The sequence below is a fragment of the Stegostoma tigrinum genome, chromosome 23 (assembly GCF_030684315.1).
Source record: "Stegostoma tigrinum isolate sSteTig4 chromosome 23, sSteTig4.hap1, whole genome shotgun sequence".
In the NCBI taxonomy this organism is placed as follows: Eukaryota; Metazoa; Chordata; class Chondrichthyes; order Orectolobiformes; family Stegostomatidae; genus Stegostoma; species Stegostoma tigrinum.
The window spans coordinates 34152419-34267107 of NC_081376.1; the positions used below are offsets into that span (position 1 = coordinate 34152419).

Here is a 114689-nt window from a genome sequence, read left to right on the forward strand (position 1 = left end):
TGGAGTTTATCATTGCATCTGAAAGGAAGTGGCTGAGATGTGTGAGTGGTAATGGGAACTGCAGATGCTGGAGAATCCATGATAACAAAGTGTGGAGCTGGATGAACACAGCAGGCCAAGCAGCAACTCAGGAGCACAAAAGCTGATGTTTTGGGCCTAGACCCTTCATCAGAGAGGGGCATGGGGAGAGGGAACTGGAATAAATAGGGAGAGAGGAGGAAGCGGACCGAAGATGGAGAGAAAACAAGATAGGTGGAGGGGAGAGTATAGGTGAGGAGGTAGGGAGGGGATAGGTCAGTCCAGGGAAGGTGGACAGGTCAAGGAGGTGGGATGAGGTGGTAAGTAGGAAATGGAGGTGCGGCTTGAGGTGGGAGGAACGGATGAGTGAGAGGAAGGACAGGTTAGGGAAGCAGAGAAAGGCTGGGCTGGTTTTGGGATGCAGTTGGGGGAGGGGAAGAACTGGGCTGGTTTTGGGATGCGGTGGGGGAAGGGGAGATTTTGAAGCTTCTGAAGTCCACATTGACACCATTGGGCTGCAGGGTTCCCAAGCGGAATATGAGTTGCTGTTCCTGCAACCTTCGGGTGGCATCATTGTGGCACTGCAGGAGGCCCACAATGGACATGTCGTCTGAGGAATGGGAGGGGGAGTTAAAATGGTTCGCAACTGGGAGGTGCAGTTGTTTGTTGCAAACCGAGCGGAGGTGTTCTGCAAAGCAGTCCCCAAGCCTCCGCAATGTAGAGGGAGCCACACCGGGTACAATGGATACAATATACCACATTGGCAGATGTGCAGGTGAACATCTGCTTGATATGGAAGGTCATCTTGGGGTCTGGGATGGGGGTGACGGAGGAGGTGTGGGGGCAAGTGTAGCACTTCCTGCGGTTAGGTGTGGTGGGGGTGGAGGGGAATGTGGAGCGGACAAGGGAGTCACGGAGAGAGTGGTCTCTCTGGAAGGCAGACAAGGGTGGGGATGGAAAAATAGCTTGGGTGGTGGGGTTGGATTGTAGATGGCGGAAGTGTCAGAGAATGATACATTGTATCCAGAGGTTGGTGGGGTGGTATGTGAGAACGAGGGGGATCCGGTGGGGACGGGGTGTGAGGGATGTGTTGCGGGAAATGCAGGAGACGCGGTCAAGGGCGTTCTCGACCACTGCAGTGGGAAAGTTGCAGTCCTTGAAGAACGTGGACATCTGGGATGTGTGGGAGTGGAATGCCTCATACTGGGAGCAGATGCAGCAGAGGCGGAGGAATTGGGAATAGGGGATGGAATTTTTGCAGGAGGGTGGGTAGGAGGAGGTGTATTTGAGGTAGCTGTGGGAGTCAGTGGGCTTGAAATGGACATCAGTTTCTACCTGGTTACCTGAGATGGAGACTGGGAGGTCCAAGAAGGTGAGGGATGTGTTCGAGATGGTCTAGGTGAACTAGAGGTTGGGGTGGAAGGTGTTGGTGAAGTGGATGAACTGTTCGAGCTCCTCTGGGGAGCAAGAGGCGGCGCCAATACAGTCATCAATGTACAGGAGGAAGAGGTGGGGTTTGGGGCCTGTGTAGGTGCGGAAGAGGGACTGTTCCACGTAACCTACAAAGAGGCAGGCATAGCTTGGGCCCATGCGTGTACCCATGGCCACCCCCTTTGTAGGAAGTGGGAGGAATCGAAAGAGAAGTTGTTGAGGGTGAGGATGAGTTCGGCTAGGCGGATGAGGGTGTCGGTGGAGGGGGATTGGTCAGGCCTGCGGGACAGGAAGAAGTGGAGGGCCTTGAGGCCATCTGCATGAGGAATACAGGTGTATAGGGACTGGACGTCCATGGTGAAAATGAGGTGTCGGGGGCCAGGGAATTGGAAGTCCTGGAGGAGGTGGATGGCTTGGGTGGTGTCACAGACGTAGGTGGTTAGTTCCTGCACAAAAGGGGAGAAAATGGAGTCCAGATAGGTGGAGATGAGTTTGATGGGGCCGGAACAGGCTGAGACAATGGGTCGAACAGGGCAGGCGGGTTTGTGGATTTTGGGAAGGAGATAGAAATGGGCCGTGCGGGGTTGGGGAACAATAAGGTTGGAGGCTGTGGGTGGGAGGTCCCCTGAGGTGATGAGGTCATGGATGGTGTTGGAGATGATGGTTTGGTGCTCGGGGGTGGGGTCATGATCAAGGGGGAGGTATGAGGAGGTGTCGGAGAGTTGGCGTTTGGCCTCGGCGATGTAGAGGACAGTGCGCCATACTACCACTGCGCCACCCTTGTCTGCAGGTTTGATGGTGAGGTTGGGGTAGGAGTGGAGGGCTGCCTGTTCTGCGGGGGAGAGGTTGGAGTGGGTGAGAGGGATGGAGAGGTTGAGGCAGTTGATGTCTCGACTGCAGTTGGAGATGAAGAGGTCGAGGGAGGGTAGGAGGCCTGGGGGTGGTGTCCAGGAGGACGACCTGTGTTGGAGGCGGGTGAAGGGGTCAGTGGAGGGAGGATAAGGCTCCCGGTTAAAGAAGTAAGCATGGAGGCGAAGGCGGCGGAAAAACTGCTCGATGTCCAAACGTGACTGCTATTCGTTGATGTGTGGGTGGAGGGGGACAAAGATGAGCCCCTTGCTTCGGGCTGACCGTTCGTCCTCAGTCAGTGGGAGGTCTGGGGGGATGGTGAAGATGCGGCAGGCCTCAGTGTGGCTCTGGGGTTGCTGGCTGTGGAGGTTGTGGGCGGGGTCCCGTCGGCGTCGGCTGTGGGCGGGGTCCCGTCGGCTGTGGGCGGAGCGGGGTGGGCGGCAGCAGTGGCGGTGAGGGTGGTGTGTGTGGTGTTGGTTCTGGAAGTGGAGGCGGTGACTGCAGCAGCGGTCGAGATGTGTGATGCTTTAATCTGAATTATTAAGAATTTCTTAGATTTGGGTAAAATTCCATTCCAATGGAAAATATTGAATGTCTCCTTTATTCAAAAAGAGAGGCACAAAGCAAGAAACTACAGGCCTATTAGCTTAACATCTGTTATTGAAATGACATGAGAAGCTTAATATTTCAATGAAATCTGTAGCTTGTTTTGTGGTTGAAGTTAAATTAAAACCAAAAGAACTGTGGATGTTCTGAGGCAGGGTTACCGGACCTGAAACGTTAACGTTTAATTTTTTTTTCTCCAGCAACTTCTGTTTTTGTTGTGGCTGGAGTTGATGGTTGGTTCGCCAACCTGACCGGTTTTCATGCAAATGTTTCCATCTCCCTGCTAGCTGACATCTTCAGTACGGTCTAGCCGCCGTTGAAGTGCTTTTGTTCTGTCCTGCTGTGAATTTATATGATCCAGTCTGCCATGGTGGGCCGTCTTGTTTCCAGTTTTGTACTGTCGTAGTATGTAGATGGGATCTATTTCAACATGTTTGTTTATTGCACCAGTGGTTGAAAATCGAGCCTCTAGGAATTCTTGTGCTTGACTTTTTTGTCTTGCTTGTCCTAGTACTGTAACTTTGTCCCAGTTAACACACTGCAACATCCCGGAGCTCTGCAAAAATGAAGAGGAACATCTGTACAAAGTCTTTACGAACAGTGGGTATCTCAACAGTTTTGTCTGCCGATGCCTAGCAAACAAACAACACCAAAAAGACACTATGCCCTAATATACTGGCCATTCTGCCCTATTATTAGAAACATATCAGAACTGACTACAAGACTCCTATGACCTCTTGGAATAGTGATAGCACACAAACCAACAGCCGCACTTTGTCAGCTACACTCAAAGAGGAATGACCCCATACCCACAATGAGCAGGACAAATGTGATACACAAAATACCATGCAGCAACTGCATGAAACACAACATGGGACAGACAGGCAGGAAACATGAACACCAACTCGCAGCAAAACAGTACAACTAACTCTCCCTCGTTTCAATACACACTGAATAGAAGGACATCAATTTGATTGGGACCATGGCAACAGCGCTTTAGTGGACACCAGACAGCACTGAAGATGTCACCTGGAAAGGAGATGAAACGTTTGCACAAAAACCAGTCAGCTTAGCAAACCAACCAACAACTGTGATGTTAGAAGCTGTTATTATAGATATAATATAGCACTTGTAAATAATTCATAGTAATTAGCAGAGTCAGTGTGATTTAAGAAAGGGAAAACATGTTTAACCAATTTATTAAAGTTCTTGCTAGATAATATGCTATGAATAAAGGGGAACCAGTGAACGTACTGTATTTGGTTTTCCAGAAGACATTTGGTAAAATGCCACATCAAAGATTATTGCAGAAAATAAAAGTTAAATATGTAAGGGTAACATATTGACATAAGGGAATAAATAGGTCAATTTCTGTTGGTTAGATGCAAAAGGTGTTTGCCACATGGATCTGTGCTGGGGCCTTAACTTATTATATAATATGCATAAATTACTTGGATGAAAGGAACGGAGATATGGTTGTTAAATTTGCTGATGACAAGGATAGGGTAGGAAAGTAAGTTGTGAAGAGCATATCATGGAGGCTACAAAGGACTATAGGTAGATTCAGTGAGTAGGCAAAGGGCTGGCAAATAGATTACCAAATGGTAAAGTGTGAAATTATGCATTCAGCGGGAGGAATAAAAAGCATATTACCTAAACAATGACAGACTGCAGTGCTTCGATGCAGATGAATCTGGGTGTCCGAGTTGTTATGAACCCAGCTGATCGCTGCTACTGGATGAGTCAGACCCCAGATTTAAATCTGGTTTGATAGATTATATTTTGTTTTCATTTTAAGAAAGTGGTGACTCATTGAAATATTCACACACATTGTTATAAACTTTGTTTCAACAACACAGCAGGTGTTTATTATAACATAAATTCAAAGATTTTTAAACACAGTAAAAATATAATCAAATTAATCCCAAAACATTTGTTTACAAATTCCAAAGCTGAAGACTCTTGCACAGTATTCAAAAACGCCATTGTACAGAACTCTCACCAGAGGGAATAAAATCTTTTCTTAACACCTTGATGGGTTTAAAGCAACTGTGACATTAACTCCTACACTGGAAAACCTCAAAGCTTCTTTATACACCTCAAACCGAATCTTAAATAATCTCTTCAGAATTTTATCCTAACATTTCTGGTTTGGGGCTCTTACTAACTACTCACTCTAAGGTAAACGAGTTTTGCTGTACTCACCCCTTCTCAGGAGCACAGCTCTGGAAAACCATATCCATGCAAGGACTGCACAGGACTTCCCAAAACAAAGTTAAACTATAAATTATGGGTGTTTCCCTCAATTTTATTTTGAAAAGGCTCGAAATTTCTAACAGACCTTTTGCTTGCTAATTTGGAAATCATCCTGATCTAAATTAAAATCAATTATTCCTGCCAAAGTAGCTTTCACAAACTGTCTTTTTAAAAAAAATTACAAAAAATACCTGCAAGTTAATTACTTTAGATACACAGAAGACATAGATGTTAATAACCTAAACTGATAATAAATGATATTTAAAAAATCTCTAAACTTCACAATTTATGTCATGCCTCCTCCCTCAAAAAATAACAGTAACGCATCTGAGATCATAAGATGTAAAAGCAGAAATGGGCCATTTGGGCAATTAAGTCTGTTCCGTCCAATGGGATAATGGCTGATCTAACAAACCTCAACTCCAGTTTCCTCATTTATCTACATAATCCTTGATTCTCAGCCTTGAGTAATCTTGATGACTCAGACTCTACAATTCTGTGGTAAAGCATTCCATAGATTCACTACCCTCTGGAAGAGGCATTTTCATCTGTTATTTTGCCATTATTACTATTGTATGATATTGAATTAACATGTTAAGATTAGGTCAGAAGTCACACGACACTAGATAATAGACAACAGCTTTATTTGAAATCACAGGTTTTCAAAGCACTGCCCCTTCATCAGGTGACTTAATCTGACGAAGGGGCAGTGTTTAGAAAGCTAGTGATTTCAAATAAACCTGTTGGATTATAACTTGGTGTCACATGACTTCTGACTGACCGCCCCCATCCACCATCGGCACCTCTGCATCATGTTAATATTAAATATATTTAGTTACACAGCAACTGTATTTCGAGTTTGATATGTGGCTTTGGGTTCCAATGAAGTCTTTTTCTTACTTCAGCCATAATCTTAGAGAAGTGTTAAACCACTCTATCACTTATGTCTCCTCAGTGTAACTGGGTCAAAATCCTGGCACTCTCTTCCTATCAACACTGCTAGTCTACCTACAGTAAATGCAATCGAAGATGGGCAGTAAATGCTGAGCTCATTAGCTGTAGCCACTTGCTGTGAAATAAGATAAACAAAAGTTCTTCAATCATATTCCCAGATGCCTCTCCCGCACCCCACTGCAACTGTTTATCCAGATTTAGAATTTCTTCATGATTTGTGTTGTTCTGACAAGGAGTGAGTGGAATCAAAATGTTAATTCTGTTTCTCTGTCACAGGTGCTGCCAGCCCCCCTAAATTTCTCCAGCGATTTCTGTTTTTATCTCAGACCTTCAGTATACACACATTGATGTTTTATTACAGCAATGTTGTCTGTATTGACATACGCAAAACAGCTGGGGGGGGGAGGGGGAATTGTGTCTTCTCCTTGTAGATATAGTGCTGTATCTCCAGGATAGATTGGGGGTGCACGCACTCCGCCCACGGCTGACGACCTCATCGCTCCGCCCACAGCCTCCACCGCCAGCAACCCCAGAGCAGACAGCCACACTGAGCCCTGCCGAATCTTCACCATCCCTCCAGACCTCCCACTGACTGAGGACAAATGGTCAGTCCTAAGCAAGGGGCTCACCTTCGTCCCCCTCCACCCACACATCAACAAATATCAGTCACGTTTGGACATCGAGCAGTTTTTCTGCCGCCGTCACCTCCATGCTTACTTCTTTAACCGGGAGCCTTATCCTCCCTCCACTGACCCCTTGACTCGCCTCCAACACAAGTCCTCTTCCTGGACACCACCCCCAGGCCTCCTACCCTCCCTTGACCTCTTCATCTCCAACAGCCGTCGAGACATTAACCACCTCAGCCTCTCCACCCCTCTCACCCACTCCAACCTCTCCCCCGCAGAACGGACAGCCTCCACTCCAACCCCAACCTCAACATCAAACCCACAGACAAGGGTGGCGTAGTGGTAGTATGGCGCACTGACCTCTACATCGCTGAGGCCAAACGCCAAATCTCCGACACCTCTTCATATTGCCCCCTTGACCATGACCCCACCCCCGAGCATCAAACCATCATCTCCAACACCATCCATGACCTCATCACCTCAGGGGACCTCCCATCCACAGCCTCCAACCTTATTGTTCCCCAACCCCGCACGGCCCATTTCTATCTCCTTCCCAAAATCCACAAACCTGCCTGCCCTGATCGACCCATTGTCTCAGCCTGTTCCTGCCGCAACGAACTCATCTCCACCTATCTGGACTCCATTTTCTACCCTTTGATCCAGGATCTCCCGAATTACGTCTGTAACACCACCCACGCCCTCCACCTCCTCCAGAATTACCAATTCCCTGGCCCCCAACACTTCATTTTCACCATGGACGTCCAGTCCCTATACACCTGTATTCCTAATGCAGATGGCCTCAAGGCCCTCCGCTTCTTCCTGTCCCACAGGCCCGACCAGTCCCCCTCCACCGACACCCTCATCCGCCTAGCTGAACACGTCCTCACCCTCAAGAACTTCCCTTTCGATTCCTCCCACTTCCTACAGACAAGGGGGGTGGCCATGGGTACCCGCGTGGCCAAGCTATGCCTGCCTCTTTGTAGGTTACGTGGAACAGTCCCTCTTCCGCACCTACACAGGCCCCAAATCTCACCTCTTCCTCCGTTACATTGATGACTGTATCGGCGCCGTCTCTTGGTCCCCAGAGGAACTCGAACAGTTCATCCACTTCACCAACACCTTCCACCCCAACCTCAAGTTCACCTGGGCCATCTCCAACACATCCCTCACCTTCCCAGACCTCCCGGTCTCCATCTCAGGTAACCAGCTAGAAACTGATGTCCATTTCAAGCCCACTGACTAGCTAGAATACACCTCCTCCCGCCCACCCTCCCGCAAAAATTCCATTCCCTATTCCCAATTCCTCTGCATCTGCTCCCAGGATGAGGCATTCCACTCCTGCACATCCCAGATGTCCAAGTTCTTGAAGGACCGCAACTTTCCCCTTGCAGTGGTCGAGAACACATTTGACCGCGTCTCCCGCAACACATCCCTCACACCCCGCCCCCGCCACAACCACCCCAAGAGGATCCCCCTCATTCTCACACACCACCCCACCAACCTCCAAATACAACGCATCATCCTCCGACACTTCCGCCATCTACTATCCGACCCCACCACCCAAGCCATTTTTCCATCCCCACCCCTGTCTGCTTTCTGGAGAGAGTACTCGCTCCGTGACTCCCTTGTCCGCTCCACACTCCCCTCCAACCCCACCACACCCGGCACCTTACCCTGCAACCACAGGAAATGCTACACTTGCCCCCACATCTCCTCCCTCACCCCCATCCCAGGCCCCAAGATGACTTTCCACCTCAAGCGGATGTTCACCTGCACATCTGCCAATGTGGTATACTGTATCCACGGTACCCCGTGCAGCTTCCTCTATATTGGGGAAACCAAGCAGAGGCAGAACGCCTCCGCTCGGTTCGCAATAAACAACTGCACCTCCCAGTCGCAAACCATTTCCACTCCCCCTCCCATTCTCTAGATGACATGTCCATCATGGGCCTCCTGCACTGCCACAATGATGCCACCCGAAGGTTGCAGGAACAGCAACTCATATTCCGCCTGGGAACCCTGCAGCCTAATGGTATCAATGTGGACTTCACAAGCTTCAAAATCTCCCCTTCCCCCACTGCATCCCTAAACCAGCCCAGTTCGTCCCCTCCCCCCACCGCATCCCAAAACCAGCCCAGCTCTTCCCCTTCCCCCACTGCATCCCAAAACCAGTCCAACCTGTCTCTGCCTCCCTAACCGGTTCTTCCTCTCACCCATCCCTTCCTCCCACCCCAAGCTGCACCCCCATCTTCTACCTACTAACCTCCTCCCACCTCCTTGACCAGTCCGTCTTCCCTGGACTGACCTATCCCCTCCCTACCTCCCCACCTATACTCTCTCCACCTATCTTCTTTACTCTCCATCTTCGGTCCGCCTCCCCCTCTCTCCCTATTTATTCCAGTTCCCTCCCCCCATCCCCCTCTCTGATGAAGGGTCTAGGCCCGAAACGTCAGCTTTTGTGCTCCTGAGATGCTGCTGGGCCTGCTGTGTTCGTCCAGCCTCACATTTCTTTACAATGGTGCACTGGGTCCTCCTGGCGCCCAGATGACTGCTTTACGTCTGCTCCGCGATCCCCTTTGGCCGCCCGGAGACAGTATTAGGTAGGCACTGGAGCCCCTTACGGCCGGAGGACCATATTACACGTACACATGAACTCAACACACCCCCAACCAAGATCACAAAGTGTGTAGCTGTATGAACACAGCAGGCCAAGCAGCATCTCAGGAGCACAAAAGCTGACATTTCGGGCCTAGACCCTTCATCAGAGAGGGGGATGGGGAGAGGGAACTGGAATAAATAGGGAGAGAGGGGGAGGTGGACCGAAGATGGAGAGAAAAGAAGATAGGTGGAGAGAGTGTAGGTGGGGAGGTAGGGAGGGGATAAGTCAGTCCAGGGAAGACGGACAGGTCAAGGAGGTGGGATGAGGTTAGTAGGTAGATGGGGGTGCGGCTTGGGGTGGGAGGAAGGGATGGATGAGAGGAAGAACAGGTTAGGGAGGCAGAGACTGATACCATTGTAACGAGGTCCTCCGGCTGTCGTATGGGTTGGTGCTCCTGAGTGAACTGACCTCCGGCCGCCAGGGGACCTAGCATACTCATGAAACGCGGCCTCAAGGCCCTCCGCTTCTTCCTGTCCCGCAGGCCCGACCAGGCCCCCTCCACCGGCACTCTCATCCGCCTAACTGAACTCGTCCTCACACTCAACAACTTCTCTTTTGACTCCTCCCACTTCCTACAGACTAAGGGGGTGGCCATGGGCACCCGCATGGGCCCCAGCTATGCCTGCCTCTTTGTAGGTTACGTGGAACAGTCCCTCTTCCGCACCTACACAGGCCCCAAACCCCACCTCTTCCTCCGGTACATTGATGACTGTATCGGCGCTGCCTCTTGCTCCCCAGAGGAGCTCGAACAGTTCATCCACTTCACCAACACCTTCCACCCCAACCTTCAGTTCACCTGGGCCATCTCCAGCACATCCCTCACCTTCCTGGACCTCTCAGTCTCCATCTCAGGCAACCAGCTTGTAACTGATGTCCATTTCAAGCCCACCGACTCCCACAGCTACCTAGAATACACCTCCTCCCACCCACCCTCCTGCAAAAATTCCATCCCCTATTCCCAATTCCTCCGCCTCCGCCGCATCTGCTCCCACGATAAGACATTCCACTCCCGCACATCCCAGATGTCCAAGTTCTTTAAGGACCGCAACTTTCCCCCCACGGTGATTGAGAACGCCCTTGACCGCGTCTCCCGCATTTCCCGCGACACATCCCTCACACCCCGCCCCCGCCACAACCGCCCCAAGAGGATCCCCCTCGTTCTCACACACCACCCTACCAACCTCCGGATACAACGCATTATCCTCCGACACTTCCGCCATTTACAATCCGACCCCACCACCCAAGACATTTTTCCATCCCCTCCCCTGTCTGCTTTCCGGAGAGACCACTCTCTCCGTGACTCCCTTGTTCGCTCCACACTGCCCTCCAACCCCACCACACCCGGCACCTTCCCCTGCAACCGCAGGAAATGCTACACTTGTCCCCACACCTCCTCCCTCACCCCCATCCCAGGCCCCAAGATGACATTCCACATTAAGCAGAGGTTCACCTGCACATCTGCCAATGTGGTATACTGCATCCACTGTACCCGGTGCGGCTTCCTCTACATTGGGGAAACCAAGCGGAGGCTTGGGGACCGCTTTGCAGAACACCTCCGCTCAGTTCGCAACAAACAACTGCACCTCCCAGTCGCCAACCATTTCCACTCCCCCTCCCATTCTCTTGATGACATGTCCATCATGGGCCTCCTGCTCTGCCACAATAATGCCACCCGAAGGTTGCAGGAACAGCAACTCATATTCCGCCTGGGAACCCTGCAGCCATATGGTATCAATGTGGACTTCACCAGCTTCAAAATCTCCCCTTCCCCTACTGCATCCCTAAACCAGCCCAGTGCATCCCCTCCCCCCACTGCACCACACAACCAGCCCAGCTCTTCCCCCCCACCCACTGCATCCCAAAACCAGTCCAACCTGTCTCTGCCTCCCTAACCGGTTCTTCCTCTCACCCATCCCTTCCTCCCACCCCAAGCCGCACCTCCAGCTACCTACTAACCTCATCCCACCTCCTTGACCTGTCCGTCTTCCCTGGACTGACCTATCCCCTCCCTACCTCCCCACCTGTACTCTCCTCTCCACCTATCTTCTTTACTCTCCATCTTCGGTCCGCCTCCCCCTCTCTCCCTATTTATTCCAGTTCCCTCTCCCCACTCCCCTCTCTGATGAAGGGTCTAGGCCCGAAACGTCAGCTTTTGTGCTCCTGAGATGCTGCTTGGCCTGCTGTGTTCATCCAGCCTCACATTTTATTATCATGAAACGCGGATCAGGTGGACCCAGTGTACCCATGTAATGCAGTCCTCCGGCCGTCAGGGAGACACAGTGTACCGATGTTACGCGGTCCTCCGGCCGTCAGGGGGACCCAGCGTACCAATGGAACGCGGTCCTCCGGCCGTCAGGGGGACCCAGCGTACCCATGGAACGCGATCCTCCGGCCGTCAGGGGGACCCAGCGTACCAATGGAACGCGGTCCTCCGGCCGTCAGGGGGACCCAGCGAACCCATGGAACGCGGTCCTCCGGCCGTCAGGGGGACCCAGCGTACCCATGGAACGCGGTCCTCCGGCCGTCAGGGGGACCCAGCGTACCCATGGAACGCGGTCCTCCGGCCGTCAGGGGGACCCAGCGTACCCATGGAACGCGGTCCTCCGGCCGTCAGGGGGACCCAGCGTACCCATGGAACGCGGTCTGAGGATATGAGTGACCCACGTGTCGGCTCCATGGTTGCTGGTAGTTTCATCCATTTCGCCGGCACCGCCTGAGGGAACGGGCGGCTGGGGACAGTGGTGAGTACTCGGGTTAGGATTGTGGGTTTGGCCGGGCCCCAGTTGGCATTAAGTCAGCGGCCTCGGCCTGAAGTTTAGGCGGTTCCCCTGTGATGAATCGGCTTCTGACCTGCCTCTGTTTCTCCCTGTCTCCTGTACAGGCCGGCTCCTGGGACCTCCATCCCCCAATGAGGCCGCTCCATCCCCGTGGTGTTAGTGGTCGGCGAGGTCAGGAGTGCCGCCCGGGTACCTGCATCAGGTGAGGTAACTGCTGGCCTGTCAGGATGGGAGGGAGCGGCTTCCGGCACCTCTGGCTTTAGCTGCAGTAGCTTCTTCCCCTTTCATTGCATCAGGTAGGGCTGGGTGTAGAGTGGGACTGTGCAGCCTGTGAGGAAAGTCGCAACCTCAGCGAGATGAGGATAGAAACCTCACAGTGCTCCAAAGCCGATGAGTTAAATAAGTGTGGTCACCATGGTAATGTAGGAAACTCACTAGTTAGCAAGCGCACAGCAAGATCCCATAGCCAACCGTAATACGGTAATTGCCCGATGTTCTGTTCTATTGATTTTGATTGAAAGGTAAATGTTGTCCAAGATACCAGGGACGACGCCTTCCATTCTTTTCCTCAAATAGATCTTTTGAAAGGTAGTCCCTCAGTCTCCTCCAACAGTGCAGTACCACCTCAATATTGAACCTCCTGTAATGCAGTGTTCCTCCAGTACTGTTCTTTGGCATTTGCAGCACTCGGGTTGTCATTTACCTTTTTTTTACTCAGGCCTCTGGAGTGAGTTCCTGACTCAGGCAAGACTGCAGCCCCAAACTCTAAAGTAATGTACAGTGTGCCAGTAGCTCCCTGATCGGTTGTTAACTAAATGAGGATGAGAAAACTTTCCTTTTCTGCGATCTTCAATTACATTGTCATTTGCTGTCCTGTTTTCACATGGGTCATTCATTGCAATTTACAATCATTGTACTTTTTGCATAATGTTTATCAATTGTAAACATACCATAACTCTTTGAGCAGTTTATGTAAGTGCATCTATTACAATACTCTTGGTCTTGTTGAGCTACTAAATAATATTTACAGAGCCTCAGGTAAGGAAAACATCAACATTATTTAATAATCATCTTGCTATGGCTTCATCTTGGTCCTGAGGCTGCAGTGGAGACTAAGACCATGTGACATTGCATCACTTTTATTAGCATATCACATTCAGACATAATTTATCATTCTATACTCCACCCAGTTTCTGATTTGACTGATCATGTTCCTATTCGCTCCCCAAGTGTCTGACTTCGCTGCTTTGGTTGGTAAATGAAATCTGCCATTTGTACCTCATAGTGTCATAGAAATGTTTAGCAAGGAAACTCATCCGTGCTGACAAGATATCTTAAATTAATCTAACCCTGTTTGTCAGCTTTTGGCCCATATCCCCCTCAAACCCTTCCTATTCATATACCCATCCAGATGCCTTTTAAATGTTGTAATTGTACCAGCCTTTTCCACTTTCTCTGGCGGTTCATTCCATCCACACACCACCCTCAGCATGAAAATGCTGCTCCTTGGGTCCCTTTTTAATTCTCTCCGCTCTCACCTTAAACCTGTGCCCTCTAGTTTTGGACTCCACCACCCCAGGGAAAAGACCTTGTTTATTTACCTCATGCGTGCCCCTCATGATTTTATAAACCTCTGAGATCACCTCCCAGCCTCTCATCATCTAGTGAAAATAGTCCCAATCCATTCAGCCTCTCTTTATAGCTCAATTCATCCAAACTGACAGCATCCTTGTAAATCTTATCTGAATTCTTTCAAGCTTCACAATATCCTTCTCATAGCAGGGAGACCAGAATCACATGGAGTATTCCAAAAGTGGCCGAACCTATGTCCTGTACAGCCACAACATGACCTCCAACTCCTATACACAATGCACTGTCCAATAAGGGCAAGCTTACCAAACACTCCTTTCACTATCCTATCTACATTCAAATCTATTTCCAAGGACTATGAACCTGCACTGTGAAGAAAAGCAGTGGAACCAGCAGCGATACTTCTTGCACACCACTGGTCACAGGCCTCCAGTCTGAAAAGCAACCCTCCACCTTCATCGTCTGTCTTCTACTTTCTAGCCAATTCTGTATCCAAATGACTAGTTCTCCCTGTATTCCATGTGATCTAACCTTGCTATCACATGAGGAACCTTGTCAAATGCCTTTCCTAAATCCATATGGATCACATCCACCACTGCCGTCATCAGTCCTCTTCGTTACTACTTCAAAAAACTCAATTAAGTCATTGAGACACAATTTCTCTCTCACAAAGCCATGTTGACAATCGCTAATCAGTCCTTATTTTTCGAAATACATGTAAATCCTGTCCCTCGGAATTCCCTCCAACATCCAATGTCAGGCTCACCAGTCTGCAGTTCCCTGCTTTTTCCTTTACCACCTTTCTTAAATAGTGGCACCACATTAACCAACCGCCAGTCTTCCGGCACCTCCCCTGTGGCTATCGATGGTACACATATCTGAGCAAGGGGCCCAGCAATCACTTCCCTCGCCCTTCACAGAGTTCTAGTGTACACCTGATCAGGTCCCGGGGATTTAATCTACCTTTTACCTGGTCTGGTCTGAGGGTGGCACGGTGGCTCGGTGGTTAGCACTGCAGCCTTACTGTGCCAGTGACCCAGGTTCAGCTCCAGCCTTTGGCAACTGTCTGGCCTTTGCACATTCTTCCTGTGGCTGCAGCTGTCACCTTCCTGTGGGATGTGCCACTTTCTTCCTGCAGTCCAAAGATGTGCAGATTAGGTGGATGGGCATGCTAAATTCCCCTTAGTGTGCATAGATGTGTAGATTAGGTGGATTAACCATGAGAGATGTCGGGTTACGGGACTAGGGTAGAGGGGTGGGATGCTGTTCGGAGGCTTGGTGTGGGTTTTTTGGGCTGAATGGCCTGCTACTGCATTATAGGGATTCTGCTATGCTATGACTGTGACTCCATCCCTCAGCACCGTGGTTGACTCTTAATTGACTGCTGAAATGGCCTAGCAAACCATTCGGCTCAAGGGCAATTTAGGATAGACCTGCTAAGTTTTGATATCCCCTCGTTGCCTGATTGGAATGTAAACTGTTTGCTTTCATAATTAAAACTGCCTTTTTGTTGCCAGTAGGTTGAAGCTTTAATGGGGAATGACAAAATTTCGCTTTCTTTTCTGCAATGTCTGGACAGAACTGTTTTGGACCTCTTGTACTTTTGCAAGGAAGAAAATTTAGGATAAACAACACATACTGAATTTGCCACCTAGGTTGCCAGAAGAGGTAAACAGAATTTGTATTTTCAGGCACTATTGCTGTGAGGATATATTAGTTTACCTGAATGTGTCTGCAGCCTCTTTTGAAGAGATTGGGAATTGAGATTTCTTGAAGCCATTGTGCTGGGCAGAAGGAGAATTGCTGATTCTGGTTTGGTAATCAGGCTGCATCTGGACTTTACAATGAACACCAAATCTCTGGTCTGTTTGGTTGTGTTAATGACTACTACAACTTTGCTGAAAATTGCTTCTTTGTGGAAACTAGTGCATGACTGTTTGGTTGGACTGTGCCGTTCTTGTTTTGAATAAGATAGGACCGTGGCTGAGATAACAAGGTGTAGAGCTGGGTGAACACAGCAGGCCAAGCAGCATCAGACGAGCAGGAAGGCTGATGTTTCAAGCCTAGATCCTTCTTCAGAAAACCATAGCTGAGATGTCTGTTTCAATTGTACATAACAAGCTTGGTCCAAAGCCAAATTATCTCTGCTGGTTGAAGGCCTATAAAGTTGTGTGCTTTGTGACACTTACCAGAGTCCCACATCTGACTGGAACAATACTTGTCCTATTACTCCTTCACTTTCAAGTCATCATCTTTGTGCATGCAGCACGAATATATGCGGCAGTGGAGGGGGCTGATTTCCTGGCTGTCTTCATGTGAGAAGTTCATGCGGAGTTAAACTGTTTCGGAGTGAAGATAAGCAAGGGCTCGGCAATGTATGTTTAAGGTCACTTCTTGATTTCACTGTTTCACTACATACTGCTCATTCAGTTTCAGTGTTAGCTTAAGGATATCTTGGTGAGCTTGGAGTTTGACATCCATATGATGTTATGAACTCTTTAAAATACTCTTTCCATACCGTCTGAGAATACAAGGTCTGCAATTCCATGTGTTGCAAAGATCTTGTTCAATGACGTAATCACTGGATCAAACATGTGACCCTCCAGTTGCTTGACTTCTATCCATCTACTGCCAAGAATATTTTATCTTGTGTTTGAGGTTCATCCCGAAACATTCCAATGATCTGATTCGAACTGAAAATGACACCAACAGTTCTCTTGTCCCCCGATGATGAATATCACAAGCAATATAGCCCAATATGGAAACCCAGCTATCAAACAGAATATTTTACTCTGGGATGGCATTATGATAAGCAGATGCTTTTGATGCAGTTGTTGTAGTGTATTGAGACTTAAGAGTATAGGAATAACCAATCTCTTAGAGTAGATGGGTAAATCATCCACTACACCGAAGTGTACTTTCTGTTCATGGTGCTGTCTGAGAATGGGATTGTGCCACAGTATGTGTTGCCATCCTTTGACACTGAGTTCATTGTTTGTCAGATTTCGGTGCGACTCTGATTTCAGTTGATTGCTGTTAAAATTGAGGTTGTTATTGATGTCAAGTTTCCATCTCTGACTAAATCTGAATCTCCTTTTGACCTTGCTGCAGGATTAAAACACATGTTCCACAGGGCAAAGCACATGTTGTAGTCTGTAGGTTTATAGTTTTCTGAAGAAGGGTCTTGACCTGAAATGTCAAACTTTCCTGCTCTTCTGATGCTGCCTGGCGTGCTGTGTTCATCCAGCTTCACACCGTGTTATCTCAGATTCTCCAGCATCGGCAGTTCCTACTATCTCTGTAACATGTTGTAGTCTGCTGTTTTCGGGGAACACATTCTCTCTGTCTCCTCAACCTCAGTCTAAATCGTTGTACTATGGAGAAACTTTTGGCAAATCCTTAGAATTTAACTGTCACCAAGAATTGGTCGTCTGTTTCTATCTTGGAATGAAGACTGAGCAAAAGCTGCAAATATTTTCACAATGCTTCTTTTTCTATCACTGTGTATCTCCTGTTCAGTTTCTTGCCAGTGAGCAGGGTGTATAGTAAACTGGCTTACACTTTCCATCTGTCAGTGTCTGAAAAATACAGCTCCCAGTCCTCTAGAAGATGCATCTGCAGCAATGATAGCAGTTTTGGGTCATAGTTGAAATACCTGGTGATATCAACAATGCTTCAGTTTTTCTCAAAAGACTTCTGTTGTGCTCCTGCCTAGCTCCATGTCTTAGCAGCTGCCCTAGTGGTCGTTGACAGCTAATTTAGGAATTTTCCAATTTGTTTTACCACATCCATGCATCTCTGGAGCTCAGTTACCTTGTGAAGAGCTGGAAACTTCTTGATTGCTTTTGCCTTTGTGAATCAGCTCTCATACTGGATATATCTGCCCAAGGAACCTGACAGTTGGCTGCATGGGTTCATCATTGTTGTGTGCAAATTCCCATGGGCGTTGCAGATATCATTCAAAGTGCACTTCAGGAGAGGGATGAATTTGTACTAGAAAGATCCCAAAATGCCTAGGAAATATTAATTATGGAGGTGATCAATGAGACAAACCTGCTGTCTACCACACCCCATACAGATCTAAGAAGATCACAAATTTCCTCCAACCACTGGTTTCGTCTTTCCGTCTTGATGCTCCTCAAGACGGACCGTATGATTAGAGGAGTGATAGGCTACCTCTACATCAGCCATATGATTGGGGGAGCTGATTTGGAACCAGTTGTACAGCGTGACGGAGCACATGTTGGGGTCACTGTCAGAAAGATCAGGGAAAGGCCTAGATGGCCATCAGTTAAAGGTCAGTGTCAAATCAGGGTAAGGCCCAGGTGATGTCATTCAAGAAAGATCAGTGTCCATGGCAAAAGGCCCAGACCTTGCTGACAATCACTCAAAAAGTTCAGTGTCCATCAGGGAAAGGCCTAGACCTCAATTTTTAAGGTGGTGCTTGGCCATGGTCTTGACTGTGGAGAGTGGAATATGAGACTGCAATTAACCTAATATCACTGGGACAAAAGGATAAATGCAGTTTGGAAACCAAAGGCTATTGCATGTATAATGGATACGTCTGTAGACAGTGAAAAACTTTTAGAGATCAACAGCTGATTATGCAGAACTTTACATTCAGGAGAATAAACGCTTGGTGGTGTACATTATTATTCAGATTAATTTTGAGTAATTAGAAGTAGAAGGCACTGTTCCCTTTTAGCTGCACAGCCATCTGAGTGTCTGTGCACACTAATCACATGTTGATACTGATCCAGCATGGACATCTGTTTTCAGAAGTCATTGCTGTCCGTAGACTTTGGAAATTCCATCCTGAAGAAAAGGACAAGAGGGAATGTAGCTTGAATGGGGTGACAGTGGCTCCCATGGTTTGGAAGAGGTGCGTGTGTGTATGGTGTGGTGGGAAGAAAAGAAAATCTCATAAAGAATCCTAAAATTTACATTTTGCACTCTGTCATGTTCTTTCTGAACTGAGCCATGGATCAGGACATCTTCCATGTGACACACTCCATCCAGTCCTTTTAGGACATGGTTTGGCAAATGTTTTTCCACTGCAACCAACAGCAAGCCTTCAAAATTGTCCAAAGTCCTTAGTGAGAATTGTGAGAGAAGGTTAGGGAAACTGACAGGGTCTTCATTCGTGGGCTGTGGGCTTTGTTGATTTGGTGATCATGACAACATCTAGGATAAAACAGTCTGCTTGATTGGCACCATGTCCACACATTGAGTCCCCCCAACACTGATGCTCAGTAGCCACAATCTGTACCATCTATAGTATGCCCTTTAAACAGCAACTTCCAAAGCCATAACTTCTACCATCCAGAGATAATGAGAACTGCAGATGCTGGAGAATCAAAGATAACTAAGTGTGAGGCTGGATGAACACAGGCCAAGCAGCATCTCAGGAGCACAAAAGCTGACGTTTTGGGCCTAGACCCTTCATTAGAGAGGGGGATGGGAAGAGGGTTCTGGAATAAATAGGGAGAGGGGGGAGGCGGACCGAAGATGGAGAGAAAAGAAGATAGGAGAGTATAGGTAGTGAGATAGGGAGGGGATAGGTCAGTCCAGGGAAGACGGACAGGGCAAGGAGGTGGGATGAGGTTAGTAGGTAGGAAATGGAGGTGCGGCTTGGGGTGGGAGGAAGGGATGGGTGAGAGGAAGAACAGGTTAGGGTGTGCCAGCCCAGTTTGTCCCCTCCCCCCACTGCACCAGCCCAGTTTGTCCCCTCCCCCCACTGCACCCCAAAACCAACCCAGTCTGTCTTCACCTCCCTAAATTGTTCTTCCTCTCACCCATCCCTTCCTCCCCCCTCAAGCCGCACCTCCATTTCCTGACCTACCCCCTCCCTACCTCCCCACACATACTCTCCTCTCCACCTATCTTCTTTTCTCTCCATCTTCGGTCCGCCTCCCCCTCTCTCCCTATTTATTCCAGTTCCCTCTCCCCATCCCCCTCTCTGATGAAGGGTCTAGGCCCGAAACGTCAGCTTTTGTGCCCCTGAGATGCTGCTGGGCCTGCTGTGTTCATCCAGTGCCACACTTCTACCACCCAGAAGGGTGAGGACAGCAGATACTTGGAAAACCACCACCTGCAAGTTCCCCTCCAAGTCGCTCACCGTCCTGCCTAGGAAGCCTGTGTCAGAAACAACATTGCCAAACTTAAATCAAGGTAATCACAAAGGGGTGAAGGCAGAGTTGGCTTGAGTGGACTGGGAAAGGAATATAACAGAAAAGATGAATAGTGTGACATACTTAAGAAAATAGTTTATTACTCAGCAAAGATATATCCCGGTGAAGAAGATGGGTTCCCTGAAGAGGATTCACCAACCATTACAATCCACTGGGATATAAACATATAGAAAATTATCCTTGGTTCCAGAATCTCTTCAAGAAAATGCGTTTCCATGTTATTAATGTTTTCTGTGTTGTGGATGTTGCCATTTTTTTGGACGCTCTGTTTTATCTTAATCTGTGCAGACCTTTAGCTGTGACACAACTTGAAAGTCACCCTTTTGGCAAAAATGGGATTTGGTTTTTTTTTTGGCAGGACCATTTCAGGTTTACCCCCGATTTCCACAATCACCTTTCTGCTTTTACACTTACTCCACTGAGTTGATTATTTTTGGGATATAGTTCTTTGTCTCTCAGCGTGACCAACCAATTTTGTTTCCTGACCTTGGCTGGTCTGCTCGTTTGAATTGCCTTTTTTAATGGTAAGTCATCGCTTGACTGCAAACGGTATGGCTGCTTCATCTGAGACTCCAACAATAATTCTATCCCTGATTAGTGCAGCTTTTAAGCTGCTATGCACCAGTCTGGACTGGTGTCCTGAACAGTTACAAAAGTATCACTACTACTTGTTGCTGAGTATGCTTCTTAAATTTAACCTAGTTAGCAGGTTTTTTCTCCGATTTAAATTAGTCATTGAGTGCTATTGTTACACCTTCATGTGTAGCTTGTACTTTAATCTCTTGCTTAACTAGATGTCATTTGCTAAGCCGCCATTGCACACGCTAGAATACTGAGCTGTTCACTGCAGTGAGGCTGAGTGCCATTTGATCACTTGTAAATCTTCAGCATCAATTCAGCAACCCTCTGGTTTACTACCTATGACCTGCTTGCAATTTTTCAGTAATGGCAGAAACTTCTGACATTCTTGGTCTTGTACTGTTGAAGATCATCTGTCGTGCGCTTGGGTAGGGAAACCGTGAACTGTATCTATTTAAGAAATCTCTCACTGTGACTTTGCCTTGCTATGAGGTTGCAAGGGACAACAAGATCCTTTGATTCTGTAATGGAGTATACTGCTGCCCAGGAGTTCAGGAGGTGGGAACTTTTGGAACTGCCTTCAAGACTGGAATTGGATAGAGCGGTTGCCTTTCAGAATCCACAAATAGGTGAGATTTGAAAGACGTGTTGGGCAGATATTAAAAGAATTGGCCTGTGAGGCTGATGTTACCTGAAAGTCAATCTCATTGTAAAACTGCTTTGAGATCCCCATCGGAGCCAATGTTTGTTGGCAGTTGAGGGAGTTGTTCAGTGAGGCCTGGGCAGTTGAGTAAAAGTTGGGATCCTTGCAAATAGAGGCATTAAACATGGCTCCGTAGCTTATCTTCCCAGCACATAAGAACGAGGAGCAGGAGAAGGCAATTCAAACTTTCACTGCTCCACATTTGTTACATTCATGCCTGATCTCATCTTGACCTCGCCTCCACTCTCCTGCCTACTCTCCATAACCCTCCAACTCAGATTTGTTTTAAGCAGTAATATCGCCTCCTCAAATTTATTCAATATGCCAGCATCCATTGTATCTGGGGTAGCAAATTCCAGAGATTTACAACCCTTTGACAGAAGGTTAGTCAGTTTGCAAATGACACCAAAATTGGTTTTCTAAGATTACAAAGGGATCTTGTTCAAATGGGTGGAAAAATGGCAAGCAGACTTCAATCTGAATAAATTCGAGGTATTTCATTTTGGTACAGTAAACCAGAGGGTTAATGGTAAGACCTTGGGTATTGTTGTAGAACAGAGAGACCTGGGGGTTCAGGCACATAATTCTTTGAAGTTTATGTCACATTTAGACAGGGTGATTAAAAGGCATTTAACACATTTGCCTTCATTGCTTGGTCCTTTGAGTATAGGGGTTGGGAAGTCATGTTGAGGTTGTATAGGACATTGGTGAGGCCTCTTCTGGAGCACTGTCTCCAATTTTGGTCACCCTGTTATAGGAAGGAGATTAAGCTGGACAGGATTCAGAAGAGATTTACCAGGATGTTAAGGTTTGAGTTATGAAGTCTAGGATACTTTTCACTGGAGTATAGGAGGTTGAGGGGTAACTTTGTAGAAGTTTTATAAGATCATGAGCATAGATAGAGTTAATGGTAGGGTGCCCTTTCCCTACGATGGGGGATTTCAAGATTAGACATATTTTTGAGGTAAGAAGAGAGAGATTTTTAAAAAAAACTTGAGGTGCCAATTATTTATGCAGTGGGAGGTTTGCGTGTGGAATGAACTTGCTGAGGAAGTGGTGGATGTGGGCTCAATTACAATGTTTAAAAGATAAGTACACAAATAGGAGAGGTTTGGAGGGTTATGGGCCAGCAGCAGGCAGGTGGGGCCAGTTGAGGTTGGAATTATGTTTGGCATGGACTGGTTGAACCAAAGGGTCTGTTTCAATGCTGTATGACTCAATGGCACCGTATATGATACCTATGATGTTTTACGCTGCCCTACTAAATATCACACAGTCAGACTGAATCCCTTGATTCATGCACATATTATAGCTTGTGACTCCCTCTTTCTGGAGACATTGTTAATGCCGAAAAATACAAGGCAGTACAGCAAATTTATTAATCAATGAAATAAAAGTGAAAAATGCTGAAAACAATAAGGAGGCCAGACAGCATTTGTAGAACAAAACAGTTAATATTTCAAGTTGATGAACTTTCTGATGCTGCTTGACCTGAGTATTTCTAGCATTTTTGTTTTTTTCTGAGGTTTCCAGCACCCCCTGTATGCATTTCTGAAAATCACTCATTGCACTTATGCTTTTTGTCAGAAATACAAAGTGACGGTGTTGGGAATACATATATTTACAGACTTTGTGATTTGGAAGGTGGATGTGAGAGAGCTGTGGCTCACTGGGTAGCACTGCCATCTGAGCAGGTTGTGGGTTCCCGTCCCATGTTAAACACTTGAATGTGAAGTCCACGTTGTTGCCTGCAAATCCAGCATTGAAAGAATGTTGCACTGTTAGAGGTGCTGCCTTTTAGATCAGATGTTAAATGTAGGCATTATCTGTGCTCTCATCACTATCTTGAAGAGCAGGGGATTTCTCTGTAGTGTCCTGGATGGTATTTATCCCGCAAATAAAATTGCTAAAGCTGGTGATTTTTCTTTATCACATTGTTGTTTGTAGGATCTTTCTGTGTATGAATTAGTTGGCATATGGCGTGCATTGCAACAATGATACTTCAACAATATTTAATTGGCTGCAAAGAGTTCTGGGCTGTGAAGTTCATTCTTTGAATGCACATTTATCTTAACTAATGCTGTATGGTCTTAACTCTGAAACCCAAGCTTTTGTGATGTTTGTGTTGTTTAGTAACAAGAATAGATTCAAGAAGCTGTTCCTCCTCCCCTGTTGGGTGTGTAGCTGTTGACTGAAGGATCTCCATGGGAAGAATATTGTGACAAGTCACTAGGTTGCTGCGTGATGTAAGCAAATTTGGTCATTTTAGAACATCGGTCTCTATTATAAGAAATTAAAGTTGCAAATATTCAAGTAAGTGAGACAAAAGAATGACCAGATAAGGGCTGAGTGAAGCTGTCTAATTCCAGGGTTTAAGAACATAGGGTCATCAACGTAAAGAGGTTTTATGCAGAGGGGAGGAGAAATCTCTTCAGACAGGGATTTTGTGGTTCACTTGCAGAATTAACAATTGAGGTGGCAGCTATAAACTTTCCAGGTTAGAATTGATAAAGAGACTAGAATGAAGGGATTTGTCGATTGTAGGTGGAGAATAGATGATATAGACAGGAGGGGCCAAATGACCAGTTTCTGTTTTATGACTCCTTTCTTGGTAAAGGCACGCTGTGTTAATTTAGAGACTGACTCGCTAGTTGATAGACTTAGAAGTTATAATATGAATCACAAGCTACAGCTCTTAAATTAGAAGATTTGCGCACAAGAATATTCCCCCAGAATATTAAATAAAATGATTGGCCAAGGACTGTTGGTCACTTCAGCTCTCTGATATACAGTGGGATTCACTCCAGCTATTGAGCAGATGAACATGTGTGGTTTAATATCTGTTTGGAATAACAACCCTCCCTTCATACCATGATGATGTTTTTGTGACCCAACCATAAAATGAATCTTCATTCATGACACAACCCAAATGAGAGCGCAACTGATCGGACCAACGCATGCGTTTGGAGAGAAATGGAGACACAAACATCCTTTCCGTTTTATCCCTATTGTTTATTGATTATTCATCCATTCTGTTGAAGGCTTATTCAGGCCCTATTTTCATAGAATCCCTACAAGTTGGAAGGAGGCCATTTGGCCTATTAAGTCTACACCAATCCTCCGAAGGGCATCTCACCCAGACACACCCCCTGCCATAGCTCCTTAACTCTACATTTGCCATGGCTAATCCACCGAGCCTGCGCATCCCTGGACACTCTGAACAATTTTAGCGTAGTCACTTCACTGAACTGCCACATCTTTGGACTGGGGGAAGAAACCAGAGCATCCAGAGAAAATCCACACAAGACTCGGGAAGAATGTCTGTATGGATTTTGCGCAACCAGCCTGGGTCCGTGGCACTGAGAGACCTGTGCTAACCACTAAGTCACTGCAGGACCCTTTTATATCTTTTTAGATTCTAAATTACGTGAAATGGGAGGTGGTAAGAGCCATTATCAAAGCTTTGTGGTGACACTGGTTTTGTGACCCTTTCTGATCGCTTTGTAATGGATCTAGGCTTGAGTGTAAGTGATTTTTGGGTAGCTGGCCTAGATAATGGAGGTGGGGAAGAGGAGTTAGGCGACCCATTAATGCACTTTTAATATTTTAGGTTGTGAAGCCTAAGAGTGGAAGCACCCCAACTCTCCTCATCATTTCAGCATGGCAAGCGATGAGGATGATCCAATTATACATGAGGTGAGTAACTGCTCAGAGGGAGAGTGTGACTGTTAGCTGCACATAGAAATTTAGACATTCATCACCAAGTCAGTCAGTAGTTTTGTCTCCTGTTTGGCATCTTGTTTTGGGTAAACTACAAGTTTACACTCTGTGCATTATCCTTCCTTCTGTTTATTTTTGAGTTCTTCACTTCATTGAACAAAGTTGTGCCATGTTCCACTACTGAGCTACACTGTCTTCCAATTTGAGAGTTCCATTCACTAGTCTCAGATGGCGTTGCTGTACCTTGTTAAAGTGGGACTGGGGCTGTGATAAACTGATACCTTTCTGATTCATCTCAGTTCAGACCTTAATGCTCTTTACTTCAAAGACCCACCAACAGCTTGCCACAGACAGTCAGGAATGACCATAAATGCTGGCCCAGCCAATCAGGCTCACATCCCCTGAATAAATAAAGAAGTTAGTTATACCAATAAATCTATTGCTGATTTCAATTCCTCAAAGTACTCTCAACAGACTGAACCATGACACAGATGATTTGGAGTTGGGGGACAAAGTGTGGTGTGTCAAAATTTGCAGATGACACTAAGCTGAGTGGTGTGAGAGCAAAGTGTGCAGAAGGCACTGAAAGTCTGCAGAAGGATATAGATAGTCTAAGTGAGTGGGCGAAGGTCTGGCAGATGGCGTCCAATGTTGATAAGTGTGAGGTCATCTGTTTTGGTAGGAATAACAGCAAAATGGACAATGTTTTCAATGGCAAAAAATTACAGCACACTGCTGTGCCGAGGGACTTGGGTGTCCTTATGCCTTAACCGTTAAAAGTAGGATTGCAGGTGCAGCAGGTAATTAAAAAGGCAAATAGAATTTTGTCTGCCGTTGCTCGAGGGATGGAGTTTAAAGACAGGGAGGCTATGCTGCAGCTGTATAGGGTCCTGGTGAGGCCACGCCTGGAGTAGTGTGTGCAGTTTTGGTCTCCTTACTTGAGAAGAGATATACTAGCACTGGAGGGGGTGCAGAGGAGATTCCCTTGGTTGATTCCAGAGTTAAGAGCGTTGGATTATGAGGCGAGACTGAGGAGAGGCTAAGTAGGCTTGGATTATACTCATTGGAATTCAGAAGAATGAGGGGAGATCGTTTAGAAACATATAAGCTTATGAAGGGAATAGAGAAGGTGGAGGCAGGGAGGTTGTTTCCGCTAGCAGGTAAAACTAGGACTAGAGGGCATTGCCTCAAGATAAAGGGAAGCAGATGTAGGACTGAGGTCAAGAGGAACTACTTCACCCAAAGGGTTGTGAATCTGTGGAATTCCCTGCCCATTGAAGTGGTTGAAGCTACCTTGCTGAATGTGTTTAAGGCAAGGCTGGATAAATTTTTGCACAGTAAAGGAATTAAGGGTTATGGTGTGCGGGCAGTTAAGTGGAGCTGAGTCTCATCAAGATCAGCCATGTTATGTTCTGGTTTGAATTGAGTTCTCATCTCTTGTCTGAACGTGGAGATGGAAAGTGGTAGCTTAGTGCTACATATAAAGGATCATGTCATCATAGGGCTTTGTGACCTGGATAATTATGATCCCTGTTGATGGTAATGCTGGCCAGATCAAATCCCAGAAATCTATCTTCAGAGACAACAAGTTTTATTTTGACAATTTGTTTATTGTGCTTGTCTGTGTGGCCCTATGCAAGATCTAGAGACAGTCTAATTACAAATATCAGAAATATGGATTTAACCCCCTTTATCCTTGATAACCACCTTAAAGATACTCGAACCAACACAGTGAAATGTCACCCTGTTTCCACTGTAAAGTTCCTCATTTGGTTGGTACGGTTTTCACTGTTTTGTCTTTGAGCCAATGCTGAAATTTGCCAGTGCTGTTGCCTGAACCCCTAACACAGTTCACTTCTTCCTTAAGTTCCTTAAAGTCCACTGAGGAGACTAACAACAGCTGTGCAGCTAAGCATAGTCCTTTCCTGTCTGAATGATCTGTTTTCTTCTCTGATAGAAACCTGCACATGCCCTGATATTCTAAATGGTGTTCCCATTCAAAAAGAACTTGTTTCTGCCTCCCTGTACCGTAGGAGACCTTGTTTTTGGACAGTGGCCCTTTTTATTCTGTCATCTACCCATGCTTCAAAGTCACTCAACTGTTAACTTCATGTTTTTAAAAGGCCTCATATAAATGCATGCAACAAAATTTTCAGACAATCCGATATGACGTTCAGGACTCAAATGAAAGTAAAATTTTAACTCCTGCTCTTGACATAGCATGAAAATACGAATCAGAAATTCTATACATTATATATCTGGTCACTTTAAAACCCAAATTTCCAAATAATGACATATCATGAACCTTCATTATACAATGGATGAGAATGATGTTGAGGAACTGAATTAACATTAGGTGGAGGTAGATCTGTGATGTGAAGGCCTGTATATATTTCTGGGACTTAACTGCTAACAATCTTTGCAATAAAGGGGATGTGGAGTGCCTGGCATCTCAGAGCTGCTGCGAATTTGTTTACAGATGACCCCATTGAGCAGCTTCACCCTGACATTTAGCAAAAATATGTGGACAGTCAGAGGTACATGTAGGTCATGGAAGCTAATGGAATGCATTAGAGTTAGGGTTAGGCACTAGTCATTACTCTTGTCTCTGAATCAGAAACTTTTAATTCATTCCCACACCAAAGATTTCTGTTTTGTGGATGTGATGTAAACCGAAGCCTTGTCTGCTCACTCAAGTGGACTAAATGATTCCAGGACACTGTTTTGAAGTAGGACAAGGAAGCTTTGCCTTTGACCACTATTTATGCCTCAATTAACATTGCAGAAACAGATTATCTGGTCATTTTCATGTTGTTATTTGTAATGGCTGTGTGCACTCTTTGTTTTCTGCTGTATATAATTGATTATTCAGGTTAACACGGATGCTTTTGGGTTTGTGTGGGACAAGTACAAGGAGAGCTGAGGGTCAAGTGTGTTTGAGAGAGATACTTGGACAACTGATTGACTCCCCTGATAACAAATCTGCCTCTATGCCTCAGGTCGATGTACACCTGGCCAAGAGTCTCGCGGAGAAACTGTACCTGTTCCAGGTGTGTCACACTGAGCCTCTTCGTGTTTCACCTCTTGTTGTTTTAATTTCAACTCTCTCGTTCTGTAATTGAGCAGCTGATTTTTTTTTTTCTGTCTCTCACCCCCAGTATCCTGTGCGTCCAGCCACAATGAAATATGATGATGTCACTCATTTATCAGCAAGAATAAAACCTAAGCAACAGAAAGTAAGTTCGCTCCTGTGACTCTGTCACTGCTCCGTCCTATCATTCAATGGAACAAACTCAATGGGGAAAGATCTAGTTTTTATTTTATTTCTGTGCTTAACCTTCTGCCACCAGAATCGGCCATCGAGAGTGGTTTAGCACAGGAGGAGGCTAATCAGCCCTTACGGCCTCTGTCATTCCCTGATTTCAGAACCACACAACAGGAACTTGACCACAGCCACGATTTACTGATTTGAGGGCAGTGGATAAATTTTAAATACATCAGGGAGCTGCCTGAGAGGTAGTGGTGCAAGAGGGAAATGAGGTAGATAAGAAGATTGGCAAGTGTGCTGTGAGTGACCATCGTTCTTCTCTCTTTGCTGAGATGTGTCAGAGACATGAGCCGATCAGTGCCCCCATGGCGGGTTGGTGTTGGTGGTGGCTAGGGGTGAGGGAACAGAGCAGTTGACTCATGAGGGGTGATGGTGGGGATTGACCAGCTCCCTCCCTGTGGAGGTGAGGGATGAGGGTTAGGGTTAGGGTTAGGGTTATCCTTGCTGTGGGAGTGAAAGTGGGGAGCAGTCACCACCTCCCCTGCAGGGGTGAGGGGTGGAAAGCTCCCTCCCCTGCAGGGGTGAGGGGTGGGAAGCTCCCTCCCTGCAGGGGTGAGGGGTGGGAAGCTCCCTCCCCTGCAGGGGTGAGGGGTGGGAAGCTCCCTCCCCTGCAGGGGTGAGGGGTGGGAAGCTCCCTCCCTGCAGGGGTGAGGGGTGGGAAGCTCCCTCCCCTGCAGGGGTGAGGGGTGGGAAGCTCCCTCCCCTGCAGGGGTGAGGGGTGGGAAGCTCCCTCCCCTGCAGGGGTGAGGGGTGGGAAGCTCCCTCCCCTGCAGGGGTGAGGGGTGGGAAGCTCCCTCCCCTGCAGGGGTGAGGGGTGGGAAGCTCCCTCCCCTGCAGGGGTGAGGGGTGGGAAGCTCCCTCCCCTGCAGGGGTGAGGGGTGGGAAGCTCCCTCCCCTGCAGGGGTGAGGGGTGGGAAGCTCCCTCCCCTGCTCGGGTGAGGGGTGGGAAGCTCCCTCCCCTGCTCGGGTGAGGGGTGGGAAGCTCCCTCCCCTGCAGGGGTGAGGGGTGGGAAGCTCCCTCCCCTGCAGGGGTGAGGGGTGGGAAGCTCCCTCCCCTGCAGGGGTGAAAGTGGAGAGCAGTCACCTCCCCTGCAGGGGTGAATGTGTTCTGAACCTGCCAGATTTTAATAACAATCTGACTGGCTTTATCATTGTTTTTACTCCCACCCCGTTATTACTATATTCCCAGATGTTTAAAAACTGAATTCAAGACCATAAACTGTCACAGCAGCATTTATTAATATAAGTCTATATACAAGCCCAACTTAATAACCAAATGTAAAACTATATAAACTGCATACCCCGTGTATCGGTTGAAAAGCGGAGATTTTACATTAATCTGTGTAGAACCTTGCTTCGAGCATGTTTGCAGTACTGTCAAAACAGTACCCTCCTCCAATTTGCAAAGACGAAACCAGACTCAAAGTTAACAATCTGACTAAAGTGAATATGGTACAGGAGAGAGATAATGGGAACTGCAGATGCTGGAGAATTCCAAGATAATAAAATGTGAGGCTGGATGAACACAGCAGGCCAAGCAGCATCTCAGGAGCACAAAAGCTAAAATGGTACAGGAGGTCGGGTGGCCTGATAACGGTTATGAAAATTATGAAGGGATTTGATTTACAGATATGGAGAACTATTTGCATTTGTGGGTAACTCAGATCTCGGAGTCATAAATATGAGAGTCACCAGTAGAGAATTTAGGGGAAACCCTCTCTTCCCAATGAATGATTAGAATGTAGAACTTAGAGTGAGGAGTTGTGGGGGTAAATATTGATACATTTTAAGGAGAAGCCAAATAAGCAACAGTGGGTTCATTTAGATAGTGCTATTAACCTTGCAAAATGTCCTGTGATAACAAAGTGGGGAGGTGGATGAACACAGCAGGCTAAGCAGCATCTTAGGAGCACAAAAGCTGACGTTTCGGGCCTAGAGCCTTCTACTGGAGGGTCTAGGCCCGAACTGTCAGCTTTTGTGCTCATAAGATGCTGCTTGGCCTGCTGTGTTCATCCAGGTCCCACACTTTGTTATCTCAGCATCTGCAGTTCCCATGATCTCTGATACAAAATGTCCTGTGATACTGCACTGAAGCATTATCAAACAAAACATGACACCAAGTCACTTTGGAGGCAATGGCCTAGTGGTATTATCGCTGGACTGTTAATCCAGAGACCCAGATAACGTTCGAATCCCACCATGGCAAATGGTGGAATTTGAATTCAATAAAATATCTGGAATTAAAAGTCTAACAATGACTGTGAATGCATTGCTGCTTGCCAGGAAAAGCCCATCTGGTTCACTAGTGTCCTTTAGGGAAGGAAACTGCCATCCTTACCTGGTCTGGCCATCATGTGATTCCAGACTCTCAGCAATGTGGTTGATTCTTAACTGAATGGATCAGCAGTAAATGTTGCCTAGCCAGCAATGCCCTCATCCTGTGAATGAATAAAGAAAAAAAACACATAAAGTTAAGGTGAATAACCAAAATCTCGGTTATTTTTGTAGTTGGGTTTTAAGGAGGTTCGAAACATATAATAATTTAGGGAGGGAATTCTGCAGCCTAGGGCCTGGGTAGGTGACAGCTTTCACTGGCATGTTTGAGGGAGAAAGGAGGAGGAGGAGGACATGCTGATAGGGTGATTTGAAGGGGAGTGGGTGGAAGCTCATGTAAGATGTAAATGCTGATTTCGACCAATTGGGCTGAATGGCCTGTTTCTGGCTACACATTCTGTATTGTTTCTAAGGATGTATGTAGCCTTATTAGATATCACTTCCAGATTAGGCTGTGATCTTACTGATTCTCACTTGCGTCTGTGCACAGGTTGAGCTGGAAATGGCGATTGATACAGTGAGTCCCAACTACTGTCGGAGCAAAGGGGAACAGATTGCGCTCAATGTTGATGGGACCTGTACTGATGACTCTGGAAGTACCTATGCAACGTAAGTAACAATAGGATAGGGACATTTTGCCTGTAAGAGAAGTAAACTCTATCACAGCAGTGTTAATATCTTGGTTCTGGCAGCAAACCTCCGTTTTCTTTCCTTAAGTTTACAATCTGACAGCTGCTGCTGTTAGTTTGGCTTCAACAGTGTATTGATCTCTGAAACTTTCTAATCTTCCCATCTCCAGCAAACTCATGGACAAACAGATCTTCTCATCCATTCAATCTGCTGTCAACACCTCCCGATACGCTGCTGCAATCTACAGGAAAGGTGAGGGAAATGGATCCATCTTTTGCTGAACATTAGGTGCAAGTGGATTAAGGAAAGGGATATGTTTATTACAAAGGTCTTAGGAGAAAGTTGTGTTGATTCGTGGCTGCATTTACTCTTGTTCAAGGTCCAATGCGCAAGACAAACCTATGTCTGTGTGCCAGTTCTTTCTCTGGTTATTCAGGTCCAGAAGCAAGTAAGTCAGGGTGCATTCAGTTTGATCATAACCTGTGGCAACAGGAAATTTAAAATATTCAATTGTGGGATTGCAGACTAGGCTAATGTATCACCTTCCCCTCGGGCCAGATCTTCTGTTTTTTGGACATAACTTGAAATACACTGCCCATCACCTCTTGGCAGTCCCAACACAATGAGCATTAATTACCCAGGAAGTTTAAAATTCCACTAAGTATTATATCCATTCTCATTGATCACTGACCTCCACATTGCTTTCGCTGACCCCCACCCTCGATCACTCTTGCTGATCCTGCTCCCCTTATCCCCACCCACATCCTCTCAATGTCTCCAGATAATCTGTGATGTTGGCTGTGGAATAATTATCTTCATTAACATGGGTAGAAAGCCACCTTAGAAGGCATACATGGTTCAATGTGCAACGTTTTTGCATGACAAGAATGACTGTACTTCAAAAAGTACTTCATTGTTAATAAGGCACTTTGGAATGTCCCACGGTCACAAAAGGTACCATATAACTGCAATTCCTTTCTTTAACATCTGCAGTGAGTAATGTGAGGACAGAATTTCAAGGGAAATGGTGTAAGTATGTGATTAAAGCAAAAAGCCTTTTCAACAGTGCATGTAGTACAAAGGAGTGCTGGCATATACACAATGTCCATCAATTCCTCACTGTCACATCAGACTGAAACATCATTCTGCAATCAGTTACTGACGGCACACAGTGTTATTTTAAGGAGTTTATTTTCCTGGCAATCACCCAATCTGTGGATGCTTTTTATTAGCTTTTTCTCTCCCAACATTGTGTGACAGGAGAGCTACACATCACTCCGTTACATGGAATACTACAGCTGAGACCAAGTTTCTCCTACCTGGATAAAGCAGATGCAAAACACAGGGAGAGAGAAGCTGCAAATGAAGGTAAGAAATTGGGTCAGACTTGATCAACAGTTTGTGCTTCATTGAATCGACCTGTCGAGGGGCTAAGAAGGGACCTCAACAACAGACTGGACAACAGAATATTCTAAACATCAGCCAGTGTAAATTGTCAAATGCAGAGCTTCTGTGTGAGGTTTCCTGAGCTCTCTAAATGTGAGCCTTTGGTTTCCTATCAAGAAAGATTAACTCAAAGTGTTTTCAAACTTCAAGAATAGTACCAACACTGAGGTTCTTAGTTACCAGAAAAGACTCACTAGGCTGGGATCCTTTTTCCCCTCAAAGAGAGAAGACTGAGGGGTGACCTGTTTGAGGTCATGAAAGGGTTAGACTTGGAGAAAATGTTTACCTTCTTGGGGAGAGGCCAAAAGTGCAAAATATAAGATTATCGGTAGTAAATCTAATCGGGAAATCAAGAAAAACATCTTTACTAAGAAGTATTTAAGACAAGTAGTATCAATACATTTAAGAGAATATTAGATAAACAGAACAAAAATGGAACAGTATAATAAGAACATAATAATAAGCTAATAGTGAGGTGTAGAGCGTTGCATTGAAGGTCTGTTTCTTCGCTGCAAATCTATTTGAAACCCCTCAAATAGACTCTCTTCACTGGGAGAATAGTGTGTTAGGCTATGGAGGAATCGAGATCAGCAACTGATGGCAGTGATCTGCTAATATCAAATTCTTAAGTAATGTGCAATGTTCTTATTCTCCTGCAGCTGGTGACTCTTCTCAGGATGAGGCTGAAGATGACGTTAAGCAGATCACTGTAAGTGGAGCCTAATTCATTACCACTGTACAAGGCATCCCTGATTCATGAGCGTCTGACTTACTAAATGCTTGTTCATACAAATGCAGTCCCGTACGAGGGTTTAATTTTAAAGATCCAGCATATCAATGTTTCCTCGTACTTGGGAACAGCAATTTTATATTATCCTGCAATTTGTTCCGACTTACTTATATGTCAGCTTGTGAATGGACTTGAATGGAATCTGTTCACCAGCCGTGGACTGTCTGTACCAAAGAAAACAAGAGTGACTTTTCAAAGAAACACTTTTGCTTGGAATTCTGCCTGATTTTTATCATTGCTTGCTGAATGCAAAGATTCTTTTCATCCATACATTATCTAAGCTGCTTATCCTTTGGTTGTTGAGACTTTTTAAAGCAGTGTCATTTTGAGTGCTAGAAAATAAGCCAAATGTACTGTAAATAGTTTCAATAATAGTTATAGTAAATCATCTATATCTGTGAAATAGCGCATCGTGAATTTGCCTACCTGTACCAAAACATAAGTTACAACCAAATTCAACATCTGCAGGCAAAACACGATGCTCTTCAATTTTAACTTACTTTTAAACAAGCTCCGCAACCAAGAATTCCATCATTCGTGGCGTTCTCAGGGAAGGAATCCTGCCGATCTGGAGGAATGACTGTCCTTGGCTCTGGAGCACTTTGGATAGTTCTGAGAATATGGAAGATGCTAAGTAAATGCAAGTTTGTTTGCAGAACAGTAGGTCTCATGTTGGACTGATCGTGAATAGACTAGTTAATGGACTTTCAATGCAAGGGATTCCACTCATGATGATAAGTATCCTTGGTGACTATTTCATGGAAGATCATAGAATCCCTCCAGTGTGGAAACAGGCCCTTTGACCCAACAAGGCCACACTGACCCTCAGCACCCCAGCCAGACCCATTCCCCATAACCCACCTAATCTGTACATCCCTGAACACTATGGGCAATTTAGCATGGCCAATCCACCTCGCCTGCACATCTTTAGACTGTGGGAGGAAACCGGAGCACCCAGAGGAAACACACGCAGACATGGGGAGAGCACGCAAGCTCCACACAGACAGTCGCTCAAGGCTGGAATTGAACTCCGATGCTGTGAGGCAGCAGTACGAACCACTGAGCCACCATGCCGCCCCTAATATTTGTGCTTGTGTTGTGTGTACTTGGCGAAAATTGATTTCAGCTGAATTCCTCTGTAGTCAAATAGTCTTCTGGCATGCACTGTTTATGCATACACACTGCCAGTAACCCAATGAAGGATGCCTGTGGGTGTCAGTACGTATGATGTAGAGTCATAGCAAAGTACAGTACTGAAACAGGCCCTTCAGTCCAACTCGTCCATACCGACCAGATATCCTAAATTAATCTAGTCTCATTTGCCAGCATTTGGCCCCTCTAAACCCTTCCTATTCATGTACCCATCTAGGTGTCTTTTAAATCTTGTAATAGAACCAGCCTCCACCACTTCCTCTGGCAGCTCATTCCACACATGTACCAGCCTCTGCATGAACAATTTGCCCTAGGGTCCTTTTTTTAATCTTTCCCCTCGCACTTTAAACCTATGGTGTCCAGTTTTGGCCTCCCATACCCTGCAAGAAAGAACTTGGCAATTCACTTTATCCATGCTCCTTATGATTTTATAAACCTGTATAAGGTCACCCTTCAGCCTCTGATGCTCTAGGAAAAGTAGCTGCAGCCTAGTCAGCCCCTCCCTATAGGTCAAACCCTGCCAGGATAACCTCCCAGTCCTGGCAACATTCCTTGTAAATCTTTTCTGAACCCCTTCATGTTTCACAACATGTTTCCTATAGCAGGGAGACCAGAATAGAATGCAGTATTCCAGTAGTGGACTCACCAATGTACTGTACAACTGCTCAAAGTAAGAAAGCACAAAGCAATATACGATCCTCCTTAAATTTCATTCAGTGGATGTGGGCTTCATTGGTTGGACCAACATTTATTGCCCCCACAATCCCTAATTGCCCTTGAACACAATACAACATATATCGGTTGGACATTTGTTTCCCTCAGCCCTGCCCTGCTATTCTTAAAAAATCATAGCCAATCTGCCTCACTCCTCAACTGTTATGTACCAGCCCCTAATAGTCTTCAACTCCTTGATATTTCAAAAATCTATTTGTCTCTTCTTTAAGCTCATTCAATGATCTAGCCTCCAAACACTCTGAATTCCAGGCATTCATTACCCTCTGAGCGAAGAAATTCCTTCATATCTAGTTTTAAATAAATGTGCCTAATTCTGTAACTCTGTCCCCCTGGATTTAGATTTCCCTACTAATAGGAATATGTTTACATCTACCCTGACAAGATTCCTCCAGATCTTTTATGTTTCAGTAAGGTCACCCATAATTTTTCTAAAATACAGCGCACCAAAATCTAATCTCTTTAACTATTGTTGATAAGTCAGTCTTTTCATCCCAGGAACCAGCCTAGTAAATCTTTTTTGAATGGTCTCTGACGTTAGTGTATCCTTTCTTTAATCCAGAAACTGCATGCAGCACTTCAGGCACGGCCTTATCAACATTCTGTACTGGTATAACACAGACTTCCTTATTTTTAAATACAATCCCCTAGCAATTAAGCATTAATTCCATTTGCCTTCATAATTACTTGATACAGCTGCACACTAACTCTTTGTGTTTCATGCAAAAGAACACCCAGAGCCCTCTAGCACATTTTTAGCATCTCTATGCATGTAAATAATAGTCTGTCATGTGATTCTTCCTACCAAAATGTACGACTTCGTACCTTCCTACATTAAACTCCATCTGCCAAGCTTTTGCCCGTTTCCTCAACCATTCTCTTTCCCAATTCCTTATGTCCTCATCACAACATGCCTTCCCACCTATGTTTGTATCAGTCATTAAATAGGTGGTAAATAATTGAGGCCCTTGTGGCACTTCACTAGTTGTCTTTCCAATGTGAAAAGTTAATTTCAACTCTATGCTTGAGGGGTTAATCACTCCTAAAAGGGAAGGCGGCATTGACCAGCCTGCTGACCATTTAGTGTAGGTTACATGCACAATTCATTTTGGTAAAAAGTTCCAGGATTTTGACCCAGCAGCTGTGAAAGAACTGCAACATATTGCCGAGTCAGGATGCTGAGCAGCTTGGAACAGAATATACAGGTGGTAGTGCTCCCCTGTATCTGCCTCCCATTTCCTTCCAGACAGTTGTGGTTGAGAGTTTGGAAGGTGCTATCAAGTAACTTTGGTGAATTTCTGCAGTGCATCTTTTGATAGTACACATCACTGCTGCTGAACTTCAGTGGTAAAGGGAGTGAATGTGGATGCATGCCAATCAAGCAGGTTACTTTGTTCTGGATGGTGTTAAGCTTCTTGTATTGTTGGAGCTGCATTCATTCACACAAGTGAGGAGTATTCCATCACATTTCTGACTTGATCCTTGCAGATGCTGGACAAGTTTTCAGGAATCAGGAGGTGAGTCACTCGCTGTTGATCCATAACCTTGTCTCAAGGGCAATTAGAGATGATCAGTGAAGGCTGGCTTTGCCAGAGACACTCCCATCGCAGTAATGAAAAAAAGAACTGTTAAAGGTGCTGGACGTATGCAAGTTGTTATATTCACGGTATGAAATCAATAACTTGTTTCATCAAGTATTACAACCAAAATCCAAGTGAAATATTCTACATTGTGGTTTCCCAAAGCTAGTGCAATGTCCTATGGTTGTTTAGTGTGTAATCTATTCAATTCTGAGCTTAGTTACACGTGTAATCAGGAACCATCTTTCTCATGATCTCCTTAGGTTCGTTTCTCACGTCCGGAGAGTGAGCAAGCTCGACAGCGTCGTATCCAGTCTTACGAGTTCCTGCAGAAGAAACAGGCAGAAGAGCCCTGGTATCACCTCCATTACTGTGGTGTGAAGGTGCGCTGAATGATGTGTCCCTGGAAGGTTTACAGTCTCTCTGTCCTCTTATTGTCAAAACAAGACTTTTATTTTAAAAAAACTTGCTTTTTAAAATTTATTTCCTACATCCCACAATTTTATTTAAAGTAGATTTGTGTTAAGGTGTTGTCATCACTTTAAAACAATTTAATTTTGTTTTATAAATATTATTGTCACTTTCCTAAATACTAATCACAAAGAATTGGAGTTCTGTCCTAGATTCTCCATGACTCCTATTCCCTGTTTATTTTAGGCTTCTGAATGTGTTCATTTTGCTTGCCTTGTTTGCTAAACTATTAGCTCTTGATCTTTTGAAATTGTACAAGCTTGACACTGTTAGATATGTTTGTACTCACTTCAAGCCATGAACCTGCACCCTTTAGCGTGAGAATGTCAGACTCCTCCAGCCAACAGGAGTCTATTTCCAGTCAAGGTGCCGTTTTCATGAGGCGTGTGTAAACTTGAAGGTAAAACAAGCCCAGGGTTGCTGTTGGTCTGCTGTCTCCTTCCACCATGTGGGTTTAGTTGCTCTCCTGTTGAAAATATAACAGTTTGATAACCTCTGCCCCCATTAGGCCAATAATTCATATTTGCTTTTGAATATATTCTACCACATACATTTTCAGATCAGCCATGATCTTATGGCGGAGCAGGCTTTAAGAGCCGAATGGCCTACTCTCTTTCCTAGCTTACACTTGAAACAGACGAGAGCCAGAAAAGGGAATTAACTCATACTGTGAATATGACTAAAGTTATTTAACTTTAGCGTGGAGCATAAAAACCAGGTAGACTGGTCGAACCAAATGATTGGTATCTGCATCGTCACCAGTAAACGGGGCATATCTTGTTGGGGTTTGATTGTCGAAAGCTGTTACCCACCTGCCTGTTTCAATTCATCTCCCCTGCATTAGGAAATGAATTGCCCCAATCTACTTAAGTAGTCATGTGCCATTCTTAGTAAATTCCAGAAATTACTTCAGAATCTTTTAAGCGTGCAGTAAAGATTTACTGACGGTGATGCATGCAAATGTTTTACATACATGCCAGCACCTGCTCCCAGTAAAGTTCTATAATTCTGGGTTTGCTCTGAAACTAGCAAATCTTGCCATTGTTAAATATAGTAAAACGGTTCAGTAAGTACCTTCCAGTGTTTTTGACATAGCATTGTGTCGTCTCTATGTTGTACTGTACAGTTAGAACTGGACACAAGAGGGCAGTGCTTCCTGTGTCTGTGATAGGCACAAGGTGGCAGCGCTTTCTGTGTGTGTATCGGGGTTACTGATGATGTGTGTGTTGTGTATACAGGACAGCCGGTCTGAGCACGAGCGGCAATATCTTTTCAGTCAGCTGGCTGGCATGTTGGAGACAACCGAGTTAACTAAATCCCCAAGGTATGAGCTGGGCATCTGCAAGGGTCAATTACTTTAGATATAGATGATATCACTTCATCTCAACCCCTGTAAAACACATCCTTTTTTAATGTGTCTAAACGCACAATACTGTGGACACTGGAAATTAGAAATAAAATCTCAAAATCCTGGAAACATACAACTGGTTAAGCATATCAATGGAGAGAAACAAGGGGTTGATGTTTGTAATCAATTACTTTTGATTAAAACTTGGAAAAGTGAAAAATGTAACTGTTTTAAACAAGTGAAGGTGCAGTGAAAGGTGGGAGGGGGCAAAAGAGCAGAAGAGAAGATCTGAGATATGGTGGATGAGGAATAAGATCCAAAGGTGGTGGTGGGCAAGGGAGAAAAGGTGGATGTAGACCTAGATCCGCTTGTAGTTTCTGTGTTTGGAGCAGATGAAAATGGCAACAGCAATCATTACAAGCACCTATGTCAAGATAAATTGAAACAATGGGTACTATTTGAAACTTGACCTGAGTATTGAGTTTGAATAGTTGTCAAAGCCTAATCAGAAAGTGAGGTGCCTGTTTCTCAAGCTTGCGTTGAGTTTCGATGGGACAGCGTAGAAGATAGAACTCAGAATGGGAATGGAGAGTTACAATGATTGTGCTGTGTTTTCAATAAACTTACAACCTATTTCTATTAGGAGGCAGTTCCTACTCTTTTAACAAAAAATCTAAATTTTAATCACTCGTTTTGACTGACACTAAGATATCCGTTTTTGCATGATCCAGGGGTTCTGATCCCAAATCAGCAGTGATTTGTCAAATCACCCAATCCCCAAGCTGCTGAAGCAGCTGTTAATGCACTTGTGGGTGTCTGTTGTTCCTCTTGCCAGTTCCCACCTCCGAACTCGAAAGTGCTGAAACCAGCAGAAAATCCCACCAATCATGATTTGCCAGCTTGAAACACAATGTGGTGGGAATCAGAAAACTGACAAGAATCCATTTTCAGGGGCTTAGGGATTTAGAGAGAGCAGCTGTTTCTTCACTTGCTCACAGATAAGCTGTCAGCAGGTAGAGTGGAAGTAGTGCAAGGCCTAGGAAGAGCAGGAACAAAAAAATTACTTATCTCCCAAATAGATCCAACAAATTAAATTATTTTCTTGGTACCCAGCATTTATTGATGCTACACTGTGAGCCAGGCTTCTAAGCTGTGGCTTTAGTTGAGCTTCCTTCCTCCTGTGTATTTTATACTTGCTGCGGTTGCATACTTTTGCAGCTTGAGAGTGCTGAGCGCTGAACGCCTCGTCTAACTTGTGTTATTAAAATGACGCCCTCCCTTTGCTGTCAGACTGGACATCAGATGTCCCAGGGCACTCTTCTTCCTCCTCTTCTGGTGAGCATTTATTCCTGAACCAACAGCAGAAAATAGATTCAAAAACAAAGTTGCTGGAAAAGCTTAGCAAGTCTGGCAGCATGTGTGAAGGAGAAAATAGAGTTAGCGTTTTGGGTCCGGTGACCCTCAGAAATCAGATTACTTTGGCCATTATCCCATTGCTGTTTGTGCGAGTTTGACTGCTGCATTTCTTAACAGCAGTTGCGACTCTTTTTTAAATTATTTTATTGACTGTGAAATGCTTTAGTATGTTCTTCATTGTAACATTTATATAGCATATTTAAATGCATAATTAGTCTGGATAATTAGTATTGGCAAGCAGCCCAACTGTAGGATCACCCATTGTTGAGCCCCATCCCCTTTCACTGGATAATTATCAGGAAATGAACCCCTGGCTAATTTTTCCTGCATCTCTTGAATGGCATGAGAGTTCACTAAAACTACATGTAGTCCAGTTATCATGGAATGAGTTTTATAGTTTCTAGCTGGACTCTCATCCTTTTTGACAATAACTGTTTGTAAGGCTCTTTTCTTTCCTATTCACCCACGCTTTTTCTGCAATCATACACCATTACGAAGAAATAATATCTTTAATCACTTTGCCATTTGCAGTATATTGCATGATTTAATCTCCCCCGAGAGTTTTTTAAAGCGGTAGATTAACCTGCCTGATTCACCATCTTAGTAATTTGTTAACCTGCATCAGGTTTGCAAGCATGGTTTCTACTTCTTCAAATCTTGATTCAAGCTTTAAAAATCCCGATCAAGTTGTGAAGACTGCTGTGTGAATGTGAGTCTTTCCTTCTGTTCAAACAGCATTTCCTCTCTCTCTCTCTGCAGTGAATATTTGTCCATGTTGATGCCTCTGGTTGAAGAAGAGGAATCGTAAGTCAACTCTTTTCCTTCATAACCTGCTGGGCTCAAACCCATATTGAATTATAATGCTACTTTCCTGCAAGAGTTCTAGTTTCTAAAATCATTCTCTGATTTGACAATCTTTGCAGGTAAAGCTGTGTTATTCAGAGATTCAGCAATATTGATTTTCTTTGCAGGAAGGTCCCTCTGGCCCCCAGTAATGTGCTGTCAATGGCTCAGCTACGAACTCTTCCCCTCGCAGATCAAGTCAGGACGCTGATGAAGAATGGTGAGTGGTTTGCTACTTTCTGGCGATTGATTTGTTTCTTGCACTGCCCAAATGCACATCTACACTCCTGTCTGGCATCCCAATTTGTCCCTGAAAAATTGAGCTAATGCTCTGCTGTACATTTTCAAACTTGCACCAAGCCCTGTTCACGAATCACTCCTCTGCTGCATGACCACATTGACTTATAAGCCAACACCACCTCAAATCTACAATGTGCATTTACTTACCTTCCTCCGTGGCCTTGTCCGTCCCTATCTCTGTAGTCTCCTCTGTCTGTACAGCACGTACAAATCTCTGTACTGCTCTAATTTCTCACTTCTTGTACATTCCTCGTTTTAATCAATCCACTGTTAGCAGCTGTGCCTTTTACTTTGCTCAGGCCGAAGGTCTGGAATTGCCTCCCTACAGCTTTCCTCTTTTAAGATGCGTCTTAAAATCTATCTCTGACAAAGCTGTCTGATATCTCCTAATGTGGCTCAGTGTCACGTTATCTAATAGCATTCCTGTGAAGGGCCTAGGGATGTTTTACTACATCAAAGGCACTGTGTAAGTGCAAGTTGTTGTAGTATTGAGCTGATAAAGAATGATTTTTACAGAGCTTTCTAATTCCTACCCTTCATGCATGGAGTCCTGGGAGCACATGTCTGGTATTCACAGAAACTCTCGCAGTGAACAAGATTGTGTGTCCGTTGCACATTTTATAAGTTCACTCTATTATTTGATTTGAATTTTATCAAGCAAAATGAGATCTTTTTGTGTATACTTACATTGTGGTCTGCCGATGACATTGGCCACAGTAAGTTGAACACAAGGGTTATTTTATGTGCACAGTTTTATATCTAATGGACATTATTTCTGTCTCTTCCCTCCCGACATAGTGAAAGTTGTACAGTTTGCAAATCTGATGGGCCTTCTAGGATCAGGAGTTGATTCCACAGCAGTCCTACGCTGTATTCAGCAAGTGGCCATGTTGGTTCAGGGTTGCTGGGTCGTTAAAAGGTACGTACTGGTGATAACTCAGTAACCATTCAATTAGTGCAAGATGCTCTTTGACAAAATGCGTATTTGTGGCTGACCAAATATGATCATCTTTGAACCAGAATACATCAGTGGAAGAGCCCTTGTTCTCCAGCGAACTTTATTTCCTCCCAGACCCTATATTAATTTATTTAATTTGTTATGAGATATTTACTTGGAGCTGAATATGATGGCTTGAGGTCTTGATCTTGTCCATAAGAATTTTCAGCTTAACAATTACATTGATACTGTTAATGAGCCCCATTAAATTAGATACTAGAACAAATTTTACAGTCTGTTTTTAGGTTGGATGAGCATGGGGTACCCTATCTATCACTTGAGCAGGTCCCTTAACGATCAATGATACCTTTCGTATGTCATGATTTGCGGTTTAAATTTACTGATCGCATATAACTAGGCATGGGTAACTTGAGACAGTAAGTTGTGCAACATACTGAAGGGTGAGTTCCTTGAAATTCTGAGCAAGAGTCTCCTAGTTTGGAGTGCCTGGTTTGGAAATGCATTGCATGGAGGGATGTTACTAATTTGCAGTCTCTTCAGAGTCAACTGGGCTTACTGTACAATCTGTACTTCTTTCCACCACCCACTCCAACTTGCTGTTGCTGCTCATCTTTAAAGTCCCTAACATGAAAAATATCTTTTGCACAACATTCCTGCCTCACTGTCTACGCAGTGCCTGTTTCTTCCGTTTGAAACTCTTTGGGACAATTGCGATCCAAAAGACACCAGAAATGCACGTTAATGGATACCATTATTGAAGCCTTTTAGAGAGCATGCAAGAAGTTGATTACTGTTCGGAGTAAGATCTGCTCAGTGCCTGTAATATCCACAATTCTAACTATCAACGTCAAGGCTGCAGCACCAGAGAACATTGGTCTGCTGTCGGAACAGGAGGAGGCTGTCCTGTCTATTTCACTATTCAATTAGACTGTGGCTGTTGTTCCATATTCCTTAACAAGCTCACCCAAGAAAAAGCATCAATTTTAATTTTTATATGTTCGTACCTGCTCCCTTGCTGGCATTTTTTGGTGAGAAGGTTCTGATCTTCCACCTTCTTTTGCATAAACAAATGCTTCCTGATCCCTGAATGACCTGGCTCTGATTTTTATGCCGTCCTCCAAGGAGCAGCCCTGAATATAAGTAAATTTCTCTCTGCTGTGCTTATCATATTATCATTTACTCATCTTAAGTAACTCAATTAGATCATTGCACCCCCATCCCCCTCCTTTTAGTCTTGTATACTGAGGGGAATACATGCCCAGTCTAATCTCTCCACCTAAATTTGCCTCTAGTTTCTGATGCCCTTCAGGGTAATGAGACCTGTGACGTAGTTACTCACCCTAAAGATCTAAGGGAGCTTGAGCTTGAAATCGGTTGACAGGATGTTCAGACTGAGGTCAAGAGCCATGACCTATCTAATTCACTGTTTTGTTTTAGTTCTTCAAGTATTTCTAAATATATTTTTATTACTCCACACTTGAGTAACATGTTCTGTTTTTGTTTGAGCAGTGATGTGTTGTATCCGAAAGATAGTTGCAGCCCGCACAGTGGAGTTGCAGCTGAAGTGCTGTGTAGAGGAAGGGACTTTGTTGTGAGTACCCCAATGTTACATGAGCACTTGTTTCTTTATTTAAGCTAAATAAAATTGTAAGAAAGACGTGCATTTCTACAGCGCTTTTCATGACCATGTGATGACCAAAGCATTTTACAGCCAATCTAGTACTTTTGAAGTGTAGTCATTGTTGTAAAGCTGCATGCAGCAAACTCCAGCAAACAGCAAGTTGGTTAGCAGATATCTTTTTTAGTGATGTTTGTTAACATAAATATTTTCTGTGACGTGGTGAAGAACTCGCTGAAATTTCTCAAATTGGTACCATGGGATCTGTTGTATGAGGGCAGACTGGGGGTTAAGTTTAACTGTTCCAAAAAAGTGTTTCAACAGTGCAGCACTCCCCCCGTAAGATGTAGAGGATGCGTCACAGGATTTATGGGTTGAAATGCCTGAAGTAGCACATGAACCTATACGTTCCTCACTCAGACTAAGAGTGCTAACATCAGAATCAAATATGAGACCTAATGGATCTGAGGTTATTGCTGTTCATTGACATGTTCCTTTCCACCTTCAGTTCTGGCATCTTCATTTCTATCAGAAGTTGAACAAGAGCTGACCTGTAATATTTTACTGCAATTTTATGAAGTGAAGTGCAAGGAGATCCTTTTACTGATTTAACTTTTGGTCAATGTTCTATAAAAGCGAAATTGAAATGGCTAAAGAAATCTGGAGTGTTTCCTGAAAGCATAGGTCACCCAATATGGGTACAGAATTTGAAAACTGGAAATTATGGAAACTGATATTCCATCTTTGTGTGAAAGAACACTGCGCTGTTGAGCTACCATCTTCCAGATATGACATTAAGCCAAAACCCTGTCTGCCCTCATAGAAAATCCTACTGGAATTCTTCTGTAGTGTTGCTATTAGGAAAATGGAGTTCACCCTGGAATCCCTGCCATTATTTATCCCTATACCCAACATCGCTGAGAGAGATTATCCACTCATATCTCGTTGCTACTTGTGAGAGCTTGTTTTGCGCTCATTGGCTACCACATTATGCTTCCTTGGTTAAAATGCTTTGTGATGCTCTAAGGTTGTAAGACTGTATAAACAGGTGTTCTTTTGAAATAATGAAGTTAAGTTGTGAAGTAATTTAGGAATTTTGCATGTTCATCTTTGCTGTACATCTAAAACATTATGCTTTTAACCCGTTTTCAAGCCCACCGACTCCCACAGCTACCTGGAATACACCACCTCCCACCCACCTTCCTGCAAAAATTCTATCCCCGGTTCCCAATTCCTTCGCCTCCGCTGCATTTGCTCCCAGGATGAGGCATTCCACTCCCGCACATCTCAGATGTCCTTGTTCTTCGAGGGCCGCAAATTTACCCCCCCCACCGCCGCAGTGGTCGAGAAACCCCTCGACTGTGTCTCCTGCATTTCCCGCACCTCATCCCTCACACCCGGCCCTCGCAATAACCGCCAAAAGAGAATCCCCCTAGTCCTCACATACCACCCCACCAACCTCTGGATACAACACATCATCCTCCGACACTTCTGCCATCTACAATCCGACCCCACCATTAAAGACATTTTTCCAACCCCACAATTGTCTGCCTTCCGGAGAGACCACTCTCTCCGTGACTCCCTTGTTCGCTCCACACTCCCCTCCAACCCCACCACACCTGGCACCTTCCCCTGCAACCGCAGGAAGTGCTACACTTGCCCCCACACTTCCTCCCTCACCCCCATCCCAGGCCCCAAGATTTCATATCAAGCAGGTGTTCACTTGCACATCCGCCAATGTGGCATACTGCATCCGCTGTACACAGTGTGGCTCCCTCTACATTGGGGAAACCAAGTGGAGGCTTGGGGACCACGTTACAGAACACCTACGCTCGATTCGCAGTAAACAACTGCACCTCCTAGTCGCGAACCATTTCTACTCCGCCTCCCATTCCTTAGATGACATGTCCATTCTGGGCCTCCTGCAGTGCCATAATGTTACCACCAGTAGATTGCAGGAACAGCAACTCCATATTCCGCTTGGGAACCCTGCAGCCCAATGGTATCAATGTGAATTTCACCAGCTTCAAAATCTCCTGTTTTCCCCCCACTGCACCCCAAAACCAGCCCAGCTCGTCCCCGCCTTCCAAACTTGTTCTTCCTCTCACCTATCCCCTCCTCCCACCTCAAGCTGCACCTCCATTTCCTACCTACTAACCTCATCCCGCCGCCCCCCCCCCGACCTGTCCGTCCTCCTCAGACTGACCTATCCCCTCCCTACCTCCCGACCCATACTCTCCTCTCCACCTATCTTCTCCTCTATCCATCTTCAGTCCGCCTCCCCCTCTCTCCCTATTTATTTCAGAACCCTCTCCCCATCCCCCTTTTCTGATGAAGGGTCTAGGCCCGAAAGGTCAGCTTTTGTGCTCCTGAGATGCTGCTTGGCCTGCTGTGTTCATCCAGCCCCACACTTTGTTATCTTGGATTCTCCAGCATCTGCAGTTCCCATTATCTCTGTTGCTTTTAACCCTGCATTTAAAAAGAGTTCACATGCTTGGCCTATGATTTTCAAATGTCACAACAAGTTTTGATTTAGTTCACCATTTTTGTGAAACAGTCCAGATGTGTCTGATGTTTTGTTTTTGAAGCAAACCACAAACATATGATCTGATATCTTGTGAATTTTAAAATTCTTATCTTCATTTTTAAATCTCTCCTTGGCCTGGACCCCTTTCTATTTCTGAAACTACTTTCAATCCTAAAATCTCTTACTTTCAATTCTTGCCTTAATTTTGTTCACTCAGGTATTTGGAACCCAGTCTTCAAGTGCTTTTGCCATAAACTCTTGTATTTTCTCCCAAAATCCCTCCACTTCTCTTCTCCAAGATATAAAATATGTGCATTGTATTATCATGTCCGTTTTATAGGCATCTTTAATTGACCAGGCCATTTTTTTAAAAATCCAAACGACATACATGTGATGAATGGATTTGTTAATGATGTGATAATTGATCTTGCTGATTTACGAAGTAGAAGAACCAATCAACAGTTTTAGAGGAATGCACTGAGCTCCAGCATTCTGAATTTATTACAGAGCGAATCTGGATGTTTGGAGACAATGGGAGTATCCATGGAATATATAGAAAACTGCAATCACGTTTATGAACCTAGATATTGCATAGTATATATGGAATACATAATAAAACTGGCCATTTGGCCTAATAAGGCCTTTACCATGTTTATGCTTCACGTGTGCTTCCTCCTATCTTCCTCCTCTAACACACTCCGTATTATCGCCTTTCTTCTACTTGTATTTATCTAGCCTCCTATTAAATTAAACTGTTCACATCAACCACTCCCGGTGGTAGCAGATTTCACATTCTAACCACTGTGTCAAGAATTTTCCCCTGAATTTCCTATTTGATTGGTGATTACATCAAGTTTTATTTTTTTCCATTATTTGAAGGTATCTATTAGTTCGTCCCTCCAGCTTTTTTCAAGAAAAAGGAAGACTTGGCCTATTTCTTTTCAGACGTGCCTTGCCTCCCATTTCTATTGTCATTAGGAGAAGTGTAGGGATGAAGAAATACTTGGGAAAGAATGTACTTGATATCCTACCTATTAGTGAATTTGGTGATTTAGTTATAACTGGTTACAAAACCCACCACAGGGAACTAAAGCAACGTAGGAATGTTCACAGCTCAGAACCCTGTCTGTCCTATAGATAACTGCAGAAGCTTGGATCTGACAAAAATCTTTCATTCTCAGCTTTGTACCTGTCAGACTCACTTCCAGCAAACGCTTGGAGAAGAGAATTCTAGATTTCCATTACCCTTTGAAAAATTGTTTCCTGCCTTTGCTCCCAAATGGTCAGATCTAATTTTAGGATTGTGCTCCATTGTTCCGAACTCTTCCTCTTCCCCACACCTTACCAGAGGAAATAGTTTCTCTTCATTTACTCTAACAACTCCTTTGGTCATTTTAAGTGATCAGATCATCCCTTAATCTTCTCAAGTTAGGGAAATTCAAATCAAATTTGAGCTCTGTCTCCCTATGTATTTGTCTAATCCAAGTATCACTGTAAAATTGGGTAGTTAAATTTTAATTTTTTTTCTTTGTTTCCCCTGTGGTAGATGTGGAAGTTTACACAAGATCTGTGGGTCATACGAAAAGAAGTAGCTGCTGTGATCAAGGTACGCAGCTCAGCAGATTTGCTGCTAACATCAGTGTTAGTTAAATCCATGGTATTTTCAGCAATGTGAAAAAACATCCATTTCTATAGGATATATTTATGAAGCAAAACATTGGACAGTAGCATTCTGCAGATATAATACTCTTTTTTTCACACTGTCTCATAAATGCCCACATGCTGGCATCTATAACTGCAAGCTCTTAAATCTATGCAGTGTACTGCCATCCCAACACTGACCATAAAAGGCACAGACTTTGAGACATGTTTATCCAAACTCATTATTTTTGGGATTTGATTCTTTTAAATAATGTCTGAATATAGTTTTATGAATTTAAAGGTATATCTGTAGGAAGGTGAGTGCTTCATATGTTCGAGTATTGACAGTGTTTAACCTTTAGAATTTCATCTGTTCTCTCAGTAAACAGAAGAGAACCCTCATTTTGCAATGAATTGTGCCATTATTCATTTTTAAGATAATAACATTGAGAGGTTTGCTATTCATGTATAGAATCTAGTCTCTTGGCATTATGCATTGGGTTTGGTGTCTTCACCTTACAAAGACCCTACACGTGTTCAAATTTTGCCATGCAGCATATGTAAGTGTTTTTTTTTATCCAAAACAGTATTTAGTCATTTTAATAAATAAAGCCTGGCAAATCAATCTATTCATCTTTATCAATCAGCTCCCCCCTGAAGATGTGAAGGACTTTCTGGAGCAAATGGCAGTTCCACGTATCAACAAGGGCTGGGAGTTCCTGCTTCCCCCTGACGCAGAATTTGCGAAGAAGCATCCAGATGTTGTCCAGAGGCAGTACATGCTTTGGATGGGGATTCAGGCCAAGTAATCTAATGTTTTATTGGGGGTTTGGGGAATGACAGTACAGCTGCCACACTTGCCTTTAACACATCAGCTGTTACATACTGACTGTTGTTAAAGTTTGGATAGAATTGCTTGCCCACTAACCATTCGGTTGAATATTTGATGATGAACTCCATAAATTGAATGGTTTCTTTGTGCTGTAAAAGATCTATGACTCAGATATTTAACCAGGGCCCTGTATAACCGAAGTATAAAAAAAAGAGTTTTGCAAGAAAGGAAAGCATTCCATTGACTGTCTTAAGTATTAGCAATATCTGCAGACTAATTTCTTGTGACTTGTACGCTGGAACATGTCGAACCCTCTGTAGCTTGGAATTCTGTTGTCATTCCTCATTTAAATAACATTGTGCTTCTTTATTCCTCCCACCAAAATGAGCTATTTCACACATTTGCTCAGATTACATTCTGCATCTGCAAGATTTTGTTTTCCCCCCATTCAGTCAGTCAGTCTGTTATCAGACTGCAATGTCTTTGTTGTCCTTGCTGGTAGTGGTACCTTCCTTTCCTTAACCACTGCCCAAATCAGAAGATTGTATCCTAAAAGGTGTGACCACCCTAACAATCAATGAGATGTACCCTGTCAAACTCACAGAATTTTGAATTTTAATTAACGTAGACATTCTTTGCAACATTTTTTTTGAGCGTTCCTCTCATACTGTGTCACATGCCTAGTGACTTGCCCACTAACTAACTGTTGGTTACTCACTTCAGTTGTCAACTAGAAGGAGCAGAAAAGATTCACAGAGCTACAAGTTGTCCCTGCTTAGCCCCACCCTGTAATAACAAATAAGCATTTCAACCCTACCTAGCATAGTGCAACCCATCACTGGGATACTGCATTTGCTTTGTGGTTTCACATTATACCAGGGTGATACTGTTGCTATGGTGACAGCATAGATCTGTGGCAAAACAGTTAATATGATCAGACTGTCTGTCTGTCACTCCACCCTTGTGAACCTTTAACAGGCTGCCGCATGTTTCAAATTGTTGCCCTGCATTATTGTATCAAACTCATGGTCTTGTCTTCCATTTGTTTATTTCACATCACAAAAGTAGAAAGTTTTTTTTCATCATTCAACTGCATGTTGTACAAATAACCTTCTGTAGACTTTTGTTCCCAAGCCATCACACTGGCTTTTTCAGTTCCCGTAAGAGCACCAATGTGGTAGGCTATTGAGTTGCATTCCTAAGAGTCATAGCTCATTCCTGGTTCATTTCATCAGGGAGATGAGTGAGCATTTTAGCAAGAGAAAACACAAAACACTTCTGTTTTAATCAAGATTTCTCTACCATACTTTCAGGTCATTTTTAAGGCCTGCTGCCCTTAGATGAATATGTCACATTCCAGGCAGTTCCTTTGTACATTGTATTAGGAAAGGAGGTTTGTAACACATTTCCAGCTGCATTGTTAGTGGGACGTAAGACATTGTAGGCATTGTCCTCCAGAATTATTGGTAGTGGCTTTCTCCTATTGAATTATTTCCCTTGCAGCAGAATCCCTGTCTTATAAAATCTGAATAAGTTTGCTGAAAGAAAATTACTGAAAAGCTTTTCTTTTAAAAGGGCACTTTTTTTGAGAGGAGAAGTGAGTAATTTGACAGCCCCTTCCCCTGTTCAAGCTTACCAGCAATGTAATTTAAGACTACCTGTGTTTTAACTTGATTTTTTACTCATTTGGGAACCTTAGAATCTGTAGATTACTGAGCAGCTTTCTTCACACAGGGTGACTTCATCTCTTGTTTAAACACAGAGATAGGAGATGCAGACCTTGAGTTTATTGTCGAGCAGTGTTCAGCCAAATTATCTATTTAACTCCTGTTACCAAAACGGATGGTAGAATAAAAAGTTTGTTATCAGTTGTAACTGCAGATTTTTCTCCATTTGCAGATTAGAGAAAGTGTACAATCTCTCCAAGGAAGATGTGATGCCAAAGAAACCCACCTCTCAAGCAGGTAACAATGGCAAGATACCAGCCTACTTTGAATCACTGGGTGGATTTAATTAGTGACCAATGTAAAAATGACTAGTCTTTCCTTTTATAACTAAATCGAACAAGCTCTTGTTTTAAACATCAAGGTCAGCATTAGCAGTACTGGTCTACAGTGAAGGAAATATTCAGATTTATAAAGAAATTATACGTTTTTTTAATGTTTGTGGAGTGGCATTTTGCAATTTGTCCATTTTCCTTCAAAATTATAAACAAAATTAATAGTAATGACTGCATTTCACAATCGTACATGTTCATTCAGACTTTTAATAGTTGATGAGATTCAAAATATTATCCCCAAACAAAAAGTAATTTATCTCCAATTTAATTCCAGATTGTTTGTTTATTTTACAAATGGAAGAACCTGCCACACCTCTGGGTTTTCTCATTGGTCAGTTTTATAGTCACATGCTCAACAAATTGCAAAGGTGTGACATCATTTAAAGACTTCACTGAAATTGTCTTGCCATTCGTCCTCCATGCAATAAGTTCTCAGTCCACCCTGTGCTGTTACGTTAGTGCTAGTTGGGTACAATAAATGAGAATGTCTGACTACAGACACACCTTCCCTGAGTGCCATCTGACATCTCATGCGCAGCTGTGATCAAAGCCAGAGAATGGGTTACTGTCCAATTTTATTGTGTAGTTTGTGATAGTAGGAAGGGAGAAAAGCTTGCTTCAAATAGAGCCCCAAAAAGCCCTGAAGAGCCAGTAATGGGCATACGAAAGAGGCCTGGTCACGCTTATTATTAATAGTCTTGTGCTTCAGCATGAATTTTTGATTTTACACCATTAACTTCCATATCCAAGTGCAGCAAGACGTCCACAATGCTCAGGTTTAGTCTGAAAAGTGGCAAGCAAAACTTGTGCCACAAAATTTCCAGGCAATTACCGTCTCCAACAAAAGACAATTTAATAATTATCCCTTATTATTCAATGATGTAACTATCACTGATTCTCCTGTTATCAACTGAGCAGAACTATCCATATAAATCCTGTGGCTGCAAGAATAAGTCAGAGGCTAGGAATCCTGTAGAGTGCAACTCACCACCCAAGACTCCAAAGCCTGTCCACTATCCACAAGGCACAAGTCAAGAAAAATGGAATACTTAAATTGGATAGAAATTCACCAAAGCTCCTTGAGACAGCACCTTCTAAACGCGAGACCGCTACTATTTAGAAGTACAAGGGTGCAAATACATGGGATACCACAATGTGCAATTCCCTTTGAAAGCCACTCACCATCCAGAGTTGGAAATGTATTGCTGTTTCTTCGCTGTACCTAGGCTGGAATCTCCTCTCTTTCAGCACTGTTGGTTTATCTACAGCAAATGGATAGCACTGGTTCAAGAAGACAGCTCAGCATCATAAACCTTCTCCAAGGCAACAAGGGGGCATCCTCCCGTGAATTAATCAATAAAAACTAGTGACAGAGTAATATATTAAAAATAAAATATGCTCAACTTGTAATTAATTAAATTTGGGAGCTGAGCTACACAAATTAGTTGGACTTGACTGAGATTTCGTCTACAATCGAATAAAACATCCACTGTGGAGCCTCTGGCAAAATGGGCAGTTGCGCAGTTTCCCGACATGAATGTCTGTAACCTTCAGAGGATGAGTGGTGAAATGGAAAGTGATGTTGTAGTGCCAGTATCAATTTGATGAAAAGTATTGTGAATGGTTCTGGTCTCCACCTTACAGAAAGGATATACAGGCACTGGAGAAGGTACAGAAATAATTCCGGGAGATGATATAGATATAACTACAAGGAAGGATTGAAAAAGCTGGAATATTTTACTTTAGCAAGGAGATCAAGGATGACCTAATTCGGAATACATTGAGATTATTGTGGGTCTGATAGAGTAAATCTATTTAATGTGTTTCCCCAGAACTGGAGACCGTCAAGCATGAGAGTTTAATAAGGATTAAACAGGGAATTTAGAACATATTTCTTTACCCAGTATGATGAGAATGTGCAGCTCACTACCACAGAGTAGTTGAGGTGAATAGTTCAGTTGAATTTTAAAACAAAGTTAACGCCCGGGGAAAAAGAAATAGGTTGGCATGTTGAAGGGGTGAGAAGAGGTTCAAATCGAGTATAAATTAGTTGTGTCCTAATGGCCTCTTTTTGTGTTCAAAATACTTTGGAAGGTAGTAAAAAACCTAGCAGTGATCTGTATCTTTGTGCAAACTGACCAATTTATTTTTGCTTTGTTTCAAGCAGCTTTGCCAGTGGTGGTGTCTGGGGAGAGGAGGGTGGCCGTGGCCAAAGGGAGAGCACAAGATAATCAGACCATCCTGGAGAACAACTACCAACGCCGAAAGTCTTCCCACGTGGCAGGCACACAAGCTCCCGGGGGCACCCCCCTTCCTATCAAGATCAAAGAAGAGCCACTGAGTGAGGAGGAGCCTATGGACACAACCTCAGGGCTGGGGAGCGAGGCAGCCAATGGGGTCCACTCAGACGAGAGCTCTCGCGACTCAGCAGATTTGCCTGTTGAGAGCCGAGGGGCTCGGAGTGAAGTTGTAGCTGCGGAGCTAAAAAAATTTGTGCAAGGAACTCTCAGGAAACACTATGTACTCAGTCTAAGTGAGCTGAAACGACTGTTTAACCTGCACTTGGCCAGTCTGCCTCCTGGCCATATTTTATTCAGTGGCATTTCAGACCGAATGTTACAGGAGACACTTTTGGACTGTGGATGCAAACAGATCTTGGTGCCTGTGAGTATCTATATATTGCACTACAGTTATAATAAACCGCTGGTGAATGCATCTGTCATTGCGGGAGAGTTGTGTGAAGTTATTGGACTTGTTGGAGCAGGAGGAAGCAGAGGAGACATAGATTATCCTTAAATTTGAGGGGCTTGAATGGGCTAAATAACAAAAAATTGCTTCTGATGGTTGTAATCTTAGTGGCCAGTGAGTGCAGATTTAAGTTGGTTGGCAAATGAATCTTGAGTAACGCGTGGTTAAGATTTGATAGAAGGAAAAGAGGATGAAAGGTGGGCGTGGGACTGGATTGCTCTCTCTAAAAGACACTGTGCAGAATCTTTGGAATAAATGCCTGTCCTTTGCTATATGATTATACAATCCTGAGCCACTCTGTCTTCTAGCCTGTTTTGTCATTGAATTCAACTGTAGCTGTTCAGTGTCTCAATTACCACTCTCTGCATTAGCTGAGTAATACTTAAACAAAAATCCATCATTTTCTGCTTTGAAAGTTTTGATTCCCATCTAATCTCCTACCACCTGCAAAGACAAAGGAGTCTTTTTGAGACGTGGACAGTAGGGAAGTTGGATTGTAAGAATCTTGCATTTACATAATGCCTGCACATCCTCAACATTCCTCCGAAATGCTTCATAGCTAAATAATTGTTCTGAAGTTCAACCACGTTTTGTAATGTATAAAATATGCCAGCCTATTTGTGTACAGCAAACGTTCATGATCAGCAATTAGGTAAATAATCTGACGACTGAATGATGAGTATTGGCCAGGACATGAGGGGAGAACACCTGTTCTTTGAAATATGTCACAAGATCATTGCCATTAACCTCAAAAGGCAGCTAAGACCTGTTCAGGTGGTTGTAAATCTGGAAACTCATTTGAGCTGGCCTGTGGTACCCTTCACTGTCTAATTGCTTTTTTTTTAATACTAAACAAAATATTCAGGACTTTCTTGCCTCACTTGAGCCATACCCAGAACAGTAGAAGCCCATGTGTTGGGGTTAGTAGCTGTAATAAACACCAATGAATCGGAAAAACTCATCAGTTTAAACAAGCTTCTTTTGTGTTATAGTCACTTAGCAAAGGAAGCAGAAGTGATTCAGAATGTGAAGTGATGAGCTGAAACAGTGCAAATTTAGCAATGTTGTTTTAGGGAAAAATGAATTTGAGTCCCCACATTCAGTCTCCAGATCTGGTAGGTTGCAGTGTTAATCTCATGCTGAGTTCTTCCACATTTATATCCATTTCATCAAGGTGAGTCTGTCAAGGGAGAGGAAAGTGTAGGCAATTCTATACCTTCTCACCCTCACCCAGTTGTTGTATTTAAAGCAATAATGGACTGGATGATTGATGGTGTTGCGAGGGCTAGTTCTTGGGGAGCTGTGCGTAAAAATGCTACCTCCTTACAGTTTTGGTTTTACAGAAATTTGAGTACCCTGTATCAGGTGTAAGATTTGGTAATGTTGTCTCTCCTCCTTGCATCTCTTGCAATGCAAGCATTGAAGTTTGGCCTCCCAAAATCTGGTTTGATAGCCTTTAATCAGCAGCAAGTCTGTACCAAGACTAATTATGAAAAGACTAATTATGGAAAGAAAAAACTGCATTTGTACCTTCCGCAATCTTGAGAACACCCCTGTTGGCTGTAAAAGATATTTTACAGCCAACAAAGCTCTTTTTAATGTATAGTCACTGTTGAAATGTAGGGGGGAAAAGCATGTAGTTTATACACACAAAGTTCCCAAAACCAGCAATGTGTTAATGTGCAGATAATCTGTTTTTGTGGTATAAATTGAGGCATATATATTGACCAAGATGCCAGGGAGAGCCCTTGTGTTGTTCATTAGAACTGCGCTTTGGGCCTTCTCCCTTAGGGGAATGCTAGGGCCTTGATTCAACATCTGATCTGATAACCATCACTCCGTAAGAAATGCGTGAGAGTATCAGTTTGGATTTTGTGCTTTAAACATCTTGCGACAGCTAGATTCTATGACAAGTTTTGCCATAATACAGTGTTGTAGTCAATCCTTCTTTAAAACCTGGTGATAATCTAGCACCCAGAAAGATTTTTCTGCATTTTGACTTAAACTTGGAGGCCTTCTATTCAACTGCCTCTGGCTCCTCCTGAGTTGTTTAAGCCTCAGTTTTCTGCCCTCTTTTGACTTTGCAATTTTCTGCAGCTTCGTTGCCCCTGCTCCCTCTAACATCTTGGGAACTGTGGGTCGGTCAATAGAATGAACTTAATTTGAAAATGCTGTTTTGTTAAAGACCATTTAAACTTGTGCATAACAGTAATTTATGCACAGAAACAGATATATGACTAGAAGATGACAAGTTAAGAGATGGAATGCAGCAAGTTGAGTATTTCAGGTTTTCATGTTAGATCTTGCATGCAATCTGAGCTGGGAATTGGGATTCTTTGGCTTTTAACAGATCATAACTGCATAGTCTTTTAAATTATTGATGCTAATGGTTTTGCTGAAGTGACTTGTGCCGATGGTGCAGTCACCCAAAGATCCTTATTGAACAAATGCTAGCTGCATTAGTCTTGATTTGCTCATTTCTTATTTGGTTTCAGATTTTAAAAAAATAACAAAGTTCCCAGCTCTTAAATTGATATTGTTTTTTATTGTCTCAATGCCCCAACACACTACACTTGAAGTGAGGTAACTATTGTAGTATTGTTATGTTGGTGAAAGCTGTAGCTGCTTTGCACACAGCAAGCTCCCATACTGATGTTGATGATATTGGGTGCAATCTGATGACAGGACTAAACCCTGCTCTTCCCTCTGTACCACAGAATCTTGAGCACCCACCTGAATCGCCGGAAAAGGCTAGCCAGGTGTTGGGTTGATATCATATTCAGAAAGTGGCCCCTCTTGCGCTCCTCCATTTGTCTACTGAACTACCAGCCATAGTTGTGTGCCAGAAGACTGCAGTGGTTCAAAAAGGCTGCTCACCACCACCTTCTCAAGGGCGATGATGGGCAATGAATGCTGATCAGCCAGCGATGCCCACATTCCACAAATGAATATTTTTTTTAAAAAAAGTTTGAACCCATAACTATCCACGTCAATGAGAAGAGAAGGAACAGATGATAAAGAAAAAGAGAATGAATACTTTTAGTTGTATTTAAGCGTCAGCTAAAATATAGCCCTATCAAAAGAGCCAGCACAGTTACAGTGGGCCAAATGAGCTCTTCATGCTGGCCTATGGAAGAGAGAAAACTGGGCTGGTGAATTGAAAGTTTAAAGTTAAACAGAAGTGAATAGGACAGTTGAGGTATGCTGGGATTAATGCAGGTACAAATGCTGTTTTGAAGGATGCTTTATGGTCATGTCCTTATGTGTGCATATATTTCCCCCTTCATTTGTGAGTAGCTTGAGGATTCACCACATCTCAGGTGATCATTTCAATTCAATGTAGTTTTAAATTGATGTAAAATGGCATGTTGGGTCTAGTCAGAAATGATTCAGCCTTACTGAAGTGACTATAAACAAGTGAATGCATGCCACTGGGGAATGATTGTTTGAAATGCAGAAGGTTGGGATGCCTTTGGTTTCTTGGCTTTGTGTCATAAAATTAATCTTGCAACATCACAAATGCCTAAGCATAAAATTAGTTTGAGTCTTTCCTGCAGGAACACAGCAGTCAATTTTCAGACTCATTATTAAATTAATGAGCATTGCTGCAAGGCATTTTATCGAAGTTTTTCATTTTGTATTCATAAGGATAATTTGCAAGAGTATCAATTTTAGGGGGAAACCTACATTTATTTATAAGACAAGTGCATGGTTAGCAAGTGGTCTCTGGTAGAAATGTTAGCATGACAGATGCATCAGTTATTGGTGATAATTGAAAGTTAACAGCCAAGCTTTGTTTAAATTTTGAACAGGAAGGATGACTGTGATCAAGGCATTGCCCTGAAGATAAACCAGTGAATAGCTGTCATTAGTTTGTTGAGTTGCAGTTCATGTGTTGTGCCTGTTGCATCATGTACAGTGCCTCTTTCAACTCAACACAATAGTAGACAGCCGTTCACTGGCTTATTTTTCAAGGCAGTGCCTTGACCAATCAGAGTTAACTTGCTGGTTTAAAATTTAAACCAAACTTGTCACTTAACTGTCAATCATTATTAACTGATGCATTTTCCATGGAAATGTCTTTAACAATCAGAGTCCACCTGCCAGCCAACCAGCACTCTTCTCTCATGCAGTACAAAGGTGGTTTTCCATTCCTTTGTTTTTCTTGTGAATTGTCCTGGCAAGTGCAAGACGAAAAGCTTCACAAAATGACTTTTCTGTCAACTTTTGAGTTCTGTACCAACAAATGAAATTTATATCAAATTATTCTTGCCCAATAATTGTGGCTGATCGTGTTACATAGAAAGCGTGCAGAATTTAATTGATAGGCATAGTTGATTTTCATTCGAGCTCCACAGTCAACTGTGTGGTTCCAAATCATTTCTATGCATGTGAAAGAACTACAGATATTTCAACAACTAATGTAGGTTACTTTTTTATGCTCTGTTCCATGCTGTGAGTTTGTAATGGCCAAACTGATCTTGGAGACTGAGGAAAATACACTGACAGTAATCACGATTCAGGTTTTTGGCAGGTTTTGGGCTTGTGCTTTCAGACTTCTGTAGGTATCTTCTCTGGCATCGTAGTGCAGCTTTGCTTTCTGCTGCTGCTGCTGTGTGCTGGATGTGGCAGTTTGTCATTCTAGAGACAGCAGCTGTTTTTACAGTTCAATGCAGTGGCTGAGTCTGTAATAAGTGCCAACACTTGCCCGGTCATTGAATGATGCCAGTCTGCTGCCCCCTGCAGAATCACAGTCCTGTGCTCTGAGCTGAGAAAGTGGAGCATTGTTCATTTTGACGGGTGAAACCTCCTGACATCTGGCTGTTGGGCTAGAAGGATGCAAATTGACTGAGAAGCATGTCCATTGGATCTTGTTTGTAAAAGCTTTTCTAATGCTTTTCCATATAACTACAGCAGAATGTGGTTTGCATTTATGACACATAACCAGGACGCCGGTGCTGATGAATTTTCTTTTTATTCGTGCAGGGGATGAGGGTGTTGCTGGCTAAGCCAGCATTCATTGCCCACAGAGGACAGTTAAGAGTCAACCACATTGTTGTTGATTTTGGAGTCGCATGTAGGCTAGACCATGTAAGGATGGCATTTTTCTTCCAGATGGGTTTTCCGAAAATCGATAATGATTTTATCATTGAGCTCTTAAGTCCAGATTTTTATTGAATTCAAAATTCCAGCTGACTCTACCATCCGCCATGGTGGGATTCAAACCCCAGCCCCCATAACATTACCTGGGTCTCTGGATTAGTCCCACAGTAATGTCACTCGGCCATCACCTCCCTGGGTCAAGTAAGTGCTGTAGAGAGAGCTTCAAATTAATTAAATTTGGAAAAATTCGAGAGGGGCTGAATAGGCTTATAGAAGAAAATGCATTGCGGAGTAACTGTTTTGATGATACCCAGGAAGGGACAGAGTGTAGAAGCATAATAAAACAGCAGCAGAGGTAAAATTAGTGGCTCCTTAATTTAAATGCGCACAATATTTAAAGCCAAAATAATGAATTAATGGCGCAAATAGTTTAGTGTTTATATATCTGTTATATATCATGATTTTATATCTGTTATAGTGACGATTACAAGGTCGCAGCTGGGAACTAAATACTCAGGAGTTTGAGATGGTTGGGGAGCAATGGCAGATTTTTAAGAAAATCGTTCATGATTCACAGCAAAGATATATCCCAGTGAGGAGGAAGGATTTTCTGAAGAGGATAAACCAGCCATTGTTAACCATAGAAGTTAGGGGCAGCATCACGTTGAAAAAAAATCATAGATGTGGCAAAGATTACTGATAAAGCAGAGCATTGGGAAAGTCTTAAAAGTCTGCAAAGATAAATTTAAAAAGAAAAAAAAATTGAGGGTAAATTAGCAAGTAATTTAAAAATACACTGTGAGAGCTTCTTTAGATACATGAAAAATGAGCATAGGCCCCTTAGAGAATGAGGCTGGGGAAATAACATTGGGGAACCAGGAAATGGCAGAAGAGTTGAGAAATGTTTTGCATCAGTCTTCACTGTAGCGGACACTAATAGCTTTCCAAAAGTCCTGAAAGGGATGGAAAGGGAATACAAAATATTTTCTTGTGATAGTTATTGTATTTAAAGTACTGGGGAAACTAAGCTAAAAACTGATAAATCACCTGGACCCCATGGATTGCATCTTAAAATTTTAAAAGAATTAGCTATAGAGATAGTTGATACATTGGTGGCAACCTTAAGAGGATTCTTGGGCTCTGGAAATGTTAAGGATTACAAAACTGCCAATGTAACACCCTTTTTCAAAAACACAAGGAGACTAAAACAAACAGGTAAATTTTCCACCGTCTTCGCCTCCACGAGTCACGGTTGGACATCGAGCAGTTTTTCCGCTGTCTTCGCCTCCACGAGTCACAGTTGGACATAGAGCAGTTTTTCCGCCGTCTTCGCCTCCACGAGTCACGGTTGGACATCGAGCAATTTTTCCGCCGTCTTCGCCTCCATGCCTACTTCTTCAACCGGGAACCGAACCCTCCTTCCACTGACCCCTTCACCCGCTTCCAACACAAGTCCTCCTCCTGGACACCACCCCCAGGCCTCCTCCCCTCCCTCGACCTCTTCATCTCTAACTGCCATCGAGACATTAACCGCCTCAACCTCTCCACCCCTCTCACCCACTCCAACCTCTCCCCCGCAGAACAGGCAGCCCTCCGCTCCTACCCCAACCTCACCATCAAACCCGCAGACAAGGGTGGCGCAGTGGTAGTATGGCGCACTGACCTCTACATCACCGAGGCCAGACGCCAACTCTCCGACACCACCTCCTACCGCCCCCTCGATCATGACCCCACCCCCGAGCACCAAACCATCATCTCCAACACCATCCATGACCTCATCACCTCAGGGGACCTCCCACCCACAGCCTCCAACCTCATTGTTCCCCGACCCCACACGGCCCATTTCTATCTCCTTCCCAAAATCCACAAACTGCCTGCCCTGGTCAACCCATCGTCTCAGCCTGCTCCGGCCCCACCGAACTCCTCTCCACCTATCTGGACTCCATTTTCTCCCCTTTGGTCCAGGAACTCCCCACCTACGTCCGTGACACCACCCACACCCTCCACCTCCTCCAGGACTTCCAATTCCCTGGCCCCCAACATCTCATATTCACCATGGATGTCCAGTCCCTGTACACCTGCATTCCGCATGGAGTTGGCCTCAAGGCCCTCCGCTTCTTCCTGTCCCGCAGGCCCGACCGGTCCCCCTCCACCGACACTCTCATTCGCCTAGCTGAACTCGTCCTCACACTCAACAACTTCTCTTTTGACTCCTCCCACTTCCTACAGACTAAGGGGGTGGCCATGGGCACCCGCATGGGCCCCAGCTATGCCTGCCTCTTTGTAGGTTATGTGGAACAGTCCCTCTTCCGCACCTACACAGGCCCCAAACCCCACCTCTTCCTCCGGTACATTGATGACTGTATCGGCGCCGCCTCTTGCTCCCCAGAGGAGCTCGAACAGTTCATCCACTTCACCAACACCTTCCACCCCAACCTTCAGTTCACCTGGGCCATCTCCAGCACATCCCTCACCTTCCTGGACCTCTCAGTCTCCATCTCAGGCAACCAGCTTGTAACTGATGTCCATTTCAAGCCCACCGACTCCCACAGCTACCTAGAATACACCTCCTCCCACCCACCCTCCTGCAAAAATTCCATCCCCTATTCCCAATTCCTCCGCCTCCGCCGCATCTGCTCCCACGATGATACATTCCACTCCCGCACATCCCAGATGTCCAAGTTCTTTAAGGACCGCAACTTTCCCCCCACAGTGATCGAGAACGCCCTTGACCGCGTCTCCTGTATTTTCCGCAACACATCCCTCACACTCCGCCCCCGCCACAACCGCCCAAAGAGGATCCCCCTCGTTCTCACACACCACCCTACCAACCTCCGGATACAACGCATCATCCTCCGACACTTCCGCCATTTACAATCCGACCCCACCACCCAAGACATTTTTCCATCCCCTCCCCTGTCTGCTTTCTGGAGAGACCACTCTCTCCGTGACTCCCTTGTTCGCTCCACACTGCCCTCCAACCCCACCACACCCGGCACCTTCCCCTGCAACCGCAGGAAATGCTACACTTGTCCCCACACCTCCTCCCTCACCCCTATCCCAGGCCCCAAGATGACATTCCACATTAAGCAGAGGTTCACCTGCACATCTGCCAATGCGGTATACTGCATCCACTGTACCCGGTGTGGCTTCCTTTACATTGGGGAAACCAAGCGGAGGCTTGGGGACCGCTTTGCAGAACACCTCCGCTCAGTTCGCAACAAACAACTGCACCTCCCAGTCGCAAACCATTTCTACTCCCCCTACCATTTTCTCGATGACATGTCCATCATGGGCCTCCTGCAGTGCCACAATGATGCCACCCGAAGGTTGCAGGAGCAGCAACTCATATTCCGCCTGGGAACCCTGCAGCCATATGGTATCAATGTGGACTTCACCAGTTTCAAAATCTCCCCTTCCCCCACTGCATCCCTAAACCAGCCCAGTTCGTCCCCTCCCCCCCACTGCACCACACAACCAGCCCAGCTCGACTCCTCCCCCCCCCCCCCCCCCCCCCCGCCTACTGCATCCCAAAACCAGTTCAACCTGTCTCTGCCTCCCTAACCGGTTGTTCCTCTCACCCATCCCTTCCTCCCACCCCAAGCCGCACCCCCCGCTACCTACTAACCTCATCCCACCTCCTTGACCTGTCCGTCTTCCCTGGACTGACCTATCCCCTCCCTACCTCCCCACCTACACTCTCTCCACCTATCTTCTTTACTCTCCATCTTCGGTCCGCCTCCCCCTCTCTCCCTATTTATTCCAGTTCCCTCCCCCCATCCCCCTCTCTGATGAAGGGTCTAGGCCCGAAACGTCAGCTTTTGTGCTCCTGAGATGCTGCTTGGCCTGCTGTGTTCATCCAGCCTCACATTTTATTATCTTGGAATTCTCCAGCATCTGCAGTTCCCATTATCTCGGGTAAATATAGGTCAGTTAGCTTAACATCAGTCATTGGGAAGATGATACGGCAGTGTTTCAGTGGTTAGCACTGCTGCCTCTCAGCACCAGGGACCCAGATTCAATTCCAGCCTCAGACACTTGTCTGTGCGGAGTTTGCACATTCTCCCCGTGTCTGCGTGAGTTTCTTCCAGGTGCTCCAGTTTCCTCCCATAGTCCAAAGATGCACAGGCTAGGTGGATTGGCTGTGCTAAATTGCCTGTAGTGTTCAGGGATGAGTAAATTATCTGGGTAGGATGCTCTGAGGGTTGGTGTGGACTTGTTGAGCTGAACAGCCTGTTTCCACACAGTAGGGATTCTATGATGATACAATCTCTTTTAAAGGATGTAACAGTAGTGCATTTAGAAATGAGTAATATAAATCAGAGCCAGCCTGGCTTCATGAAAACATTCCTGACAGATTTTATTAGGGTTGTTACAGAGTCGTAGGAACTGCCAATGCTGGAGAATCTGAGATAACATGGTGTAGAGCTGGATGAACACAGCAGGCCATGCAGCATCAGAGGAGCAGGAAAGTTGACATTTTGGATCGAGACCCTCCTTCAGATTTATTAGGGATACCTCTTTGAGGAGATAGCATGCAGAATAGATAAGGGGACCCAGAAGATGTTAACACATTTGGATTTCTGAAAGATGTCTGATAAGGTCCCACACAAAACTACTCAAAATAAGGCCCATAGTGTTAGGGTACTATATTAGTAAGCATAGAGAATTGGCTATCTAATAGAAGACCGAGTTGGCGTAGAGAGGCATTTTCAGGATGACACCCTGCGCTATTGAATGCCACAGGGACCACTGCTGGGGCCACAATAATTTTCCATATATAAATGACTTGGATGAAGAACATGAATGTAATATAGCCAAGTTTGAGAAGATGCAAGGAAGGTGAGAAGGCAAGTAGTGAGGACAACGTGAGTCTCCAGAGGAATGTAAATAGGTTAAGCAATCAGGCAGAAAAAACTGGCAGATGTAATATTATGTAGAAAATATGAGTTTATGCACTTTGACGGAAAGAACAGATGAGTTGAATATTATTCAAATTGAGAAAGTTTGCCAAAAGTTGCAGAAAAGGTGGGTGTGAGAGAATTGTGCATGGATCATGAAAATAAGGAAAGATAAAAGGACTGGAGCATAAAATCGGAAGATCTTGCAAAAACTGTACAAGGTACTAGTCAGACTACATCTGGAATTTTACACAGTTTTGGGCTCTTTGTCTTGGGAAAGATATACTGGCATTGGAGGCAACTGGAGAAGGTTCATTGTGTTCATAACAGGTATGGATGGAATTTCTTAAGGGAGCATGAATAGAAAAGGTTTGGATAGATATGGGCCAAATGCAGGTAAATGGGACTAGTGTAGTTTGGAAAACTTGCTTGGCATGGGCTCGTCGCACAAAAGGTCTGTTTCCATACTGCAAGACTTTGAGAAGTTGAGGGTGTTGACCTTGTATTTATTGGAGTTTAGGAAAATGAGGGAAACCTTATCGAAATATGTAATATTCCCAGGGGTTTTGACAAGGTAGATGCAGAAAAGTTATTTTTCCTTGGGAGAATTTAGTTCCAGAGGGTATAATCTCAGTAAGGGGTCATTCATTTAAAACAGAGATGCGGGTCTTTTTGTATGATGGTATTGACTCTGTGGAATTCTTTACCGCAGAGACCTGTTGAAGCCGGATTGCTAAGTATATTCACTGCTGAAAGAGATAACTGTTTAATTAGTGTGGGAATTGAGGATCATGGGGATAAGACAGGAAAGTGGAGTTGAGGATGATCAACCATGATCTCATTGAATGGTGGAGCACACTTGATGGGCTGAATGGGCCTCCTCTGCTCTTGTGTCTTATGGAGGCTTGGTAAATGTACTTGCTGTCTCTCTGTCATACTCCATTGTGCAATCTGTCTCACGTGGTTCTCTTTCACATGCCACCTGACTCACTGAATTTGCCCTCTTTTCCCATTCCTCCTGTCACTTGGTCAGGAACATAGTTGACTTTGGAATCTGGCAACAAATTGGCAAGATGTGCAAAGTAACTGCAACTGTCTTAAATAATGCACCTGCCTGCCCCTTTACTCACACAAAAGATGAATCTCCCAGTATGTTCACACTCCTTCAGTACTTAGCATAGTGTCAGCCTTGATTATGCTCTGCTATCTCACGTTCCAAGAATTTATAAATTGTCTGCTCTATCTGCATGTGTAATGACTTTCATCAAAAATTATTAATTGGCTGCAAATTACTTCGGAATGCCTTAAGATTGAATATCTGTATAACAGCAAGTGTTCTGTCAGGTGAGGGATTAGGGCAGACTTGAACTATACCCTTGATTGGATTTGCATCTATGATTAGGTCTGTTCCCACTCTTCATAGAAGCAGTCATTCACACGTTGATATTGGCATCAATGTGTGAGGGAGGGAAGGAAGGATTTGATATGCAGCGAGCAAGGATAAAATATTTGCACGCTGTGAAATAATGGTGTGATGTGTTATGAATGCTTTTATTGAAAATTCTAAAACCCGATGGAGCATTAAATGTTCCAGTGATATCATTTACTGGTTTGAAATAAGCAGCAAAATACCAAAGCTCCTAAGTTTATTTCCCAGGGTAATGACTAAAGCAGGAGGACATTGTTAGAAATGCTGGCCAGCTGAGTGCCTCCTGTAATTCCATTAATTTGAGCTCCATAGCCCACTAACCCTCATTAGCTACATACTGCTCATCAATCTGAAATATGAAGCCCCCTGGAGCATTCTGAAAATATAATGATACAGACTGGTATCTTGAGCCAATTATACAGGGCTCAAACTAATAGTGTGGTTAAGCACATAAGGGAGAAAAGATTAGACCTGAGACAGCGGGATGGGAGGAGACTCATGTGGAGCATAATCACCAGCACAGACCTATTGAGATGAACAACCTTCTGTGCTGTCAATCCTGTCCAATATTGCTGCATGCTCATAAAGGGCAAGCATAGTCATAGATTGAACCGGCTTTTTATTGATGTGATAGAGAATGAATAGGGTTACTGACAGCTCGGGTCCATGGCAGGAAAGCTCCTACCATACTGTGTGCAGAAAGGTGACTAGATTCAACAGGGACTGATCTTTCAGGTATAAACAAAATATTTATATGGATTTTGCTTACCAGTGAGCCCTGACAACATCACTTTGTAGTTGAGAGTTTGTTGCAGTAGTTTGCTGATTTTTGCATGTGCTCTTTGTTGTGAACATTAAACTATTAACATGTGTTTTGGTTGGCAAAGACCACCATCAGAAACTGCGAATTGCTCGTTCTAACAGCCAGTACAAATGCAATAGGCTGAATGTCCTCTTTGATTTGTTACAATACTGTGATTTAATACGACCGTGTATAAAACAGACAGTTACACACATCGACCAAGATGGTAAATATTGCAAGCGGTGAGTAAAAGCATCTTAACCTCTTTATTTTTTGCTGGAATCGGCTGTTTCTGCGTTATTTCCTAGAATTTGTCAGTGAAGACCACGTGAAAAACTGATGCATGTTTCTTAATGAATGAACATAATTTATGAGCAGGAGTGGGTCATTTGGCATTGAGAGTCTCTTCCACTCAGTAAAATCAGGATTGAATCTGAATGTCACCTCAACTCTATGATCTCTCTCTTCCCCACCCTGATAACCTTTTAACTCCCTTTTTTTAATCATTTATTAAACAAAAATACCAAAATAATGTCTCAAATCTAGTGTTTCAGTGCAGGATTTGGGTTGTTTAAATGGTTGTCCAGTTCTTTCTGTTAATTGTTGAGAGAGAGTTTGGCGCTACAGAGCTTGGGGTTGAGAGTCAGACCAAGAGTCTGGCTATGTGGATGTTGGCCCCGCTGGCAATAATACTAGCCATTGGAATGTAGCAAAAGATGTTTGCACAGTCCATGGACTATAAGTGTTGGCAACTCTCCAGGCACAGATAAAGGAGTGAAGATGACTAATAATCCGAAACCCTTTCTGTCCCACCATCCCTGACCAGACATAGTGCAATCTTGTATGACTGATACCAAGTCACATTTACTGTCACTGAGCCACAGCTTCCATACTTAGTGCTTAAATTTAATGTAACTGTAACAATTATAGTGTGTTGTTAACAATGTGGCTATAAGATTACAGAAGTGCTTCCAACACATACAGTATGGACACATCTCCAGGCAATTTTGAGACTGATTTTTTACTTGCATTCAAGCGGAAATAGTTTCAATGAAGTTAGCCTGCCATCAAATATCTGATGGATATTGGTTTAATGCTCTTCCTTCTCTCCCTGTTGCAGCACCATCCTAATTATAAAAGTGAACAATCAGGATTTTGGTTTGAGGAATTGAAGCGCACATTGAAATTACAAAATAGGAGCTTTAAGGAGCCAAGTGGCATGGACTATTCCATGGAATGTTAGCCAAGAGACTGGGATTTTAGAGTTAAATTGCTAGAATGAAGTGTCCTTGTGACAAGTTCAAACCAAGTATTTTCTGAGAGAGAGATTCTTGATTAATAAGGGGATCAAAGGTTACCGGCAAAAGGTGGAAGAATGGTGTCAAGAAACATATCAGTTTTGATAGAATAGTGGAGCAGGCACAATGGGCTGAATGGCCTAATTCTGCACCTACATCTGGTGGGTAATGTGTAGCATTTTGTTGCTGATTCTTGAGGGAAATGTTGCTGCCCTTCCAATTTTGATGCAATAGCCACAACCAGGCACCAATTCTCAGATCTACCATCCTTTTACCAAGCTTTTCAAGGGCCATGTAAGTCCCAGACACAATGATAAAGGGATTTACTTGCACTAAATATGAGCTGCTGAACTGGACAATAAATGCAGCTCATATCTGTGCCAAATTTCCTTTTTAAAAACCCAAATCTGCAGCTCAGGCTGCTATAGCATTAGATCCAGTGGTAACAGTAACATGTGCTTCTAATGCATCTTAGAAATTCCTCAAAGTGCTCACAGAATCATTACCAGACAAAACTCGACCCCGAACCATATCACAAAGTATGTTTTGACCAAAAACACAGAGCTAGGTTTTTAAAAGCATTTTGAAGGTGGAACATGGGCCAACTGTATCTGTTTCATTGATGTTAGCAAGCTGTCGTTGCTTTCTTCAATTTCAGGATGTGACTGCGGAGTTGAAGATTGGAAAATCATTCCACCTATTCCCCTGTGCGTCCTTTCTCCCAGCGTGTTACTGCGTCTACATTTCCTCTTTGATTAGAGAATATGTGCGAGATGTCTTCGATCAGTGTGAAATCTGAAGTACTTTTGAATTTAGTGCAAAGGTACCAAATTGGTATAAATGCCCAAATGGCCCCTTGTGCTTCGTGAATCTGGAGGGATTTTAAACTATTGCAAACACAGGGTTGTGTGATGCTTTTGTCTTGTTTGTTTCTCCTACTTGAAAGTTGCCTGGATTCACTACAGCAGCCCAGCCAATGGCAGTAACTGGCTGCTAACCTCTGAGCTGCCTCCTCTGTGCTGCATGATTTACTCGAAATCAAGTGGGAGCCTGCTAAGGATTTTATTGACTGTAACTTGAAGAGGTGTTGAATTACAACAGGCCCCAAAGAGCTTATTCCGAGTGATGATGTAAACTACAAGTGAGACTTCAGTGAATCTGAGTACATTTGTTAAATTGCAGCTTTTTGCTTGCTTTCTGCTGTCTAGGTTATAGATTGGAGAGAAACACATGAAGTGAATGAGGTTGATATGATTGAAAGCACCTTATGCAGGTTAACACACATATTTTGAGCTCTTACAGCAGACTCCCAACAAAACTGTTACACACTTTTTTTTCAAATCCTGCTATTGCATTAAGAATTCGTAAAAATCCAGAATAAAAAAGTGACCATAAAGCCGTTGGTTTGTCTTAAACCCAACAGGTCCATTCATATCCTGTAGAGAAACTTTATCTTCCTGACCAATGTTGTTGACTCTTAATTGCCCCATGAATTGGCCCAGCAAATCTGTTGTATCAAGCTCTTGCAAGGACTGACAGCCGTGTTGCTGTACCTGCACCACATGGACTGCAAAGCTTCAAGAAGGCAGCTGACCATCACCTTCTCAAAGCAGTTAAGTAGGGACCAGGGGCAATAAATACTAGATTTAAGGACAATACCCACATCATAAGTCCTTTTTTAAGTTCTTGGTGATATCTGGAACATGAAAAAAAAGCTATTTACTCAATTTATTAATTTTTTTCTTCCTTCCTGATTGTAATGCAATGTATGTTTGTGTAGACCTTCCTGTACAGTACTTTTTAATGTTTTGGTTATCTGGCTTCTGACATGAATAGGAGCCATTAGTAATTTTGAGTCTGTAACCCAAACTGGAGTTTGTTCACTCTCTTAGTGTGCTCCTACAAACCCAGGTCCCGACAGTTCGGCTGAGCCAGGGTTTAGAAGCTCCCCTAGAGTGAGCAGTTGTGCTACTGAACTTAAAATGCATAGCTTACCACTACCAAAAACTCTGGAGTTGAGAAATACAGGCTCAGAATAGGGGTTCGGCCATTTAGGACTGAGCTGAAGAAACATTTCTTCACTCAGATGGTCAACCCCTGGCATTCACTGCCACAGAAGCCTGTGAGCACTGAGTCACTGATTATATTTAACTAGAGATTTTATTTTCAATATTAAAGGCATCAAGGGATATGTAGAGAAAGTGGCAACATAGCATTGAGCTAGAAGGTCACATGATCATTTTGAATGGTGGAGAAGGCTTGAAGGGCTAATTGACCTACTTCTGCTCCTAATTTCAATCTTACCCACTGTTGGTCTTCCTGAATCCTTTTTAGACTTGAATTACGGGACTGCCTGGAGCTAAATGTCCAGACTCCGTCTTTGCACAGGCAGGACACTGACCTTAGTAAATCACTTGTTCGCCACAGCAAGGTTTAGGCATGCCACCCCTTGGCATAATGCATGGATGTAGTTGCAAACTTCTCATCACTGAATGCTCCAGTTTTGGTTTTCAATTTGAGTGCAGAATCATACTTACACAGATGCTGTTCAGTTCCCTCCACAGACAACTGCTTCAGCTGACGAACAGAAGGTGTTTGCACTATGGGAAGCTGGGGACTCCTTTGATCAGGCAAGTCTCTTATTCCAAAGTATTATTTTTTTTAAACTGTTCTTTAAAGCTCTGAATCCTGCTTTAATCCACAGATTGTTAGTTTCTTGTGGTTTGCATTGTTAAGGGCTCAGCCCATAGTGCAGAATAGCACCAGTGCCTGAGAGGATTAGGGGTGAGCTGAACTGGGAAGTAACTGGGTGAATCCAGGCCAAGGTGAGAAAATTAGTAAATGAACCAGTGTGGTGAGACAGAAAAATTGTTTTATTCAGTGTGTTATTACCATCTGGAATGCAGTGGAAGCAAACTTACTTCCAAGAGCTACTGGGGAAAAATTGGTGGCCTAAAATCCATTGGGCCTAGCAACAAAAAAACAGTGCAGATATGATGGACCAAATGGCCTGCTGTGTCAGATCATATTATGATTGTTAGACGGTCTCAGGAGGGATTCCTTCAGCCAAGAAGTAAACCTGTTTTTTCAATCTAGTAGCAAGTTGAGATTGAAAGGAAGAAAATTGCACTTGAGTCATCAGCCTGAAACACGTATGACTTTTGTTTTCACAGACACAGTAATCTAGAAAACAGTTTCAGTAATATTATGAAATTAGTTGAATTTCAATATTACTTGATAGGGTGACTGTAAACAGTGTGATAACAGCTGTGGGACTCTGGCAGTCAGGGGTATGGGGATGGGAATGGTTGCTGATCTGGAGTTATTTTCAACAAGGCAAGGCTGTGGAATATTTGTATAATGATATGCATTTTAAGATGGTGTCTGAAATAGCTAGCGTGTTCTGACCTTGGTATCAATAGAATGGAGAAACAAAAGATAGATAGAATATTGACTGGTTTATGTTACTGTGGAAAGGGCCCAACCATTCTTCCCCTCAGTAAACAAGGGCTGGATACAGTGATTGCAGAGTGAATAAGGTCAAGTGAATTGGAGCAGCGTCTACAGTACTATGAAGGGATTTGTGAGACAGGAGAAAAGGTTTCCTCTGGAATGTGGGTTTTGAAACAAGAAATAATTCACAAAAGAGCCAGTGGGGAGATGAGAATTTTTATTCTTAAGTATCAGTACTGATCTTCAATGCAGTGTCAAAATGCTGGCAGAAGCACCTTCCGTAATAACAAGTGGAATTAAAAATACAATTGAAGAGAAAAGAAATAGCACAGCCATGGGCAAAGAGCCGGAGAGTAGGAATGATTGCTGTTGCGAGTCAGCAGGCATGATGGGCTGAATCGCCTCCATCTGTGCTATGCAGTTCCATGATACTTGAAACAAACTTGATTTGAGACTTCAATGATGCATAACTGACATTTTCTCATTTCAGCATCGGCAGATACTCCTTGAAATTTTTTCAAAAAATTATCGTGTGCGTAGGAATGTCATCCAGTCTAAACTGGGCCAAGATTTTGGAGAAAGTCTCAGCAAACCAGATGTGGATAAAGTGCTGAAGGTAATTTGGCCAACAGCTTAACGCAGGGTTTGAAATTTACTTTCAGCAATGGAGCAGAGCTCCAGTCTAAAGTCGATAATTTAAAGTAACTGCCCATCTTCTAAACTTGCACACCTGAACTCATTCTTTTGTCCATATCCAAACTCTTAATAAGTCCTGCTCACTGCTTACCCGTCACCTCTCTCACTGTTTGGCAATACCTCCATTTTAAAATCTCACTCTTGTTTTCACATCAGACCTTAACTTGCATGAACAGTCCATCCACTTCACCAACACCTTCCACCCCAACCTCAAGTTCATGTGGACCATCTCCAACACATCCCTCACCTTCCTGGACGTCCCAGTCTCCATCTCAGGTAACCAGCTAGAAACCGATGTCCCTTTCAAGTCCACCATCTCCCACAGCTACCTGGAATACACCTCCTCCCACCCACCTTCCTGCAAAAATTCCATCCCCTATTCCAAATTCCTTCGCCTCCGCCGCATCTGCTCCCAGGATGAGGCATTCCACTCCCGCACATCCCAGATGTCCTTGTTGTTCAAGGGCCGCAACGTCCCCCCCCTGCAGTGGTCGAGAACCCTCTCGACCGTGTCTCCCGCACTTCCCACAACTCATCCCTCACACCCCGCCCTCGCAATAACCGCCAAAAGAGAATCCCCCTAGTCCTCACTTACCACCCTACCAACCTCCGGATACAACGCATCATCCTTTGACACTTCCGCCATCTACAATCCGACCCCACCATTAAAGACATTTTTCCCACCCCACCCTTGTCTGCTTTCTGGAGAGACCCTTCTCTCCTTGACTCCCTTGTCCGCTCCACACTGTCCTCCAACCCCACCACACCCGGCACCTTCCCCTGCAACCGCAGGATGTGCTACACCTGCCCCCACACCACCTCCCTCACCCTCATCCCAGGCCCCAAGATGAATTTCCACATCAAGCAGATGTTCACCTGCACATCCGCCAATGTGGTACACTGCATCCACTGTACACGGTGTGGCTACCTCTACATTGGGGAAACCAAGCGGAGGCTTGGGGACCGCTTTGCAGAACACCTACACTCGGTTCGCAGTAAACAAGTGCACCTCCCAGTCGCAAACCTTTTCAACTCCCCCTCCCATTCCTTAGATGACATGTCCATTCTGGGCCTCCTGCAGTGCCATAATGATGCCACCAGTAGGTTGCAGGAACAGCAACTCTTATTCCGCTTGGGAACCCTGCAGCCCAATGGTATCAATGTGGATTCCACTAGCTTCAAAATCTCCCGTCCCCCCCCACTGCATCCCAAAACCAGCCCAGCTCGCCCCCGCCTGCCTAACATGTTCTTCCTCTCACCTGTTCTCCCCCCCCCCCCCCCCCACCTCAAACCGCACCTCCATTTCCTACCTACTAACCTCATCCCGCCCCCTTGACCAGTCCATCCTCCCTGGACTGACTTATCCCCTCCCTACCTCCCCACCCATACTCTCCTCTCCACCTATCTTCTCCTCTATCCATCTTCAGTCCGCCTCCCCCTCTCTCCCTATTTATTCCAGAACCCTCTCCCCATCCCCTTCTCTGATGAAGGGTCAAGGCCCGAAACATCAGCTTTTGTGCTCCTAAGATGCTGCTTGGCCTGCTGTGTTCATCCAGCCCCACACTTTGTTATCTTGGATTCTCCAGCATCTACAGTTCCCATTATCTCTTAACTTCACTTCTCCTTTGTTTATAAACTCATACAGCCCCTAATGCCCAAGATCTCTGCACTCCTCCAACTTTGGCTTCCCGTATATCCCTGGTGATTGCTGCACCATTGACAGACATGCATTCAGCTGTCAGGGGACCATGGACACTCAAATTGCCTCTGTAACCCCTCTGCCTTTCTCTTCCCCTTGACACTGCTTAATATCTGCATCTAAGGCCCTGCTTTTTGTCGTCTGTTCTGATACTACCTTTTGTAGCCCAGTGGTTTGTAATGCGTTTCTGAAGTGTGCAATTGCATTTTATTACATTAAAAGCGCTATATAATTATAGGTATAATTACAGCTGTTGGGTTGTTGTAAAAAAAAACCCATTTCACTAATATCCTTTAGGAAAGGATACCATTCTTATCCAGTTGAGCTGGTATGTGATTTGAGTCAAAAACTTAGTGGCTTGTAATTGCCCTCCATTGTACCAGCTTTTCACCACCATCTGAGGGCATCTAAAGATAGACAGTAAATGCATGCCTTGCCGGTGACACCTACATCTCTAGATTCAGAGTGATGCAATCCAAATATAAGCTTTTCATTCTATTTCATTGAATGTACAATAGGGGACAAAGAATTGCCTGAGCAACTGAATACAGCTTTGGTTCTGCCTTCACAAAAGAGGACACAAACCAGATACCAAAAATGTTGGAGAATGCAAAATTTAGTGAGAGGGAAGAATTGAGGGAGATCAATATTAGTAGAGAAATGGTACTGAGAAAATTGATGGGATTGAATGCAGATAAATCCCCAGGGCCTGATAATCTACATCCCAGAATACTTAAGGAAGTGGCTGTAGAAACAGTGGATGTATTGGTAGTGATCTTCCAAGAATCTGTAGATTCTGGAACAGTCCCTGCATATTGGAGGGTAGCTAATGTTACTCCAGTACTCAAGGGAGGTGGAGAGAAGACAGGGAATTATAGACCAGTATGTCTGACATCAGTAGTGGAGAAAATTCTTGAGTCCAGTATCAAAGTCTTTGTAGTGGAGCATTTAGAAAGCAGTAGCAGGATCAGACAGTCAGCATGGATTTATAAAGGGGAAATCATGCATGACAAATCTATTGGAATTCTGTGAAGATGCAATAGTGGAGTTGACAAGGGGGAGCCATTTGATGTGACATATTTGGACTTTCAGGAAGCATTTGACAAAGTTCCGCATAAGAGATTAATGTTCAAGGTTAAAGCACATAGAATTGGGGCAAGTGTATTGAGATGAATAGACAACTTTTTGGCAGAGATCAAACAGCGTAGGAATTAATGGGTCCTTTTCAAATCAAGCAATAATTAGTGGGGTGCCACTGGGATCAGTGCATGGACCCCAGCTATTCACAATATATATTACTGATTTGGATGAGAGAACAAAATGTAACATCTCAAAATACCAAGTTGGGTGGGAGGGTGAACTGTGATGAGGAGGCAGAGATCTTTTTGGCATGATCTGGACAGGTTAGGTGAGTGGGCAACTCAATGCTAGATGCAGTATAATTTAGATAAATTCACTTTGGAAGCAAAAACAAGAAGGCAGTTTACCACCTGAATGGTTGTAAATTAGGAGAGGAGTGTGTGCAGCGGGACCTGGGTGTCCTCGCGCACCAGTGGCTGAACATAAGCATGCAGGTGGTAAAGAAGGCAAATGATATGTTGGCCTTCATTGCAAGAGGTTGAATACAGGAGCAGAGATGTGTTGTTGCTGTTATACAGAACCTTTGTGAGGCCCCACCTAGAATATTATGTGCAGTTTTGGTTTCCTTTCCTAAGGAAGGACACTCTTGCTCTTGAGGGAGTGCGGGCTGATTCCAGGGATGGTGGGTCTGACGTATGAGGAGAGATTGACTGACTAGGTTAGGATATTTTTGCTGTAGTTCAGATGAATGAAGGAGGATCTCATTGAGACCTATAACATCCTAACAGGACTGGACAGGGTAGATACAGGGAAGATGTTCCTAGTGGTGGGTGTGGCCAGAACTAGGGGTCACAGTATGATGATTCAGGGCAAACGATTTAGGGCGGAGATGGGGAGACATTTCTTCACCCTAAGAGTGGTGAGTCTGTGGTTGATGCGAAAACATTGATTGTATTCAAGAGGCGACTGGATATAACACTTGGGATGAATGGGATCAAAGGTTATGGGGAGAAAGCACTATTAGGCTATTGAGTTGGACGATTAGCCATGATCATGAAGAATGGCAGAGCAGTCTCAAAAAAGGCCAAGTGGCTGCCTCCTGCCCCTATCTTGGATGTTTCTATTCCCTAGCATTGTAAATGTCAATTTCAACTTTCCTTCATAGGACTGCTGTGCAAGTCATGGTGGAATGTGGTATCTTAAAGGGACCCTGCCTTCTTGACAACTGCAGAATGCTCTGTTCCTACACGATGACTGTCTTTCGGTTCAGGGCAATGAGATGATGAATGAAGGTGGAACGCTGGCATCGCTCCAGAGATGGGATAACAGACAATCATACCATACAACACTCAAGCCTTTGACCATTCATTGGAACTCAATGAGAGCCCGATGAAGTGATACATCTACCTATGTAGGTAATAAGACCCTAATTAATGTTTGCAGCTTAGCAAATCTGACCTGGATTTATTGCTTTTAATTCCATATACAAAATAAAGTTTTGATTGGTTCTCAATATTCATTCTCTGCCTCCAGTCATGAGGAATCATGGAATACAGTTTCATTTCTTCTGTCATTTGAAATCACCTTTAACCCCTGACCTCCTAAATGCGCTTAAGTTTATTCCACAGGGTAAGCAAACCAAAGGCTCTGGTTCTGTTCATTAAAAGATCATCTCTTAAAAAGCAAAATCTAAACTGTTTCATTAATAAAAGCTGTAAACTGGCAATTTCGTAACATCGTGGAGTGAAAGAGATTCACCTTATCTGTTGAATGTTTTAATTTGGCATTTTGCAGTTTTAATACCAGTGAATTGTACTGAATTCCTTTGGTTCCAAGTTACCTTTTTTTGTGTAGCATATTAGTGTTTTTTTAAATTATATTCCACATTGAAAGTCATTTTGCAGGTGAGAAGTGTAGCACTTGTTCAGTTGCTGCACAGAGATGAACTCTGTAAATAAAATGTTTAAACCATGGGGTTGCTATGCCTTTTTATTTGTGAAGTTTTGTAAGTCTAAACTTTGTGTGTGTGTGTGTAATGTATATTTTCTGCTGTGTATTGATCTGCCTGGGAAATGTAGAAAAGTTCATGGACTAAGTGTCCGTGCTGCTTCTGTTGGAGAGTGCCTGTTTTATTACATACATTGTTGATAAATTTCAAAATTTTATTTGCTCCTGTTTGTCACCTATAAAGTCTGAAACCGTTCCTTGAACCCTTTGTTTCTCAGTTGTTTACTGCAGTCAGTCACATTTCCCCTGTTTTTTTGTGATGTCTGACTGTTGCTGACAAAGCCTGATTGGATTGTGATTAATAACTACTGTTTATTACATTGACTAAATGTAAATCACTTCTGTATAAGGTAAAAGATGTTTGTTTTGTTACTGTTAAACTGCCTTTGTTTATTCCACCCCACTGCATTTTAATGTACCCAGGTGTGGCAGAGCTACAATCATGGTGGGACATATGATCTCTTAAGCCTGTGTTGCCAATCAATGCTATTGCAGTTGTTCTATTCCTTCTCATCCTTTGTCAAATATTGTCAGTTTAGAGAGAGATGAATGTGCATGTTGTTGTGTATTCACTGCTTTCTGGGATATTGAATTCAAAAGATTCTCCTCCCTTTTTGTAGTGGGGAGGTCTGTCCCTTAGAAACTGTGACCACGAGTGTTGGTTGCTCTGCCCAGAGGGAACAACGCCACGTACTCCCTCAAACCTAGTAAATGAATGTTACTTGAACAAGATTGTAATCCTCACCAGGCATATGAAAAATCAAACCTCTGTTGGTTTTCACATAGATTGATATCCCAGCAGGCTTGTGTGAGGGGAGAGAGAAAAGAACTGATTTTATTTTCCTATTCATAAACGTAAGCTGATAGCAGTAGGCTACTAATCCATTTGTTTTTATTCCAAAAAAATTCTGAAACTGAGATCGATGTACCTCTATCCAGAGATCTAAACCCCTATCCTGTACTTAATGTTAAAAAAGGTTCTTAGTGCTTTAATATATCCTCACTTGAGATTTTACTGATGAGGAAAAAGATAGATTGATGTGATTTGAAACTTCAGTTGCTCATGGATTAAAGGGCTGACGTGAACAGGGTGCAAATATGCACAAAGTGCAGAAACAGATATCGATAAACCCAGGTTGTTTTCTTTGGCTTAGAACTATATATGGATCTGGTAGAGTTAAATGTAAACTTGTGTTCAGTTGAACAGGAGTCTTTGTTTCAGTTGCTATCAGATGATGGTGAATTTTGATTTATTCTGTACAGCACAATGTGCTGGAACACATTATGATCAGCTGATGATCTCACTTTATGAAATCAACATGGTTTTATATTGCTTCACAATGACATGTGCAACTTACTATTAAAATATAGACAACCTATTCCCAGTGTTGTAAGTTGATGTGTGTTGCACTTTGGCGAAGGACATTTCTATAATTGCAAAAATTTGCATTGCTTGGGAAATGGTGACTAACCAAGTCAGATAAGAGCAGTGATACTTAAAAGTAGTTGTTTTCATCATTGTGCGGTTACCTTTCCAAACTATTAATCTGGACCAAGTCAATAGTAATAAATGGAAGAAAATTAGAAAGCTGAAGTAACTAGTCTGATCATTCCCTCCACTTAGCATTGTAAATGCTTTTCCTGCCAGTTGTATAAAAGACCATTCAACAAAAAGTACGTCAATTACATAATACTCTCTTCCTTCTAAATACAGGTAGAGGTTTTATCAATGGATAATAGATAAAGGAAGGCTATGGAATAGGGAAGAGGACAATTGTTTGAAGTGGAAGGGAGCATTCAGTTAATACACTAGGGACAGACAGGGCAACAGGAACTAGAAGGTGGTAGACCTCTTTCTAGGAGAGGTCTGAAAAGGCTTCTGAATCACTAAGACTATTGAATTGTTTTGGTAATTTCAAACCTTCCTTTTGTCATTTTTAAAATCACAATTAAAAGGTTGTCTCTCTAACTCCACTGCTTGAGAGCCACTACTGTGTTTTCCTTTTCTAGCATCACCCCCAAATTAGTTTGTTAATCTAGAAGTTTCAATGGAATAGTCAATTCCTAGTTTATTGCATGTTTTGGTTTATTTACTTAGTGATACATTCCATTAATTGCAGCCCAACACCTTCCCCCTCTACAATAATTAAATCAATTCCTTGATTCCATTTCACTATTTATTCCATTTAGAGTTTTTCCAGGCTTATACAAAATTGAACCAAGGCATAAACAAACCATAAAAGCTGAAAATCAGAACTTATTTATTATGAACTTCAAATACTGACTTGAACAATTTGCACACATGGAGACAATGTTCAATATAAATCAGCAATTCCAGAACAATTCTACATTGTCATACAAAACACTGCATTAAACCAACTTTTGAATATAAATTCTCATTTCCACTAACCACCTATTTCAAGTTTAGACATTGAATCAGAACAATGTTTATGAATTCACAATAAGCTCCTGTAGTCATGTGACAAAGGGACAAATCTCACAGCACCACAAGTTTAAGTTTCCAATTGGTTCATAAAACTGCGTTGCAGTGACTGACAAACATAGGCAGTATGGCTGGTGTAGCAAGCTATGTATTTATAAATAAAGCCTTTTGAAAACCATCACAAACTTCTGTAATCATAAAAACACATTGCATCCCTCCAGACATTTGTGTTCCACAGCCTGCCTAAGAATTGTATATAATTAAAATCGACCAAAGCCTACACCTGAATTTGGTAGCAGTTAAATCCCTGTGTGCTTCTTAAGCTCTTCCCATATTTTCCCCTTAGGAAACCAATTACTCCTGCCATGGTAGGAGTATTGGAACATTTCCAGAATTTCAATTGTCACTTCTCATGGAAAGCCTGGCAGTGTTAGTCAATTCAGCCAAATTCACAAATACCCAGTATCTCAGTCACCTCTTAAAAAGGTACCACTAACCAAAGGTTGACAGTTCTGTTCCCCTCTCTTCCACTTGTGTATTTTATCCTTCACTTTCCTGCAACTCCAAAACCCATTTCACTCCTACCTTTCCAGCTTAAAATGTCAACTCAAGCTCAAAAATTAAACATGGGGTGTCCCCCAAGTACACATTTCATTGCTAGCAGCCTCTCTCATTCACCACTTAAGCATTACACAAATCATTCCATGTCCTCTTATTCCACCTATTTTTTCCTGTAGATTGTCTTGTGATCTCCAGTTCTAAAGAAGCATTCATACTTGCAATGTTAATAACTCTCCTCTTCATTGATGCTGACCTGCTGAATTTTCAGTATTTTCTGAACTGAGCTTGCCAAACACAAACTCTAGCTGCCAACACACACTTTCACCCAGTGTGTTCACATCTGAAAGTTTTAAAAAGCAGCTGTGAATATGGTCTGGCTAGTCACCCACTTTCAATTATTGTAGCTTAGCCAGCAGGTTCCTACTGAACATAAAAAAGATGATTCCACATCAGTAGAAGATCTCCAACTGGTCAACAGATTGGAGAAATGCATGAACACTCAAATTATCTGGTTGCTATCACATCACTGCTGTCAGTTCTTTCTGAAATACTGACTATTATTATGCAATAATAGGCTGTAAAGCACTTTGGAACATCCTGGCTGATGTATATAAAATGTACATCCCTCTCAAACTCATTGTTAAGTGGACATTTCCAAATGTAACCTCATACATTCCCCAAAAAAAAAAAGGAGGAAACAAAGTCTTGTGCCAACCTGACAATAACACTTGAGTGGAGAGATTTTGAAATGCCCTGTACACAGTATTACACAATAGGAAAGTGCAGCAAATATAAAACTGAACTAAAGACTTTTGTCCCTACACAATTTTATTCTTTCAAATAAGAGCAAGGTATACGCCACTATGCTCAAGAGGAAAAAAACTCCCTAAGCATTACTTTCAACACCATCCCTCTTTCCTCACCTTTAAAGCAAAGCAATTCTTTATACAGTAGAGAATAACGGGAGTTATAGAGTCAGTCTACATTGGGACACTATTCCAGGGTACTTTGCAGTCATTATCTGACTTTTGATATCATCTGGTAGAAAGAGAGTTATTGGACCATGGGGTCAGCACAAACTCAATTCATAGGCATGCACCTGTGAAGGTCACTAGGTAGGTCACTAGGTAGTGCACAGAGGTTTCCAGCCTGGCACCAGCAACCCAGGCCAATGTGGCACTCCCATTGTAAAGAGGCCAATAAAACCTGAGACTGATACAAAGACCTCTCTGGCTAAGCAGGTCTTGGGATTATTGGAAAATAGCTGCTCCTTCCCCTGCAGTTTATATGATTAACTATCTATTTCAGTAACTCAAGATTCCTTACATTTAGAAAATGACCAATAATCATTTAGACAATCCAAAGGCAGAAATACATTTAGTTTTTTTAAAAATGTGGACTTTCTTTGCTTGAGAAAGTCCCACACACACACGACTTAGAAATACATTTATATCAAACAGCTGCTTTTGATTCTTGGATCCTTTCAAGTCCTTCCTCAAAGGAATATTCATTTTACAAAATAAGTTACGAGGTTGTCTTGTGGCTTTTCAGTTCCTAATGCTTTATTGCAACTACACAGATACAATTCTGGTAATTTTTCTATTCCTCTTGCTGTAGTTGAGCTACATTTGGATATTGCAAGGAGACAGATTTGTATTTTGATCGGCTTTCATTGATCTCTTCTTTCGTTTTTTGGATACAACTGAAGATTTCTTTGAACAAAACTTTGTATTCTGGCTGGGAGTTATTGGCAGAGCTGGTCAGTTCTACAGTGGGAAGTTGCTGAGTAGTACAAGTTACTGACTCATTCCTCAAGGGCTCAGCAATGGGAAGGCTTCGATCAGCCTTGTCCTGGCAGAGACGCTGAGAGGTTTGCACAGCTTTGTGGTTCAGTGTTTCCCCCTGGGGATGGCACCTGCTCAGCAGCTCATTGTATTTCATCTGCAGGGCAATGTACTGCTCGTCCACCTCATTCAGAAGGGAGATTCCTCGCTGACGAACTGCCTCAGCCCTCCTGATACAGGTCTGCTCATGGCCTTTCACCAGATCTTCATCAGAGCTGCTCTTCTGTACGGTCTCACTGGACAGCAACAGAGTCTGCTCAGCAGGCAAGATCTCTCCGTTCACACAAACCTTGATCCCAGAGAATTGCTCACTGCCCAAAGAATCCTTCCCAGAAAACAGGAAGGATTCAGGGAGTAGATTGTCCACCACACTGACAAAGTTAGCTGCCCCTTGACCTCTCTGACGCAATTCCATCACTTTGTTCTCCAGCTCTTGGATACTTTGTTTGTATTCATCCAAACTGGAGAGGCTTCTCTCCAGCTCACCATTCTCCTTCAGCAACAGAGAATATTCCTGCTCCACACACTCTCTCCTCTGCCTCTCCAGGGTCAGCTGAGCCTGCAGCATCCTCATATTCTTCTTTAGCTTCCCATTCTCGTCCTCCAGTGGATGAACGTGCATTTCATCAGACGTGATCTCGGCAGCAAACAAGTGGTCGTACACAAAGTACCTGTTAGAGAAAAGAAAACAGTAAACATCAGCAGCACAACATTCCAAAAGTCAGTCAACTTTCAACAGTGTGTTCATGCTCCCCACGTGACAGAGAGATGGAATATCAGTAACAGGAACTGCAAACAGGCATTGAGCCCTGAGCCCAACCCACCATTCAATACCATCTTAGGTCCTGAATGTTCATACATTATCCCCATTTTGCAACTTTCCCTGTCTCCAAAAGGTCATGGACTTCAATCTTATGCGAATCTTGGATTCTTAACTCCAAGTGACAACATTTCTCCTCATTACTGTGCCAAAGGGTTAACCCTTTATCTTGGAGATTACGAACTCCATTGCTAGACTCTCCAGCCAAGTGTAACAGCTGCTAACATCTATTGCGTAAATCAAAGCGAAGTCCCAGAGACAGGGTAGTTACATAGATTCAGGAAATATCAGCTCTGGCTCAGTAGATAGCAGTCAGCCTAGAGACAGAAACTTGGAGTTCAAGGGGTTAGGCAAACTAATCATTCAAACAAGACAGTGAATAGAAAATACTAGATTCTGCACACACGCGCGCACACACTCTAGTGTCTAAATCAGATGTTACAAACTTTTGGTATGTGTAATGGAATTGCAATGGAAATTTTTCATTTGTCAGGAATAAAATCAGAGCCCTGGTGTCATCTATCCATCATATACACTTGTATTAAAAAAATAGCATTGGGCAAAAATTAGCAGGTTAACTATCTAGTATTGGAGGTTAAAGTCTATCCTTTTCCATCATGTCATTAGCAGCACACTGGCTAATTAGAAAAGACACTAAGTCAGCAACTTCCTCCCAACCCTGCCCATAGTTTGCCTTTGCTGCTAACAGTATTTCTATTATTGAATTAAAATTCAATATAACTTAGAAGTAGACAGACATTAAATTGTGGGTACTGAATGCAATCTCAAAGATAGGATATACAATTATGTTTAGTCTTTAAACCACACTGCAGAAAATACCAATAATTAGCAGAACATTGCCTAAACATGTATTAAAATCCATTAGAAACACCCTCCTTTTCCTTGCTTTCAGAAGACTAATTCAAGCTGTTCCTTCAGTGGTAACATGACATAGCCCATCATCAATACCAGCAGTCCTATTGCCATTGCATAAATCAACTCTGCTGTCCAGTCCAGTGCCCTAGAGGTTTTTGACCCCACCACCCAGTTGAGACAGGGAAATTTACTGCAGCATGGTGCATAGTAAACTAGCACAGGTACTAAAAGAATAACAGTGCAAGGGACGGGCAGGTACAGCAGCAGCTGTAGTGGCAGCGCCAGCTCTCCCTTCATGGTCTGATCAGTAACCCCTGCCCCTCAACCCTAAGGCAGGCTGGACTGGGTGTACAACCAGCTGTGATGGCAAGGGAGGATAGGGTGTTGGGAGAGACAGAAAGAGAGCCACACAGGGCAGAATCGAGACTGGGATATTCCACATTCCTTGAATAATTTGACTGCACACATTCTCCTTTCTGATCTCCTCCCAGGTCTTAATGACGAATTCACTCTGCACTGCTAACTTTCAGCTCTAACCCAGGAGACATGAAACGTTACCTTAAGGCTACTCTGGGCATCCACTTCAGGTCAAGAGAGGTTGGATGACTGGGCAAATTGTTTTCTGACTTTACCGATGTTGTTTTGGAAAATGTTTTTAGAAAGTATTGCAGGAAAAGATATTTGGATTTCAGAATTCTCCTCATCCTGGATAATGTGTACTAAGGCATCCTCCACCATTGATAGAACACAGAACATAAGAGCACAGTACAGGCCCTTCGGCCCTCAATGTTGTGCCGACCTGTCATACCAATCTGAAGCCCATCTAACCTACACTATTCCATGTACGTCCATATGCTTGTCCAATGATGACTTAAATGTACTTAAAGTTGGCGAACCTACCACCGTTGCAGGCAAAGCATTCCGTTCCCTTACTACTCTGAGTAAAGAAACTACCTCTGACATCTGTCCTATATCTCACACCCCTCAATTTAAAGCTATGCCCCCTCGTGCTCGCCGTCACCATCCTAGGAAAAAGGCTCTCCCTATCCACCCTATCTAACCCTCTGATTATTTTCTATGTCTCAATTAAGTCACCTCTCAACCTTCTCTCTAATGAAAACAGCCTCAAGTCCCTCAGCCTTTCCTTGTAAGACCTTCCCTCCATACCAGGCAACATCCTAGTAAATCTCCTCTGCAGCCTTCCCAAAGCTTCCACATCCTTCTTATAAATGCGGTGACCAGAACTGTACACAATACTCCAAGTGTAGCCACACCAGAGTTTTGTACAGCTGCAGCATAACCTCTTGGTTCCAGAACTCCATCCCTCTATTAATAAAAGCTAAAACACTGTATGCCTTCTTAACAGCCTTGTCAACCTGGGTGGCAACTTTCAAGGATCTGTGTACATGGACACCAAGACCTCTCTGCTCATCTACACTACCAAGAATCTTACCATTAGCCCAGTACTTTGCCTTCTGGTTACTCCTACGGTCATCACCTGCATCACCTCACACTTGTCTGCATTAAACTCCATTTGCCACCTCTCAGCCCAGCTCTGCAGCTTATCTATGTCTCTCTGCAACCTACAGCATCTTTCGTCACTATCCACAACTCCACCGACCTTGGTGTCATCTGCAAATTTACTACACACCTTCTACACCCTCATCCAGGTCATTTATAAAAATGACAAACAGCAGTGGACCCAACACTGACCCGTGCGGTAGACCACTAGTAACTGGTCTCCAGGATGAACATTTCCCATCAACCACCACCCTGAAAGAAGACAATTTCTGATCCAAACTGCTATATCTCCCACAATTCCATTCCTCCACATTTTGTACAATAGCCTACTGTGGGGAACCTTATCGAACGCCTTGCTGAAATCCATATACACCACATCAACCGGTTTACTCTCATCTACCTGTTTGGTCACCTTCTCAAAGAACTCAATAAGGTTTGTGAGGCACGACCTTCCCTTCACAAAACCGTGCTGACTATCCCTAATCAATTTATTCTTTTCTAGATGATTATAAATCCTCTCTCTTATAACCTTTTCCAACAGTGGAGGTAAGGCTCACTGGTCTATAATTACCAGGGTTGTCTCTACTCCCCTTCTTGAACAGGGGAACCACATTTGCTATCCTCCAGTCGTCTGGCACTATTCCTACAGACAATGACGAGTTAAAGACCAGTGCCACAGGATCGGCCATCTCCTCCCTGGGTTCCCAGAGGATCCTGGGATAAATTCCATCCGGCCCAGGCGACTTAGAAATCCTTCAGAGGGTGAAGATAGATAATACCTCTTCCTTGTGAACCTCAATCCCACCTAGTCTAGTAGCCTGTATCTCAGTATTCTCCTCGACAACATTGTCGTTTTCTAGGGTGAATACTGTCGAAAAACATTCATTTATTGCTTCCCCTATCTCATCTGACTCCATACACAACTTACCACTACTATCCTTGATTGGCCCCAATCTTACTTTCGTCATTCTTTTATTCCTTAAATGCCTATAGAAAGGATCAGGGTAAACCGTAAGGCTATCCGCCAACAACTTCTCATGTATCCTCCTGGCTCTTCTCAGCTCTCTTTAGGTGTTTCCTGGCTACCTCATAGCCCTCAAGCGCCCTAACTGAGCCTTCACATCTCATCCTAACATAAGCCTTCTTCTTTCTCTTGACCAGAGATTCCACTTCCTTCGTAAACCACGGCTCCCGCGCTCTACAGCTTCCTCCATGCCTGACAGGTACATACTTATCTAGGACACACACAAGCTTTTCCTCAAATAGGCTCCACATTTCTAATGAGCCCATCCCCTGCAGTTTCCTTCCCCATCCTATGCTCCCTAAATCTTGCCTAATCTCATCGTAATTGCCTTTCCCCTAGCTATAACTCTTGCCCAATGGTATACACCTATCCCTTTCCATCACTAAAGTAGACATAACAGAATTGTGATCACTATCACCAAAGTGCTCACCTACTTCCAAATCTAACACCTGGCCGGGCTCATTACCCAGTACCAAACCTAATGTGGCTTCGCCCCTTGTTGGCCTGTCTACATACTGTGCCAGGAAGCCCTCCTGCACACACTGGACAAAAACTGATCCATCTGTAGTACTCAAACTATAGTGTTCCTAGTCAATATTTGAAAAGTTGAAGTCCCCCATGACAACTACCCTGTCTCTCACTCCTATCGAGAATCATCTTTGCTATCCTTTCCTCTACATATCTGGAACTATTCGGAGGCCTATAGAAAACTCCCAACAGGGTGACCTCTCCTTTCCTGTTTCTAACCTCAGCCCATACTACCTCAGTTGATGAATCCTGAAACATCTTTTCTGCAACTGTAATACTGTCCTTGACCAACAATACCACACCCTCTCCTCTTACCATCTTCTCTGTTCTTACTGAAACATCTAAATCCCGGAACCTGCAACAACCATTCCTGTCCCTGCTCTAGCCAGGTCTCCGAAATGGCCACAACATCGAAGTCCCAGGTACTAACCCATGCTGCAAGTTCACCCACCTTATTCCGGACGCTCCTGGCGTTGAAGTAGACACACTTCAATCCAACTTCTTGCTTGCCGGTGCCATCTTGCGTCCCTGAAACTTTATTTCGGACCTCTCTACTCTCAACCTTTTCTATACTCGAACTACAATCTTGGTTCCCATCCCCCTGCTGAATTAGTTTAAACCCACCCAAATAGCCTTAGCAAATTTCCCCCCCCAGGATATCAGTACCCCTCTGGTTCAGGTGAAGACCATCCTGCTTGTAGAGGTCCCACCTACCCCAGAAAGAGCTCCAATTATCCAAGAATCCAAAACTCTACCTCCTGCACCATCCCTGTAGCCATGTGTTCAACTCCTTTCTCTCCTTATTCCTCACCTCACTAGCACGTGGCACGGGCAACAAACCAGAGACCACAACTCTGTTCGTCCTAGCTCTAAGCTTCCATCCTAGCTCCCTGAATTTCTGCCTTAAATCCCCATCTCTCTTCCTACCTATGTCGTTGGTGCCAATGTTGACCACGACTTGGGGCTGCTCCTCCTCCCCCTTAAGGATCCCAAAAACACGATCAGAGACATCATGCACCCTGGCACCTGGGAGGCAACACACCAACCGTGAGTCTCTCTCGTCCCCACAGAACCTATCTGTCCCCCTAACCATGGAGTCCCCAATGACTACTGCTCTGCTCCTCTTCCCCCTTCCCTTTTGAGCAGCAGGGACAGACTCTGTGCCAGAGACCTGTGCCCCACTGCTTTCCCCTGGTAAGTTGTCCCCTCCAACAGTATCCAAAACGGTATACTTATTGTTGAGGGGAATGGCCACAGGGGAACCCTGCACTGCCTGCAGGTTCCCTTTCTGTCTCCTGACCGTAAGCCATCTGCCTTTTACTTGTACCTGAGGAGTGACTACCTCCCTGTAACTCCTCTCAATAACCCCCTCTGCCTCCCGAATGATCCGAAGTTCATCCAGCTCCAGCTCCAGTTCCCTAACGCGGTTTGCGAGGAGCTGGAGTTGGGTGCACTTCCCGCAGATGTAGTCAGCAGGGACACTAGTGGTGACCCTTACCTTCCACATTCTGCAGGAGGAACATTCAACTGCCCTGACCTCCGTTCCCATTATTCTAAATTCCCAAAGAGACTGTTTAAAAATAAAAGAATAAAAAATAAACTTGTTACCTTACCAATCAGGCGCACAGAACCTTTTTTTTGGTTGGAGGAGGAGGATGGGTGGGAGACACTACCCGAATTGATGTTTTCAGAAACCTCAAAGTGTTATTTCTACACCCAAACACAACCTCTCCCTTTCAACCTATGGGCTGTGGTACAATAGCTGCTTTTAATGCTTATTATTTAAGGTGCACATTTAAGAGGCTGGTTGCAGTCACTGAGGTGGATAAGGACAGTTCTGGAAGAGCTTTAACATCAAGAACACATTATCGTAGCGGCCTAGGGTGATGTCAGCAAGGACTACATGCATGCAGTTTGACAGAAGCTTATCCCAGATTTTTTTTGAGATTTTAAAGGCTGTGATCCACCAAAGGAGCTCCCAAGAATCAAAGGGTCACCGGGCCCAAAATGTTAAACTCTCAATATTACTTCACAGAGGCTGTCAGACCTGTTGGGTTTCCAGCAATTTCTGTTTTTGTTCCTGATTTACAGCATCCGCAGTTCTTTCGGTTCTTATTTTGATCAAGTTTTAGTAGCTGGTACAAGGATAACATTTGACCCAGGAATTCAGGGAAATCTCAGCCATTCTTTAAGATTGTCACCATGGAGTAATTTACATTTACTGGGAGGTCAGTCAGGGCCTCAATTCGACAAGATCAGACAGTGCAGCACTCCCTTATTGTAGTGAGAGAGTGCCAGCCTGGATTACAGATGCAAATCTCTGCACGGAGAATAGAACCCCAGGGCTTTCTGATTCAGAGCTGAAAGCAGCACTCACCTGAGCCACGATAAATCCTCAATCTCAAGGAGCACTGTAAATGTCAGCTTGACAAGGACAAACATGCAGACACTGAGAAAATGTTTCAGTTTTAATAGAAGAACACTGATGGTGGGACTTACTTTCGAAGATCATACAACTCTTTCAGACACGGAAGGCTATGCATTGTCCTCTTTTGCTCAGTTCCCTCTTGTTGTGAATTGTCCTTCAGCTCCTCCAATTGTCTCTGGAGCTCATCAACATGAGACTGTAGACTCTCGATCGTCTCTGCTAAGCTACCAAAAACACAGTCAGACAAATCCATTTAAAACTGTTTGTAGAGAGCTGCAGCAGAGGTCACAGCGGCAAGTAAACGATCAGTCTGACAAACATGCTAGCAACTTGGAGACCTTAGTGAAGAGGATTGTGATTTCAGCAGATTTACAATTTAGATGTACAAGATGATTTTGAGTTGGATTCAATAGAAGTCTAAAACTTGACCCAATTATTAGGTAAACATCCCTAGATGCTGATGGAGATTTAGGGGCACTATCAAGTTGGAGAGTTTGTACTAGGCAAGGGTGTCAAGAGACTTTGAACTTAATTAAAAAAATAAGTGTTCTATCTGCACTCACATCAGGTTCCTTCAATCTACCATTGCTATCCAATTTCTAAACTCTGGAATTTCTTCCCCAGAGTTCTGACCATCCAAGTTGTCTACCTCCCTTATTTTACTTTCAATCCTAATGGCCCCTCCATGTTAATTCTCACTATTTAATAGTGGTTGGCTATCAGAGTTTCATATCACCTGCAGAAATTAGTAACATTTGAAATCAAAGTTGAAACAAGTTAAATAGCATGTATACAGGAATGCACACATACTGATCTAAGCAAAATAGCCACGTAGAACCCACCCAAAACACATACTGACTCACTCTAGATAGACCAATATCATGCACACACAGTCTCACACACTTTCTGCTTTCAACGCCATCTTTAGTTTAATATTGAATGGCTTTACTAATTAGGCAGAAACACCAAGTGTGGCAGCACAGCCAACATGTCAGTCAATAAAGATCATTTAGCAAGTTTAGTAACATCACACTGTCTGCCCTAAATTCAAATCTTCATTTATCCTGTGATTGCATGTTGTCTACCAGTTTGTTAATCAAGACCCGGTCTAGTTACATAGCCAAGAGCATCAGTTGAACACTTATTGTATACTGGATGGTGTTAGTTAAAAATCTTACGGACCCACCTTATGGGCAAGCATGCAATTCCACTTGTGACTGCTGACATAGCCATATTGAATGGCAAATGTTGCTGTGGTCATTTTCATTCATAAAACATTGACTCAAAATGTCTAACCTTAGGCACATAAGATTTTTAATGGTCAAGATATTTTAGGCCCAAAATATTTAATTACCTCATAATCTTATTTTGTGATGCCTTGCTTTCCATTACAAGTTTCTGATTGGTCACCTCCAACTCTCGAGCAGTCACGTCAAGTTGCTCATAAACTTTAGCGTGTTGCTCGTTCATCTGACGGAGTAGTTCAATCTGTTTTGTTAAATACTGAAAGACAAACTGAAGTCAGTTAGCAGTGAAGGGTTAGACTGGAATTCACACTGCACATGTTTATCCACCCATTACGAGAAGTCTCAGCAAGGCATGAAGGAACAATACAGACCTTCCCAAAAAAAAAAACACAAATCAAGTGACGGCCATGTGCAAGGATTCATCATCTTGGCACCCCACCGACCGCACCACTAGGAAGGTTCAGATTTCTGAGAGTTAATACAGTCAGCCAGGACAGAGGAACAGGTGGTGGTGATGGTGGGGGATGCAGGGAGGAGGAAAACAGTTGAAATTAACAGCAATTTTCATGACTGCTGGATGATTCAAAACACTTTACAAACCAATGACATACTTGAACTGCAGTCACTGCTGTAATTATAGGAAAAGGTGGCAGCATGTGATAATGAATCGGATTGGTGCGTGATGTTGATTTGTCAGCTATTTCATCAATTCTAACCCCTCCTGGTACCAGGGAGACACTACTTCTCTTCAAAATAGTATCGTGCATCATTTACATCTGTCCGAGGTGGTAAACAGGACCTCAATATATTTCTCCTTTGCAGATGCTGCCAGACCTGCTGAGCTTTTCCAGCAAATTTGTTTTTGTTTCTTCAATAGATTTAATTGGAGATAGTACCTCAGAGAGCAGGAGTCCCTGGGTACTGCCCCAGTGTGTTAGCCTTGATCATTGTGCTCAAATCCTGGAGTTGGTTTTCAACTCTGTACCTTCATGAAGAAGTGGGGGAAGTGCTAGGTACTGAGCAATGACTGGGGAAAAATTTTTTAAAAAAGAGGAAGTTAGTATTTCAGGCAGGGCACCCATTTCATCAAAAATAAAACCTGAAAGAACTGGAGATGCTGGAAATTACAGTAAAATAGAAATTGTTGGAAAAACTCAGATCTGGCAGCATCCCTGGGGAGAAATCAGAGTTAATGTTTTGGGCCTGGAGACCTTTCCCCAAACCAGAAACGTTAACTCTGATTTCTCCCCACAGGTACTACCAGACCTGCTGAGCTTTTCCAGATATTTCATCAATCCCCACCTGCAGTAGCTCCCGATGGGAAAAAATGTGCTGTCGAAAATTTATAATGCCCAGGCTGCCTCACAGAACGTTCACCCATTCAGAACCCTTCAAGTAAAACCTTCAAGACAGGAAACATGCACTCCTGCAAACTGCAATCCATTTTGCTGCTGGTTAACAAACGGATGGACTAAGAATCAAATCTCGTCTATTCACTTAAAAAAAACACCTTCAGTTTCTGGTCCCTCAACACCGAACCTTTGGTATCTCCAGCAATCATTTAACCTGATTCTCCTGTGATTGTTGTAATCATGGCAGATAGGCAACATTGTACACAGTGTAGATGTTAGCATAAAGCTGCAAACATATCAACAGAGTAAGTGAACGGACAAAACTGTGGAAGATGCACTTCAAAGCAAGTGAGAGATTATCCATAAAAAGAAGGAAAGATGTTTTCAAAGTTTAAAAAAAAGTCCAGGGTAAAGCCCAATTCTGAGGAGAGAAAGGAGAAAGCTGGGAATGGTATTGTAATGAAAATTTGTGATATGAGGAATTCTGGCAGGTAATGCTACAAATCCTTTTCTTTCAGAAGAGATTTGCTGAAATTGCTTTTATTCTGCTCTAGGACAAACACTCCCCGTGTAGCAATACAACATAAGGTTCAGATCTTGTTAACTTCTGTAGTACCAAGATAGAAAGCAGCCAAATATGAAAACAGGAACAATTGAAAATGGCAGAAATGAGAGCTTTAGAAGAAAAATAAGTCACACAGACCTGCAGACCCAGTCTTCTCTCTTTACTGGTACCAACTGACACACAGCGCATTTTCTGGTTTCTTTTAAAAGCTTAGCATTCATGGGTCACTTAACTGGAGGTAGATTTATTGGTTATGAGCTTTTTGACTTGCTGTAGCAGGATCGGAGCAGACAAGATGAAACCTCTTGAGACTGTCAGCTACAAACTCCTCTGAAGGCCAAAACTCAACTCGTACCAAGCCATACTACATCAGCATAGATCACTTTTCACCTAATTTTTTGACAGTAACTTTATTTCCAGCATAAAACATTTTATATAAACTCAAGTCCCAGTATACTTCAGTGATATTATCAAAAAAACTGACACGATTAGGGACATGTGACCAGTGTTTGGTTAAGGTCTATGGACAGCTTCTAGTCAGCCAGCTGATTCTGTGATGACTTTGTAACTAACAGAAGAGAAGGTTGTGTTTGTGAAGCTGACAGTTGGGGTTGGGATTGGAGCGTTGAACTGGAGAGCAGCAAAAGTCCAGGTTTCTTCAGAAGTACAGCAGCTGCACATTACGTCACTGGTGGATTCAGACACTGTAATCCAAGCAACATCCACCCAAATCCCAAACAGGAAGCAGTCGTCAGGATTGTTTCTGGCTCCCATTCCTCACTACACCACACACACACACATTACAGTCTACAGACATTCCAGCCCTACACATCATTCGACAGCACGGAAGGGTTATTGCATCATGCAGTGTTGACTGAACATGTTATTTTTCTTCTCTCTCTCTCTCTTCCCCCCCACCTCCCTTTCCACCCCACCCTGCAGTCATATAATCTGTCCACAATGTCATTGAGCATACTTATCCTTCAAAAATCAACATCAATACAAAAACAAACTATGAATGGTAGCACAGCGGTAATGTTACTAGACTGGCAATCCAGAAGACTGTGTACTGCTCCAAGGACAGAAGTTCAAAACTCAATACCAACTGGAAGTCAAGGGAATTTAAAATTTTAATAAAATGGCTAGTCTCATTAACAATGGCCAAGAACCTACCAACTTTAAAAAAGTCACTAAAACTCACCATCTGGTGAGGAATTCATAGCAACTTGTGCAGTCTGGCTTACAACCCTCAACAATTCCGTTTACTCCAAAGTGCCCCCCAAAATAGCAAAGCAAACCACTGTCTTTTTTTTTAAATTTGGATTGAAAACTCAGTAGGTGTACAGCTGCAGCGGCTCATAAACATGCTCACTGCTACCTTCAAGAATATGTTTAATTTTTAATATTTAAATTGTCACTGCACACTCTGGATAACAAAACTAAAAGCCAAGAATTTCTGTTTAAATTCTCTAGTTGCAGTCATTAAAAAGAATAAAGAAAAATTTTGGAAAAGGCCAGAACCATCGAGAAATTCACTTTGCTTTTACTAGCGGGTGGCATTGTAGTTACTGAATCAGAAGGTACAAGGTCAAGTCCCACTCCAGGACTTAGACTCACAGACTAGAGCTGACACACACCTATGCAATGCTATTGTCAGGGGTGTTATATTCTTGATGGCATGTTAAACACAGCCCTGTCCACCCTTACAGGTGGGTGTTAAAGATCCCACAGCACTATTCAAAGATGAATAGGCTGTCCTGGCCGATATTTATTCCTCACCCAGCGTCACTCCTTGCTGAGTGAGAGTGCTCACTATGCATACAGTTAAAACCATGACTACACTTTGAAGTGCTTCAGTACCTCCAGCAGCCACGGAAGGCGCTGCATAAATGCAAGTTCTTTCTTTCCATTTGTACCAATCATGTCACCCAACTGGTTTTACTGCAAATCACAACAAACACCTCATTTCAGAGCAGAAAGAAAACATCTTCAACACGGGACAGAGATAGGAGTGGGTGCTACTCCATGGGAGCCCTGTACAAAGACTCAGTTCAGTGCTGGCGCTTTACAACAGAACAGAAAATGTCAGTCACTGGATCCACCCAAAGCCTTGCGCGATTGTGTAGCTTATGTGATCCCAATGCTGATAACAGGGTGAAAGCCAGCAACCATAACAAAGCGGGCTTTTTTTTGGGGGTGGAGGACAAAGGAGGCGGCAGGGTATATAGAGGTCCAGCAAATAGGCTATTTAGTAGAAGATTCTGTTTAAAACATGCTATTAAGTAGCACAAATTCTTTGTAGCTTCTCAGCATTCACTAATGCCAGTGGGATGTCTCACTCAGTGCAGAAAGAGAAACAAAATATCACAGGCTTTTGGTTTATGTGTAAATTCTAGCATTAATAAGGTCTGGTTCCTCCCTGCAATTCTCAGTGCCTGTGCCTCTAAACAGCAAGAATCCACTCAGTAAGAAGGAAATGAAACTGTGGCAAAACAGGGGCTGAAATTTTCCCATTTCCTTTATTCCCCTCCTACAGAGAGAGAAAGGCAGATGTTCAGAAATCATACTGGTCCAATCCTCAGCTTCCCATGACTCCACTCAAGAATTTCATGATCCTGTCAAACACCTTTGATTGACTTTTGCTAAGCAGGGGTATTAGGGATAGCAGCTCAGACAAAGATATAAATCAGCCATGATTTATTGAGCAGAACAGTCAAAAGGGACCGAATAAGGACATCCAGTTTGAGAGTTTCCTCATCAGTGCCACACTCAACCAGTAAGTTACATCAACACTTGGGCACCTGGTTGAAGGAATGGGGCAATGGGCTTGTTATAAACTGCCTGATAACTACTCAAATACCTGCCAGAGTGTGTGTGCACATTGGCAGGCTACCCACTTAAGATGGAAAATACAGCTAAGTGCCAGCCTATCTAGTAGAAGTGGGTAACAGTTTTGTCAATAATATGTTTGCAATATAGGCCACACCAGGGGTTATTGAAGTACTTGATCAGACTTTGTTCTGAAAATCCACCTACATAGCAAAGGTCTGTTTGATAAGAACATAAGACAGCAGAAGTGCAAAGGCTAAAAGCTCTTACACGTTATACACTCAGACAAGGGATTTCATAGCAGACTTCCGATCTGTGCCAAATACAGCACTCACTGATTCTGATCTTGATGTTTCGAAAACAAAATGAAGTTACAGGCTCCACTTCTCACCTCAATCTCTTGGAGCTGCTCCTGATTGGTCCCATACATTTGCTGAAGGGCTTCCTCCAACTCTGTATTGCGATCCAACAATGTTTTCCCCAACTCAGCTGCCAGGTGTAGGTCTGAAAATGAACAAAAATAAATGAACAAGTGTTATCAATAATACTGGGGAAGGAGGCCATCTCAGCTCCTTATACTTCAACCACAGACATTTACTCTAATCCCTCTCAGCCCCCAACAGTTCATTCAAGTTCATGATGTCAAGGTTTTTTTTTCCATAATAAACTGGGTGCAGAATTTCTTCAGTGTGATCTGTATCAATGTTTTTCCTGATTTGAACATGCGCTTGTGACCCACTATCACTCAATTTTAAACCTTGTTTCTAGATTCATACATTTCTTTAGGGCTTAAGTGGCAAACACATGCTGGGTTCGGGAAAAGAGGAGGAAAGGAGAGGTGAACAGGTCACCTCAAAAGCTTTTCAGTACTAATTGTGCCTCTATTTCCCTTTGTCTCAAAATCTCAAAATTATTCAGAAACCAGCCCCCAACTCTTACATTCACTCTTCACTTGCCACTTGCTACCTTAGAGATTACATTTCTCCAAACTTGAAAGTCCACATTGTACAGGATCTCACTTTAACTTAGTTTGATGATTACCGCTGAGAAAACAATTATTCAATTAAAGACAAGATTACATCAACAACTTGCCCTTTTTTTAAAACACATATTCTGACAGAGTAGATAAATCCAAGGATTAACACTGTTTGTCACTATATGAGCATTTTATAACCACAATCTGACACAAGACGTCAGCAGCAGTAAACACAATGCAAACCACCTTTCAGCTCGACTTCAGCATCACCTTAGGTACCATTACAACCTTCAGTGGAAATAGAGACCATGTCAAATGTAGCAAATCAGACAGAGTGGCATCTCCAGGAGGGCACCAACTGGCCTTGCTAACAATGGTCTCAGGTAGACAACCTACAACTAAAGACATTTTTCCTTCAAATTATCAATGGTGTCGGCTATGGCTCAGTGAGTAGCACTTTTGCCCAAGTCAGAAGGTTGAAGCCCCTCTCCAAGACTTGAACCTAATCAGTGCTGTACAAAAAGGGAATGCTCACTATCTCAGGCCCTGACTTTTGGGTGAGACAATAAACCAAAGTGCCTTTCTCCCTCTCTCAAGCAGCTGGAAAAGATTGCATAGAATTATTCAACGAAAAGCAGGTTAGATGGTTATCCCTCAACCAACACCACTAAAAGGAAAGCAAGATGGCAATCATACGTTGAGGTGTTGTTCAAGACCTACGCTGTACGTAGATTCCCTACAACTTCAAAACTACATCATTCGTTGCTTAAAAACTGAGATAGTTCAAGAAAGGCACAACATAAATGCGATTTTATTTCCTTTTAGTGGCATATTTAAACCACAAAAGTATAAAGCATGCGACAGAAGCAGTCAGGATTGGCAAAAATATTGATTTCAACAGCATGGGACAGTGAATCCAATAACTACAGCACTGAAGGCAGACAGGCAATCAGGTCACTAGAGAAAAGGTTGGTAAAAGGGCAAAACAAAAACAAAAATATGATAAGCCTGAAAGAGAAACAGAGCACGCTGGAAGTGCCATGCAGCATCTGTGGAGAAACTGCAAGACGTGAAATTTAACTCTCATTTCTCTAATATTGTCTGATGTGGTGAGTGTTTCAAACATCGTTCAGTAACAGCACACAAACAAAATTAAGTTAAATGCAGGGTAAATTACAACTCCCAGTCTCTTACAACATTACTCCACATACATTTCACTTGAATTTTAGCCAGTGCTTTTGGCTGATCTAAGATACAAAAAGACAGAATCAGAGACTGTTGGTCCTGCCCACTGACTCAACCAGATTACCACTTAAAAATGATTTTCTTGGAGGGTTTGTAAACTGCTGTATCAGGATCACCATAAATTTAGGAAACAAATGTGGCCTGGCTTTGTGCAGCTAGTTTAACCCCACCCCACAAAACAAAAATTCTATATTCCTCTGTTAGCATCACATATTGCCAGTTTTTCAATGGCTTTTTAATTGTTTTGCCTGATTGTTGCTTGGACGTCTACAGTGAAGAGTCCTTGATTTCCTTTAGACCGTGGAGTCTCCTGATTTAATCTCATTTCATTGTCTGATTCAATAGGAGGATGCAACAAAGAAAATGGGAACCCATGTTGATAATACTGCTGAGTGCTTCAAAGAGCATCTTTTTCTTATTATTCAGCAGATTTTAATGCTGTGTCCTAGTTGGAACTGAAGCTGTCCTTCCAATTCCAATCTCTCAAAAGTCTTTTATGACATCTTTAAATGAGTTTCTGTGTGTATTCCAGAGCAAGTAAAAAACACATTTGTTTCCATATTGTCTCTGAGACACTGGGGAAAGCAAGTTAGGCAAATATCAGCCTGGGACCCACTCCAAATGATGGGCTGGCCCTACCCCACAGCTTGTCCATATGAGGACCTCAATTTCTCACCAGCCTGGTGGACTAATTCCCATCAGCCAAGTTCATTTTTAATGATAAACCATGTCACCGGGAGTTCCGAGGAGGGGGTCTAAAGTCACAATCTTTGGATGGATGGATGGACAAAAATCAGTTAAACGGAAGGACACAGCCTGAACAACAGATTATGAGCAGTGGACACATCCAGAGATGCCCCTCGTTGTTAGTACTATATTACTCCCAAGGCGCATGTAGATATTACAGCATGAAACATACTTAAATCGTTGTCCATATCTTCCAAGTATCAAGTGTTTCCGTTCGAAATATCCCAAAGAGGCAGGTTCAGATTTGTGTAGCGGCTTAGCATTGTCAAAACACTCGTGATAAACCCGTCTAGATATTGTAAGGTTTCTACTTTCTGCACAAAGGTGAAGAGGAGGCTTAAGAGGATTTTCCTGATAATGAGGAGGAGATTTGATGGAGTAAATAAAAGGAGAGATGATTTCTAGTGGCAAGAGGGCCGATTAGTAAAGGGCAGTTTTAGGATAATTAACAAAGCAGCTCTGTGTCCCGTCCCCCCCGAAGCAGAAACAAAAGGAGATTCTACTCTAGAAGGGCAATTTGAAATTCCGGAAAGGGAGAAACGTGTAAGGTTATGAAGGGAACATGGGAGTGACACAACTTGTTCTTACAAAGAGCCAGCACAGAAGCGAGGGGCCAAGTAGCCTCTCCGCCAGCCTGAACTCCCACCTCAGAGTCCAGTTGGAGGCAAACTGCCAGTTCTCTTAATCCAAGCGGAAGCCAACTTTTCCTCGTTAAATAACGGGTTGGGATTCAGATAAAGCTCCAGGGGAGGGAGGGAAGGGATGGTTTTCGATTAGAGCAGATCAGCCTCTCACTAGGACAAGGTTTCTATGGCGACAGCTCTCGCCAGGGCAAGCCACTGAGAAAAGGCGCGCTGTGTAAGAGAGAGAGAGACACACCACACAAGGAGACGGAGGCAGAAACAGAGACAGCCACAGACACAGACACAGCAAGGGAAGCGGGAAAGGGGCCGGAGATCTGCGGGATAGCCAGGCCACGCCAAACACTGAGGTCAATGCCGGACTCCCGGCGACAGAGCCACTAACCAATCCCCACCCCGGCCTCTACAGCAGTCTGAAACGAAATTCGCCAGATATGGTGTTTGTCTCGCAAACGTACAAGTAAAATTTATTTTCAAAATAAATTTCGAATGGGAGCTGTGGTGAATGAGAAGGGAACTCGATGGATATCTCAAGAAGAGCCAGTAAAGACACGGTTGGCCGAATGGCCTCCTGATGCTCTGCACACGTCGACTGCGGTAAACTCCACTGCTCAGGAAATAACACCTTTATCAATGTTCACAGGCTGTAATTAACAAACAACTTACTTGGCCTTTGCGAATAAGAAACACAGACATTGTGCTCGTCTCTTTCACAAAAGCCGAGTCAACTGGGTGGGAACAGCGCTATTATTTCCCTCCGTCCCGGTTCAGGCTAGACACAGATTAAAGGAGAAAGATTCTTAAGAACAGTGCCGATGCAAGGTCACAAATTTATAGCATTGAGCGCTTCTTTCTCTCCAGATGATGTCTGGTTCCATTATTTTGTTTTTCATTTCAGATCTCCCTCATCAGCTGTATCTACCAGCAAGGCAAGGATAAAACTGGCAGCGTGCAATCTATTTTCTTGGTGCTTGTCAACCAACTCCAACCTGGAGAAGCGCCTTTAAACTTTAAACTCACCGTGCTCCATATTCTGCTGTTGCTGGTACCACGGTTCCTCCTCCCGGCGTTCAAAATCCTCTATTATGCTGTCAGTTAACATCTTGCTTTTTTTTTGTTAGGAAGAAAAGTACCGGCTTGGAAAAAAGCTCAATAACGTAACTGTACCCCGGCTGCGGCTGCTGATGAGCTTGGACATTCATAACATTTATTCCATGCCTCTATAAAACTAACGCAACGTGGCACTATGTGCCTATAAGCCAGCTCCTAATGCACTACAAACGCGGGGATTCCGCCCGGCCACCAGGGCCCCGCCCCTTTCATTGTAACAATTCAAATGACAACCAATCACTGCGTCCGCACTGCCACCGTGACCGGTAGTGCCCTTTTTTGGAAAGCGTGAATCTGATTCAAGATCTTCAGCCAGACCCAGCCGCGCGTTCATCCTGAAACTGGAAACATTAACCTTGCTTCAGTGGCCACAGATGCTGCCAGACTTGCTGGGTATCTCCAGCATTTTCTGTGTTTTTTTTTCAGATCTCCAGCATTTGCAGTATTTTGATTTTATTAGAATAAAATAAAGAACTGCAGACGCTAAAAATCTGAAACAAAAGCAGACATTCTTCAGAACCTTCAACGAAGGGGCACTGGGACTTTGCTTTCGCTCCACAGTTGCTGCCAGACATGCTGAGTTTCTCCAGCAATTTCTATTTTTGCTTTTATTAGATCCTACACTAACGTTGTTAATTATTTCATTGTGGTGGAGCCGTATAATCATGGATCCAGCTGTTGTGGTGTTGGTTGATGTCTTGGACCCTTCTTCAGACAGGACATTAAATCACAGCCTTACCTACTTTCTCAAATTGGTGCAAAATTCCCAAGGCCATCTTTTGATGAAAAGCAGAAAGGATTCCCACCCTATATCCTCTTTAAAAATTCATTTCAGGACGTCACTGACTAGGTCAGCGTTTGACCTTGAAACCCTTATCTCCAAGAAGATGCCTTCTTGAACCACTGCTGTCCAATTAGTGTAGCTACACCCAAGGGCTGTTCTGAAGGGAGTTCCAAGATTTTGACCCAGCGACAGAGGGAATGATAATATTTTAAAATCAGGGTAATGTTGATTGGAAGGAATTTACAGATGATGCTGTACCCGTGTACCTTTGTTGCCCTTTTCTCTGTAGATGGTAGAGGTCACAGGTCAGAAGGCACTGTCAAATGAGACTGTGTGGTTGGCTGCATGTATCACTGCGGCATACCTCACCGCAGTGAGCTGAAAGTGTTCGAAGTGAATGTTTAAGTGGAGGATGGGGTGCTGATTATGCATTTGCTAGATTGGATTCAAGGGTTTTTTTAACCAGTGCTTGGGAAACAGACATTGCTTAGTGGGTAGCACTCCTTCTTCTAAGACTTTTCAAGTCCCACTCCAGAGTATGAGTTGACTTTGTATATGTCAAGGTCTGGTAAGGCAACAAGGCTGCTACTTAGAGATAGCAAGAACTGCAGACGCTGGAGTCAGACACCACACAGTGTGGAACTGGAAGGACGCAGCAGGCCAGGCAGCAGCAGAGGAACAGGAAAGTTGACATTTTGGGTCAGGACCCTTCTTCAGACAGGACATTAAATCACAGCCTTACCTACTTTCTCAAATTGGTGCAAAATTCCCAATGCCATCTTTTGATGAAAAACAGAAAGGATTCCCACCCTATATCCTCTTCAGTCTCCCCAATCTCACCCCCAATGTAATTGCTCAGCCAATATCATCAAAACCATACTGGTACCTACAGAAACTCGTCACACTGGAATGTGAGGTACTACATTTTTGTATGGCAAATCATGGCTGGACTTGAAACACATAATGGTAAGGTCCTGGAGATTGTTGCTGAATGAGGTAGACAGAGTAGTGAGGAAGGCATTTGGTACACTTTCCTTTATTGGTCAGTGCATTAGGTATAGGAGTTGGACAGTCATGTTCTACAGTGAACGACATTAGTTAGGCCATATTTGGAATAGTGCATTCAATTCTGGTCTCCCTGCAATAGGAAACATGCTGTGAAATTTGAAAGGGTTCAGAAAGATTTACAGGGAAGTTGTCAGGGTAGGAGGGTTTGAGCTGTAGGTAGGGCCTGAATGGTAGGGCCTGAATGGGCTGGGACTATTTTCCCTGGAGTCGGAGGCTAAGGAGTGACAACAAGAAATTTATAAAATCATGAGGAGCATGGATAAGATGAACATTTAAGGTCTTTTCCCCAGGTTAGGGGAGTTCAAAACTAGAGAGCATAGGTTTAAGTGAGAGGGAAAAATTTAAAGGGACCTAAGGGGCAACTCTTTCATGCAGAGGGTGGTGTGTGCAAGGAAGGGTCTGTTTCTGTGCATGGAAATAACTGCCAGAAGAAGTGGTGGAGGCTGGTCCAATTACTATATTTAAAAGGCATCTGAATGGGTAAAGGAAGAGGAAGGGTTTAGAGGGAATTGGGCCAAATGCTGGCAAATGGGACTCCATTAATTTAAGATATCTGGTTAGCTTTAACGAGTTGCACTGAAGGGCCTGTTTCTGTGCTGTACATCTCTATGACCTGATGATACCCACCTGCCTGTGATGTCAGGTTTAACTGGAGCCTTGCATTTTTAAACATGAGCATTTCTCTTTGAACAAGTGGTCAAAGGAACTTACAATAGAAAAAGTTGCCAAAAGAGTACACAGCATTAAGATTTTAAACATTATGGTATTTATATTTTTTTGCATGGGATATCAGGATCATTATTAATGTTTTGAGTTTTGAATCACACAGTTCTGTCTCCTAGTGCCTGAAAAGTAGGAGTATTAACCTTGGCGATGTTATAATTTCCTGCTTGAATGAAATATTTCACTCTGCTTAGTTAGTTTGGCTAGAATAAGTGAATCTGTGTAGAGTTACTCATCGTTTCCACATTCACTAATGTCAAAATCATCATCCATTGACAAGAAATGGAGCAGCATTTATTTGCACAGTGTGCAGGTTGGCATCTTAAACTTTACAAGGGAGCAGTGAGACCCAAGCCATAGAATTATTTTAATCAATTTTCTTTTTAACATAGCAACAAACATACATTGTAACCCAAGCATAAATAAAGTCATGCTTTAAATTCTGCAACATTTTACACAATTTACTGTTGATTGTAACCAGAATGCATTAATATCTGGGTGTTAACAAAACAATATGTCCAGTCCCTTTATTCATCCTCTCAAACTTGCATCTTTTAATATGAAGAATATATCCCTTGGCCCCCAATTTGTGTAATACCAATCCATGCCAGAGCATCCTAGCTCTGAAATCAAGTACCACAAGAAACCATAGCTTGTCTTCTTTCGGATACCAACTGACCTGTTTTATATTTGCAGCATTTTCTAGAAATTTTCATTTGTCCTAATACTGTCAGCCTAGTTTCACTGGACTTTGACCTTGTGTCTTGCTATGAATATGAGATCCTATTCCCCCACAGACGGCTTCACAATGTTATTCAGTCAATCTTTCTCTCCACCCGCACCCAACTCAACCCCTGCTTTCTGTTGAATTATCATTGAACGAGACTACAAGTAGTTTTCATTCATTTTAGCTTTCTTTAATTCACAGTACACTACTGAGTTTTATCAGTAGCGCTGATGTGGATGACTATGGAAGCACTGGTACCCCAGGAGCAAAAGAAAAGTGAATTGAAAAATGAAACAAAATAGTCATAATATCTGCAAGACAGTGAATTGTCTTCTTCAAAGCCACAAAGCAATGAACTAGTTTATCCCATGCTTAGACTTAGTTTTAAGCATGATCAATCTCTACTGATAGCTCAGTGGATTAAAGCTAAAGTGCTCCTGAACCTTTACAGAACTTTACACTTATATAGCACCCTTTACATCACCAGAACATTCCAAAGCTATCCATAGCCAACCAACTGCCTTTAAATGCTACCACTGTTGTTAATTAGGCAAACACAGTAGTCAATTGCACAAACTCTCTCAAAAACAACTATATTACCGACCATGAGTACTTTTAATTATGCTAGTTGTGGAATGGATATTGACTATGACAAACTGTCCTGCTTATTTTCAAGTGGCATCATGGAGTCAGTTACATCCACCAGAAAAGGAAGGCAGGGCTGTGGTTTATCATCTTATCGAAAAGTGCAGCTCTTCTTCAATACTGCCCTGGGAACATCAATATTAATTCTGTGCATAGGCAGGACTTGAACCTGCAACCATCTGATTCAGACAATGATAACCCACTCAGAGATAGTAAGAACTGCCGATGCTGGAGTCAGAGATAACACAGTGAGGAGCTGCAGGAACACAGCAGGCCAGGCAGCATCAGAGGAGCAGGAAAGCAGACATTTCAGATCAGGACCCTTCTTCAGAACTGGAGGAGGGGAAGATGGCTCTGAAATAAATAGGTGGGGGATTGCCTGGGGAAGGTAGGTGGAATGGTGATAGCAGGTAGATAGTGGTGGGGAGTGGTCAGTGAGGTGGGATGAATGGATTGGTGGGAGAGAAGATGGACAGGTCAAGAAGGTGGGGATGAGGGAGAGGGTTGATCTTGGGATGAGGCCGGAGTGGGGAGATTTTGAAGCTAGTAGAGTTCACATTGATTTGTAGGCTTCCAAGGTGGAATATGAGGTGCTGCTCCTCCAGTTTCCGGATGGCATCATTGTGACACTGGAGGAGGCCCAGGATGGACGTGTCGTACAGGGAGTGGGAGGGGGAGTTGAAGTGTTTTGCAATTGTAAGGTGTGGTCATTTGTCGTGACCTTAGCACAGGTGCTCTACAAAGCAGTTTCCAAGCTTCCACTTGGTGTCACCAATGTAGAGGAGGCCACACTAGCTTTACTAGCTTCAAAATCTCCGCACCCCTGGCCTCACCCAAAGTCCAACCCTCCCTCTCATCCCCGCCTCCTTGACCTATCAGTCTTCTCTCCCGCCTATCCGCTCCTGCCACCTCACTGACCAGTCCGCACCACTATCTACCTGCACTACCTATTGCCATCCCACCTTTACTAGCTTCAAAATCTCCCCACCCCCAGCCTCATCCCAAAGAGCCACCCTCTCCCTCATCCCCACTCCTTGACCTGTCCGTCTTCCCTCCCACCTATCTGCCTCTCCCACCTTACTAACCTATCCCCACCACTACCTACCTGTTATCACCATTCCACCTACCTTCCCCAGCCCAATCTCCCCTCCCTCAATTTATTTCAGAGGCCCTTTCCCCCCCCCCCCATTTCTGAAGAAGGGTCCCAACCCAAAATATCAGCTTTCCTGCTCCTCTGATGCTGCCTGGCCTGCTGTGTTCCTCCAGCTCTTCCTCACAGTGTGTGAGTTCCTGATTTGTGCTGAGTTCATGCCATGGATGCAAACACCAATAGCTCTGTGACCTGTTAAATGAACTAATAGCTGCAGAAATAGGCAATCTAGAGGAAACAGCAAAAAAAAGTTAATAAAATACTGATGAGTGTGATCTTCATCAAGTAACCACACTGAAAATTATTCCGATTCACTGGAAGGTAGAAACAAAACTCAAATTTAAATTTTCAAACAAAATAAATTGCTGATAAGTAGTTAAAAGTTACTAAATCTACAAAGCATTAATATTAATATTGTGGTTCTGTAAATCGATTTATTACTGCAGATATTTGCCTTAATGCTGGCACATTATACTTTCTAAATCCTGTGGTGTTGTGTTCTTAAAGAAATATTTTGTGTGCGTTTTCCCATTACTAAAAACCACAATAAGTGTCCCCAGACCATAACTTCCTCCTTTTTCACTTGATGCAGTCAGAAGATGGTAAATAAATGTCAGCTGCTAAACTACACTGACTACTGCAGTGACCAAATGACAATAGTTGGGATTGTTTATGGTTCAACAGTTAAGCCATGCCTGCATTGTGAGTGGGAGGCGGACTGAAGGTGGATAGAGGAGAAGTTAGGTGGAGAGGAGACATGTCTTCGATCTGCCTCCCCCTCTCTCCCTATTTATTTCAGAATCCTCTCCCCATCCCCCTTTTCTGATGAAGGGTCTAGGCCCGAAACATCAGCTTTTGTGCTCCTAAGATGCTGCTTGGCCTCCTGGAATCTGGAGACCAGACAGTTCATGGTACTTTCTGGTAGTGCTTGGAGTCTGATAGTAACCCAATGGGTAAACTCACTCACAATGCAGGCATGGCTTAACAGTTGAATACAAATAGATTTGTTCAGGAGAGCTGCTCCCCTTCATTTCCCCTCCCACCCGTCCAGTTTAATCCTTTCTTGTTCTCAAGATGTTTCCTCCTTTAGGTGTACAATGTTATGGTGTCTTCAGTGTTTCAGCAGCTCAGTACAAGCAGCTCTTCCTCATGTGCTAGCCCACTTACTAACCCTTCATAGGATATTTGTCCATGGAGTGTATCATAGCTCTGCCTCATCTTCAACACGTGCAAATTCTAGTATAATCAGTAATATGAAATCTGCTTGGAGACAGTATGAATGCAATGATGGAAGGTAGAGTCACAAAACGAGGAGCTAGAAAAACACAGCAGGTCAGACAGCATCTGAGGAGCAGGGAAGTCAACGTTTCAGCCCAAAACCCTTTGTCAGCACATTTCACCTGAAACGCTGATTTTCCTACCCCACATGAAATCTACTTGTTGTGTATTCCAATTTGACTTAGTAGGAGCACTCTATTGGCTAGGGTCAAAAGGTTATAGATTCAAGTCATATTCCAGACATTTAAGCATGAATTCCAAACTGATGCTTTTGCTGCAGTAGGTAGGAGTACTGTACTATCAGAGCTGCATGAATAATATCTTCTGGAGGCATTGGGGGTTTCAGTCACTGGCTGGAGATCTAGCAGGAGACTATTACTGCCTCTTTTCAGGAAGACCTGCTGCATCTTCAGCTTGACAAGCCAATGGTGGATCTCCACCTGAGACCAAGCATCCTGAAGCAGACATCCTGCCCACTGACAGCTATCAGCCAATCAGAAGACTGCCTATAATTTGCCCTCTTAAGGCCCTCAGTGGGAGGCATGTGGTAAGGCTCCCAGTTGGCCTTCCCACCACAATCTGCATTGGGATGGTGTAGGGTCCTCAGCCAACACCCTCCCATTTCGTTAAATAGCCCCCAGCCACCAAACCTGCCATAGGACGAAGGACAGAAGATTCTACCTACTGTCTTTTGGATGAGATGGTAGACGGAGGCCTTTTCTACCCTGTCTGGTAATGATACAGATCCCACAGTACTATTGCAGAGGAGTTATTTCTGGTTTTCTAGAAAAATATTTATCACTCATCCAACTGCAGAAGAGCAAATTATCTGATCATTAGCACATTGCTAGTGAGCGATTGCAATGCACAAATTGACCGCTCCATTTTCTGTTCCACATTTATGAGTATGTTTCAAAAACACCAAACTGGCTGATAAGTAGGAGCCTCTCTCTCTCTCTCTCTCTCTCTCTACTCTTTTATATTGTGATAACTTTTGTTCCTGGTAGATTGTCCCAGTGACTCTCCATGAAGGCCTATATCCCACCACTAAGTCAATCTTTATTTATACGTGCATAATACATTACACTGAACAGGCTAGATCAGAGCCAGCTCCTACAGTGAATAGAATCCCTGACACCCCTGTTTATATCTGTCAGCTGGGACTCCCTGATTGGATCAGGTTAACAGCCTCAATCAGGGGACTCATGTCCTAAAGGGTCCACCCAGCTGACCTCATCCCAATTATTACAGATACCTGATGATGAAAAAATGCTGATCTTCATATTCTTGATTTTCACTGCACTGAATAAGCAACCTGTAAAGCTGGAAATGAACAACTAATTTTCTCAGTGCCAATAATGAAACAGTGAGATCCAAGTTCAGATTGAACTGGACTACCAGCCACTTAGGTTTGAATTCTGAGGTGATTTTTGATTTTGATACTTGGGTCCAGAAATGTCCATAATGAAAAGCAGAATACCAAAAATGTAATTCTTCGTGACAAAGAGACATCAATTATTAAGGTTAATTGGCATTAAAGAAGAAACTAAATTATCATTCTGTCATTTATGCGGATTTTTGCCCTTTGGCTGGTATTGGAATTGGTGAAGGACACAACTCAATTGCTTTTGGTAATTTGAGATAATGAAAAATAGACCTGGTCAAAGAAAAATAAGGACAAAACTAAACAGAAATTGGATTGAAAGGAACAGCAGTTTAGAATTAAAATTGTCTGAGGAAGGGTCATTGGACCCGAAATGTTAACTGACCTTTTCCTTCACAGATGCTGCCAGACCTGCTGAGCTTTTCCAGCAACTTCTGTTTTTGTTCCTGATTTGCAGCATCCGCAGTTCTTTTGGTTTTTATGGTAGTCCAAACAGAAATGAAATGATCCTCAACGCTGTTAGTAACAAAGCCTTGGTGACCTTTGATTCAAATTGCTGATATTTTTACACGTTTATGAACTTTGAGTAGGTTTAAAACACATGAGACCAGACACAGAATTCACTGAAATGCCATTTTGTTAGCTGTAAGTACCATGGGAAACAAGTCCTGCCATAAGAGAGAGATTAAATATAACTTTTATTTTTAAAAAACTGTATCTTTCCCAACATCAAGATACCCCAGAGCACTTTCTAGCCAACTGTTGTATACTGTTATAGAAATATTACATGCTTTCCAGTGTTATCTCTAATATAGTCTGAAAGAATGTCTGTGACCTAATGGAATGAGGGGCAAGTGAAAGATTTATTAAATAAGAGCTAATTGGGCTTGAATTGCTGGTACAAATGAATGGAACAGAACAGGAAATCAGCCGAAAGAGTCTTAAGCAGTGTGGCTAAGTGAAATAAAGCTCATATAAAATTATAGATGTGAGTTTTGTTTAAATTCAGTTATCTTTGGAGAATAGCAGTTGCTGTTACCATATGTGGAAGCATAGCAGCCACACTGCAAACAGCAAGTTTCTTCATTTGTTACAGCATCAAATCGCAGGCAGGTTTGAGACTACCGAACTGGCCCCTCCTACAAGTTATGGTACAGATCTCCATCAACCTCCCAGCAGTTTAATCACTAACACTTTGAGAATGACAGAGTTATTTCTGCAGCAGTATTAAAATGAAAACAGAATTGAAACATTGGGTGGAAAATTCCATTAGCATTGTTTGTTTTGCTCTCTGTTGCCAATTTACATAGACCCTTTGGGACAATGAGTTTGCAAGCAAGAAAATAACAGGTGATCACAATGTTGCTAGGCTTTCAAGCTAGCTGGTGCTGTTTGCTGAATTCGGCAAAATTGGTTTAGCCGAGTGCTGAGGAAGCAGCCACATGTCTTACTGTGTGAAGTCCAATGTTTTTATCTTTATAATGGGCAGTGCGTCAACTCAATGAACCTGAAATTGATGCAGGGAGACCACACCAATATCTGACTAAAGATATGCCAGGTTAAAAATAAAGAAAGGATGATCAAACAAGTAATGGAAGTCCATTATAAACGTCATTGGGAACACACCTGGACAGTTAGTTAAAGATTTCTGTAATATAACTAGCCACTTCAACAACAATCTTTATTAAAGGTGCTATTTAAATGTAATGAAATGGCTCAAGATGCTTCTTAGGAGCATTAAGAAGTAAAGTATGGCACTGAGCAATGGAAGGCAGTATTAGGTCATATGATGAAAAGTTTGATAGATTTCAAGGGGTATTTTGATGGAGGAATGTTAGATAGGGAGGGCGTTCCAGAGTTTGATGTCTAGGCAACTTAAGGCACAGCTACTAACAATGGAGCCATTAAAATCTGAGCTGCACAAAAGGATAGAATCAGGCAAACAAAGCTATCTTGGATGGTTGCGGAATTGGAGAAAATTAGGGATTGAGGTGAGCAGTGTCATTGAGGGATTTGAAAACAAATGGATAAGAATTTCAAAATTAAGACATTACTTGCCAATGTAGGACTGCAAGCAAAGGAAGGATAAGGAAACATGACATAGTGTGAATTGAGACACCGGCAGCTATAATGCAAACACACAGACCTGATGGTCAAGGAAGAACTTTTGGCTCATTGAACCTGCCCACAAATATGATACAAGAGCAAAATGAGAAACTTGCTCAAGGGCCAACAATGTTTATCACACTGGTAAATTCCCACCTGTTCCCCTCAGGTGATCAAAACCCAATCAGAAGATCACATATTAGTCTGTGATGTGACTGTCTCTCCATCAATGACAAATGAGGTATTTTACATTGTTTTAGGCTGGTGTGTGATTTCTTATGTCGTGCGACACGGCATCCTTGGACTACATGTCAAATACAGGCTTTGGGGCCAGTGTTACTGAGATCCTCTGGTTTTCCTGTAAGTTGGAAATAACCACACATCAGACTCAGAATGCTGGAGCTTTATTCAGTGTAATGCTTGCTGTTGTCCATGTGCCTGGGCATTATCCATGTGGACTGCAGCATTGTCACTCAGCCCAAGACCACAATGCAGCAGTGGATGTGGACCCCTGGGATATTAATATGACAATTAGTTCCTAGCTCTTTATGTATAGTATAAAATATACCACAAAGGTCAACATTTTCCATTTTGCAGTCAAATTGTAAGGGGCAGGCATGGTCAAGGAAAGCTGACTGTCTGCTCCCACCAATTACAGAAAATGTTGACAATATTGAATCAGCTTGTTAAGACCCTGTCAGTGGGGTCCCCATAAATTGCAGGCATCAATTTTTTAAAGCCCCATGCGGCCAGAGGCTAACTAACATTCAGAAGTTGGATGTTTCTGTGTCTCAGAGATCATCATTGAAGGCCTCAATCTTCAGGAAATTCAATAGCGAGAAGCTCATTTTTCTTCTCGAGTTTCAAAGACTGAGTCTCATGAAGAAGTGGGGTTGGTTTTAGGGGGGTTAATCAGGGACAATATATGTAAAGGCAGAGAAGTTGATTTTCAAAGTCCCTCCCCATCAATGTTCCACATCCCTGTCCCCAGTCGATTCTAAAGACGGACAAATAGAGACCGCCCCCCCACCCCCTGCACCTCAGCAGGCAGGTTTCCTGAATTCCAAGTCAGGCAACCAACTGCTTCTCTTTCCTGCTGGGAATGCGGGTAATGAGGTTGGTGGTGAGTTGATATCCTTAAGTGGCTGTTAATTGACCACTTTAAAAGCTGGTGAATCAAGAAAGTATCCAATGGACCTTTTTATCCAGCACTTATTGCTGAAGTGGTGAGGAGGGAATGAGCATCTCCCAAGGGCCATCTTTCCCAATTATTTGTCCTTCCCCACCACCTCCAAGAAGCAGAAAATTACCCCAATATTCTGATTAATTGCCACATTTCAGAGGAGCAGGATAAATCAGATACCTGCAGCATGCATTATGTGCAGAAATGGTGTCCTTCTACGGTATGTCACTGTATAATCTCAGGCTACCATTACTAACAGAGATTGGTATTCTGATTTAGGATTTATCCAACAATGAGGCACTGTTCTTTCCAAACACTCTATGTTCATAAAATTCAAACAAATCAATCTAGTCAGTTGGAAACAAAAGCACAATTAAGATTGAGCTGGATGGGCACTGATGCCCACAACTGCCACTTGATGTAGCGATCTACACCGTTGACATATTTCCAACAAAATGCTGACAATCACAATTAAACATATCACTCTAATGCATCATCTCTACTAAAGCCCTTTGGCTCATCTCATTTTAAATGCATGTAGCCTGTGGAATGCAAATTAAAGGAAAATTAGCAATCTATTCAGTCAGCTGAATAATTACTAATCTATTCAGCCACCTCCTTTCATTTCTTCAGAATCACCTCTCCTGATTGGAAAGCACTATTTTTTTTAACCCATTGCATTTCGGACAGAATAGTGGGGAAGGAGGTTTTTGCTTATTTTAAAGGCATTTAGTTTTCACAAGGAGCTGGCAGACATTAACCTTTGAATTGTCATATAATATGGTGACTAATGCAGAAGTTAAATCCCAGGAAATCTTGCTCAGTACAACACAAAGCACAACAGAAAAGAAAAAGAACTTCTGATCAGACTTTCTGACTCATTGACAGATTAATGCTCACATAACACTAATGGCGACAGGAAACTTCTCCTGAGCACGGTCAGTAATCAAACATAACATTTGCTCATCCTATCTTCCACTTTGGTTTCATATACTGGAAAGGTGAATGTCAATGGGCTACCTGACCTGGATTGTATCACAAATGAACTGATCCTATTGTGGCCTGCTCATCACTTTTCAGAGACCGTAGCCCATACATTGACCATTGGTCAATTAAGGATCAGCCCTGGTTTAGTGGGTAGCACATTGACTTCTAGAGTCAGAGTCGTAGAATAATACAGTACAGAAACAGGCCTTTCAGCCCAAATTGTCATTGCTGATCAGATTTCCTAAACTGAACTAGTCCCATTTTCCTATGTTTGGCCCATGTTCTTTTAAACCTTTCCTATCCACATACTATCCAAATGTCTTTTATATGTTCTAATAGTACTTGCTTCTATCATTTCCTTCAGCAGCTTGTTCCATACACATGCTACCCCCTGTGTGAAATCATTGCCCCTTTGGTCCCTTTTAAATCTTTCCCCTCTAACCTTTAACCTAGGCCTTCTAATTTTGGATTCCTGTACCTGCAGAAAAGACCTTGGCTATTCACCTTATCTATGTCCCTCATGATTTTATAAAGCTCTATAAGGCCACCCCTCAGCCTCCTACACTCTAGGGGAATAAAAGTCACGATTTATCCAGTCTCTCCTTATGAACCAAACTTTCCAGTCTTGGTCACATCCTTGTAAATCATTTTTTTGCACCCTTTCCAATTTAATCACATCCTTCCTATAGGAGGCTGACCAGAATTGTACACATTACTCCAAATGTGCCTCACCAATGTCTTGTACAGCCACAACATGACATCCCAACCCCTGTCCTCAGTGCTCTGACTGATGAAGATTGTAGTGATTTCAAGCCCTACTCTGGAGAAGTACTGAAAGGATGTTGCACCAGCAGAGGTACAGTTTCAGGTTGAATTTTTAACACATAGTTATACCATTTAGTCCAAATAGTGTTTATGATCACTTCCCCCCACACCCCACCACCTCCCCCCCAACCCTGTCCATCTATCTTCATCTCATGCATTAAGGCTTTTGGCAAGGTCTCCTTTGGGACATTATTCAAGAAGCTAGGACTCCATGGGATCCAGGGCAATATGGTAAATTGGTTCTAAAATTGATTTGGTGCAGGAACCAGAGGGTGGTCGTTGAAGGTTTTTAGTGCATTATATCTATGTTGTGTTGCACACAGCAAGGTTGGATGCAGGATTCCTTGTCTTTTGTAATGTACATTAATGACGTAGACATGAATGTAAAAGGTTTGATCAGTAGACTTACAGATGACATAGCAATTGGTGGCGTGGTAAGTAACAAAGAGGAAAGCCTTAAAGTACCAATAATATAGATGGACAGTACATGATGGATGAAAGTTTAGTCTTGAAAAGCATACAGTGAGCTGTAGTGATTGTAACAAGATCAGCCAGGTGGACCTCATAGAATATGAGTTCCCTGATTGGGGTTGTTAATCTGGTCCAATCATGGGAGCCCTGGCTGAGAGATATACACAGGAGTATTAGACATCCTGCTCACTCTGAGAGCTGGTTCTGCAGGAGCTGAATCAGTGTTAAGGACTTTCCAGTGTAAGTAAAGGGTGACTTGGTGATGGGACACTTGTCTCTGTGGAATTATTTCAGACGTATGGAGTTATTTCAGAATGGTAGAGCCCTGGGAAGTACTGAGGATCAGAGGGACCTTGGTGTGCACATCCATAGATCTAAAAACAACAGGGTCGGTGGATAGAGTGGTTGAGGAGGCATTTGAAATACTCGCCTTGTTAGTCAAGGTATTGGACACCAAGAGTAGGGAAGTTATGACGGACCTGTATAAGACATTGGTTAGGCCACAGCTGGAGTGCTGTGTGCAGTTCTGGTTGCCATACTTCAGGAAAAGACAGGATACAGAGGAGGGTGATCAAGATTTTGCCTGGGCTGGAGTGATGCAGCTCTGAAGAGTGACTGGATAGGCTGGGGTTGTTTTCCTTAGAGCAGGGAAGGCTGAGGGGAGACCTGATTGAGGTGTACAAAGTTATGAAGGGCATATATCAGACTAAATACTTCCTCTTATCAGTGAGGCCGTTAACCAAGGGGAATAAATTTAAGGCGGGGGCATGAGATTTCAAGAGGATTTGAAGAAAGAATTTTTCACCCAAAAGGTGGCAGTATCAGGAACTCATTGCTGAAAACGATGGTAGAGATGGGAGCCCTAACAATATTTAAGAAATATTTAGATGAAGAATGGAAACACTGTAGCACAGAAGGCTATGTGCCAGGTGCTGGAAAATTGGTGCTTGATGACAAGCATGGGCAGGATGGGCCAAAGGACCATACTGTAAAGCTCTATGTCAGGCTCTGTTCCTTTCTCTCTTATTGTGCTTATCTAGCCTCCCCTTCAATTTAACTAAGGTATTTGCACAACTATTCCAGATCTGAAAAAGTGTCAGACTTGATTCGAACATTGATTCTGTTTCTCTCTTCACAGATGCTGCCAGACCTGCTGAGTTTCTCCAGCATTTCTGTTTTTAATTCAGATTTCCAGTAGCTGAAATGTTTTGCATTTACCCCTTTTGTTCTTAGGTTCAAGGGAGGTGTTAAACTGAGGTCCCAGCTTTCCTCCTGGGAAAAATTCATTGGCACAAGAAACCAGCACAGCACAGATGGAGGCCATTTGTCCCAATGTGCCTAGATTGTCTCTTCAAATGAGCTTTGTTACCTAGTGCCAATCTTCTGCTTTTTCCCCATACTCTTGCACACTATTTCTCACCAAATATTCATCCAACGTCCTCTTGAATGACTCAGTTGAACCTGCCTGTACCATACTTCTAGGCAGTGCATTATAGACCTTAATTACTTGCTGAGTTGAAAAAGATTTTTTTCTCATCACTCTTGTTTCATTTGCACATCACTTTAAATCTATGCCCTTTTGTTCTTGTTCCTTTTACTGTGGGAACAGTTTCTCTCTCTTTCCTCTACCCAGCCCGCTCATAATTTTGAAAATCTCTATCAACCTCGGCTCCCTTCTCTCCAAGGAGAACAGTTTCAATTTCTTCAACCTATCTTCCTAACTGAAGTTTCTCATACCTGGCACAATTCGAATAAATTTACATCTTTCCCATATGTGTTACCCACATCTGCACATAATGCTCCAGCTGAGGTCTAACAAGTGTTTTGTACAATTTTAACATTATTTCCTTGCTTCTGTACTCCATGCCACTTTTAAAAAAGCTGAGAACACTGTATGCTTTATTAACTGTTCTTTCCACTTGTCCTGCCACCCACATATACACATAACTCCCTCCTCTCCTGTACCCCATTTAGAATTGTACCCCCTATTTTATGTTGTCTTTCAATGTTCTTCCTACTAAAGTGCATCAGCTCACACCTCTCTGCATTGAACCTCATCTGCTATCTATTGGTCCACTCCACCAACTTGCCAATTCCTTTTTGGAGTTCCACACTGTCCTCCTCACAGTTTACAGTTCTTACAAGTTTCATATCAACTACAAACTTAGAAACTGTCTACTGCACACCAAGATGTAGATCATTAATATATATATGGAAAAGCAAGAGCCTTAACACAGACCCAGGCATACTTCACTACAAATCTTCCAACAGACCAAAAAATATTCATTCAACATTACTCTCTGAAGTATTTTCATCTACTACTTTGAATAAAAGCAAGGGAGTTCTCGCCAGTGTCCTGGTAAATATTTACTCATCCTCCCAACATTCACTAAAACAGATTATATAGTAATTTGTATACCA

At 43.4% G+C, this 114689-nt stretch overlaps 2 protein-coding genes across 5 annotated transcripts; one reads left to right on the top strand and one right to left on the bottom strand.

Annotated features, from left to right (window-relative positions):
* Window positions 1-12029: 12029 nt before the first annotated feature.
* On the top strand, window positions 12030-77559 carry polr3e (polymerase (RNA) III (DNA directed) polypeptide E). Of its 4 annotated transcripts, XM_048552609.2 has the most exons (23): window positions 12030-12140; window positions 12281-12378; window positions 15287-15434; window positions 24850-24935; window positions 27959-28009; window positions 28118-28195; window positions 31112-31230; window positions 31421-31503; window positions 32512-32619; window positions 33357-33406; window positions 37215-37334; window positions 38661-38746; window positions 40946-40990; window positions 41158-41249; window positions 42128-42248; window positions 43797-43878; window positions 47979-48038; window positions 48721-48878; window positions 50805-50869; window positions 53129-53628; window positions 69798-69875; window positions 71189-71314; window positions 75339-77559. In XM_048552609.2, exons 4-23 carry the CDS (start codon window positions 24900-24902, stop codon window positions 75393-75395), a joined length of 2115 nt encoding a protein of 704 aa, XP_048408566.1. In that variant the 5' UTR covers window positions 12030-12140; window positions 12281-12378; window positions 15287-15434; window positions 24850-24899; the 3' UTR covers window positions 75396-77559. The 4 variants fall into 4 exon arrangements, with proteins under 4 accessions (XP_048408566.1, XP_048408565.1, XP_048408564.1 ...); XM_048552608.2 differs by lacking the exon at window positions 15287-15434 and having other exon boundaries at window positions 12281-12383; XM_048552607.2 differs by lacking the exon at window positions 15287-15434.
* A 738-nt stretch (window positions 77560-78297) lies between these two features.
* On the bottom strand, window positions 78298-99107 carry cdr2a (cerebellar degeneration-related protein 2a). The gene is made up of 5 exons (XM_048551677.2): window positions 98848-99107; window positions 94610-94722; window positions 89580-89728; window positions 88297-88449; window positions 78298-81699 (listed from the first exon to the last, which is right to left on the bottom strand). Exons 1-5 carry the CDS (start codon window positions 98927-98929, stop codon window positions 80784-80786), a joined length of 1413 nt encoding a protein of 470 aa, XP_048407634.1. The 5' UTR covers window positions 98930-99107; the 3' UTR covers window positions 78298-80783.
* Window positions 99108-114689: the final 15582 nt, after the last annotated feature.

Coding starts and splice junctions, on each gene's coding strand:
- cdr2a (XM_048551677.2), bottom strand. CDS start 98,929: ATGTTAACTGACAGCATAATAGAGGATTTTGAACGCCGGGAGGAGGAA. Junction 94,723..98,847: donor ACAGCAGAATATGGAGCACG/GTGAGTTTAAAG, acceptor GTTCATTTTCAG/ACCTACACCTGGCAGCTGAG. Junction 89,729..94,609: donor AGCAGCTCCAAGAGATTGAG/GTGAGAAGTGGA, acceptor TTTGTCTTTCAG/TATTTAACAAAACAGATTGA.
- polr3e (XM_048552608.2), top strand. CDS start 24,900: ATGGCAAGCGATGAGGATGATCCAATTATACATGAG. Junction 32,620..33,356: donor GAGAGAAGCTGCAAATGAAG/GTAAGAAATTGG, acceptor ATTCTCCTGCAG/CTGGTGACTCTTCTCAGGAT. Junction 43,879..47,978: donor GTAGAGGAAGGGACTTTGTT/GTGAGTACCCCA, acceptor CCCCTGTGGTAG/ATGTGGAAGTTTACACAAGA.